The sequence below is a fragment of the Camellia sinensis genome, chromosome 9 (genome assembly GCF_055761805.1).
Source record: "Camellia sinensis isolate YWXY chromosome 9, ASM5576180v1, whole genome shotgun sequence".
In the NCBI taxonomy this organism is placed as follows: Eukaryota; Viridiplantae; Streptophyta; class Magnoliopsida; order Ericales; family Theaceae; genus Camellia; species Camellia sinensis.
In genome coordinates this window covers 46095405-46239583 of record NC_138969.1, presented here as the reverse complement: position 1 = coordinate 46239583, position 144179 = coordinate 46095405, and the positions used below count along the sequence as shown (strand labels likewise).

At 34.9% G+C, this 144179-nt stretch overlaps 9 protein-coding genes and 1 non-coding gene across 16 annotated transcripts; 6 read left to right on the top strand and 4 right to left on the bottom strand.

The window, feature by feature from the left end:
• Positions 1 to 3807: 3807 nt before the first annotated feature.
• On the top strand, positions 3808 to 6467 carry LOC114287003 (CBS domain-containing protein CBSX5). Its single transcript, XM_028230243.2, has 2 exons — positions 3808 to 4460; positions 5461 to 6467. The coding sequence occupies exons 1-2, from the start codon at positions 4120 to 4122 to the stop codon at positions 6278 to 6280; spliced, it is 1161 nt and encodes a 386-aa protein (XP_028086044.1). The 5' UTR covers positions 3808 to 4119; the 3' UTR covers positions 6281 to 6467.
• A 1025-nt stretch (positions 6468 to 7492) lies between these two features.
• On the bottom strand, positions 7493 to 11221 carry LOC114287002 (uncharacterized). Its single transcript, XM_082888546.1, has 3 exons — positions 9187 to 11221; positions 8783 to 8873; positions 7493 to 8009 (listed from the first exon to the last, which is right to left on the bottom strand). The coding sequence occupies exons 1-3, from the start codon at positions 11113 to 11115 to the stop codon at positions 7822 to 7824; spliced, it is 2208 nt and encodes a 735-aa protein (XP_082744672.1). The 5' UTR covers positions 11116 to 11221; the 3' UTR covers positions 7493 to 7821.
• Positions 11222 to 34791: 23570 nt separating this feature from the next.
• Positions 34792 to 41828, top strand: LOC114287005 (E3 ubiquitin-protein ligase AIRP2). Its single transcript, XM_028230244.2, has 5 exons — positions 34792 to 35149; positions 36769 to 36919; positions 37006 to 37072; positions 37173 to 37407; positions 41313 to 41828. Exons 1-5 carry the CDS (start codon positions 35070 to 35072, stop codon positions 41521 to 41523), a joined length of 744 nt encoding a protein of 247 aa, XP_028086045.1. The 5' UTR covers positions 34792 to 35069; the 3' UTR covers positions 41524 to 41828.
• A 22710-nt stretch (positions 41829 to 64538) lies between these two features.
• On the top strand, positions 64539 to 71287 carry LOC114287006 (sphingolipid delta(4)-desaturase DES1-like). Its single transcript, XM_028230245.2, has 2 exons — positions 64539 to 64801; positions 70294 to 71287. Exons 1-2 carry the CDS (start codon positions 64652 to 64654, stop codon positions 71125 to 71127), a joined length of 984 nt encoding a protein of 327 aa, XP_028086046.2. The 5' UTR covers positions 64539 to 64651; the 3' UTR covers positions 71128 to 71287.
• A 643-nt stretch (positions 71288 to 71930) lies between these two features.
• LOC114287007 (tetraspanin-19) lies at positions 71931 to 75693 on the bottom strand. Of its 2 annotated transcripts, none has more exons than XM_028230246.2 (6): positions 75334 to 75693; positions 74435 to 74534; positions 73903 to 73983; positions 73699 to 73803; positions 72601 to 72792; positions 71931 to 72310 (listed from the first exon to the last, which is right to left on the bottom strand). In XM_028230246.2, exons 1-6 carry the CDS (start codon positions 75507 to 75509, stop codon positions 72299 to 72301), a joined length of 666 nt encoding a protein of 221 aa, XP_028086047.2. In that variant the 5' UTR covers positions 75510 to 75693; the 3' UTR covers positions 71931 to 72298. The 2 variants fall into 2 exon arrangements, with proteins under 2 accessions (XP_028086047.2, XP_028086050.2); XM_028230249.2 differs by having other exon boundaries at positions 74633 to 75610.
• A 1679-nt stretch (positions 75694 to 77372) lies between these two features.
• Positions 77373 to 77445, top strand: TRNAV-UAC (transfer RNA valine (anticodon UAC)). The gene has a single exon. It is a non-coding gene; the product is annotated as a tRNA-Val (tRNA).
• A 5460-nt stretch (positions 77446 to 82905) lies between these two features.
• LOC114287008 (transcription factor-like protein) lies at positions 82906 to 98023 on the bottom strand. Of its 6 annotated transcripts, none has more exons than XM_028230251.2 (16): positions 97814 to 98023; positions 97429 to 97550; positions 94173 to 94340; positions 93301 to 93369; positions 92752 to 92845; positions 92458 to 92561; positions 92313 to 92358; positions 92165 to 92224; positions 91739 to 91807; positions 91416 to 91499; positions 91228 to 91311; positions 86923 to 87008; positions 85552 to 85642; positions 83706 to 83825; positions 83419 to 83493; positions 82906 to 83323 (listed from the first exon to the last, which is right to left on the bottom strand). In XM_028230251.2, the coding sequence occupies exons 2-16, from the start codon at positions 97539 to 97541 to the stop codon at positions 83186 to 83188; spliced, it is 1401 nt and encodes a 466-aa protein (XP_028086052.2). In that variant the 5' UTR covers positions 97542 to 97550; positions 97814 to 98023; the 3' UTR covers positions 82906 to 83185. The 6 variants fall into 6 exon arrangements, with proteins under 6 accessions (XP_028086052.2, XP_082742886.1, XP_082742885.1 ...); XM_082886760.1 differs by having other exon boundaries at positions 83706 to 83786; XM_082886759.1 differs by having other exon boundaries at positions 83706 to 83786; positions 97429 to 97580; positions 97814 to 98010.
• Positions 98024 to 99883: 1860 nt separating this feature from the next.
• On the bottom strand, positions 99884 to 106794 carry LOC114287009 (defensin-like protein). Its single transcript, XM_082888545.1, has 5 exons — positions 106599 to 106794; positions 102791 to 102844; positions 101256 to 101359; positions 100722 to 100760; positions 99884 to 100238 (listed from the first exon to the last, which is right to left on the bottom strand). The coding sequence occupies exons 1-5, from the start codon at positions 106672 to 106674 to the stop codon at positions 100083 to 100085; spliced, it is 429 nt and encodes a 142-aa protein (XP_082744671.1). The 5' UTR covers positions 106675 to 106794; the 3' UTR covers positions 99884 to 100082.
• A 1906-nt stretch (positions 106795 to 108700) lies between these two features.
• Positions 108701 to 112498, top strand: LOC114286950 (uncharacterized). Its single transcript, XM_082888640.1, has 4 exons — positions 108701 to 110557; positions 110650 to 111070; positions 111160 to 111495; positions 112091 to 112498. The coding sequence occupies exons 1-2, from the start codon at positions 110240 to 110242 to the stop codon at positions 110668 to 110670; spliced, it is 339 nt and encodes a 112-aa protein (XP_082744766.1). The 5' UTR covers positions 108701 to 110239; the 3' UTR covers positions 110671 to 111070; positions 111160 to 111495; positions 112091 to 112498.
• On the top strand, positions 110868 to 111396 carry LOC114286970 (protein MAINTENANCE OF MERISTEMS-like). Its single transcript, XM_028230191.2, has 2 exons — positions 110868 to 111074; positions 111160 to 111396. The coding sequence occupies exons 1-2, from the start codon at positions 110868 to 110870 to the stop codon at positions 111394 to 111396; spliced, it is 444 nt and encodes a 147-aa protein (XP_028085992.2).
• Positions 112499 to 144179: the final 31681 nt, after the last annotated feature.

Genomic DNA, 144179 nt, shown 5'->3' with positions numbered 1-144179 from the left:
ATATAAGTTCCATCACCTCAGAATGCCGAGGTAATAGAACCTATGGGGCAGTTGTGGGGATGTATTTTCTGAATACCAACACGTGGCAAGGTGACACCGACGTGTCAGCTGAGGTGTCACGTGTCCAGGTTGTAACGCTGAGGTTATCTCAGCAAGGCCGAGGTTATCTCCGAAGATATCGAAATCCGAGATAAATGGATAGAAGATAAGGGACAGGAATCATAGAGTAAAGAGAAGACTTTGCAAAGATAAAGATAAAACTCTTAGGGAATTTATCTTTATCTCTTGAGGAATCCAAAGTAAGTACTGAATGGGAGTCCATAGAAGTCATGCTTCTAGTGGGACTAGGATTGAGTTGGCTATAAAAGACAGGCACCCTCGTGAGTCTAAGGTACACAGTTTTATGCTTAAGCTTGTGAGTTTAGCACTTGATTATCTTTGAGAGATATACTGACTTGATCGTCGGAGTGCCCTCGGGTGGAAGAGCCACCGTCGGAACCTTTTCTTTCTGTTACAGGTTTGCTGAAGCCATCTATTCTGCCGGTACTCTCCAGCTGATTACTAGGCGGGCAGTGTGGTTAGAAAAATACCCATACAATTCTTACCATTGTCCTTTTATTTGAATTTTAAAATGTATTTAAAATAATTTATAGAAACAATTTAACAAAATTTAATATTCTAAAATAAAAAGTAGATAAATATTTTAAGATAAATTAAAATAAAAATATAGATCAATAAAATGAGATGAGGAAATATCAAACGCAACTACTATTTGAATGTAGAAGCTTCGGGAAATAGAGTACTTTTTTTTCAAAAATATAAGAGATTTTAAAAATTTTATTAAAAATTATACTAAAAATCTTATACAAGAATTTATACGGACCTTAGTTTTCATAAAATTTTTTATAAAATTTTTAAATCCCTATCATTATTTTTTTTTTAAGCTAGATGAGGGATGTGAGTCCATGGATCCTGAACAAAATTCACTTTAGCGATGTTTTCCGAACGTTCAGGTGGGAGGTGGACTGTCCGCTCACGGTTTTCATGCTTCAAGGTCGAAAGCTGACGAGGCTGCGTTTGGCAACTTAGGGCGTGTTTGGGAGGGATTTTTTATTTTTTATTTTTTATTATGGATGACGCTTCTCTCTAATTTACTTTGTGGTGCTATTGGGCTTGTAGAATCTACTACGAATTTTATTTTAATAATTGAAATTGTTCGATGTGTACCATTTGTTGAGCACTTCATCTTTAAAAAAATTACATTTATGGGATATTAATAATTTCTTAATCAAATCATGTTTTTGTCAATAGTAAATATGATTTTAAAATAAATTGTTGACAAAAATATATGTTGATCAAATGTCTATTAATATCCGATCAATATAATTTTTTATAAGAATGAAATATTCGACTAGTTTTACACATTGAAACATTTGAATTATCGAAATAGAAGCCGTGATGGACCCACAAGCATAACAACACTGTCTAGTCCATTGTAGACCGGAAAGAATCTATACTTTTTTTATTTTCTTTTTCACAGAAAAACATATTAAAAAATAAAGAGGATAATTTGATAATTTATAATAAATTTTTGATTTTTTAAAATTATTTTAAGGTCTCGTTTGGGAATTTAAATTTGTATTCAAAAAAATTATTATAAATTATCAAATTATTTTCTCTACTTTTTTACACTTTTTTTTTTTAAAGTTGAAAAGTCACTAAAAAAGTTAATATCCACACACCTCCTTATTATTTTTAGTGATAATTTTAATTTTTTTATACAATAAAGAATAATATTTTTAATTTTTTTTTAATTAAGATAATTTTAAATTTTATTAATTGATGCGTGACCCTTATTAATAAGGTTAAATTTTTAACTTTATAATTTTCTTTTCTGACTTTCAATTTTTTTAATAAAAAAATTACTTGTCAAATGATGCCAAAATTATAAATGATAGAAAAATGTTTGAGGGCTCGAAATCTCGTTGGCTCGAATCGACTCGAAACTCAAAACAATTCATTTTTTTTTTTTCCTCCTTTTATTTTCGTTCCCTTTCCTTTTTGAAAACAAGGAAGAAATAGAGCAGGTAGAGCTGAGAGAGGAGGAGAAAAGATGAGAAAAGGGAGAGAAAGAGAAGAAGGAGATGAAGAAGATGAATATATATATATAGATCTGTATTTGTTTTGATGGCAAGAAAAAGCAAGCACATTAATACAAGTCCTCTCATCCTAACTCTCTCTCTCTCTCTCATACATATATATATATATATATATATGTGTGTTGTTTTTTATTTTTTTTGATAATCTGTGTATAGAATATTTTTTTTTTGTTTTTGTGATTGTTGGATCTGTCTGTGTAGTGTATAGAAATAGATCTATATTTGTTGGATTTGTATTAATGGGATGAGAGGATCTGTATTAATGTATTGATGATGCTGTATTAATGGGATGAGAGGGGAGAAGATGAAGAGAAGATCTGATTTGATGGTGTTATTGTTGTTGTTGTTTTTTTTTTTTTTTTTTTTGATTTGTGTATAGAATATTTTTCAGCTCCCTCCCTTCTTCTTCTTCTTCTTCTTCTTCTTCTTCTTCTTCCTCTCAGAACAGAGAAAGAAAAAAGAAAAAAAATCCAAAACGTGAGCTCTGTTTTTGTTTCATTAGTTTGATAGAACACGTGAGCTCCACGTGCATCAATTTTTGGAAGGGAAACTAGTTTTGAGCCATTCAAGCTCTTACATATTCGGGCCCTGTACTAGAGCCGTAAATGATAACGTATAGAGTGGCTTTAAATGCGCTTTAAAATTTTAGTTGAACACTTTAATACCTTGTAGAGTGGCTTTAAATGCGCTTTAAAATTTTAGTTGGACACTTTAATCCTTTGTGCAACTTATTTTAAAATTTAAAATTTATTTTATTATTATGATCCCTTCAAATAATATTTATTTTATCTTCAAAAATTCTAAATACATTATTATACACCTCACAGAACAAATAGCTCACAAATATTCGTGGACAAAAACATAATCATAAGAAACTATCACAAATTCTAGAAATAAAAAGGCAAGGGGAGACAGTAATATTGGAAATACTAATTAGTGTATCAAATAATATACTCACTCATACACAAGACGTATATGTAAATTCCACCCCCTACCATGATCTACCTAATATTGTATCTAGTTAGTGTGTTAGTTGATACACTAACATTGTGTTTGATTAGGAGATTTGGGAATGGATTTAGAAAGAGAAAGAAAAAATGTAGGTGAAATGTGAATAAAATATACTTATATTTTATCTAGTTTTATATATTTTTTTTCTTTGCCCCAGGTTTCTCTCTAGTCTGAAATCGGACTGAAGCGTGTTGTTGGACCCATAGAGGCCCAACACAGGTCTTGTTTCGATGATTAGAACCATTCAGTATGTAGAACTCGTCAAGTACTCTGCCTATAAAAATCACATTGATCGGATATCGATAGCTATTTGATCGGATCAAATTTCTATCAACAATAAATATATTTTTTAAAATAAATTGTTGACAAAAACTAATCCGATCAAATAACTATCGATATCCAATCAACATAATTTTTTACAGAAATAAAATGTTCGACGAGTTTTACACATTAAACAATTCAGATTATCAAAATAAAACTCGTGATGAGTCTCACAAGCCTAACAACACTGTCCAATTGTGAACTGAAGACAAGTCTGATTCCTTTTCTTTTTCATCTCAAATTCATTCTCATATTTTCTAAGCAGATTGAACGTTATTATTATTGCAATGATTTTTACCAACATATGAGTCACCACATTGACCAAAAATTTTTTAATTAATTAATTAAATTTAAAAAATAAATAAATAATAAAAATGACTGTATATAGCGGTATGCCTGCCTTTAAATATGGGTATGTGTCTTCCATCACCATTCAACGACCACCTCCTCTTCTCTAATAACCACCTCATCTCCTCTTATATTTTCTCTCTCTCTGTATATCTCTTTCTCGGAAGTTTTCTCTCTCTTCCCACACAGAAAATAAAAAAGAAGAAATTTTCTCTCCTCCCAAACACACCAATAAGAAGAAAAAAGTTCTCTCTTCTCACACAATCTAATCCGTTTTTGCATGGCAGTTGGGTTTCTGGCTCGCGAGGTTTCAGATCTGTGCCTTGGAAAGCCGGCGCTGAGGGCTTTACCGATCTCCGCCACCGTCGCCGATGCTTTGTCGGCGCTGAAGAGGTCCGGCGAGAGCTATATAAGCGTATGGAGCTGTGAACATTCGAGGTCTGATTTTGGCGGCGGAAGTGGTGGTTGTAGATGCGTCGGCAAGGTTTGTTTGGTTGATGTGATTTGTTTTCTGTGCGGAGAAAAGAATCTGCTGAATCCGTTGTTGGCCCTTCAAACGCCTGTTTCTGATCTCCTTCCGAAGGTTCCTGGACTCGTCAGGCATTTGGAACCTCATTCTAGGTTTGTTTTTGTCAATTGAATTTGATTAATTGATTGTTGTTTTCGAATTCAATCAATACATTTTCATGAGTGTAGAATTGTATACAAAATTAATAGGTGGTTCAGATTCATTTCAAAATATAGTAGGACAGGACCACAATGCACCAGCTCACTTTTGGGTGGATGTAACTTTTTTCCCTCCAAATTTATGACTTTCCCCCTTTTAGCCAGATTTATCCTGTTGATTGAATTTTGAAATTTTGATTTGGTAAAAAAAATAGAAAAATTTTATTTATTTTTGTTAGTCCATATCGTCTAATCCCAAGTAAAGTTAATGACCAAGTAAATCTCTACCTCACATGTTTCCAAAAAAAGATTGTTTCTTGGATAAAGGATATCAATTACTTTGCATTTTTAAACAAGAATTTTCATCAAGAGCTTCCTTTGTATATAATACTTGATCCTAGTTACTATTTCCTCCTTAATTGTACAGTTCGTAAATAACTCAAATTTAAGATCTATCTCAAGAACATTGAACAACATGTTTGGTTGTGTTTTCATTTTTTCGTTTTACATGTTATGTTTTCATTTTCTGGAAATGAAAACATAGAGACTAATTTTGCAAAAAAATGAAAACCATAATGTTTTCATACTTTTCATTGTTTTGTTTTCAAAAACACAAGAAACAAAAAATGAAAAATGAAGAAAACAAAAACACAACCAAATAGGTTTTAGATCTTCTATGTTTGCTTTTATTTCTTTAAATCATATATTGATCCCTTTTTTTATTATTAAATCATATACATATTGATGCTTTCATGTTTTTTTACAACATGTAAGTTCAATTTTGGGTGAATATGCAACTTGACAAGGTCTTTTTTGGTTGGTGTATGTGCACCCTCAAGTGCAATTAGATCTTCCACTTCTAAGGAAGGGGGAAAAAAAACTGCTATTTTGAATTTCATGTCAATTTGTTAAACACCATCTTTAAATCTTGTTTTCTTTGTTCTTAATTTCTCAGCTTATTGGAGGCAATAGATTACATACTTGAAGGCACCCAAAACTTGGTTGTGCCAATTGAGAGCAATCTAAGCATCACTTCAAGGAAGAAGCTCCTCAACAAAACGTCCTCATTCGTCTCCTCCACCCTCCCCAACGGGCGTGAATATTGTTGGCTAACTCAAGAAGACGTGGTCCGCTTCCTCCTCAACTCCATCGGCGTCTTCTCCCCACTACCAGCATTCACAATCGAGTCGCTCAACATCATTGACACCGATATCATGACTATCTACTACGACAACCCTGCATCCTCTGCCTTGGACTCCATTTCTCGCCTCCTCACCGAACAAAAATCAATTGGAGTTGTCGATGAATGCAACAAATTGATAGGAGAAATATCGCCTTACACTCTTGCTTGTTGCAATGAGGCAGTTGTTGGAGCAATCACAACCCTTTCTGCCGGGGATCTAATGGCTTACATTGACTACGGTGGTCCTCCGGAGGACTTGGTTCAGTTGATGAAGGCAAGGTTGGAAGAGAAGAACTTGGGAGCAATTTTGGAATTTATTGAGGAACTATCTTTCTCTTCACCATCATCACAATCTAGTTGTTCTTCTGATGAAGAGTTTGGGTTGGGTAAGAGCAGTGGAGCGGGGCGGTATACTGCGGCGAGGAGGTCGGAGGTGATTGTTTGTTGGCCATGGAGTTCTTTGGTGGCAGTGATGATTCAAGCGCTTGCACATCGCGTGAATTATGCTTGGGTTGTTGATGAGGACTATAGTGTAGTCGGGATTGTGACATTCGCCGGAATTTTGAAAGTTTTTCGGAGCATTGCCGGATAAAAACCCAAAGGGGAGAATACATTCAAGCAATAACGGAGATTTCTGGCAAATTTAAGCCAAGACCAACAACTTATTGAAAGTTCTTGAACTATTTTGGTTTTCTTGGTTATTTCTATGGGAATTTTGATGTACTGAATAATGAGTTTTGCATATTTTAATATTTATATCACTGTTAATATTTTAAATATTTGAAAATTTTAAGATGTGAATCAGACTCCAGATAGATTTATCAAAAAGTCTATGATCTCAGAAAAAAATACCCAGATAATTGTCAAGAATTGAGATCTATGGTCCATATTTTGGATTTGTTGTGGGATCCATCCTTCAAGTGAATCCTAACCATTGAAACAAAATTCTGGGTATTTTCTGGTTACCCACTAGGAAAGCTTTCATACGGGACTTAAAAACCAAAATAATGTGAAATGATATTCTTGATATACAAAGCATGTGGTGTTTTGGAAAGTTAGTAAAAAGTTAATTTTTTTTCTTTTTGACTTTTTTGGTAACTTTTTTGACAAAAAAGTTAACTTCTTTAGCTAAAAAAATTGACTTTTTTTTATTAAAAAAGTTAAAAAATTAAAAAGCTGACTTTTTTAGCCTCTTTCCAAACTGTCCCTATGTTTCTATAGGATTATCTTACTCATTATATGGCCACATATATCATCAAGATTGGAGAATGTGACAATTTATTTATTTTTTCTTTTCACAAATTCATCGGTAGAATTTGGCTAAGTAATAACTAGATGAATGATCTATCTCACGAGAAAAAAGATTAAAAAAAGAAAAAAGAAAAATACAAGATAATTTTTGTCTATTTAAATTTTATTTTGTTTTTACCAATTTTAGAATTTATAGTATGTTAATCTATTTTCATATTTTTTTTAATAATGTTGATTGCAAAAAACAGGGAATCATCTGTCCGTATGTCCACTCTTTCAAGCCATTTCTTCACTACAAAATCAGGCCGAAGAGACTTGGAACAGTAGGACATGAGAATCTGGCTGCATTGCAAAAGGAAACAACCATACACAGTTACGATTACTGCACTTATGCCCCGTTTAGCTTCGGCTAAATAAGCTGCTTTTGGCTAAGTAAGCCAACAAGCAAAAGCTTTGTTTTTAGTTAAAAAAAATTAACTTCTTTAGCAACCAGACATTCATAGATAGGGCAAAGTGGATACATGAAGCAATGAAACAATGCATAACATCAGACTTCTCACAATAAAATGGAGTGCTTCGCCATATAATCCACCATAACATTATTCAGGTAAAACAATATCGTATTTACATGTATGCTATATTACATACTTCAAAACTTAGCACATCCAACAAGAGCCAAAATATGTGAAGTAATTGCTTGTACATCTTTCATATGTCAAAGTTTATCTCATTATGTTAAGGATGGCCAAGAAGGAATTGGTGTTGACCCTAGTTGCTCTGCATTTGGCAAGCATCAAGAAAAGAAGAAAGGAAGAAGAAATAAAAAGGAAAAATGAAATAATGGGCATTCATATTTCGGCAGCATTTTACAGAAGAAGAATATTAGTTCCTAAAACCGAGCTCTGATATGCATGAACATAATGCTTCTCTTGCTTGGTGATTGTCCGAGTCCATGTCAAGTGCATCTTCATATAGCCTCTTCGCTTGCTGTAGTAACTTCAACTTCTCTTTGCTATTTCTTGGCCGAAGTTGAGATCTTTGCTGCAATGCCACGCCCCATCTAAACAGAGCTGCAATCCACCAATGTTATCAATAGTTGAAGTTCAGGCAATGTATACTCAAATCTGATTTCATCTTCATGTTAGATATACTATAATGTAAGAAAAGAAAGTTGTAAAAGACATTAAGGCCCCGTTTGGGGACTTACTTTTTTAGTCAATTAGTCAAAAAGTTACTAAATTAGTTAAAAAGCTAACAACTCATACCAAAAAGTCAAAAATTCTCTTTTCTTTCTACTTTTTGCACTTCTTTTCGTAATTAGCCAAAAAGTCATCCCAAACATACAAGCTTTTTTTACTTACCTTTTTAGCCAAATAGCCAAAAAGTTACTAAATTAGCCTGTTCCCAAACGAGGCCTAAAGCTGCATGCACGTTATGCTTGTTGTCTAAGAGAATGACAATAACTTAGATGTCTTTTTCTATTATAATAACATTTAAGTTTTATATCAACAAATAAAAAGGTGCATGGGGCAACACATCCATAATTTCTTTTCAATTCAAAGTACACCAGATGTTGCTTTCAATCAAGTTCCTAGGGAAATGATATTCCAGAGTTTAAGAAGTTGTTGGACTTAAGAATTATGCACATTTGACAACCACGGAACCAATCATTTTCCATTCTCTTTGGTTTATACCGATTCCTATTTCATTTATCAAAAAATAGTAACTAGATTTCCCAATTTCCATCATAATAAGCACATCAGGATGACAAAAAGAATACTTGACTAATATTTGCATATTTCTTCAAAAGAGTACTTGGCTGATAAAGAGCAAATTATCATACCATCAGGCGTATAAACATTGCTTTTGGACATCATGGCATCAAATTTGTCAATTGCAGCCAAGAAAACCTTGTCTGCATCAAAAGCCGCTTCCTGAAATTGATAAAGACATAGTTAAACATAGAAATATAAAAGTTAAAGTTAACTCGTACGTCTAATCAAAGCAACTTCAGACATATTCATGTCAATGAAACAGTAAGGAAGGTATTGTATTTCCATTATTTAGAGAAAGAAAGAGAGAAGAATTCCTTTAATTGACTGATTCCAATAGTCAATAAATTTATAAAAGAAAGAATTCCTTTAATTGACTGATTCCAAAACCCAATTCAGCTTGTTCAAGTTCAAAGTTGTTTAACAAAAAATATAAGAAGAAAAACAACCCAACCACGTCAAGAACAATGCTTACTGGTCCAATATCTGCAATCAACTGTGCACGGAAGGAAAGGGCAAGACCCCAGTTATACAAGGCTCTCATATCATTTCCGTCAATTGACAAGGCCAGTCTATATTTTCTTCCAGCTTCAACAAGCAGTTCTTCACACTCTTCACAAACATTAACTAGAACAGATGCAATTTTATCTTTGCTCGCAATCTGATCTTCTAGTCCTTTGAGTACTTTACCTTGTTTGTGAATTGATACGGGATCATGGCTTTCAAGTAGAGCTCTCAAATTGCGACTGGTTTTCAATTTTAGTTCTCCGTGAAGAAGATACGTATTTCCCAACTGGCCTACAGCCAACAAACTCATCGGCTTCATTTCCATGGCTTTAGAGAGTAATTTTGCAGACTCGTGTAATACAATTTCAACATGCCCTTCGTTTCCTTTAGCCCTCAAACACTCTCTGGCTTCTTTTAGAAGGGCATTAGATTCCATAAGATACCTATTGAATACTATATCATCTGAAACCATTGAAGATGAACTGGGATTATCATTGGGAATCACTCTGTCTTCCCGGCTCTGAGATTTGTAAATTTCTTTCTCTACATTATTCCCCCTCTTATCAGTAGGCCTGTAACTTCCGTTGGTTTTTTGGAATATCTGTTCTTGTTCAAATGATGCCTGTGTTTCCAAATGCTTTAAATTGACATCAAAATCCACAGAATCAAGGCGGTCATTATGGGATTCCCACGTTTCAACTTCATTATGATGACCCATCTTCAGGGAGATCCGGTGATTTTTCACAAAACGTAATCTGTTATCTTGGTAACTATACTCTTTGGTGTTTAAAGCTCTTTTATCATGACTACCCACATCTGCAAAATTAACTTTATCATGTTCTACAAGTACATTTATTCTTCTAGCTTCATTGGCAAACTTTTCGGCTCCCTCCCGGGAAGGCTTACTATATGTCTCTCCGAAAAAACTTGCATTTCCATTTCCTGCATTATTATTACCCACTGAACTTAAAACATTCTCTTCAACTTCATGAGTTAAAACATTTCCTTGACCTTGATCATTCAACTCTACACGCGTCAAGTCCCTTCTAAAACTATCTTTCATCTTATAAGGCTTGGATTCAACCAACTTTTCTCGAAACAAACCACCAATAAGCTGCAACAAGTCAAACCCAATTTCACCCACATCTTTCCTTCTCCTACTTGACTTTTGATTCGAAGTTCTTTCCACTTCTTGGTTCTCAACTAACAAGCTATCAATACAAGCTTCAACAACACTTCTAGCATTCAAAGCAGATAACCCAATTGATTCCATGACCTTAACATAACCCTCCAAATCACCCACAGTTATATGATTACACTCAATACCTCTTCTTATATCATCCTTTAAATTACTAATTTTACCATCAAACCCAGAAAACAAATCCACCAAATTCCTCAATTTCTCAATTGAAACCTTAAGATTTTCATCTTTTGGCCTTTTCTTAGTCCCAATTAAGCTCAACTCATTCATATGTCCCCCATTAACAAACCCAATCGAAAACCCAACAGCAAAAACAATAGCACAGGCTGGGAACACAACAATTGAAGAAACCCTAACCCTAGAAATGGCCAAAGCACAAACAAACCCCAACAGGTACACAAAGATGTACCTCTTGTCATCGATTCCTAGAGAATTAAGAAGATTGCGAAGCTGGTTTGACTCACCCGAGTGAACTGAGTCTCCACCAAGTCTTGGGTCATCCCATCCGCCATAGGTCAGTGATTCAGAGGCTGTGGCAGAGCAGAAAGTCAACGTTTTGGGATGATGAAGCCATTTCCTGTGGGAGAAGTTGAGCAAGTTCGGATTTTCCCGGGAAAGTGAAGGAAATCGGAAAAGAAAAGATGAGAATTGAGGGATCAAATGGCGATTTAGAGTGTTGGAAATTAGGCTTTCCATTATCAAGTTCGATGGGAGTTCAGAGAAAGGGTGTGATCACATGGTAACCAGCTCTCTGGTGTACCCAACAACTGAACCATGCTGTTCTGTTTCAATGGCTTGTTTTGGGAAGTTGGTAAAAGTTTGGCTTTTTGTTTTTTATCAAGTTTTTTGATTTTTTTGGAAGTGATTTGAGAAGTTGGTAAAAAATTAATTTTTTGTTTTTTAGTTTAATATTTATTTATGGTGTCAAATCAAATTAAAATGACCAAAATACCCTTACCTAACATAAAATTTTTATTTTTTTATTTTTTTTCATAGGCCCTAATCTGTAATTTTAGGACTGCGTTTTTGGCACTTCCCAAAGGGATTTTGTTGCGTTTTTTGCAGCCACGTTTTTGGACATTTTGTCTAAAAATGTGACTTTTTACTATGTTTCCAAAATGACACAATGACAATAATGGATATTTCTGTCTATTCGCATACCACTACACTCCGGAGGTAAAGTTACAATATTATAGACCCAACCCCATCCTCACAGAAAATTCTATTTCCACCCATTAAATTATCATTGTGTACATCTTTTCTTAATACACATATTTAGTAATTTGATTTTTATTTCTTTATCTCAGTCTACACACTTCACATTCTAAATATACTCTCACTTTCTTTGTGCACATCATCTCCTTCTATCATTTCTTACTCTAAAAACCTTAACTCTAGCTATACCAGCTACCGGCGATTTAAATAAAAAGAAAATAAAATTCAATACGGACGTTGAATGCATACCACCAAGAGAGTCGACGAAGCCATAGACATCAAGCACGAGAACTTGAAGGACCAATGCCCGTACTTCTCTTCCTTTTCTCCTCTTCATAATCCAGGTCGTCTGTCTCCAACTCAAATCTACACATAGGACACGAATTTTTGGAACCCAGCCATGGCAAAATGCAATCCTTATGGTATCCATGCTCGCAAGGCAATTTCTTGGCAATCTCTCCAACATTCACTAAATCCTTACATATAGCACACACCATAGACTCTTGTTTTGCTTCAATCTTCAGTGTTTTGTAAAGCCAATATGGCTAATTTTGAAGCTGGTGGTGCTTCTCTTCTTCCACTGCCATCACTCTCAGTGAAGTTCTACAACAACACTTCGTGTCCAGCCGCATCGACGTAGTCCTCTGGATTCCCCACATAGTCATCCATCTTTAGCACTTGGAAATGTTGTGTATGGTTAAGGTTTGGGCATGGGATGCGATGGTCGGCGATGAAGTGGCTGGTGAGATGTGTATGGAGAAATTGTGAGATGTGTGGGTGAGATGGTGGTGGGTGATACGGTAATTTTGTTAAAAGATAAACTTGTGATTCTGAAAAAATTCATTAAGTATGTGGAGTAAGGAAACTTGGTGTGTGGAAATAGAATTTCCTCACCTTCACCCCATCTCTAACTATGAATAAAGATTGAGAATTCTAATTTTGGAGCTTTAGTAATGTGACAAGGAGTGGAGTCCACATATAATGTAATATAAGTGCCTATATTTTTGTATTTTTTTTCTCTTGACACATCATTTGAGCTCTTGTTAGAGCTCCAAAATTAGAGCTCTCTATCATTGCTAGAGGCTACACGTATTCCACATTTCTAAATCCTAAATTTGTTACTCTTTATAACCATCTAACATAAATCCCAAACCTGTTACTTTTATAATCCTCTTAAACCTTGAATGTATCCTTTTTATCACCATCATAAATCTTCCTGAACCAAAAATCTTGAACCAGAAAACTCTTTTCAAGTTCAATGTATTACTAATGGAGGACGATGACAATAATTCTGATGACTTTAGCATTCCATTGGTAAGTTTATCTGTCTTGCATTAACATTCTTGGTTGTTTTTAATTGTTGTTATTTTGTTTGAACTGTTCGATACTAGTTTGTCGACTGTTAAGATTATGTTCAGTAACACTGTACTGAACACAAACATTTAGTTGATAGTCAGTATTGTTGAACTGAACATAACATTTATTTTCGGCATTGATGTGCCAAACGGTTCAATTTTTGTATATTCGACACCAAATTGTGTTTTTCATTAGGATTTTTCCCTCTAAAACCCTCTTTTACACCAAAATAAATCAAACAATAAAATGTGATAAGAAAAAGAGAGGTAATGTTGCTAATAAGATGGGGAGTCGATATTTACTTAAGAGGAATTTGTAACAAGTTTTATGTAATGATGGACAGGAATTTCCGACAGTATTCTTTGGACACCATTGAGTTGATTCCTCATTTTGTCGAGAGTTGACAGAAATTTCAATAATGGACCGTCGATGCAATACTATTTACTGAGGCAATGATGTTTATTGATGCAATGGCTGTTGGCATTCTTTTTAATAAGAGATGGATGGTCATTAAAAGAAGAAGGAGAGAAGATGTGCAAAATTAAGTTGGCGTGCCTTGAGTGTGATAATATTATGAATAAAGGTAAAATCTATACTATATATTAAGTAAAATAGGGTTTTTAACCCTAAGCCTTGTGGGAGCTCCAATTTCCCAATCTAAATTTCTTGATTTTTTTATTTAAGAAAAAAAAAAAACTTAGCATTTAGTAACTTCTCCCAACCTCCAAGTCTTACCCTCATAATAACACTTTAATGCATTAAGAATAAGTATAATTTTTTTTTTTTTGAAATCCAGCACATAAGAATTCCTTGAAAAGTCCCAACACATATGATTATTATCTCTCATAATAATACTTTAATGCATTAAGAACAAACATAAAAAAAAATTCTTGAAAAGTCCAACACATATGATTATTATCAAAATATTATACTTTAATATAATATAATAAAAAAAATACATTTAATTCATTGAAAAGTTTAACACATATGATTATTATCAAAATATTAAACTTTAATATAATATAAAAAAGGAAAAAAAGAAGACATTTAAAAGAAGAAGAGGAAGAAAACATTTAAAAATCGCAATTCACACATATAGATAATTGTAAACACAATCCGTGCATAGCACGGGTGATATGCTAGTCTATACTATATATTAAGCAAAAGGGGGTTTTTAATCCCAAGGCCTGTGGGAACTTCAATATGTCAATCCTAATTTTCTAATTTTTTGTTTTTTTTTTTAAAAAAAATTTAACCTCAGCATTTATTAAATTCTCTCAACCCACAAGACTTTTTGACTTCTCTCATAATTATTGCAGTACATTTTTCAAAACAAATCATTTCTATATTAAAAAAAATTAAAACAAATATAAACATCTATATCTATATCTATTTATTTATTTATATTTATCTCTAACCCACAAGTTTTGTGGGAGTTCCAATATCTGAACCTTAATTTCTTAATTTTTTTGATATTTTTTTTTAAAAAACTTAACACTTATTAAATTCTTCCAAGTATTTTTAACTTCTCCAATGCACACACTCTTTTTAACTTTTCACATACCTATTGCAAATAGTGAGTCTCATTTTTGTTTTCTCCTTCTTGACTTCTCACTTTTACACTTTCAACTTCAATGACCACGTATGCAAACAGTAAGTCTTCTTTTTGTTTTCTCCTTCTTGACTTTCCTTTTGTTTACTATTTTAATATTGTAGTTGATAGCGCATAAAAATATTTATGATTTGTCTAGCGAATAAAAAATTATAATTTGATTTTTTAATATGATTGAAGTTAGATAAGTATGAACTCTCACAAAGGGAAAAATGTGATTATAATTAGTTGAATGATTTTTTTTTTTTAATGTGATTGTAGTTAGTTTAATAGTTCTTTTTTTTTTCATTTATTTATTTTATTATAAGAAAAATGTGATGTGATTGTGATTTGTTCAATGGCTCTTTTTTTTAATATGATTGTTATAGTTAGTTCCATGTTTTTTTTTTAATGTTATTTAATCTTTTTATTTACTATTTTAATTTTATTTGTGATTTTTTAATATGATTAAAGTTAGATAAATATAAACCCTCATACAGAGAAAAATGTGATTATAATTAGTTGAATGATTCTTTTTTTTTTTTAATGTGATTGTAATTAGTTTAATAGTTTTTTTTTCATTTATTTATTTTATTATGAGAAAAATGTGATGTGATTGTAGTTTGTTCAATGTTTTTTTTTTTAATATAATTGTTGTAGTTAGTTCAATATATATATATTTTTAATGTTATTTAACCTTTTTATTTACTATTTTAATTTTATTTTTAATATGATTAAAGTTAGATAAACATAAACACTCACAAAGAAAAAAAATGTGATTGTAGTTAGTTCAATGATTTTTTTTTTTAATGTGATTGTAGTTAGTCAATGGTTCTTTTTTCATTTATTTATTTTTTTTATTATGGAAAAAATGTGATGTGATTGTAATTTGTTCAATGGTTTTTTTTTTTTAATGTGATTTAATCTTTTATTTACTATTTTAATGGTTTTTCTTTACGGAAAATGTCTCGTAGCTCAAATTTTGTGGCTCAAATGGCCAAAACGACGTCGTTTTGGCCATTTTTATGTTGTTCTGTACTCAAAACGACGTCGTTTTGGCAATTTGAGTCACTTTTGAGCCACAAAATTTGAGTTACGTAGCATTGTCGTTTCTTTACAATCTATCTATCTATCTATATCTATATCTATATCTATATCTACATCTATACTTCTATACTATATATTAAGCAAAATGGGGTTTTTAACCCCAAGGCTTGCGGGAGCTTCTATATCTCAATCTGAATTTTTTAATTTTTTTATTTTTTATTTAAAAAAAAAACTCAGCATTTATTGATTTGGTCAAAATTTCCTGATCAACATTTATTAAATTTTTTCAATCTATAGGTCTTTCCACATGCCTACATTTGTTGATTTGATCAAAATCCACTAATCAGCATTTAAAATCCCCTCATACAAATAATTATAGATACAATCCATGTATAGTTACTGCAGTACCCTTTTCAACTTCTCCCATACACTATGGTTAGTGATAAGATTGTTAAATTATTTTTATAAAAAATCTTAAAAAACATAATTTATATATTAAAAAAAATCTAAAACAAATATAAATACCTATGATTATCCCGTGCATTGCACGAATGATAGGCTAGTCTATACTATATATTAAGCAAAAGCGGGTTTTTAACCCCAAGCCTTGTGGGAGCTCCAATCTCCCAATCTAAATTTTTTGATTTTTTTATTTAAAATAAAAAAATAGCATTTAGTAACTTCTCCCAACTCCCAAGTCTTACCCTCATAATAACACTTTAATGCATTAAGAATAAGTTTAAAAAAAAATTCTTTGAAATCCAACACATATGAATTCCTTGAAAAGTCCCAACACATATGATTATTATCCCTCATAATAACACTTTAATGCATTAAGAACAAGCATAATTTTTTTTTTTTGAAAAGTCTAACACATATGATTATTATTAAAATATTAAACTTTAATATAATATAATAAAAAAGAAGACATTTAATTCCTTGAAAAGTCCAACATATATGATTATTATTAAAATATTAAACTTTAATATAATATAAAAAAGAAAAAAAAAAGACATTTAAAAATCGCAATTCACATACATAAATAATTGTAAATATATTAAGGAAAATGGGGTTTCTAAACCCCAAGCCTTGTGGGAGTTCCAATATCTCAATCTTAATTTTTAAAATTTTTGATTTAAAAAAAAAAAACCTCAGCATTTATTGATTTAGTCAAAATCTCCTGATCAGCATTTATTAACTTTTTCCAATCCACATGCCTGCATTTATTGATTTGGTCAAAATCTCTGATTAGCATTTAAAATCCTTTCATGCAAATAATTATAGATACAGCTCGTGCATAGTTACTGCAGTAGCCTTTTTAATTTCTCCTGTACAATATGATTAGTGATGAGATTGTTAAATTATTTTTATAAAAAATCTTAAAAAACATAATTTATATATTAAAAAAATTAAAACAAATATAAATATCTATAATTATTCCGTGCATAGCACGGGTGATAGGCTAGTTATATTTAAGTGAAATGGAGTTTTTAATCCCAACACCTGTGGGAGCTTCAATATCTCAATTTGAATTTTCTAAATTTTTTTATTTAAAAAAAAAACTCAGCATTTATTGATTTGGTCAAAATTTCCTGATCAACATTTATTAACTTTTTTTAATCCACATGTCTTTTCCCATGCCTGCATTTATTGATTTGGTCAAAATCCCCTGATCAGTATTTAAAATCCCATCATACAAATAATTATATATATAATCTGTGTATAATTAATGCAGTACCCTTTTTAACTTGTCTCACACACTATGGTTAGTGATAAGATTGTTAAATTATTTTTATAAAAAATCTTAAAAAACATAATTTATATATTAAAAAAATCTAAAACAAATATAAATATCTATAATTATCCCGTGCATAGCACGGGTGATAGGCTAGTTAGTATTAAGTGGAATGTTCAAAGAAATCTTATAGAAATTTAGGGTTTAAATTGGACGTTCAAAAAAATGAGAGGTCCAAAAAATTTAGATAAGTATTAATGGTAGCTCTCTTCATTTATGTTATTTGTATATATTTATGTTATTCGTATATAAATTTTCAATTAAAATTCAAATGTTGGTAAATAAATTTTTGAACAAAAAATATTTATTTGAACATAAATAGTTGTATATCATTTGGCTTTTGTTTGGAAAATAGTTATTTCGCCATTAACAGTTGAACGAAATGTATATTTAGATAATTTAGTTTTGTTTGGAAGCTTAGATCCTAACATTTAACTTTTATTCAAAAGTTTATATTTTATGTACTCAGATTTTTTATGATGTATTAACGCTGTCGTTAGTTAAGGGATTTGAGAATGGATTTAAAAAGAGAAATAAAAAAAATATGTGAAACTAGATGAAATATAGGTATATTTTATTCACATTTCAACTATATATATATTTTTTTATTTTCAAATCTCTTTTCAAATCACTCGACCAAACACAACATTATAGAATTTTTCATCAGGCCAGGATGCCAAACTAGGTCTAGTTTCAGCCCGTAAAAAGCATTGGATCATTTATTGGGCTAAAACTGGGTTTTTGGATTGAATTTTTATACAAAGCCCAATTGTTCTTGTTTTCAAGAAATAAACAATTAAAAAAAAAATGAAAGGTTTGAAAAAAGAATCGTTTTCATGTCATTTTCATTCTCTTATGAATATGTTTTTGAAATTTTTAAAAAAGCATATTTAAATTGTGTTTTAAAAAAATGGACTGTTTTCAAGAACTTTTTCCAAAAATAGTTTTCAAAAATAGTTCTGCTAAATATTTCAAAAATGTTTTCATTTTGTTTTCAAAACCACCTTATTTGGTTCTAATTTTCTGAATTCAATTTTTTGAAAATTAATTTTTTTATTTTCAATGAATTTTTTTAATAAGTAAATTTTTTACTTTTAGATACACTTAATATAAACACAACTAAGAAATATAATATTTGTGATTTTTTTATTAAAAAAATCACTAAATACCAAAAATGTATAAAAATTCAGTATATTTTCGTATTCTTATGTATTTATTGATTTTTTGTAAATATTGTTTTTATAAATATTTTATTTTTTAGGTACATTTAGGTTGGGTGCATCTAAAAAGTAAAAATAAAAAATATTAAAAATATTAAAAAAAATTCACTGAAAATAAAAATAAAAAAACAATAAACAAAATTCAATTTTCATAAAATTGAATTTGGGAAATTGGAACCAACAAGGTGTGTCTTTCAAAACTATTTTAAGACCATGGCCCAGTTTCAATTTTACCACCATTGCCAAATTGGGCCCGATTCATGTGTTGGTTTCCCGATTCATATTTGTAAGATAAATAAATTTATTTTTTGTTTATGAAAAAAAAAAAAAAAAAAAAAAACTCAAAGCCATTGTTGATCTAATGCATGTACAATTATAGGTGCTGAGCAAAACAGTAAAAAAAAAAAGAAAAAGAATTAAATCAAGTAGGGCTGAATTAATCCAAGCCGGTCAAATGTTTGACTCTCTCCACTTGTTATATTTGATTCTCATTGTAATTGTGGTTTTTTTTTTTTTTTTTTTTTTTTTTTTGCGTGTACTTATTGTAATTGTAGTTTGTTTTCTACTTTAATTTAATTTGTTTGAGGTCTCTCTTGTTCTTCAATATTTTTATTATTAAATTTTTTACAATTATGATTTTTTATACTTGACCCTTAATGTAATTGTGATTTATTTGGCGTTATTACAATGTGATGCGCCATATTTAGAAAAATAAATAAGAGAAATGCTATTTATATAAAATTTGTTACAAAAATGATACGACGATAGTATTTTTTTTATAAATAAACATCAGTTATGTTGAAACTTTGTTTAAAAATGATAAGTCCTAATATAACTACAATTTTTATGTATAAATTCTATGTTCATCAATTTTGATTTTGTATCACTCAATAAATGAAGTGACATGACATAGCCTACGTTTGGGAAACGGGTTGATTTTTTTATTTTTTTGACTTTTTTTTGACTATTTTAGTCTGGGCTAAAAAACTTAGTTTGGGAAGGATTTTTTGAGTTTTTGACTTTTTTTGTGAGAGAATAGTGTAATGATTATGGATTGGACGTGATGTTTTATTTGTTGTGGCTAAAATAACTTATTTTGTCTTTTGTGACTATTTTAGCCACAAAATCACTTGCCAAACACCACCATAGTTATTTAGTGGTATTGGTATTGCTAAATGGTCGTTGAGAGTTTGTTTTCGTTTTTGTATTTTTTTAAAATAATTTTTTAACTTTTGATTTTTTTTTAAGAATTAAAATAGTTAATGTATTAATTTTTATTTATTTATTTATTTTTCTTAAGAGTGAAAAATAGATATACATAGGAAAGCAAACAAAGCTACATATTTTTTTGGTAAACGAAACTTCTTCGTTAGTGTTTATTGTAACGGCAATGCTAGAGGGCCACAAAAACAGTGGCTCAAATGGCTCAAAACTGTTAAAATGACGTCGTTTTGGGTGCAAAACAACGCAAAACGACGTCATTTTGGCAGTTTTGAGCCATTTGAGCCACTGATTTTGTGGCCCTCAAACATTTTTCTTATTGTAATATCACGAAACCCAAACTAGTTTGCTAATGCTTTGACAATTAAGGTTAAGTTTGGCTAAACTAAAAAAGTGTACTTATTTTATTTTTTTATCTTTTTTGGATCACATCAATTAACATCTCCTCTATACTTTTTCTACACATAATACAAGAAAAGTTAAAAAGTGCACTTATTTAGTCTTTCCAAACTGGGCCTAAATAACAAGTCAGTTTTTAGTTTTTTTTTTTTTTTACCTATTTTAGATGACATCACATTTCACATTTTTAACTTATAAAAAGATAAAATAGACTAAAAAAGTTAAAAAATTAATTTTTTACCAACTTTCAAAAACACCATTAACTATTCTTGAATGTGAAATTAAGGGGTTGTTTGGGATTATCTAAATAAGTACATTTTTTGACTTTTTATGAAATATGGGTTGGGTTTGAAGTGATGTGTTAGAGAGGTGATGTGACTTAAATAAAATGATGTGACTTAAATAGGATAGTGACTTTTTGACTTTTTGTCTTTTTCAAGACATGCCAAACTTAGCCTAAGGGATCTCCTTTTTTTTAAGATCGGTTATAATTTATACTTTGATTGAATTTTAATAAAACTATGCTTTCTTGTTCAAATAGGTAAATAAATAAATAAAAAATTGATGTGGCACTTTTTTAATTGATAACAAATAATTTAGTGATTTTTAATTTTTTTAATAAAAATTACTGTTTAGTGTTATTTTCATAAAAATATTACATATTTATGAAAAGATTTAAAATTTTAATTATTAATATTAATAAAATTTATTACTAATTTATAATAATTTTTTTTCTTCATACCTTACACTAAATTGTTATTACCCCATTTTTTTTTAATGTTGATGAAGAAAGAGACAAAAGAGCATATTAATGTCCTTATCCAATGTAGGGATATGCACAAAGATTATATGTAGTTTTTTGAATGATGACATTTGGAGAGGATAATGTTTTGGTGATGATGACAGCTGAGTTGGACAACACCAATCCATCTCCCATGTGCACCTAATCCACCACATCCTCTCCATTCTTAATTCTTTTGTGTCACCAACTACTAATATATATATATATATATATATATATATTGTTTAAAAAATTTTTTTGTTAAGCATATATTTCACAAGTATGCTGCATGAAATTGCGTGTATTAATTGTCTATGTAACATTTTAGAGAAAATTTTATTTAGATTAATGTTAGAGATTTTTAAAATTTTATTAAAATTTTTATCAAATATTTTATATAAATATGGAAGCTTTTTTGATAAATCCATTTTTTAAGAGATTTATTCTATCAAACCCATATTCTTTTTGACTATTCCATTAGGTCCAATTTGAGATAAGAAGACCAAAATATTCTTTTCATCTACTTATGTTCCATTTAGTTCACATTATTTTCTTATATTTCAATAAGTGCTATGAGTGACATAATTACCAAAATACCCCTAATGTGAATGTTCACATCGTCAATGTGAATGTTCATATCGTCAATGTGTAGGGGCCGGGCCCATGTCGATCCTCGTGGGTGCCCGGAAAAATTCGAGTCGGGCCAGGCCGGCCCACAGGCCAAAAAAATAGGGCCGGCCCGGCCCGTTGATAATGTGAATATTCATATTGACAAGTTAACATTCACATTGATAAGAGTGTAAAATTGGCACGCCGCCCGGGGCGGGCCTGGGCCGGCCCGTTCATAATGTGAATATTCACATTGACATATTAACATTAACATTGATAAGAGTGTAAAATTAGCCCGTGACCAGTGGGTAGTCTGAAGAACGGGCCGGGCCCGGCCCGTTGACAATGTGAATATTCACATTGACATGTTAACATTCATGTTGAGAGGAGTGTAAAATTAGCCCGCGGCCTGTGGCCGGCCCGAAACTCGCCCGCAGCTCATGGGCTGCCTTGGACGGGACCGGCCTGACCTGTTAATAATGTGAATATTCACATTGACATGTTAACATTCACATTGATAAGAGTATAAAATTAGCCTGCGCCCCGTGGCTGCCCGAAACCAGCCCACGGCCCGTGGGTGGCCTAGGGCAGGCCCGGCCCGGCCTGTTGACAATGTGAATATTCACATTGACATGTTAACATTCACATTGATAAGAGTGTAAAATTGACTCGCATCCCATGGGCGGCCCCCACGGGCCGCCCGAGGCGAGCCCGGCCTGGCCCGTTGACAATGTGAATATTCACATTGACATATTAACATTCACATTAATAGGAGTGTAAAATTGGCCTGTGGCCCGTGTGCGGCCTGAAACTCGCCCGATGCCCAGGGCGGGCCCGGCCCAGCCCGTTGACAATGTGAATATTCACATTGACATATTAACATTAATATTGATAACAGTATAAAATTGGCCCGTGACTCGTGGGTAGCTCGAAGCCCGGCCCGGGGCCGAGTTGACATGTTAACATTCACATTGATAAGAGTGTAACATTAACCCGTGCCCCGTGGCTGCCCAAAACCTGCCCACGGCTTGTGAGCGGCCCGAGGGGGGCCTGGCCCGGCCTGTTGACAATGTGAATATTCACATTGACATGTTAACATTCACATTGATAAGAGTGTAAAATTGACTCGCGTCCTATGGGCGGCCCGGGTTTGGGTCCGGGCCTATCCCGGGCTGCGAGCGAGCTTCGGGCAGCGGATAAATTTTACACTCCTATCAATGTTAATGTTAACATGTCAATGTGAATATTCACATTGTCACGGGTCGGGCCAAGCCCGCCTCGGGTTGCGGTCTGGCTTCGGGCCGCCTACGGGCTGCGAGCCAATTTTACACTCCTATCAATGTGAATGATAACATGTCAATGTGAATATTCATATTGCCAACTGGCCGGGCCCACCCCGGTCCGAGGTCTAGTTTCGGGCTGCCCACGAGTCCCGGGCCAATTTTACACTCTTATCAATGTAAATGTTAACATGTCAATGTGAATATTCACATTGTCAACAGGCTGGGCCGGGCCCGCCCCGGGCTGCCCACGGGCCGTGGGCGGGTTTCGGGCAGTCACGGGGCGCGGGCTAATTTTACACTCCTATCAATGTGAATGTTAACATGTCAATGTAAATATTCACATTGTCACGGGTCGAGCCAAGCCCGCATCGGGCTTCGGTCGGGTTTTGGACTGCCTACGAGCTGCGGGCCAATTTTACACGCTTATCAATGTGAATGTTAACATGTCAATGTAAATATTCATATTGTTAACGGGCCGGGCCCGCCCTGGGCTGCGGGCGGGCTTTTGGCCGCCCATGAGTCGCAGGCCAATTTTATACTTTTATTAATGTGAATGTTAACATGTCAATGTGAATATTCACATTGTCAACGGGCGGGACCGGGCCCGCCGTGGGCCGCGGGCGGGTTTCGCGCCGCCACGGGACGGGGGCCAATTTTACACTCCTATTAATGTGAATGTTAACATGTCAATGTGAATATTAACATTATCAACGGGCCGGGCTGGGTCGGGCCCTTCCTGGGTTGCTGGCTGATTTTATACTCTTATCAATGTGAATGTTAACATGTCAATGTGAATATTCACATTGTCAACAGGCCGGGCGGGGCTCGCCCCGGGCTGTGGACGGGTTTCGGGCAGCCATGAGGCGCGAGCTAATTTTACACTCCTATCAATGTAAATGTTAACATGTCAATGTGAATGTTAACATGTCATTGTGAATATTCACACTGTCAACGGGCCGGTCCGGGCCCTCCCTGGGTCGCGGGCGGGCTTTTGGCCGCGCCATGGGCCGCGGGCCAATTTTGTACTCTTATCAGTGTGAATGTTAACATGTCAATGTGAATATTCACATTGTCAATAGGCCGGACCGGGCCCGCCCCGGGCCGCGCCATGGGCCGCGAGTGCGTTTCGCGCCGCCACGGGATGCTGGCCAATTTTACACTCCTATTAATGTGAATGTTAACATGTCAATGTGAATATTCACATTGTCAACGGGCCGGGCCCGCCCCGGCTCGCGGGAGGGTCTCGTGCCTCCCACGGACCAATTTTATATTCCTACCAATGTGAATTTTAAAATTTGAATGTTTACAACATTAAATTACTAATCGTTCAAAAAATATTTATAAGGGTATCAAAATTGTATATAAGGGCATAATTGTCCAAGAAAATAGTGTAAATCAAGAAAATGAACTTTATGGAATAAAACTATACATACATGGGACTTTTTGGGTTAAAACACTTCTAAATTGGACTTATCAATAAAAAATCCTATAAATATAGTACTCATATAGTGTGGGTTTCACACATATATAAAATATTTGATAAAAATTTTGATAGAAAATTTGAGATCTCTAATATTTTTCCTTTGTTTATTTATAAAATTTATGTAAAAAATTATACAAAAATAATATATCAATGATATTCTTGTAAATAATGATATTCTTGTAAATAAATTTATTCTTATGAATATTTTGTTTTAAAATAAAAAAGTCCATAATAAATCTCATCTGGATGTATGAAAATTTTATTTATATATCATTACTTATATTTTAAAGCTCTATTACGTTAAATAAAGGATACTCTTGCTCTTTCTTGATCAGGCACCCCTTTACGCTTCAGTTGCTTCCACTCGTTTAGGGTAAAAGGCCAAGTTTAGCATTAACAAAATAATTTATCTTTCTATTTTTTTTTTCATCACATTATCTCTCTTATTTTTTTACACAATTTTTTATAAAAATATAAAAAGTATACTTATTCAGATCATTCCAAATAACCCACTGAGTGAAGATGATTGGTATTTTTTATTTGGTGATGATCTTTTTTTTTTTATTTATTTATTTATTTTTTGTGTTGCAATAATATCTCTCAATGTAGAGGTTTCATTTTTTATAAAGGTTTTCTTTTTTTTATGTGGAGGTTCTCTTTATCCTTTTTAGAATTTATTTTGTATCCAGATATATTTTATTGGGGTATTTTTTTTAAGGTCCCTGATATTATGATTTTATAATATAAAGGACATCAAATATTTTTATGATGTCTAAGGTCCCTCAACATCAATCCAGAGAAAATTGGTCCAGAGAAAATTCAAGTTAGAGAAAATTGGTCCAGAGAAATTTCTCTGGACTTCCCTAAACTTCCCAGAGAAATTTCAGTTCAAACAAGAAAATTTATCTTCACCAATTCAGAGAAATTTCAGTTCAAAGCAGAGAGAGAAGATTATTTCATTGAGTGAATAAGCAACAAATAACAACCTATATATATATGATCCTGCTGGAGGTTTCTCCAGAGAAATTTCATTGACTGTTTTGTTACTTTTCAAGCTAAAATGATCATGTTTCTCCAACTGTTGTTACTCACCACTCTATAATCTATAGCAGCTAAACAACGATTGATTTAACAGAAGATTTTTTTTAATTTCCAAGTTATAAGCATCAACAACTCTCACTTTCATTAAACACCATCCATCTACAAGATACAAGTCCCTACAAGAACAGTCCAGAAATAACAGGCTATTTTTTTAAAGCTTTTTTCCCTACAAGAATAGTCCAGAAATAACAGGCTATTTTTTTAAAGCTCCATCAAAAAGTTCCACCTGAAGAAGCAAAAGTAAATCCATGGTATAATATTGGTTCAATATAATTCTTAGATTTCATCTCCTTGCTGATAATACAAAGAGCAGCAAAGATTGCCGATGCCTATTACATACCAAAAGCATCTAAAAAAAACATGTTTACACCAGTATCTAAAAAAAACATCGCCCACCACTTGTCACTTTGCTTTTAATTATAATAACCAACAATCAACCAAAAAACTTTAAAATTCATAATCAAAATTGAAAATTGAAATCAAACTTACATCAACAGCGCCTCGAAAGAAACCGGTCAAAATGAATCCAGAGAAAATTCAAATTTCTCTGGGTTGAATCCAGAGAAATTTGAGAAATTCTTGGGGCCTCACTATCCTCCTGAGCAAGGGTGAGCCATTCCAGTATAGACTTCTAATCTTCCTCCTGAGCAAGGAGTACCTATTTCGATAATATGGAAATCAATTATACTCAATTACAGAGCATCACCTTCATTATACTCAATTTTCTCTGGTTTAAAATTGTTAACAAACACACAGAAATTTTTCTCTGTACAAGTTTGTAGAAATCAAGGCTGCGAATGTCATCGTGCGAGGAAGACGGATCATAGTGTATGCTTCTGCTACTGTCCGGTCGCTCCATCCATTGGGATCCGTTCTGCAAAACGTCATGATTAACCATTCCAAACACATCGTGATTTACCATTCCAAACGGAGGTGCGACGGTACCGGACCAAAGGGAGGAGTCGGAGGAGAAGGTGTTGAGGAAGAGGTCGTAGAGGAGGGTGGAGAAGCAGAGCTTATTGCCTTAGATCTAGAAGACAGTGGGTGAGAGGAGAAGAGAGAGAGGGAGAGGGTAGAGTAGAGAGAAAGAGTCAAATTTCTCTGAGATATGTTTAGGGACCTTAGACATCAAAAAATAATTTTGTGGATCTCTTCCATTACGAAAAGTGGGAGAGGGACCCTAGACCAATTTTCCCCATTTTATTTGATGATTTATTATCAAATGTAAAATATATTAAAGTCTTATACTTCTCATAAAAAAAAAATATCCCAGGGTGTTTGGAGATTAGCAAAAAAGCTAACTTTTAAAAGCCAAACAATTCACTATTTTATTTATCATCAACTAAGATTAATTTTTTATTTCACAAAAAAATATTTTTTTAATAACTTTTTAAATACATTAACTATTTTAAGGCTAAAAGGTCCAAAAAAAAAAATAAAAAATTAAACCTCAAGTGCTCGCACATGGCTCCAAATGCAAATTTCAGTTCTTTTAGGCCATTTCTAATGCTACACCAAATTCATCACCAAATTTAAATTTGGTAAAAAAATATATTTTTTTATACTCTAATAATTTCATCAAACATATATCAAATTGAGAATATCAAAAATATTTTACCAAACTGAAGATGTTTTGTACCTTTCATCAAATCACTGTTCATTACCGTTATATTTTCACCACCGGATGTTCCCTTCGGATATCCCATCGGATGACCACCTCAAGGCAAAATTTTATGAAAATTTTGCACTGGGTGGTTGACCCCCGAATGACATCTCAATTGGTGAAAATTTTATATTGGCTGGTTGACTGCCCGATTGTCCGCCCAATCGATTGAAATCCCTTTGCTAGAGCAGGCGATATCAAAAAAAAATTTTACTCAAATTTTTATTTAAATTTAATAAAAAAATAATATACCGTTAAAAATGTCCTTAAATGAAATAAAATAACCTAATCATGGAATCTTAATTAATGCTTCACAAGTTCCCACAAATTTTTCTTTCACATGAATAATTTGATCTTCTTAACATTATCATCTTCCTCTGAATTAAATGCCCTATTAAGTTCCGCTACATTTTATCTACACTAGTGGTCCACTAATATAGCTAATTCAATTCCACATCATGTCCATTTTACCAGCCAGAGTCAATAAATAATGGGAGTTGAGATTAATAATTATTAATTCATAACTATTTCAGGAAGAAATTGATGACGGGAGAGTGCCACCTTATCATTAAATGATGAAACCAACCTCACGTTGCCACCAACATTTCAACTAGATATTATGGAAAGTCTACCATCCAAAAAATAAAACAATAAAAAATCGTAAAATAAAGAATAAATCATGACAATAGTTCATATATTTTAATTTTTGTATCATTTTGATTCTTAGGGCTCGTTTAGCAAGTGACTTTTTTAGCAAAAAAGTCAAAAAGTTACTAAAAAAATAAAAAAGCCAACAACTCAAACCAAAAAGTTAAAGATTCAATTTTCTCTCTACTTTTTGTACATCTTTTTGTAAAAAATAAAAAAATTATCTCAAACATACTAGTTTTTTTTACATCACATTTTAGTTAAAAAGTCAAAAAGTTACTAAAAAAACCCGTTCCCAAACAAGGCCTTATAAGTTTGATTAGTTTGATTTTAATCTTGAATTTATGGTTGTATCTCATTTTGGTCCAATTAATAATAACTCTTAATATTTTTTATGAAAAATATCCATATATGTGACATGTGTTATATTTTTAAGGATAAAATTATAGATTTACTTAATTCAGTGAGTTAATCTTAACCAATTAAGTCATCAATTTTCATAAAAATTACTAATATAATTTTCATAAAATCTAAATTAAAAATTAAAATTGATCTAATTAAAAATATAGAGATGACTATATAATTTATCCGGAAATAATTTCAAATGAATAATCGACGTGTAAAGTTATTGTTTCGGGCCACATCTCAAATGAATCTTCCCTGTGAATTTTTAATTTTTTTTTATTATGAGATTGTAGTAATGTTATATATACAATCCCAGAAAAATAATAAAAAAAATAAATTTCAGATCACTGGTCAAATGTAAAGTTATTGTTGTGGGACTACCCCTCCAATGAAATTTCATCGTAATTATTAAATTTTGTACACTTTTTAAATTTTTTTATTATGGGATTGACTATATTGAGTGTTACTCTATATAATTTAAAGTAAGTATTACTCTATATAATATAAAGTAATTTCATAATTGATGTGCTTTTTTTTCCATTTATTTATGCTATAAAAGCCAAATATATACAATAAAGTAAGGCACCATTCATTGTGCACCCTCTTCTCTAGCATGACTATTATGGTACAAGATTTTCTTTTTCTTTTTGTGTCAATATATTTTTATATTGGTAGATATGTGCCTATATTTGATGAGTGTGCTTCTAAACTTATAAAATTTTAATTTTAAATTAAAAATATATATTTTGTGTTATTCAAGTAATAAAGATGTTTCCTAAACTAAAAACTGGTGTGATGTTTATATTCAAATCTGATTATTGTGAATGTTACTTTAATTCCCTTACCACCCAAAAAATAAAAAATAAAAGGGAAAATTACAAAAAAAATAAAATAAAATTTGGGATTATAATAAAATAAATTCTGAATTTTAATTTTATCAATTTAAATCATAATCTTTTGATTTGTTTTCGATCTAAACTATTCACTTTTTTTCGTTAAGTAAAACTATCGAAAAAAAAGTATATTTTAACCATTCAATTTAGTGTAGATGTACGAAAAATGTCTAAAATATTTTCATATATTTGCATGACTAAAATACACTTTTTTTCTACAGTTTTACTAAACAAAAATAGGCAAATAATTTATATTAAAAATAAATTAAAAAATAAAATTTAAATTGATAAAATTCAAAATTAAAATAAAGTATAAACCTTGATATTTTTATTTTTATTTTTTATAATTTTTCCAAATGAAAACCATCAACCAAATCTAATGATAGAATCTAACTAATGCTTCACAAGTTCCCATAATTTTTCCTTTCCTTTTAACTTCCTCTACATTGTGGGTCCACTAATCTAGCTAATGCAAAATATCATGTCCATTTTACCAGCTAGAGGTAATCAATATTGGGAGTTGAGATTAATTATTTATTCATAACTATTTTAGAAAGAAATTGATGATGAGAGATTGCCACCCTATCATAAGATGATGAAACCAACATCATGTTGCCATTTGTACTATAAAGTAACTCCATAATTGATGTGCCTTAAATTTTTATTTTATTTTTTATTTTTATGCTATAAAAATCAAATATATACAATAAAGTGAGGGACACCCTTATCTCTAGCATAACAAATATAACACAATATTTTTTGTATTTAATTTTTTTTATTCCTTATGACATAGCTGAAATATAAAGAAAAGAAAGAATATTGATATAAAATCTTGAGATTAAAGCCCATCTAAAAAAAAAATCTTAAGATTAAAAGTGTATTGAAATAAAATTATAGATATTTGGATACAAATCCTTGGCCCACTAACCTATGACCATTAATGTCAAGATTTAGGTAACATTAATTAACAAATTTTTAACTAGTACTGGTGTCTTGATTTGTAATAATGTTGTAATTATTATTTGTGTATAATTTAAATTGAGTTTCTCTCAAATTTAAATTTGACTCTGAGAGAACTAAAGGGTCTATAGAACCTATTACGAGTCTTTAATAATTTAATTCCTATTTTTTCAATCTATGGCAAGAGAATGGAAAAAAAAAAAAAAATTGCAAACATGTGAAAAATGAGAGAACCCACTTACTATGTTTTTTTTTTGCCTTCTTTTAAATTTAGAGGCCAATCTTGCCATGTTGTTTAGGGGTTGTTTGAGGTGTCCTAAATAAGTGTATTTTTTGTCTTTTTAGACTAAAAAATTGAAGAAAAAAAATGGATGTTTGGGTTCATTTTTTGACTTTTTATGAAAAAATATGTATTAAAAAATTATATAAATTAGTGTGTAGGAAAAAAATTAGTATTAGGAGTTGTACAGTCGTAATTTTTAACTTTTAGTGTAGAGTGATAACTTTTTAACTTTTTGACAATTTTATCAAACTTGGCCGTAGTCCACCATTAATTAGTAATTTCCATGCAAATACCCTTTTGGTTCAAGCATCTTTTTCTTTGCCAACCTATTTATTTCAAATGCAACTTTTACAACCAATTTTGCAATGGTTGTTCTACCCTCCATGTATTAATTAATTACTTGTTAAGTTTATTTATTTATTGATTGATATATGATTTTACAATTAAATCCAACACACAAATAAATGTTGAATAATATACAAATATATAAAAAAATTTAAAAGAAATATTATGACACATCAGGTACTGCATTGCAAGTAAACCCTTTCACACTTGAAGTCTCTACCTAGATTTACACGGCATCATTCCAACTAGTAGTCCCAATAAGTAAATTGCGTTAGCTAATAATTTGTATATATAAATTTAACAATAGTACTACAAAATCACAAAATAATATTAATAATAATAATAAATTATTAAAATAAACATTGCATTCTGGATGCTTTTCCAATAGAGATTATTTATTTGTATTGTGTTTAGGCAGTATCCTAATCGAGAATGGTTCTCCTCCATATTACAAATTTTCATATATCTTCATATTTTATTTCATGGGTTTTATCTCAAATTTGTAACGATAATTTAAACTGTTTATCTCGTAGGCCTAGTAATAAAAATGAGTTGGATAAAAAATTAAATCCATCAAATATTAGTAAATACATGAACAAATAATATTCTATTTGTTTAAATGGACGGCAATCATAAGTTTAAACTTAAATGGAAAATTATAATATATACGCACCCTTAAAAAGGGTGTATCATATGTAACTCCTAATTATACAATTTTATTTTTTAGTTATGATCAATTTTGTTTTTTAGTTATGACATTAGTTTAGTTATTATGTCTTATGTTGTGTTTAGTTATATATTTTTTAATTATGGCTCAGAAAGTATAAAGTTATACAATTTTTTTTTTTATAGTTATAAGGTGCATATAGTATATATCACTTAAAAAGGTGTTTACCATAGTGTTTCCCAACCTAAATAATTCATTTTATAAAATAAAATATGATATATTCAACTATGGGGGTGTTTGAGAAGGAAAAAAATAGCCTAGTTTAGGTTAAAAATCACAAAAAGATAAAATAGGCTAAAATAGCTAATAAGACAAAATATCACATCAAACCCATAATCATTTCACTTTTTCTCTCACAAACATCACATCCAACCACAAAAAAATCCAATCATCTTCCCAAACACAAAAATTTTAGCCTACTAAAATAGCCAAAAACTAAAATAGCCTACTAAAATAGCCACTTCCCAAACGAGGCCTATTTATCAATATCCGATGAAACTAATTTTTTACACAGACGATCTTAACTGCAAAGTTTACGAGATCATTAATTTATTTGTTTTGAGTTTAGCATGAGGTGTACCCCCCAAAAAAAAAGAAAAATGTGAAGAATAGTGATAGGCACCATAAAATATTTTTAATTTTTTTTTATTGTTAACTTAAAACACATAAAAAAGAAAAAAAAGTGGAAAACGAAAATGGAAATTTGAAAAGGATTGGGTTGGGGATATGGAAAGGGGCAATTTGGAGGAAAACAGTAGAAGAGAGGGGTGGAGTGGAGCCATTAGATGCCACGTAGCAATCAAACAGTGCGTGGCGGAAAAGTTACCGAAAGTAGAGGGAAAAAAGTGGCAGAAAGAGGGAGCTTTTAATATTACTTTCGGTTAATTATCACCACCATTTTTTTTTTTAAATTTTAGAGAAATTATAAAAATAAATTTAAGTTTGACCTTAATAATAAATCAATTCTAATGTTTTAATTATTTTAATTTAAACACTAAATTTTTAAAAAAATAATATTGATGTTGTTTGGTAAGTTGCTGATGTATTAGCTTTTTTTGGTTACGATAATTAAGAAAGACCAAATAAATTAAAACAATTAATAAGATAAAATGACACATCTAATTTATATTTATTTTATTTTTTCTCTTACAATTATCAAATTAATGAGAATCAACTATCTTTTCAAATATAATTATTTTAATCAGACTAAAATAATTAAAAAGTCAAATAATTAATTTTCCAAACAAAGCAATTAATTCGAAGAATATTCAATTTAGACTATTTAAGTATTTTTTTTCCTTCCCACTGGCAACAATTTCCCACCTTTACCGTCGTTCATCACCACCATTCCTTTTCCTTAGCCATTACCACTATTCCATCCACAGCTACTTTTCCTTTTTTCCAACTCACTATCACCCATGTAATTCCTTCTCTACTCCATAACTCCAACTCTACTAACAAAAATAGTTAAATTATATAAATTGTCTCTATTTCTGAGATTTTTTTATTGTTGTAATTTTTTATTTTTTATATCATCTTTTTATTTTTAATTATGACAGTTGATTCTTTATTTTTTTTTATGTTCTAAATAAGTGTACTTTTTGACTTTTTATAAAATATGGTTAGATTTGAAGTGATGTGGTAGATACGTGATGTGACTTAAATAAGATGATATGACTTAAATAGGATAGTGACTTTTTAATTTTTTTGTGTTATGCCAAACTTAGCCCAAATTACAATATTATCTTTTCTTTTTTACTTTAAAAAATAAAATTTTTAAAAAGTTAACGTGTTCAATAAATGCTGAAAAAAATTAATTTTTATTATTGACAAAGTTGAGTGAGTCAGTTAAAAAAAAAATTTGTTTGTCAATTATTACATTTTTAGCAAAAAATCAAACAATTCAAAAACTGAAAAAAAAAACACGATATACTATTAATTGAATTCCATGCATTTTCTTTTTATTAAAATCAATATATTTTTAATTTTTTAATTCATTTTTAAGATATTTTTCCTCTGATTTTAAGACTGGACAATGTCACAAATCACTTGTTAATATTTTTCAGAAGTGAAAAAATTAAAATAAATTTTAGTAGGAATACAAGGTAGTCAGATGTTTGGAAAGTTTTGATTTAGATTAAAATACTTCATAAGACAAAATTAATTAAAATAATTAATAATATAAAATATTATATTTAAATTATAATTATTTTATTTTTTCTTTCACAACCATCAAATCAATTATATAAAAAAAATTCAATTATCATTTTATGCACAACTTTTTTAACAAAGTTAAAATAATTAAAAAATCAATTAAGGCTAAGTTTGGCATCATTCGAAAAAGTCAAAAAGTCACTATCCTATTTAAGTCGCATCATCTTATTTAAGTCACATAATCTTTCTACCACATCACTTCAAACCTAACTCATATTTCATAAAAAGTCAAAAGTGAACTTATTTAGAGCATCCCAAACAATCTCTAAAATAGGCACTGTTTGGCGTCTTGTAACTCACTTTTTTTTTTTTTTTTTTTTTTTTTTTATCTTTTTTAAATTACAATCAGCTTGTTTGGTTTCGTTTTTTAGAAAACAGTTTTTAGAAAATGCTACCTTCTTATTTTTCGTATTTTTTTGTTTTTTATGAAATTTTTTAATATTTTAAGTATTTTTTTTTAATTTTTAGATATACCTAACATAAATATACCTAAAAAGTAAAAAATTTGTGAAAAAAATCTTTTAAAAATTCACTAAATATCAAAAATATAAAAAAACTAGAATTCAATATATTTTTTGTATTTTTATATATTTATTAATTTTTTAAAATATTTTTTCATAATTTTTTTATTTTTTAGATACATCTAAATAAGATGCATCTAAAAAACTAAAAAAATATTTAAAAATTTAAAAATATTCACTAAAAACAAAAAAACACGAAAAATCAAAAACTCAATTTTTAAAAAGGTTAATCTAGAAAACTTTTTTTCATAGATTTTTTATAAAGAGTAAAAAAATATTTATTTATACCATTTTAAACAACCTCTAAGTCCTCGTTTGTGAACATGTTTTTTTAGTAATTTTTTAATTTTTTGGCTAAAATGTGATATAAAAAAAATGGTATATTTGAGCTGATTTTTACAAAAAAATATACAAAAAATAAAGAGAAAATTAAAATTTTAAATTTTTAATATGAATTGTTGATTTTTTAATTTTTTAAATAATTTTTTGATTTTTTTGACTAAATTGATCGCTACCCAAACGAGGCTAACATTAATGTAATTAATCCTATTTATCTAGAAGCCAGTCCTTTGACGCCACCTACAGTCCACGTGTCTTCACCATAGACGCCTCGTCTTTTTTTTTATTTTTTTATTTTGAAGAAGCTGAAAAGAAGGGAATAGAATTCAAACGCGCAGAGAAAGAAACCATCAGAAAACTCTAGAGACAGACAGAGAGTAAAGCCTAGAGATAGAGTGAAGGTTTTGCCAAGTCACGATGAAAAAATTTATTGGGTTTTGGCGTGAGTGAAAAAGTTTCCCTAGGCATAGAGGATTGATCGATGCCATTGTGTTTGTTTCCCAGGAAAATTTTCGGTTGGTTTTAGTTGGGTGGGTGGGAAAAAGGGAAAGATGTACGCAGGGTCCATGAGAAAGTCCTTCAAGGATTCTCTCAAAGTTCTTGAAGCCGATATTCAGCACGCCAATACCCTGTTAGTAAAATTCTCTTTATCTCTCTCTCTCTCTGTCTCTCTATATATATATGTATATGTATGTTGTTGTGTTTGTTTTTTTTGAAGATTTTGGTTGGTGGGTGTTGTGTATTTGTTTGAATTTTTATGCAATTGGGTTCGAATTATGGCTTCAAAGTTGAAAGGTTGCACTTTTGTTGCCGTTTTGGATTTTTTATAATTTCATTTACCTCCAAGTGTTCTGGGTTTTTAGGGTTTTTATTTCTGCTATGCATTCTGTCTCTACTTTTAGATTTTTAAATTTTGGCAATTCTTTGTTTTGAGGTAATTTACTCTTAGTTATCAGTCTGAATTTTGTAATTTTAGCTTGCTTCAAGTTTCTGGGTTTCGATTGTTTTGTTTTTTTGCTCCGAGACTCTGTTATCATGATCAAATTTGTGGGATTTGCTCTGTTTGTCATGGTTTAAGTGAAATGTGTTATTTTGTATTGATTTATTGGTTGCATCTATGGAGACTTGTTTTAATTTCAAGTTTAATTTCCGAAATATCAAGTAATTGTTCTTGGCTAATCAGTTGTTTTGTGTGTATATTTTAATTGAAATCCTCATTAGAATGTCCTTACATGTTTTTATATATGTTGAAAATTTTAAAGATATTGATGGAAAAATTTGCGGTGTTTGTTTTGTTCCAAATCATTGGTCATGATAGTTTTTGGTCATTTGAAGTCGAATGGCCAGGGCAATGCAATCCGAAAATGTTCAGTCTTTTTTTTTTTGGGCACTGATTTGTATAAGATGGGGATTATGTTGTTGTGTCTCAGCAATTCAGCAACATTTCCCTTAGCCTCCTCATTTCAAGTGGAAATTGGCTGCATTCAGTGAAGTACTAAGCATAAAAGTTGCATGTTTTGCTTTTAACCTGTTTCTGTTTTTCAATTTTTTTGGGTTGTATGGAAAGCGGAAAGGTGGTTACAGAGAGGGGCATGGCCGCAGCTGCAGTGATAATTTGACTAAGGCCTAGTTTGGGAAGACTAAATAAGTGCACTTTTTGAATTTTTATGAAATATGGGTTGGGTTTGGGTTGGGTTTGAAGTGATGTATTAGAGAAGTGATGTGACTTAAATAAGATGATGCGACTTAAATAGGATAGTAACTTTTTGACTTTTTGTCTTTTTTCAATCTTCCCAAACTAGGCCTAAATAACAATTGGCCGCTGAGGGTCAGATAACTTTTACATTGTTAGCCAATGCATTGTCATGTTTTGTAATCATCGCTTTTCTGCATATTGCTAGGGTCTCAAGTCTCCCAATGTCTCTATTTATGTAGTTAATTTTGGATTCACAATCGACTTGCTAAGCTAATTCTATGGCCTTGTTTGGTGCAGCTTATGGGGCTGCTTATAGTTTGTATTTGTATTTTTTTAATTTCTTATTTTTGGGAATTTGTGTTATAGTGATTGGTGCAACTTCTGCTTAGAGCTTGTAAGGCAAAAATAGCTTTAAGTTGAAGAAAAAGATGATTATTAGGAAGCTGGGAAATGGTGGTTTTAGCTTTTGCTGTATGATTACTAACCTTTAGATTGCAAGCAGCTCACATTTCCATGATTCTAACTGAATTCTTATTTTTTAATGTGAACTGCAGAGCGTCTGATTTTTCCAGGGAGTATGATGGTGCCTGTCTTCAAATGAGAATGTCCTACAGTCCGGCTGCACACCTGTTCCTTTTCCTAGTACAGTGGACAGACTGTCACCTTGCTGGTGCCCTTGGGCTGCTGAGAATTCTAATTTACAAGGTTGAGTCTAATATTTGTGTGTGTATCTTTTTGTTTTGAGTTCTTTGACAACCATGGGCATGGCTGACTCAACCGTTTTGCTTTAGGTTTATGTTGATGGCACCACAACAATGTCTACCCATGAAAGAAAAGCAAGTATAAGAGAATTCTATGGTAAGTGTCTGCATTATATGATAATTCGGAGCCACAATTTTCGACATTTGTGTCATCCAGTCTTCTGTCTCTTTGTTGATATCTGAATTTTGTTGGCCAGCGGTTATTTATCCCTCTTTAGTGCAACTTCAAAGTGGTGTTACTGATACGGAAGACAAAAAGCAAAAGGCAGTATGCATGGAAAGGTACAGAAGAAGAGATGATGAAGAACACAAGCAGTATTCGGATATAGACATTGAAAGAGATGAAGAATGTGGAATTTGCATGGAAATGAATAGCAAGATTGTCTTGCCCAACTGTAACCATGCCATGTGCTTGAAATGCTACCGCGAGTGGTACTCTCTCTCTCTCTCTCTGTACTGCCTTTGAGCCCTTGGAAATTTAAATTTGAAAGTAGCCCAGCTGCTTTATGCGAGTGTTGGTCCAATATTTCTTTCCAAATCAGTCCCATAAGTTCGTCTCTTCTTTTTTCTCTCTTTAGTAGTGATCAATAGCTAACTTTATTCAAAGTTTTAAACTCTTTGCCTTGGCCTTATTACTCCTCTCTGATGAAACCATGTCTGTACCTCTCCCATCAAACAAAAATTCTCTTTTAAAATAAACTCACAGACACTCTCTTTCTGCTTTTATCATCTTTGCTTGCAACTGTTTCCATAACTCCTTTAAAAATAAAACTTGGGATGGTTGTCCGTAATCAAGACAACCCTCTCTGTCTTTCTTTTCTATCCTTTTTTTTATAAAAAAAAATTGATTAAATATTATCCTTCATGTATTCTAATTTGATTTTCTCAAATGCTGCCACTTGGCCAAATTCTGAAGAAACAAAGAGTGCTACTACTAAATGCAATGACGAAATATACAACGTGGTGAAGACCATGGGATAATGCTGTGCCTCTTTCCAGTCATTAGAAGAGTAGAGTATATTTTCGACTGCAGTGCTGAAATTTTTTCTTATGATATCTTGGCTAAGATGCATTGTCTGCAACCAAATGAATGACCGATCATTATATTAACGGGTACACACAGAACAGGAATACGACTTTTTTAGCTGAACCTGTTTGGAAACAATCTCTTCTAAGACAAAATGATAAAAGGAAGCTACTAGTTCCACATATTTACTCTTCAGTTTGAGGAACTCTTGCACGTGGGAATCTCATAATTTTTGTAAGTTTAGGAAAAGAAACATTTTTCTATTTGACATTTTTTGATGGGTTGAAAAGAATATCTCTCTGTTTGCCGTTATGATGGGTAGAAACCTGAAAATATGCTGGACTTGGAATCTGATGGCTGCATGAAAGAATACCAGGAACTAGACCTTTTTTTGTTATTCTAATTTTTTGGGGGTTGTTCAGTGAGACCATGAGATATTTTACTGAAGATTCTCGGAGTTTAGGGGAAAGACCTGGAAGAGATTTGTTGTTGGTGACAAGTATTTGAGTTTAAGCACAGTTAAAATGGCAAGATCGAATTTCAGAGTTATGTGTTTGTATTTGTTAATTTTGCAACTGCTGTGTCTCATGGATATAGTTTGCATTGTTGTAATTTGCAGCTTACTTGTTGCAAGTTATGAAAAGTTTATAATTTTCTTTTGTTTAAGCTACTTTCAATATTAAATTTGTGATACACAAGTGTTTAGGCAATAAACGTGTTATTTTTTGGCATAGGGGGTAGGTGAGTGGACATTTGTGCGTGCTAGTTTGGGTTTTGGTATCAAGTTCACCGACTGTTGCCTTGCCTGGCGTCTGGAACCTCAAACGTAAACCATCTTTGATCCCCCAACTTATTTTTTTATAAAGTTAAATGTCAAATTATCTGCCTTGTGAAACTTAGGGTTCACCTCACTAGGTAAAGGGTTCCCTTTTCCCATTCATTACTCCACTATCTTGCTTTTTGCCCAATCAATGTCTGCTTCACTTTGATGGTTAGATTCTCTCTAAAGTGGTAGATAACACTTTAGCCTACTCAATTCTTCTCCAAATTTGTATCCTTGTTTTTTGTTTTTTTTTGGGGTCCAATTTTTGTTGAATCATATTCAGCCTAATTGAAAAGAGAATAATATCAGGTGTTGCAGGAAGAGGCTTTAAATTTACCTGAAATTTCTTGTAGAAAAGTTATACATTTTTTGAAAGTTATGCATTGTCAAATTCCAATTATTTTGCGGGATAATTGTATGAAAAGCCATGAAACAAGGTAACAAGGTCCAGTTGTGTGGTGGGTTGCAATGGCTTGATATTTTCTTATACGTAAAGAGGAATTTATCTCATTGGGTGTTGGGATTTTAGGAAGATGTGAGCTTTTTGAGAAGGATTGAGAACAAGGAAAGTAATATGGCTCTTTCCATATGCGCTTTTGTTTTGTTAGCCATGGTGTTTAAAGTGAGTTTCTTAAATGGGGATGAGTTGTATCTACCATTTTTTTGTTTAAATGGTTGAAACCTGTTACTTACAGCATTTTCCATTGCTTACATGGAAAAGCTTTGGAGGTTAAAATTCTTGTCTGACAGGAAGTTTTTCAGATATGGGACTTTGTGGGAATGAGGAAATGCTTTGATCATTTCTTGTTCAATCAGTCAAAATTTCTTGCTAAAGATGATTGACATGAATAAGAATACGAATTTGTCATAGATATACCAGTCATTTATAATACTAATTTGTCATCTATGAAGCATGGACACCTCTCTGAGGGCTGCGTATCAATGTTGGACACGGACATGCGTCGGACATGCAGTGGACACGTGTCCGACACACAGCAGAGAGTGTCCGATTTTTTTTTTTGGCAGTCGGACACGTCGTGGACATGATCGGGACACATTCAGGGTCCATTTCATAATTTATAGAACTTCTGTGGGGGTCAATTTGTAAAAAACAAAAACGAAACAATATCTAACCCTAAATCGAGAGAAAGAACATAAGAGAAAGAGAGAGCAGAGAGAAGCCTGGTTGTCAGTGGTCTTTCGTCGCTCGCTTCTGTTGCAGTTATCTATGGTAGACTTCGCTGCTCTTCTTCTTCTTCGATCTTCTTCTTCTTCTCCAATCTTCTCTCTCTCTCTCTCTCTGCTCCTTTGATTTGAGCTTTTATTTTGTTTTTTTCTTTTATATGGTCAGTTCGTGTAAATTATCAACTGTCTCTCTCTCTGTCTTCTATTTTGAACTTTTATAATTTTTTCTTTTTTATATTGATGGAATGCAATTTTATGTTATTTGTGTTTTTAAATGTTTATTTTTTATAATTTTAATAGTGTTATTTTGTATTTTTATTAATGATTTTTTTTATTATAATTTTATGACATATAATAAATAACTTTAATTATGTATATTGAACGTGTCCCCAACGTGTTGTGTCCCCCTTTTTTGAAAATTTGCGTGTCCCCGTGTCCCCGTGTCCGTGTCGTGTCACATATCTGTGTCTGTGCTTCATAGTTTGTCATAGACGTACCTACTTCAGTATTTTTGGAGCATCAAACCAATAACTGCTACGTTACCATTTTCCTCAACCCATGAACTAAAACCTTGTAGGCCTTGCTAAACCTTATCGGAGTGGAGCTTCCCTGTTGGATTTGGTTTATTGTTTTGTTTTGTTATTTTGCCAAGATTATTTCTGCTTAGTGAAATGCAGTTAAGGGTTGAGTTTGATGGTTTCTATCTTGATTGTTGTTTGTTTTAGTTTGGGATGTACAAATTCTAACAAAAAGAAGAAAATACATAAAAACTTACACACACACTCACACTTATAGGAAAGTGGCACCTATCTCAAACTTGTAACAAAAAGAAGAAAAATATGAGAACTTACACACAAACACACACAGTTACAGAAAAGTTGCACCTAGTGTAGCTACTATCAACCTGGGGTTCCATGGTGATGGATTGTGTGTAACCTGATCGTGCATTTTATGTATCTCCTTATATGTTTTCATATCCTTGTTTATTTATCTGTCGATATCTTTCTAAAAAATAATGAGCATAAGTGGTCTTTATTACTAGATTACTTGTCATTGCCTGCAACACACTTGGGTCATGGGCCAAATAGATTAGATTGTTTTTACGCTATGTTCTTAAGAAGTAAAACCTTTAGAATCGTACTTGACTTCCCGGTATTTTTTTTTCTTCAATTTTTCTAAATTTTTGGTTTTTGGGTGCAGACTTCCCAAATCTCAACTTCTTGTTTGCGAGCATAATTATGAAAATCTTTATCTTCATTTCTTCAATGGACAAGACTAAAATTGTGTTGCAACACATTGCAGGCGTACAAGATCTCAGTCATGCCCCTTTTGCCGCGACAGTCTGAAGAGGGTGAACTCTGGTGATCTCTGGGTATTTATGGACGGTAGGGATGTAATTGACATGGCAATGCTAACACGGGAGAATCTTAGACGACTATTCATGTACATAGATAAGTTGCCTCTAGTTGTTCCCGATACACTTTTCGAACCCTACGATTCTCATCTGAGGTAAGCGGTTGGTATCACCATCTGAATCCACCAATGTGGCCTGCATCATATGACTTGTATTTTCTTTCCTTTATTTACATAAAGACCAACATTCATTTGGTCAATTTAGGTTAAAAACTGCAGTTGTTTTTCCCAGCCCTTCTGATTAGAACGAACCCGGCCTGAGTTATTGTGGGCAGGGGGTTTGAAGTGGAGGTAGTCTGACTGAAAAAGGGATCATAAATGTATTTAACCAAATTGTACATATGTATAGCTTGAACTTCGTTTAAAAAAAGCCATGTTGGTTTCAATGAATGTTGTTTCCCTCTAGTTTTGGTTGTGTTATGAGATGGGTGTGAGATTTGGACCTGCACTATGAGCAATCTGTGCGAAAAACCGCTTCTTTTTTGGGGTTCTGCAACAACTTGGGCAAAATAGGGTTCTACATTGAAACCATGGATTTTTTAGTTTTCATCACTGGAATGGAATGAGATAAGAATCTCTGGAATATACATTACCTGATGATTGACCTTTTGCTGTATGCTGTTGTTTTGTTTTGGATTTGTATGTGAATAACCATCCTATTTAAGATCCTATATTATGTGTTTGATCATCTAATTCCAGTGTTTTTAAACTTAAACTTAGGCACCTTCAGTGATTAATGAGATTAGTGGATCTCACCAAAGATATCCATGTTTTTGGTGGTGGTTCTATGATTCACCTGGGGAAAAATTTTACCCTCAGAAAGTAGTTGTCAATGTGGTTGAAGTTAACGCTTATGTTTTATTTGGTTGATTTAATTGAGATGGAATGGAATAAAACAGTCAATCTTTAGACTTCTTTTTATAAGAATTGATCTTATTTCATCGAGGCTGTTTGGATTATGGATTTACATGGGTATTTGAAAAAAGAAAAAGTATATTAAAAGGGTGTGAAATGTAACTATATTGCATTCATATTTGATGAATTTGTTTTCCCTTTTTTTTAGTGTTTTTTTATCCAAATTCATGAACCAAAGATATCCTTAAAAAAAAATTAATACATGAACTTCTATGAGAGGTTAAAAGACTCATTACTTGTGTACACCTCAAGACATTTGTGGTCATATGTTCTCAATTGTTGACTAGAGAGACCAAGCTCTATGTTCCTCTCCTTGTGTACAACATAAATGTATATGGGCCTCATCGAAAAGCCCAAATCCCACCAAATTACTTGGCCCAAGCCCAAGTATGAGCCTGCCCATACAAAAAGTGTGATGAACATTATGCCTGGTGGGATCCTAAGCCCGACTCATAAGTCTGTGATGCACTTTAAAATTTGTGTTATTATTTTTTATTATTTTCTCTATGGATTTTTTAATTTAATAAAAAGCTTAAATTATGGCCCAAATAAGCTAAGTCCAACCTTAAGTCCTTATTTTTAAGTTAATGATTAGGGTTTTGGGCTTCAAAAATGTAAGATAGATTGGTCACCAATTAAGGGGATTTGCAAGATTATTTTATTGAGTAGATTTATTTATCTATAAATCTTGTTTCTTTTTTAACTTATCAATATCTTTAAAAAGTGTTGGGACAAACAATAATCCTTCGTAACTCGAAAAAAATTGGCCCGAGTAGCTTGAATACTCAAAACGATGTCGTTTTGAGTATTTTTTTGTTTGTTTGTTTCTTTCCCTCTTACATTGTTGAAATAGAGAGAGAGAGAGAGAGAAACCCCCATCACCGGCGCCACCATCACCGACGCCATCACCGGCGCCGCCATCGTTTTGGATACAGATTTGTGTATAATGATGATGACGATGACGATGATGATGATGATGTGTTGATTTTTGGGTTTAAATCTCTCTGATTTTTGGGTTTAATTTTTGGATTTTTAGATTTGATTTTTGATCTTAAAAAAAACAGAGGATGTGGTGTTGTTTGTTGTTGATGATGATATGTTGTGGTGTCGAGCTACAAAATGGATTTTTTTGGATTTTTGGAGCAGATTTTTTTGCCCCTACATTAGATTTGTTTTGAATGCATTCTAACCTTTGAAAGTTGAGAACCAGGCACCAGCTGGGGGCACCAAAGGATCATCATGGGTAGGGAGGGAAAAAATGGAAAAAAAAATCCAAAAAATATCATCATCATCAACAAAGGATAATCATCATCTGCAGAGTAGCTCGTTTTGGGTACAGATTTGTTCATCATCTGCACTAGTTAGGGGCACCCAAGGATCATCATCTGTAGAGAAAAAAAAAAAAACTGCCCAAAACGAGGGCCAACAGAAATTCGAGCTACAAAACGGAATTGTGGGACAAAATAGCATTTTAAGACTTGTTGGTGCATTAAAAAATATACAAGATTTATAAATATTTAAATCCATCATATAAAAGTAACTTGTAATTTACCCCAATCAAAATTCATGTGTTTGGGCTTGGATCGGGCCTAAATATTAAACTTTAGGGCCAGGCTGAACTTGTGGCCCATATATACATTGATAAACATACATCAAAGGCATGGCTAAACTATAAATTTTACCTTATAATTCAATTTAAGTTTCACCATAATCTTTATTATTTTAATTTGAACAATGTTATACCTTAGAATTTACATTCACTTTTAATTTAGTCTTTTCATTTAAAATTTTGTCAAATTTTTTTTTTTTTGGTGTGTATTTGTATTATTGAATTTGTTATAAAAAAAATCATGAGTTTTAAGGTCAAATTTAAACTAAAGAATCAAATTAAATTAAACTTAAAATTTAGAATTATATTTTTTAAATTATTATTGACATCGGTGGGTCCACAGAAGCTTTTGGCCCACCACTTAGAGCCCAATTCACGGTTCAAGCATTAAAGCCCAACACCATTGAAAACCCAACGTTGCATCAGGAACCAATGACATCTAAATACTTATCAAGAGGAGAACCAGCCACGTAAGCAGACAAAGATCCTGCAGAGTTATTGTATCATATATCAGCCATTAATGAGGCTCCTGCAGCATTAAATGCGATAACCTCTTCACGTCAAATGCGATAACCTCTTCACGTCGAAACGGGCAGTCTCACCATGAATAAGGCAAGTTAGAGCATAGACTTTCGGCCAACATGACAGGTCAGAGTGGTCAAGGAAATGATGAACAAAGGATATAAGGAGGCTTCCAAGACACACAAAAGGTTAAGTTCTCTATTCTTATTCTTTCTCTACACATTATCAATCCCTCTCTCTTCTAACTTGGTCGTCGAAGGGTCCGCTGGGAGACTCCCGTTCCCCGTTGGACACTTTTGCAGGTACTCCAGTGAGCTTAGTGACTGGGGAACGGTGTAAGAAGCGTGGGTTAGCCCGACTCGCCCTCTAGGGATCAGTAGCATCATCAGTTGGCGCCATCTGTGGGAACGCCACTCCGAGTAACAATTGTGCTCATTGTTGCCGGAGACCTGTTCCCAATAATTCCTCCTCACCGGCCATCAAGGTGGATGGTCACAGTGAGATCCATGGCTTCTTAACACAACGTTGTCGACCCCTAAGCCAACCCTCCCAACCTAAATAACCTACCTCAGTACTTCACAGAACTCACCAACAGCATCAACCGCTTGGCCGAGCAAAACCAGGCCTTGATCAACGCTTTGCTTCAACGAAACCTCCCTATACCTCCTCCACCACCACAAGATATCCCTTCTAATGGAGAATGAACCCCGAGCCATCCTTTCCAACAAGCCCACCTCTCCAACTTAGAGGGTATGCAAGCCCCACCTTAAGACGTGAACCCGCCACCACGGGGTTTACATCTATCAGTTCGAGCACCTACTCCTGAAGGAGAGACTAGTAGTGTTCAGCCCCCACTACACTCTAGAGGTGACAATGTTCCTATTTGGGACGCGAAACTCCGAGCCATGAAACTCCAGCTTCAAGGAGTCATGTATAACATACAGAATAAACCCTCCACAACAGCCAACTCCCCGTTTGTCGCCTCCAACAGGGACAAACCCCTGCCCCCCAAGTTCAAAATGCCTTCGATCGACTCATTCGACGGTACAACAGATCCGGTTGACCATTTGGAAACCTATAAGACCCTCATGATCCTCCATGCTTTTCCTGACGAGATCATGTGTCGGGCTTTCCCCGTAACGCTTAAGAAGTCAGTTCAACTATGGTTTAGTCAGTTGCCACCAGACTCTGTCTCTACTTTCTAACACTTAATTGATTCTTTCCTGAGCCATTTCATTGGTGCCCAACGCCAGTTGCGCCCAACAACTCAACTGCTTAATATCCGTCAGATGGAAAGAGAGTCACTACATAGCTTTGTCACCCGTTTCAACATTGAGGCCCTACAGGTGGTGGAGAACGACGACAAGGTCATCCTCACAGTCTTCATGGCCGGTTTACGACCATCCGATTTCCTTTTCTCTTTTTCTAAAAACCCTCCAACCACCATGGACACCTTCCTTTTCAAAGCCCAAAAATATATGAACGCCGAAGACTCTTTGGCAGCCCATCAAGATACTACGACTAAGAACCCAACCCCTAAGGAGAAAAGAAAGGAATCCGAAATCAGACCCTCCCAATATACACAGCAAACCCCTCAGTATATCGACTGACTCGCTCGAGCCAATCAACCAGCACATACCTGACCCCCCGGTCGGTTCGAGCGATACACCCCCCTCAATCCCCCCATGGAACAAGTCTTGACTCAGATCCAACGAGATTACAACCTGAAATGGCCTCAACCATCACGGTCTCCATCCAACCAGCAAGATCAATCCAAGTACTGTCGTTTCCATCAGGACCACGACCACAACACTGAGGAATATGTTAACCTTAAAGACCAGGTAGAGGATTTGATATGCCAGGGGTGCCTCGGTCGGTTCACGACAGCTCGACCCTAGCAGCGACCAAGGACCGACCCTCCGGGGGGCCACTGCCGACATACCGTCCCCCCCTTAACCCGCACAACCTAAGTGAGACAATGATTGGCCCCCTCCATAACCCCGAGCATAAGGCAATCTTGTCCCCCCGGTTGGAGAGATCCGAGTCATCACTGGTGGGCTCGCATGTGGAGGTCTATCCCGTTCGGCCCAATGAGCCGAACTCAGAAAAATCAGACAAGGCTCAGACAAAGAAGTCACGACATTGGATCGCCCCTTCAAACACCCGAAACAGTGGACTGAACCCATCACCTTTACAGAGGCCGACTGCACAGGCATTCATTACCCTCACGACGACCCCCTCATCATCTCTGCTCTTCTATCCAATTACAAAGTCAGATGGGTGCTTGTCGACAATGGTAGCTCTTCAGACATCATCTTTCTAAACGCCTATCACCGGCTTAAGGTCGAAGAAAAAAAATTGTCCCATCTTCAAACCCCGCTAGTCGGTTTTACTGGCGATCGGGTGACCTCTATAGGCTCTATCGATCTCCCCATCACCATCGGAGAATATCCATGGCAGACCACCAAGCTACTCACCTTCCTCGTTGTCGAATGTTCCTCTGCTTATAACATAATCCTCAGACGCACGGCTCTCAACGCTTTCCAAGTTGTTACCTCCACATACCATTTGGCTATGAAATTCTCGACCGACTTCGGGGTCGGCACTGTGAGGGGCGAGCAGACGATGGCCAGAGAATGCTACGTCACCTCACTAAAGGAAGTCAAGATGAAGGAGAGTATGATCATCGAAGGTCTCGACGTCAAAGACGAGGAAGAATTAGTCAGAGGGGAACTAGTGGAGAAACTTGTCGAAGTGCCAACCGATCATACCAACTCAGCTAAAACAGCCAGGATTGGCAATCAACTATCCTCTCGGGCCAAGGCCGATCTCACAGCTCTCTTAGCCGAGTACAACGATGTCTTTTCCTGGACCCACTCAGACATACCAGGTATCGATCCCTCTTTCATCATTCATCACCTCAGTATTAAGCCCCACTTTCGATCTTTTCGTCAGAGGCAGCGCATTTTTCACCCAGAACACAATACCCTCATTACCTCTGAGGTGGACAAACTACTGAAGGCGCAGTTCATCAAGAATGTGCACTACCCCAGGTGGCTGTCCAATGTAATCTTGGTCCGCAAACACAATGGTAAATGGCGACTTTGCGTCGACTACTCCGACCTCAATCGGGTTTGCTCCAAAGATAGTTATCCTCTCCCCCAGATAGATCTGCTGGTCGACACAACTGCCGGACATCAAATGCTTAACTTCATGGATGCTTTCTCCGGCTACAATCAAATCTTGATGCACCCGGCCGACTAGGAATACATCTCCTTCATCACGGACAGAGGAACTTATCACTATCGTGTTATGCCATTCGGCTTGAAGAATGCCGGAGCAACTTACCAATTCCTGGTTAATGCCGTCTTTCAACATTAGATAGGTCAGAACATGGAAGTCTACGTCGATGACATGCTAGTCAAGAGTAAGCTCTCCTCCGATCACTTGACAGACCTGCGAGAGACTTTTGAAACCTTACGCAAATATCAGATGAAATTGAATCTGGAGAAGTACGCCTTCGGCATAGGATCTGGGAAGTTCTTGGGTTTCATGGTTAGCCAACGAGGCATTGAGGCTAACCCCGAAAAGATCAAGGCCCTGATAGAAATGCTGTCTCCCAGAACAGCCAAGGAGGTTCAACGGCTCACGGGCAAAGTTGACGCCCTCAACCGCTTCATTTCCCGGGAAACCAACAAATGTCTTTCATTTTTCAAAGTCCTCCGATAGGCTTTCGAATGGAGCACCGAATCCAAGGAGGCTTTTCAACAACTGAAGTAGTGTTTGGTCAACCCTCCCCTCCTCTCTCAATCGTTGCCAGGCGAAACCCTCTGTAGACACCCCATTTTTGACCGACCTTAAGACTTGGACGTCACCAGTTGAGTGCTTGGTGATATTGCATAATGTGCTCGTTCAGAAGTTTCAGAGTCTCGGCCGTGAGCCCTGCCTCTGGACTTCCGAACCCTCTTTTGTGCTTTGCCTCGGTTTGCGAACCAGCCTCGGTTTTCTTTGTTTCTTTTCCTGAGGGGAGGGAGAGGTCCTGTAGACCATCTCTCAGTGGCCGTGGGCTACATTTGGTGGCCGTAGGCCATTTTGCCCATTTCGGAGTCCGGTTTCCGATTTTTCGGGACCGTTGGCCGTGTGTCCCGGTTCGGGACCGCTTAACCATCTCCATTTGCTCTGATTTTTGGCATACATCTTATTTTCTCCCTTTTGAGGGCACTGGGGTCTGAGAAACCCACTTCGTGGCCGAATGCCACTTTCGGTGCTTAACAGCCCATTTTTGGGACCCCGAACTGCGCGTTTTGGCTCCCGAACATTCGTTTTGCAACGGTTCTCGTTCATTTTTGGCAGGTACCTCTGTTTTATCACTGGGAAGGCCGTAGAAGGGTGGGAGGCCAGTAATTGTTGCAGCAACCAGTTATATATCCTCCGACGCCCTCCGATGCTCGTTTTTCACACTTCCGGGCTAATGTTGAACACCTTGGGGCCACTTTCTTGAACTTTGAACCACATACTTGTGATGTACACACATGGGAGGACCCTAAAAGTTGGTGGCCGGCCACTAATGTTGCTTGACCCTTTTGAACCCCTCCTTCCGGGCTAATATTGAACACCTTGGGGCCACTTTCTTGAACTTTGAACCACATATTTGTGATGTACACACATGGGAGGACCCTAAAAGTTGGTGGCCGGCCACTAATGTTTCTTGACCCTTTTGAACCCCTCCTTCCGGGCCAATGTTGAACACCCTTGAGCCACTTTCTTGGACTTTTAACCACAGGGTTGTGTTGAGGGCACATGGGAGGATACCATTATGTGGTGGCCGGCCACTAAACCAACTTGACCCTTTTGACCCCTAGCCGGCCGGCTAGGGGATGTGGCCGGCCGGCCACCTGAAACAAAAATACCTGGCCGGCCATGATCCTCACACTGTTCACTTTACAGCTGTATAGCTTTATTCTCCAGAAAATATCCCAATCCGGGGGATATTTTGTGGGGGAAAACTTGCCTATTTTCCCCCACCTTTTCTCCCTCCTTTACTCCCCCTTTTTTGTCCATATAATCAGCAGGCAACATAGAGTATGGGGGTTAGAAAATTTGGTCTTCAAGCTTGATAGACAAATTCCTCCTCCATCTCTCTCATTTCCTTGAAAACCTTCAAGTCCTACACCACCATTTCTTCTACACCACCACCCCCCACCCTTCCATCCTCCATTCCAGAAGTTTGAAGGTATTCTCCAAGGCCTAAAGAGCCACAAACTCAAGTCAAGAGGCAACCAAAGTCAAGTCTTCAAGGGTGAGTAACATTTCTCCTTTTTTAAGCTTATTTTGGTATCATTTCTTAGCCTCTCTTTCTTGTATATTTGAGCTCCGACCAAAACTGAGAAGGTCATTTTTTTGAGCTCATTTTCATGTCTCATTAAGGGCTCAACCCTGTTTGAGCCCTCTATCTTGCACTTGCTTCATTATCCCTCTAAAATGTCATTTTCTTGCATGATATTTTTAGCTTGTGTATGATCTGTTTTGGAGCATGAGGTAAACTATAAGTAGGCTTATTTTGAGCCCCTCTTCAACATTGAAGAAGGGCTCATCCTTGTTTGGGACCTCCATGCGCTACTTCATGTTATATCCATCTTTGGTCCCCTATTCTTGTATGACTTGGCAGCCTATCTTGGTTCCATTTTTGGTCATTTTACAGAGCTAGAAAAGTTCTTATTTTGGCCCATTCTTCATGTTTCATTAAGGGCCTTTCATGGTTTGAGGCATATTTTATACACTTCATGTTATATCCCTCTTTTAATCCCCATTTTTGCATGATTTGTTAGCCTATCTTGCTTCGGTTTTTGGCCTTTTTACAGGCCTAGAAATAGTCTTATTTTGACCTTCTTAACATGTTTTATTAAGGGTCTTTGGCTGTTTGGTGAATATTTTGCATACTTTGTGTTATAGCCACTTTTGAGCCTCATTTTGCATCGCATTTCTAGCATGTTTGTATACTGTTTTGGAGTTTTTACAGTTCTGTAAATAGTCATATTTTTGGTCCCTCTTCAATGTTGTAGAAGGGAATTTTTCAGTTTGGGCTTTGCATATACCACTTGCCTCTTTGGCCACCTTTTGGCCCTTTTTCTTGCATGGGAGTGCAGCCATACCTGTGTTTGTTTTTGGGGTTTTTACGGTTCTGGAAAACATCATATTTTGGGCCCCTCTTAAACTTTGTTGAAGGGCCCTAACCTGTTTGAGGACAGAAGATGTGAGTTGCTTCTTAATCTCATGTTTAGGGCCATTTCTTGCATGCTAGTTTTGCCCTGTCTTGGTTTGCTGTTTGGCCATGCTATAAACTGGAAAAGTGCATATTTAGGGGCTGCCTTGCTTCTTTCTATTCATTGTATGTGCCAATTTTGTATGTTTGGTATAGCTATAGGCCATTTCGGGTGCCAAAATTCATATTTCGGGACTATTCCCTGCATCGGGTGTGTTTTCGCCTCATTTCGGGGCTGTTTTCCCCCACTTTTCATTGCTGAAAATCCATTAGCAGGTTTGCATATGTCATTTCCATGCCATTGCATTGCGTATGCCATTGTCTCGGTATGCGTGCCTGTGTGCACGCATTTCGAGGCACTTCATTTTCGTCTATTGGCCTCTTATGTGAGTGTGGCTGAGGCTCTCTCATGTTAGTATAAGTCCATGTTGCATTTTCCATGCCATTTTAGCCATATTGCATTGCGTATGCCATTGCCTCGGTATGCGTGCCCGTGTGCACGTATTTCGAGGCACTTCATTTTCGTCTATCGGCCTCTTATGTGAGTGTGGCTGAGGCTCTCTCATGTTAGTATAAGTCCATGTTGCATTTTCCATGCCATTTTAGCCATATTGCATTGCGTATGCCATTGCCTCGGTTTGCGTGCCCGCGTGCACGCATTTCGAGGCACTTCATTTTCGTCTACCGGCCTCTTATGTGAGTGTGGCTGAGGCTCTCTCATGTTAGTGTAAGCCCATATCACATTTCTCTATCATTTGCATTGCGTATGCCATCGCCTCGATTTGCGTGCCCGTGTGCACGCATTTCGAGACATCTCATTTTTACAGCATAGTGCATACTAGGTTGTATCTTAGATCGCATTCTGTCACTTTCTCGGTTTGCGTGCCCGTATGCACGTATTTCGAGGCATGTCATTCCATAGCATTGTGTATGTTAGGATTGTATCTTAGTTGCATTTCATGCATATTGCATTGTGTTCGGAATAGGAGTTAGCCCGGGCACGGGAAACGAGGTGCATTTCGTACTCCGAGTGACGGAATGCGTCTCAATTCCCCAGTCACCGACACTCCGGATTATCCATGATGGAGTTAGGTTTTAGCTGTGTTTTCATGTGCATTCATCCTATATTGAATTGTGCATTTCGACTCCTCGGCCATCATGCCTCGGTATGTGTGATTGGTGGCACGAGGATCGAGGCATGCATATATTTGTGAAAATACATTGCTATGCCCCTTTCCTGCTCTCTGTTGCAGCAAAATGAAGAATCGGCAATTTTTCGGGACTTGGCACGCTTTTCAAGAATAACTGCTAAACAGAGGCTAATTGGGGCATCCCGGTGGATTTCCGCGCAAGGCAGCCTAAATGTATATCATTCATCAGAAGCAAGGCAGCCCCTGGCTTGCACGCCAGTTTTTACAGTTTTCTTAGTTAATTCATTAATTAATTAGGAATTTGTATATTATTCGGACTGTAATATTCTTTTATTTGGGACTGTATATTTATTCGGACCCTCCGCGCGAGGGCACAACTGTAATAAGTGTGCGTGCGTGTGATGTATGTCTTCCAACTCCACGTCTTTCTTCCCTTTTATTTATCCGCTTATGATGGTTAGATTAGGGCATATTTCAATTAGCATACAGTATGACAGCATGTTTGCATCATTCATCTGTATTGCATGCACCGGGCTCGGCGCATCATACTAACTGCATTGTATTTTCAATTCCAAGTTGAATACATGATAGTTGTAGCATCTCATATACCATGTTTTGAATAGCCGAGCCTGCTATAGTTTGCATTTTTGCATCTGTTGCATTAGGCATTTCTGTATACTTAGGATCATGCATGATTTCTAATGAAATTTCTGTTTTGGCTTGGAGTACTCGGTAAGCTTTATGCTTTAGCATCCTTGCATGCGTGTGAGTGCTGCCATGAATAGCATGCTTACCATGAGGCTATATGCTTATGTGATATAACTGCCTAAATGCCTGTGGGTGAAGGTTAGGTTACTTAAATTGGAATAAATCATCAAATGTTTCAAGCCTACCTGCGGGTAGCAAACCATTTTCAAAAAGCGAACATGAAATGTTTTGTTCCAATTCAGGCGACCCAGTCTATACTTGTATGCTGTGCGCATCACATAGTAACCTAGGCTAATAACCGGAATAAGAACTCACAATGTTTTCAAAAATAGATATCATGGTTAGTAGAGGCCGATCTTTGATCGGGCGAGCGGGGGTGCTCACGAAGTGACCTTCCCCAATCGTACCCAAGTTCCCGAGCCGAGGCAACTTTGGTGATGACGGACACGTGGCCTTTTGGCACCGAGTCAGGGTTTCCTAAATTTTCCAAAATAAAATATTTAGGTGGCGACTCTGTATCTGGCAAAGCAGTCCATGTTTGGCACTTCTTTCAAAAATCTGTTTTCTCAAAACGATTTGCCGGATTTGGACTCTTTGGTTCAGACTTAGAACCGTGACTACAAATCGAGTCCGAGCTGTAGCGAGGTCCCCCGCGGACTTGTTACACCCTCTTCCTCTACCTAGCTGTGTCAAACACTGCGGTCAGTGCGGCCCTCATCAGGGAAGACGACTCAGTATAACGTCCAGTTTACTACATTAGCCGCGCTCTCAGGTGGGTGGAATAGGACTACCCTCTGCTGGAAAAAATGGCCCTCACCTTGGTTATTGCCTCCAGACGCCTTCGACCTTATTTCCAAGCTCACTCCATAGTGGTTCTCACTGACCAACCTCTAAGAAAAGTCATGCAACAACCAGAGTCGCCAGGTAGACTTATGTAATGGTCTGTTGAGCTAAGTCAATTTGAAATCTCTTACTGACCTCGCACAGCGATGAAAAGTCAGGTTGTCGCCGATTTTATTTTGGAATTCACCAATCTCCCTCCAAACGTGCCCCCTTCACCACTGATGTAGAAGACCCTCACTTCTGAACCCTTAGTGTTGATGGTTCATCTTGCAAAGAGGGTAGTGGGACCGGTCTAATCCTCACCATCTCAGAAGATGAGTACTTCAAGTGTGCCCTCTGCTTCCTGTTCGACGCAAACAATAATGAGACCGAATATGAGGCCTTGATAGCAAGTCTTCGACTAGCCAAAGACATCGGTGTAAACCATATTCGAGTATTCAGTGATTCCCAATTGATTGTCGGACAGATTACTGGGAAGTTTGACGCAAAGGAAGAGACGATGCAAGCATACAAGGACATTGCCCTTCCTCTTGTCCGCCTTTTCAATATTTTCCAGATCAAACACATCCCTAGGTCGGAAAACTCCAAGGCGGACGAAATGGCTTAATTAGCCTCGATCGACCAGTCAGACTTCAGCCATGGCATTCGCATTGAATACCTGACCTATCTGGCTACTTCGCCAAACCCACAAGAGGTTCACTTCCTCCAGAACGAACCTATCCCATGGGCTCAAGACATCCTTCTATTTTTGACACGAGGGGAGTTGCCAGACGATAAATAGCAGGCCGCCAAAGTTAGAGCCCGGTCATCCAATTACATCCTCATTAGTGGCCTACTATACAAATAAGGATTCTTATGCCTATACCTCAGGTGTCTCAGTCCTGCTCAAGCGATCTATGTGATGAGAGAAGTCCACGAGGGCATTTGTGGTAATCATTTGGGTGCAAAGTCTCTAGCCCATAAAATCCTTCGCACCGACTACTTCTGGTCTACTCTCAACCAAGATGCCACAAAATTTGTGCTTAAGTGTGATAAATGCCAGCGCCTTGCCAACATCCCTCATGTTCCACCAACAGAACTAATTACACTCAGCAGTCCCTACCCCTTCGCTAAGTAGGGCATCAACTTAGTTAGTCCTTTACCCACTGGTAGGGGCCAAACCAAGTTTGTTGTAGTTGCTATTGACTACTTCACCAAATGGGTGGAAGCAAAACCCCTTGCTACAATCACTGAGCGAAACACCACCAGGTTCATCTGGCAATCGATCGTATGCCGATTCGGAATCCCCCAGGCCATTGTTTCAGACAATGACAAACAATTCGACAATGCCAAATTCAGGAAATTCTGTGAAGAGCTCAACATTAGACCGTGTTTCTCTTTTTCGGGCCATCCCCAAGCTAATGGGCAAGTCGAAGTAACCAATCGCTCTCTCTTGAAGATCATCAAGACTAAGTTGGAAGCCGCTAAAGGACTCTGGGCTGAGGAATTACCGAACGTACTCTGGGCTTATCAGACAACCACCCAAACCCCTACTAGAGAGACCCATTTTCGCCTAACATACGATGCTGAAGCAGTCATCCTAGTAGAAATCAGCCTGCCGACCCCTTGGATTTTGCACTAGAATCCAGAACTAAACGAAGAGTTGTGTCGGGCTGACTTGGACCTGATTGAAGAGCTCCGAGAGACAACTACTGTTAGATGGGCGTCATATCAGCAGAAAATGAGAACACATTATAACCGCAAAGTTTGACCTCAAGAGTTTGCAGTGAGGGACCTAGTCTTGCGCAAAGCAACCCTTGCCACTAAAAATCCTACCAAGGGCAAGCTAGCAGCCAAGTGGGAAGAACCTTATATTGTCAAGAGCAGACCCCGCCCGAGGACTTACTGGCTCCAAGATATGGAAGGCAGGGACCTCCTCCATTCATGGAATGCCGAGCACTTGAAGCGTTATTTCTAGTAATGGCGTCCCTTGTTTTTCTATCATTCAATTGTTGTTTGTTCTCTTTTGCCGATCTGCGCACTTGTTCATTTTTGCCCTTTCCATACACGATGTAAATTTGTGATTGACAGATTATGCCTTAATGACAACAATTTCACATCTCCATTTATTTGTGTTGTGTTTCAATTACAAGATTTAGATAAAGTCTTAGTCAGACTGAACATGAAGAGCTCATCCAAACTGAGTTAACCAAAGCCTCAGCCCGACTGAGCCCTCACAGCCTTAGCCAAACTGAGCATGAAGAGCTCAGCCAGACTGAGTTAACCCAAGCCTCAGCCCGACTGAGCCCTCCCAACCTCGGCTAGACTGAGCATGAAGAGCTCGGCCAGACTGAGTCAACACTAGTCTCATCCAGACAAAGCATGCAGTTACAGTTAGTCATATTTAGTCTTAGCCAGACTGGTTTCAATCTTAGTTCATGCTTGCCTAGTTTTTACCATTTATGCAAGTTAGGTTACTTGCCCAGTTTCACATTCACAAATTTTACTTGCCCATTTTTACCATTTGAACTCTACCATTTCACATTCACAAACTTTACTTGTCCATTTTAGTCATCCATTTTTACCACTTGAACTTTACCATTCAAAAAAGAAAAAAAAAAAAAAAAAAAAAAACAACAACAACAATAACAATAACAATAACAGAACTCGTAATTTTATTAACAAACTTGCACTTTTATACAATTCATTACAGAAATTACATTTACTTCAAAAAAAAAAAATTTACACTTCTTTACAGAAATTATATTTAAGCAAGAAGAACACCCAGCCCTTAATCCCCCTCGCTTAACACGAGATCTTCCTCTTCTACCCTTTCGTCCAAGGGAGTTTGGGCAACCTCGTCTTCTCCTACTTTCACTAGATTGAAGTCCACATCTGGGAACAACTCTTGCGCCTTATACTTGAAGCTCATCCAACTGTTGTCCTAGTACTAGCTCATCTCGTGCTTGTAGAAGTTTGACTGCTGAAAGCTTTGGATCACTTCTTCTTAGCTCCTACTTCCAGCGGCCACTCCCGACGGCCCAGCACCCCCTTCCCCCTCCTTAGCTAAGCTCCTAGCGACCGCCGCATCAATGGTCATTTGGAATTCGACGGACCCCTTAAATTGCTCCACGGCCGCCACACATAAATCGGGGTATGCTGCCATCTTAGAGGCCATTTTCGCCCTTTCTTCCGCCAATGACTTCTCTAACTCTGCAATCTGCCCTTCTTCTTATTCATTACCTTTAATTGCTTGGTCACGCAGATCTTCATTGTTAGCAAGGGCCTCTTCCAACCTTTCCTTGGCGGTGGTACAGGCTTCTTGGACTTCACTGTCACGACCCAAACCCGCCCCTAAGGGTTTAGCATCGTAACCGGCCAGTAATCCGTGATTACCAAAGGCCTGCTTAACAGTAATGCCAATAATACAGTATAAAGGGGCTGACGGAAGCCAATTAGTAATAAAAAGATGTCCAATGAATTGTGAAAACCTGAATGGGAAAAGATTTCCATGGACAAAACCACATTCATAACCATATATATATATATATACATCTCAGATACACATAGCATACAAGTTTGGGACCTATTCCCTTCAACATTAATGTACAGTCAAGTCTTAAACATTCATTACATTAACAGAAACAAAAATGGTGAATCAGGAACACCCCAAGAACAGCCTTGGCTCGAGTAGACTCGGAACCTTGAAGTGAAACACAATGGTTGGCTTGACAAAACATGAGCTTAATTCCACGCTTCTAGCTTTGGTCCGGTGCCTGGCCACCTACATACATATATATAAATAGTGAACTAAAGCCTAGTGAATAACATATGTGTAAAGAGGTTAAGAATGAATGTCTTTTCAGTTATTGAAACAGTCATTTGCATTAGTAAAGCAGTTATTCAATTAGTGACTCATATTTCAAGTCATATCAGTCATTTAGGAATCATAGCAGTCATACGTGGTACATTCAATAGCAGAACAGTACAGTAGGTCTTAATAGACCGAACAGTCAGTTGATGGCCATCAAAACAGTAAACAGTAGTAGTTCCAAACATTGGAACTGACAGAGATCTCTGTAATAGTAGCAGTAACAGTAACAGTAGCAGTAGCAGTAGCAGTAACAGTCAATTGCTATGGATGCTACGAGTACAGTTCGTAAAATAAGACAAACATTCATTCAGTAAACAATATCATTTCAGCAGGCAATACAGTTAATCATTCAGAAAATAATTGTAATTGAACATAGCTTTACAACATTGTTACTCACAGATTTCTGGGCTATAGACAGGCTAATCAGCGTCCTTGGGTGCCAAACCTACATAGTTACAGAACGAACGCACACTAAATTACACACTCGGGATTAATAACTTGGCCCCTATCTTGATTTGGTGTGGTTCTATAACATTATTCTCATTATGATGCCTTAAACATGGCCTAGGAATGCCTACGATGGAATGGGGATGCAAAAATATACTTAAAAACATTGTTCAAAACTTGCTGAAAGCAGGGGTCTCGCTCGAGCGAGCGAGCTTTCCGAATGAGAAAGGTCACTCGAGTATAGACTCCCTCGCTCGAGCGATCTGCAAAAATATGGAAAGTACTTGCTGAAATTCTTCGCTCGATGCTCGCTCGATTCTTGCTCGAGCGTGAGACACAGTTCTTTGCTTGAGCATAGGTCTCGTCGCTCGAGCGTGCATTTGCACACCCAAAAACCTGAGAGCTTGCAATTTACGCTCGAGCCAGCATTCTGTCGCTTGAGCAAAAGTCTGAAAACAAAGGTGGTCGTTCGAGCGTGGAATCCCTCGCTCGAGCGAGGAAGCTACATTCTGGGTTTTCCAGATTTGCTCCCAAAGCTCAAACCATGGATTTAATATGCCAAAACTCATCCTTTTGGGCCAATTCTCTGGAAAATGCTTGGAAACTCATAACACAACATGTTTTGAAGATCATTTCATAAAATCAAAGCCCAAAAGCGTGCCAATTAAACACGATTTCAACTTAAAAAGGAAGAACATGGTGTAATTATACCATGCATGTGTTTATTTAAATTCATAATTTCTAACCCATGATCATATGAGCCATTCTTCCCAAAAGCATGATGAATTCCTAGATTACAACTATAATATGAACATGCATATGAGAATTTTCATGAAAACATCTTCAAAACTCCATGATATGGGCATGCATGCATGAATTTATACTTCTTAAGCTCATATCTCATAATTCAATTCACTTGATTTAAAAAATGATTCAACTTAAATTCAAGACTAAGGACTTGACTTCTTACCTTAGATGTTTAATTGGGCTTTAGGTGCTAAATTCTTGAGCTAGGTGAACAAGTCTTCAAAGTTTCTTCAATTTCCTCTAAATTTCAAGCAAATCTCTTGTTGAATTCAATTTTTTCTCCTACTCTCCTCTCTCTCTCTCGTTCTGTGCAAGAAGATGAAGGTTAAAGGTGTGTCAAACATATATGGAATAGGAACCAAACAATGATTTTGAGGGAGCCCACTCAATGGCAAGAATGTAAATAACTTAGGCTCAATTAATTAGCATTATTTATTCTAATTTAATCATTCTAAATCAAATTTCAATTAAACCTACCATAAAATCCTATAATTCCTAATTAGCATATAACACCAGTCAATTTTTGAATCAGTTGCCGTTAAGGCTTTCAATTCACAATTTGAATTCAAAACACGAACATATTTTTCTACTTCGAATAGATAGAAATGCAATCTAAACAACACACTCATGTAATCAATTTAGGATTTCATTTTAATCAATTACTTATCATGCTAAATCACGATTTAACGCTAATCATAGATGAGGGTTGTCACATTCACCTACCTTCCTCCACTCGTCCTCCAACTCAAACACCAGCGATACCGCCTTATGGCGCACCATTTCTTGCTCTAATTTGGTTACGGCGAGCTCGGCGGCAGCACGTTCTGCCAAGTAGCTCTACACCACCGCTAATACCTCCATGTTTTTAGCCTTTTGCACATACTCCAGGCCCTTTGCACATGCACTGTGTGCGGCTTTCCTCCAACTCGTCATCTCAACCCTTAGGTTTTGCAATTGCGATCTCATTCCTTCCAGCTGGGTCTTTAGCGGCTCTGCCTCCACCTTTCGCACGTGCTGCCTTATTCAGTAGGGTAGCTGCCAAGGTCGTTGCCTCCATTTGCGCTGAGCAGAACCCTCTTAGGAGGTCGGCCTCTGTAAATCGCGCCATCGACCGCACGGCCGCATCCTCCACTACCCCCACGAGACGGTTGGCGGTGACCTTGGCTTCCTCCCCTTCTTCTGCCGATTGACTGGCCATCACGCGCATGTGGTATATGGCGGTCTTCAACGCAGCACCCATCTCTAATTTGCTCACCCCTCTTTTCCCTTCCCCAGAACTTGGGAACATTTTTGCCACATAAACCATCTTGAGTGATTGCGGTCCTAATCTCTTGCCTACTGCCACTTGCTTTGGTTCCATTGCGCTCATCATCACTTGGACATTTGGCCTCATGGCTTCTTCCCCCCCACCCTCGTCTCACCCACTTCTACTTCTGGGGTTTCCTTTATCCTCACCTCTTTCGTTTTCTTCAAAATAGGACCCCTCTCACTCTCCTCTGCAGCCGCCCTCTTTTTCTTCTTCTTCTTCTTCAACACCGCATCCATCTCCTGTTTGCCCCTCTCTTTCAGCGAATCCACTGGAGGCGGCAATGGTGCAAAATCAGTTAGATCTTTATCTCCTAAAGGCTTGGAACGTGATCAGACTCACTCCCTTATGACCAGTTTAGGCGCAGGGCCTAACTGCGATTCCTTATACTTGTCAACCCTGGCTAATGTCTTCCGCTCTTCTGCTTCTTATACCTTTCTCCTCACCTCCAACTCCTTCAATGCAGGATCTTCCTCGGTCGGCTGCGGCCCCAGACTCAAGGCGAACAAGGTCGAAGGCCGGATCAAGTTATCCTACTTCACTCCCTCCTTCTCCCTCCACTCTTTCACCCGTTTCACCCTATTCTCGGCCTCTACCTCCAGCCTCGGCTCCACCGACTTCGTGGGCACTTTTCATGTTGTGCGCGCCCCCCTCTCACCATTTACTGATACATAGAACCACCTCGGTCTCCACCCCTTCACCGATGATGGTAAGCCTGCCACTAATCTTCTGTCCGCCACCGCCTGCAAGGTCACCCATGTTTCTTATTGACCGGAGGCCTTGTAGCAAGAAAAGAATTCCTCCACTGTCATCACTGCTCCCCCGGTCGCCTGTGGCCATGCGATCGCGCAGGCTAGTAGTATTTTCTATGCGTTGGGCATCAGTTACCTTAGCGCCACCTCCAATCGGTTCAGTATGTCCACCACTATTTGTGAAAGCAGCAGCCTCAGATCCCCCCACAATGCCTCCTCGTACAGCGTAAATTCCATCAGACGTGCATCTGACGCCCTCTCCTTAGACGTGGGCAACTTCAGCTCTATCTTTGCTGGAATCTGGTACTTCCTATGTATCTCCTCCAACTCCTCTGCCGTAAATGTCGACTTGTTGGCCTTGGTGTACCAGTGGTCAGGTTCCACTTGGCTAATCGGCCTTGCAGCCACGATCAAGGTAGACAGACGAGGTCGCGCCGCTTGCTCCGCCCCTCTCTCATTCCGCCTCTCTATCCTATATTGCTCCGCCAACTCCACCGTATCGTCTTCACCCAATGCCTCTAGCCTCATAGCTGGCGCTTCATCTCGAGCCATCTCTTCTACGTTTCTATGTATTGTTTCGGCCGCCAGTGTGAGGAAGTTCGTAAAGTGTTGGAGGGGCGTGTCACACGAAACAAATGAGCTTAACTTTGGGATGTGTCGGTTTCTCGCAAAAATGTATGTAAAACGAATAACTCCAAATGCCCACGGTTTGCCTATATTCCAAGGGTCAAGATTAAATTTTGCCAGTTTGAAAATTTCGAAAGTTTCCACCCTCGCCTTTTTCCACGTTCTGTCCTAGTCCTAACCCTTCGCTTTCTGTTAACGCATCACCTCCCTCATCATTGGATCACGCCACGTATACCACCATGATTTACTACCCTTTTCCCCTTTCCTGTTTATTCCATTTCACATCATCACGTGCCCACCGCTCATCGAGCCCTACGCACCGCCACCACCTCTTGCCCAGCCCCCCTTCAGCTGTCGACCCTCTTCTCGGTTAGTCTACTCGCTCGCTCTTCCCTTTCGTGGTCGGCCCTCTTCTCGGTCGATCTTTTCGCTTAGTCTCTCCTTTTGCGGTCGGCCCTCCTCTCAGTCGGTCTTTCTCGCTTGGTCTCCCTTTTCGTGGTTGGCCCTCCTCTCGGTCGGTCTTCTCGCTCAGTCTCCCCTTTCGCGGTCGGCCTCTCTCGGTCGGTCCTCTCACGTGGCCCCACATACTCCCCGTCTTTCTTTTTATTCCTTTCATTGGACTGAAGCTGCACTTGGGAATGGGAGACTACTGACATCGATGGGCCCACAGAAGCTTTTGGCTCACCGCTTAGAGCCTAATTCATGGTTCAAGCACTAAAACCCAACACCTTTGAAAACCCAATGTTGCACCAGGAACTAATGGCATCTAAACACTTGTCAAGAGGAGAACTAGCCATGTAAGCAGACAAAGATTCTATAGAGTTATTGCACCACACATCAGCCATTAATGAGACTCCTACAACATTAAATACAACAACCCCTTCACGTCGGAACGGGTAGCCTCACTATGAACAAGGCAAACTAAAGCATAGACTTTCAGCCAACATGACAGGTCGGAGTGGACAAGGAAATGATTAACAAAGGATATAAGGAGGCTTCCAAGACACACAAAAGGTTGAGTTTTCTACTCTTATTCTCTCTCTACACATCATCTATCCCTCTCTCTTCTAATTTAGTCGTCGGAGGGTCCGCTGGGGGGACTCCCGTTCCTCGTTGGACACTTTTGCAGGTACTCTAGTGAGCTTAGTGACTGGGGAACTGTGTAGGAAGCGTGGGTCAGTCCGACTCGCCCTTCGAGGATCAGCAACATCATCAATTATAATAAATAAAATTTGATTCAAATTGAAGATCATAATTTATTAATTGGAAATTATGGATAGGGATGACAAATTTTTTCCGCCCTACCCTCACATCTCCCACCTCACCCTGCTTTGATAAGAAAGTGAGATGAGGATGGATTTTTCTTTCCATGCTCCATTCTAACCTGCCTTGTTCTTGTTCCAAGCTCGATGAGGAAATAAGACAGGGATGAGTCATTCAATTCTTTTAATATAATTAAATTAAAATATCAAACTATTAGACTTAACATTTTTTTTATTCCTTTATTTTTTATTTTACATCTTTTAACTTTTATTAATTATTTTAAATTTTCATTAGTATTCTCATTTGTTAAGTTTCAACATTTAACCTATCCGATTTGTCTTGCACTGATATGATATGTCAGAGCCGGGACTAAACCTGTCCCGTAGGAATGTAATCGGTTTGAGACGATCGGTGTTTAGGTGAAATTTTACATTGAAGCGATAATGTTGGTTCTATTATATTGAGAACCGATACAGATCAAATTTTTTACTAAACCGCATCAATTCAAACAGTTTGACTTGGTGCAGTTTTCAGTTTATGACCTTTCAAATTTGAGTTACTTTTTAAATTTGTAGTATAATAAATAATTTATATAAAAATATTGAATTAGTCATTTGTACATTACTTCAATATTAAATCCAACCCATTCACAAAAATACAAACAAAAGAATTAATAAATGCTAATACTATGAAAAGAAATGATTACTTAAGTTATAAAAGAAAAGAAAAGAAATGATTGTGATTTCTCTCCTTTTTGTTTGGATAAGGAAGCAATAAAAGAAAAGAAATGATTGTGATTTCTCTCATTCTTATTTGATTAGGTTTCATTAAGAGAAGAGAAGAGAAAAGAAAAGAAAAGAAATTATTTTATGTTATATTATCAAAATAACCTTTTTATATTTTCAATCATTTTATTTCTTTTATTTTTAGAGGGACAAAATTGGTATTATGAAAATAAGGGTTTCTTTTCTCTCCCAATCTCTCCACTTTTGGGAAGATTGAAAATGAAACTTATAAGAGAAATGAGTTTCTCTCTATTTCTCTCAATTTCTTCCCATTTCTCTTCACTTAGGTTATCCAAACAAGTAAGAGAAATACATATCTCTCAATTTCTTTTATTTTCTCTCCAAATAACTCAATCCAAACATAGTGTAAGTGTTTAAGTTTTTACTGAAGTAGAATTAGAAACAAAATATAATCTAAAAACTAAAGTCTTAATACCAAAGCAAAACCAAAATTTAAAATCATCATCCCAAAAGATTAAATCATAAGTCTATCAAGTAGAGTTAAAACAAAAAATTAAAAACGACATAAACATTTGATATAGCTATACAGATATAATAGTAGCAAAACTTGATTCAAACACATATAAATGGCAAACTAACAACTTATCACATTGCCAATACTTATTATCAAACCTGAAATATTTAAGAAAAAATAAATACTTAAGTGAATCAACTGAACTTTATACTAAATCAACTTCATTATATATTTAGGGGTTATTTGATATGATCTAAATAAGTATACTTTTTGACTTTTTATGAAATATGGGTTGGGTTTAGATTGGGTTTGAAGTGATGTGTTAGAGATGTGATGTGACTTAAATAAGATTATGTGACTTAAATAGGATTGTAACTTTTTGACTTTTTTCAAACATGCCAAACCAGCCCTTAATATATATTATGTTTAATATGCGAAACTTTCAAACAATTTTGGTTTAATTCGGTGTACGAGGTACTTAAACCAGCACCGAATCAAAAATTTTAAAAAGTTAATTTTAAAAATCACACAAACAAATTCATATTAAAAATTTGACAAAATATAATTAATTTGGTTCGATTCAATCAATTTGATAGACTCTTTTTAATTTTTCTTACAGTGCTGCTGCATGCACCAATTAATGTACTAACTAGTTTACTAACAGTAGTTATGATATTATTATTAATTGCACTCATTAATTACATTATAAATATCAAAAAAATTTTAAATTATACCACATCATCAATTGATGCACTATCATTCCTAATCACAGAATTAAGGAGGTAACGTGCATGGTCACGTGCACAGACGAAAGGTAGAAATATTTTTGATTCCAATCATGTCCTAGCTGTAAAACCAGAGGGAGAGAGAGAGAGAGAAAAGAGGGGAGAGAGAGAGAGAGAGATGGGAGTGGATGAGAGAGGTGGAGTAATGGCGACAGACTTCTTCTGGGCATACACGGACGAGCCTCACGCTTCTCGTAGAAGACAGATCCTCTCTCAGTACCCTCAAATCAAAGACCTCTTTGGTCCCGATCCTTGGGCATTTCTCAAGGTATACATATATATATATATATATATATTCAAATACTTATATTTTGTGTATTTTTCCTTTAAATTGCTCTATTTCTTATCCGGGTTTAATTAGATCTGTTGCAAATCTACTGTTTTTCAGTTCTTCTTCAGCGATTGTGAATAGATTTGTATGTATTAATGTGCATTAGAATTAGTGACGACAATGGATAACCTAGCTGTGGGTGTCCATGAGACTCAATCCAAATACATAGTTTTTTTTTTTTATCCATTGGGCAGGGCAAGTGAATTCACAACCAAAATTAAATATACATTCAATCTTATTTATTTATTTATTTATTCAGGTTCACAACCAACTTTTTAAAAAAAAAAAAAAAATCCACAATCAAAACTAAATATACATCAAATATTTTTTTATTATTATTTTTAAGGTTCACAACCATTTTTTTTTTAATTTTTAAGATTCACAACCAAAGCTAAGTATCCATTCAATCTTTTTTCTTTTGATTTTTTTAATTTTTTTTTTTTTTAAGGTTCACAACCTTTTTTATTTTATTTATTTATTTTTTTTATAAGGATTCACAACCAAAGCTAAATATACATTCAATCTTATTTTATTTTATTTGGCTCAACAATAAAATCAAATACACATTAATTAACATTGTCACATTATTCTTGTCAAATTTTAGACATATCTAGAATTTTTTAAATTTATTTAAAAAAATTAAGGACACTGTCTAGTGCAGGTTTCGATTTGCTTTTCTATGTTATTTTATTTTGTTATGTATTGTAATTTTCAGAATGATTTGCTTGTTCTGAAATTTCAATTAACGAGTATGAATCTATTTGTTTTATGTTATCACACAATTTATACAACATATATATATATATATATATATATATGTATGTATATATATGAATGTATTTGAAAATAAGAAAATTGTAAAGAATCGAAACAAGCATGAGTCGTGATTGGTTATAAAGCATGGGTACAAAGATTTATTTGCTGAAAAAACAAAAAGGGAATACAAAGTCTTACTAAATAATTTTTTTAAAAATAAAAGAATTTTTCTTAGTTATGAACAGATTTAACTGAAATCAGCTTGTTTCCCAATGTTATGCTTCATTTATTTAGATAGAAAATATTTTTTAATGAAAAATATTTTTTATAAAAAAAATTAAAAATATATTTTTTTTATATTTGGTGGTGGTGGTGATGGAACGAAGGTGAAAGTAGAGATTGTGACATAGTGGTGGGGTGATGGCGGCAGTGATGATGGTAGTGGCTATGGTGATGGTAGTGTGATAGTGAAGGTGAGAATAGTGGTGATGGTGTTGTGAAATTAGTAAAAATTTAATTGAAAAAACATTTATTGTTTTTTAAAAGTAACAAACAACAAAATTCGTGGGGGACTAAAGGAAGAAGATGGAGGATGGATTGGGTGTGGTAAGGCATAGATATCTTAAAATGAGTGGTTCAGATTTGTTAAAAGGCATAATTAGATTTTGAATAAATTAAAATGAATGGTTCAAATTTGCTAAGAGAAAGATGGTTTAATGTCTAAAATGTCCGTGGCTAAGAGATCAACAAACAATTCCTAGTTTATGCCCTGATGCAATTTAATATGGGTCTTATAACACTTTCTTCAGACAGGTTCTTTTACATTTTATTTCTTCAAACAGGCTCTTATAACATTGTAAACAGGTTCTTATAACATGTAGGGGAGAGAGTGAGAATGAGAGTGAGAGAGAGAGAGATGGTTGTAATTTTTTTTTAATCTTCCACGTTCTTCCACATTTTTTTTTTCAATTACTAAAACTTATTTGATTGTCTCAAAATTATATATTTGACTATTATAAAACAAACTTTTTAATTAATTAATTAATGTGTATTTAATTTTGTTGTTGAACCAAATAAAATAAAATAAGATTGAATGTATATTTAGCTTTTGTTGTGAACCTTAAAAAAAAATAAAAATAAAATAAAATAAAAAAATAAGTTGTTAACATTAAATATATTAAAAAGAAAGAAAAAAGATTGAAGGTATATTTAGCTAAAACCTTAAAAAAAAAAAAAAAAAAAAAGAAGAAAAAAAGAAAAGTTGTTAATATTAAATATATTAAAAAAGAAAGAAAAAAGATTAAAGGTATATTTAGCTTTTGTTGTGAACCTTAAAAAAAAAAAGTTGTTAACATTAAATATATTAAAAAAGAAAGAAAAAAGATTAAACGTATATTTAGTTTTTGTTGTGAACTTAAAAAAAAAAAAAAAAAAAAAGTGGTTGTTAACATTAAATATAAAAAATAAAAATAAAATAAAAATGGGGATTAAAGTGGGTTGGAGAAAATCCAAACCCATTAAGAAATGGGAAGGGTGGTACCCATGGGGAATGGAGAATGGGGAAAATTTATTATAGGGGAATGGGGATGGGGATGGGGAATTAATATTCACCCCATTAACCCCATTGCCATCCCTAATTAGAATTGTATTACTATGTTTGGATATCATGGGTGTGTATCATGTCAATTATGTTTCTGGAAATTCATTCCCTTTTCACAACATTGTTTAATATTGAAGTTTCCAAAAAAGGATTTTGCTTTATTTGGTGGGTTTTATGAATTTTTTTTCTTCTTGATTTTAGTAAATCCAAGTTGGAAACTTAAATATAGCCTATAGGGCAAATTACAGTCCCTATTGTTTTGGACCCGTGTCACTTTGATTTGACTTTTTAATTGTAACACATTTGACACTGAATTTTAAATATTGTTTCAAATAAGGACAATTGAATATAATTTGATAAAATATAAACTAATTTGATAAAAATAAATGTCAAAAAAATATTTTTAAATTTTTTAAAATTATTTCTACCACCAAAGATAAAATTATGTAAAATTGATAATTTTTTTATACATTTATTTATTTATTTATTTTTACCAAATTAATTTTTATTATGTGTTTAGATAATGATTATGTAATGGGTGATTATTAAGTTTTTAATGTGTAATTAATATATTTAATATATAAAATGTTTTTAGTTTTGGATTTTTTAATTTAATGGATTGGTTTAATAATGATATTAAAGTTGTCGCCGTATTTGACTTTTGAAAAAATAGAAACTAATTTAATGAAAATAAAAACAATCACCCATTACATGATCATCATCCAAACACATAATAAAAATTAATTTAGTAAATAAATAAATGTGTAAAAGATTTATCAATTAATTTTATCTTTGGTAGGTAGAAATAATTTTTAAAAATTCAAAAATATTTTTTTGACATTTATTTTTGTCAAATTAGTTTATATTTTATCAAATTGACGACTTTGCCTTTGAAATTGAGCAATGGTATTTTCAATTGTCCTCATTTGGAATAAGATTTAAAATTTAGGGTCAAATGTGTTACAATTGAAAAGTCAGGGATCAAAATGACACGAGTCCCAAACTATAGAAATTGTTAGTGTAATTCGCCTTTAACTATATGGCTCCTTTTCTTTTGTAATCTTCTGTAAAGTTATGTTCTAATTTCAAACAATTAATTTCTATATTCAACTTTACTACCCAAAAAAAAAAAAGAAGAAAGTTGCAAGATGCATACATTGAGCTAATTTAGGTATGTGGTTTGTTCATGATCTTAGGCCTCGTTTAATTGTCCGGATTGGATATAATCATATAAAGGTTTTAGGAGGATATGTAATACATAAAGATAAAGATGGAATATACTATGTTGTAGGATATAAGATGAATTATTTATACTATGAGGTCACTTATATTATGTTTGGTTAAGATAGGATATAGGATAGGATAAGAAGAGAGTGATTATTTGTTACCTCTGGATGAAGGATGAGTTATTTTCGACGGTGGGGATATATAATACCATGGGGGGTGGTATTGCAGATCCCTTTTTACATCATATACTATTTGGACTTCTTATGTTTGGAGCAACCAAACATGAGATATAGAGAGACAAAAAAATATGTGGGACCCACCTCATATTATATGCAGTCCCACACCTATATCCCGCCTTTATATTCAGTAAACAAACAGGACCTTAGATGTGGCTTTCAACTCAACTTTCCATCCCTGGATATGCACAATTTAGTCCACATTGGATGGGGGTCTGGCTGGATATATTTGATATGGATATAATTTTTGGCATTATTTGTACAAAGTGACTATGGTTCGAATCCATAACCTCAAGAGTTATAAGCCTAATTTTAAAGAAACCGTGGGCAAGAGTGGAGAGAGAGGGTCATGTGTGGGGGATAGTAGTTATTGGTTTGGTGATTTTATTTTTTGGTCCTTATAGTAACTGCTAGGAAACATAAAAATTTGGGCAAATATTAGGGGTTTTTGAGAATCATAATTGCGTGACAAATTATTCATACCAGGTGAGTTGTGTGCTTTATATGATAGTATAGATAGAACTACAATTTTTAGAGAATAAATATTATGCTTGTGGTATGCTTGGACTTTGGATAAGAGAAACCAATCAGCCATCAGCGTGTGATGTAACTAGGACCTCATGAGATTTTTGTCAAACAAATGTTCTGATTTATTTTATTTTATTTTTATTTTTATTAGTATTATTATTATTATTTTTCATGCCTTCAGAATCGCGATAGAGATGGTAAAAGAATAAAGAGAAACAGAATATTGAAGTAGATGGAGAATGTGGAGAGAAGATAGGCAGGGAGATCAATGAAGAGAGTAAAACCAAGATAAGAAGATGAGTGGGAGCGAGAAAAGAACTATAACAAAGAAGAGAGAGAGGTGAGGAAGAAGCTCTTCCAATTATTTTCTCACTTTATTTGTCTGCTAGGGATACTTCCCTTTTAAACAAATAAGGCTCATTTGTAGGCTTTATAAAACCCTTAAAAGGTATGACAAAACTGCCTAAACACATCCTTCTACTCCACATGGTAACAAGTAAAGCATTGAATCTTACTCGTAAGTGTTAAAACTTACTGGAATTCTGCAATTCTTCAACACAAAAAGATCTCTGTGTCGTCGTAATTTCCATTTTGGTTCCAGAATGGTGTGTTAATCATAATTGTGTTTTGGAATTTACTACCAAAAGGTGCTGAACCTGCAGGAGGTGATTGATTTTACCAAAATAATTTAGACAGCAAAGCAAAGATTAAAAAGTAGTTTATTCTTTTTCCAACTGTTGTAAAAGTAAAAGCCAACTGGTCTATATGAAAAACCACACAGCTAGACTTCAATTGGAATTCATCTCTATAGATTTTTTCTATTGAAGTGTTGCTATTGGTGTTTAATTGTTTGTAAACTCAAAATCATGGAAATCATCTCTAGTCTTTGCTTGGAATCCTCATCATATTTAGTTGTTTGTGCATAATTCGCGCCATCTATTTGTGCTCCATAATGTTTAAATGATAAATATAGGTATAAAAATGTTCCACCAATTCTATACATGAAATTTAACAGTCATCTTGATTCTTGATTCTAGTGGGTATTATTTTTTATTGATATCCTCAAAATTGTGGTATTGCAGATTACTGTGGCAGTTTTGCTTCAGCTATGGACTGCTACTTTCCTCCACAATGCTGGTTGGTTGAAGATATTGACAATAGCCTATTTTTTTGGCTCTTTTCTCAACCATAACCTCTTCTTAGCCATTCACGAGCTCAGTCACAATCTAGCCTTCTCTACTCCAGTGTATAACCGCTGGCTTGGCATTTTCGCTAATCTCCCCGTTGGTGTGCCCATGTCTGTCACCTTCCAAAAGTACCACCTTGAGCACCATCGCTTCCAAGGAGTGGATGGCGTTGACATGGACATTCCAACCCTCACTGAAGCTCATCTTGTGACAAATGTCGTCACGAAATCCATATGGGTCATCCTCCAACTTTTCTTCTATGCTCTCCGACCTCTGTTTATCAAACCTAAACCCCCTGGTATGTGGGAGTTTGTTAATTTGATTGTCCAAGTGACCCTTGATGCAACCATCGTTTATTTTTGGGGTTGGAAATCTTTTGCATATTTGATCCTTTCCACGTTTGTTGGGGGTGGTATGCACCCAATGGCTGGTCATTTCATCTCAGAACACTATGTATTCAACAAGGACCAAGAGACGTATTCTTACTATGGCCCGTTGAATCTTATGACGTGGAGCGTAGGTTACCACAATGAGCACCATGATTTCCCTAGGATTGCGGGGTGCAAGCTTCACAAGGTGAAGGAGATTGCACCGGAGTATTATGAAGCTTTTGACTCATATAAATCTTGGAGCCAAGTCATTTACATGTATGTCATGGATCGGACTGTTGGGCCCTTCAGCAGGAAGAAAAGAAAGCTATCAATAAAGACTGCTAAGAAGTCTGAATAGGTACTCTTATTGTTAACCTTTTTTTTTTGTTCTTTAAACTCTTCGTCTTCCAAGAATCAGTGTAACATACTACTTTTTTGGTTTTTTAATTATATTGTTTGTATCATTTTGAAGGGAATGTTTTGAGGGGTTAATTTCATTTTTTAACCATTCTTCTCTACATTTTTTCTTTCAAATCTATTATTGGATGACCTAGAATGGTTATATAAGCATGTTTTATGTGGTTTATTGATGATCCCTCAGTCTTGGTAATATAAGAATGTTTTCTCTGTTCATATGTATGCCTGTATATTTTACCATAGGATGATAGTTTTAGAAAACAGTTGTACTCCATACAAAATGCTGTGTTTTGTTTTGAAGCCCTAAAATTTTCTTCTGGTAAACCAATTTTGGCATGCAAAAGTTGACTACCTAATATTGACTCAATTAGGAGATCCTTGGCATAGAACTTTTTTGCATGGAAAATTTTCCTAGAGTATGTCTGAAAATTTTGTGAGGGGGAATATTGTGTAGTGGAATGGTAAAAGGTCATGCTACTAACTACTAAGCTTGAAAACGTCGATGTCTGATGGCAGTCTCTTTTTGCAAATAATCTGTCAAATTCAGGTTTTGTACATTATTTCAACCTCCATATGTCTGGTGTACAACTGCGGCCGGTTCTAATTATTTCTGAATTCCCAGTTGTGTTACTATGGTGACTCAATTTAATGAGTTAAGAAGTGACAAGAGTTTGTGTTCTTTTCCCAGATGAGACCAAAAACTTAGGTGCAGAAAAACTTACCACAGAAAACTGTACATAACGCTTGCATGAAATGGGGTCCACACAACTGTGTAGCCTAAGCGGTCCACACAACTGTGTATTTTGTGTACTTTCTAATTTAAAGCAGAGATCCATAAAATAAGTCCTTTACAAACAAATAATAACCAAGATTGTCCAAAGATACACTCTCATCAATACCTAGCTAAAGGAGAGGAGACCTACAACATTTAGTGCTTATACTATTTCCACTTCAAAGCTTCTAACATCAATTACACCATCATGTGCATCTCCACTCCATCTATAACTTTTTGGATGTTTACTTGGGAGATTTTCGATTGCTGGCATCAAATGGAAACTTCATTTGCTTGTGTTCTTCAGCCACATGTAATGGAAAACTAGGTGCAATTTGGTTCACTTGTTCATCTGAAAAAGAAAAAAAATTAGATATGCTCTGGCCATGAGTTACATGAATGGATACCAAATGTCAAAGCTAATAATTCTATAGACACAAAACCAAGCACAGAAACAATCACAAAAAATAATAGATGGTGGGGTTCGTCACTGGAGACTGTTCCACTCACTCACATTGCTACACTGTATTCTCTGTGGTTTATTTTGTGTATTTTTTTGTGATTGGTTTTGTTTCTGGAGAATTATTGATGACCTTGCTATGTGTTTATATATAACTTCTTGAGAAATGTAAATCGTTATACCTTCCAAGTCTCAGTCTTGGAGGGAAAAGGCAAGTCGGCAACAGTATAAGGAAGTGGCTGCACCGGCATAGGATGGTTCAGAAATGGAAGCCCAGGTACAGTACTGTAATCACCATCATCATTGTCATAGTTTCTTCTCTTATCTTTCTCATCAAGGGTTCTTAGAACAGTGGCCACTAGGATTGAACATCCCTGCAGATGAGAACACATTTGAAAGTTTGATCTCTTCTCCATCTCTTACTTAGGATTTAGGAACACATTGATTTGGTTTTGAAAATCTGTTTTTTGATTTTTTTTTTTTTTTTGGGTTGAAAAAATAGAAACTAGTTTGACCAAAATAAATACCAAAAGATATTTTTGCCCCAAAAAAAGAGAACACGTGAAAATGAGTTTTTTTTTTTCAAAAAAAAAATTTCGTTTTCTTTTTTCAAAAGATGGATTTGAAAATGAAACCAAATAGTGCAATCCTTTGAACTAGATAAAATGCCAATTAATTGAGGAATTTTTGGGTGCCAAGAGGTAGATGCCACGTGGTATTTTATTATATTGTGATTGGATTTGACAGTAGGATCCATTACATTTATATTGGGCGTTTGGGAGACAATATGGGACATGTGCATTTGTGATTGGTGAAAGGTACCACTTGACAGTGCCACGTGGTATCCTCTCAACATACAAAAGTTTCTCCAATTAATTTGATGTGCAGACATGAACATGGACGAGCGTTTGTACTTTCTTAGGCCTCACAGGTTTAAACAAAGGAACCGTCTGTCCATATATAAAGTAAGACGACTTGTATCTATAGCTTCATGCACTGAGACTTCCCTTAAAAATCCGAACTCGCAAGTAAATAATAAACTGAAAGTTCAGAAAATCCCAACAATTGAATCACTTTCATTTAAGGCTATGTTTGGATTATGGATTTGAAAAGAAAAAGAAAAAAGACGAGTGAAATGTAATTATATTTCATTCATATTCCGCTCACTTTTTCTCTTTTTCTTTTTAAATTTATAATTCAAATATAGTCTACATGATATCTCATGAGTTTGATTTTTGTAACAGTGTCACACAATCTAATGAAATTAAGAGAGAGAATACCTGAGCTAAGACAGTGAGCAAGGCCATCCATTTGCAAGTGTCAAAATTAGACTTGACAAAGTCAATGAAATCATCAAACCTTCCTGTTGGATCTTCAGGCAAGTCCTGATTGTGTAAGAAATATAAATGCTGTTAGAAAGTTGAAGACATGAGAGAGAGAGAGAGAGAGAGAGAGAGAGTTTTGGGGAAGAGAACATCACATACCTTCTCCCAATCAGAGTTTAGGAATATGTCTGCCATGAATGCAGTCTCCACCAGGAGAAGCACAAATATCATAACCATGTACTTTGTTTCCCAAATTAAGGTTTAACATACTCAAAACACATCAACCAAAGGATACAAACATATCTTGAAAATTCATAGCTTATTCTATTGCATATGCTTAGGGTTAATTTGGATGGTAGGAATCTCATAGGATAATGGGAATGTGATTTGAGTGTTTTTTTTTGTTTTTAATGAATTCATCATTTTGAACAGATTGGAATGAAAAAATGATATAGTATCGCTTGCAATTCATGCTTAATCTGATGAACTTGACATGGCTGCAATCTATTTGCAATTTATTTTAACAATTTTTTTTTTTTTTTTTTTTTTTAAATTTCATGCTTAAGTATCTTTTCTAGTTTTCGGCTTATTTGTCTTTTCAACTCAAAAAACCACAGCTTAAAAAATATATTTCAAACCCCTTGGATTGAAGAAAAAAAAAAATACAAAAATTGAATACAAAAGAGGATACACAAGAAAGGCAACATGCATTTGCAGTATCTGCAGCAATGTGGCCAAGGCATGCTATAGCACACATGGCTATTCCAATCCCAAGAAATGCATGAATTGACCTGCAATTTTTTTTGCATACAACCCAAATGGATCACTGAATATCAAAACTTAACAAATGATTTCTAACAATTAAAGAAACGTATATAACACCACCAACCTTATTGTTAAACTATCAGTATTCCATGCGTTAGCAAGTATCTTACACCTCTAGCTCTAGGTCATCCTTTTTGTGATTCAAACTGCAAAGTCATCTCATCTCATACAAATGATACAAACCCCTTAGGTAGAACACTCTCGAAAATTTTACTTGTAACGGTGGGTGTCCAAAAACACTTATGTATATGACCGAACCTATTGTTAACTGATTTGGGATCATAACACATCCTACTGTCAATGAACATCTCAGAACATCTCATTTCCACTAGTGCACGATACTCCCGCTAAAAGACAAAACCACAACCTGTCTAATTCCATTCTATACAAATAAAACAAACTCCTTTTAGTTAAACTCATCCTTGAAAACCAACTTGTAAATGGAGGGTATCTAAGAAGCTTATATTCACATGACCAAGCCTATATCTACCTAATGTGGGATCGTAACACATCTTACTTACAGATTGACTTTCTTACTAAGATTTATCTAAAAAAATTACTTATTGTACAAAACTCCCGCTAAAGCAAAATCTGGTGAGGAAAAAATGTACAAAGTCATGTCCTTATTTCTGGAGACGCTGTTTATGTGACTTAAAACAATCACCACAAGGACGCTAACGACACAAGCTACTAGTTTACCATGGAATAAGAAGCAGATGTAAAACTTAAAAAAGAAAAAACAGTGGAATGAAAAAGAGGTAATACCATGGAAGAGAAAAGTGGTTGTAATGAAGAGAAGATGATGATGAGTCATCCAAGTCTCGTTGCCAAACCCTTACCATCCAAATACTGTATAAAATCATTGAAATCCCAACTATACCTAGGGTTGAGTTCACAAGTTTCAGCAACAATTGCAAGCAACTCTTCACAATTCTTGCCATTGTAGAGCAACTATTGTTTTGTTTACACTCTTCTTGCTCTCTCAGCTCTCACTCACTCAAGCAATACCATGATATAAATGAACTTTGTACATTACTCAAACGTGAAAAAGAGAGAAATTTTGTATATATATATATATATATATATATTTTGGGGTAAATAGATAAAACTTATAAGATTGACATATAGATCTTTTTTTAAGTAAGATTAAAATATAGGTAAAATATAAAAAAAAATCACTAAAACAGCTAAAAAGTCAGAATTATACCAAAAAATCTAAAATTTCATTTATTCTCTACTTTTTGTTGCACATTTTTTCGTAAAAAGTCAAAAAATATCCCAAACATACTAACTTTTTTCATCTCATATTTTAACCAAAAAGTTAAAAAGTTGCTAAAATAACATATTCCCAAACCAACCCAAAAATAACTGAAACTAATGCGGATGATATGAAGGCACATTAAAAATAAGATAAAATATATATTGCAGTGTGAAAGAGATTAGTTTTTCATCCATATGATTAATGAATTACTTATGAAAAGTGAGTTAAGTGTTATGTAAATTAAAATCTTAAGAGAGCTCAATGTAGTTATATTAAACTTGTAGAGCTCAATCTATTTTCTTTAAATCGCAAAAGAGGTTAGTGTGATTTACCCTTTTTAATATGTTAGATATCTTTAGTAGGAATCTGAATCATCTGTAATACATTACTTATAATGTATTTTGTAATACTTCAAAACGATGTGGTTTTGAAGGAGAGAAAAAGAGAAAAGGGACAAGTTTTGTTTTGTTTTTGTTTTTGTTTTTGTTTTTTTATAGATATTTCGTTTCAAAATGTTGTCATTTTAAAATACTACAAAATACACTACAAACAATGCACAACCGAGGATCCAAATTCAATAAGTAGTACGAAAATCACCAACCATATATATGTAAATTGTGGAGCCAATGTTTGGAATATCTAGAAGAGAATGATTGATTGGGCAAATGAGGTGAGAGGCGGGAAATTTCCGAGAAACTGTGGTATGTTGTCTGTTTTTGCTCATTATGGGTTTGGTACATTTTTGAAGTTTCTGTCCTGACAAATAATATGTGAACACCTCATCATGTTTGTCCTAAGGTTGCAACAAATCAGAAAGGCCAAGTAAAAGATGATGTTAACTTTACTTGGATTGGATCTTATGATATAAGAGAAGAATTGGAGCTCAACTCAATTTAGCTTGTGAAGAAGGTGTTCTTCCAATTATTTGGATTCGTCTACATAAATTCTTATGTTAGGTGTGTGAAGTCAATAAGCAATTTAGTTCCAATTATTTGTCCCTTAACCCTAAAGTGCTATGTTTACGTACGGACCTGAAATCCCATCAATATTCTAATCTGAATTAGAGGACACTGTTTGGACTCGTGAAATTTATCATGGTTTTTGTTTTGATAATTTGAGTTGTTCATTTTGTCAAGCACTTTATATCAATCACACAAAAAATTAAGTCGATCTAATAATCGTAATTTATTCAATTTGTTGCGTTCGTTATCAAAAAAACACACGACAACTCTATTTTTAAAAATAAACCATCATATTTTGGTTATAAACACGATAAATTGGATAGGTTACGATCATCGAATTGACCCACTTTTCTTTATGATTGATATATACGAAGAGTCTGACAAAATGAATGGTTCAAATAATTGAAATGAGAGCCGCAATGAATCTCACAAATTTAAACAGCGCCCTCCAGTTTGGATTAAGGTGTGGAGGGAATCCACATCCGCAAGAGGTTGAAGACGGCTAGAGAACCAATGCTATTGGTTGATTGCTCTAAAGAATGCACTAGATATAAATAAACTAGGAGAATTATTAAACGTGGGTTGCTGTGGTGTAGTGGTTATCACGTTAGTCTTACACACTAAAGGTCCCCAGTTCGATCCTGGGCAGCAACATTTTTTATCTTTTCTTTTTTTCACAAAATGTATTGTTTATTCGTTTTCAATAATTCTCCCAAGTGATTTCGGATTTAAAAATATAAGCATATGTTTAATGCACTTTTGATAAAAATGTGACAGTACATTCTAAAGTGGATGCATACACTTACTAATGTTGTATTTGATTGAGCAATTTGAGAAGAAATTTGAAAAATATTATCATATTTTTTAATCATCATTTCTGGTTTAAATTGTTTTTGCATCCTTATATATATTTTTGTTTCTTATTCCACCAATTTTTAGTTGATCAATTTTAAAAGATCCCAATTGGTGTGCCGAGCTCAATAATAATATGAGAGTTATTGTAAAGCGGACATCAGGATTTAAATTTTTTCATTAACTATTCACAAATCTATACTATATATTAAGCAAAATGGGGTTTTTAACCCCAAGACCTGTGAGAGTTTCAATATGTCAATCTTAATTTTCTAATTTTTTGTTTTTTTGTTTTTTTAAAAATTAACCTCAGTATTTATTAACTTCTCTCAACCCACAAGACTTTTTGACTTCTCTCATAATTACTGCAGTACCTTTTTCAAAACAAATCATTTGTATATTAAAAAAAAATTAAAACAAATATAAACATCTATATCTATATCTATATCTATCTATTTATTTATATCTATCTCTAACCCATAAGTTTTGTGGGAGTTCCAATATCTGAATCTTAATTTCTTGATTTTTTTGATTTTTTTTTTTACAAAAAAAAACTTAGCACTTATTAAATTCTTCCAAGACTTTTTAACTTTTCCAATGCACACGCTCTTTTTAACTTTTCACATACCTATTGCAAATAGTGAGTCTCATTTTTGTTTTCTCCTTCTTGACTTCTTACTTCTACACTTTCAACTTCAGTGACCACGTATGCAAACAGTAAGTCTTCTTTTTGTTTTCTCCTTCTTGATTTTTCTTTTGTTTACTGTTTTAATATTGTAGTTGATAGCGCATAAAAATATTTGTGATTTGTCTAGCGAATAAAAAATTATAATTTGATTTTTTAATAAGATTGAAGTTAGATAAGTATAAACTCTCACAAAGGGAAAAATGTGATTATAATTAGTTGAATGATTCTTTTTTTTTAATGTGATTGTAGTTAGTTTAATAGTTATTTTTTTTCATTTATTTATTTTATTATGGGAAAAATGTGATGTGATTGTAATTTGTTCAATGGCTCTTTTTTTTTAATATGATTGTTATAGTTAGTTCAATGGTTTTTTTTTTTTTAATGTTATTTAATCTTTTTATTTACTATTTTAATTTAATTTTAGATTTTTTAATATGATTGAAGTTAGATAAATATAAACCCTCACAAAGAGAAAAATGTGATTATAATTAGTTGAATGATTCTTTTTTTTTTAATGTGATTGTAGTTAGTTTAATAGTTCTTTTTTTTTCATTTATTTATTTTATTATGGGAAAAATGTGATGTGATTGTAGTTTGTTCAATGACTATTTTTTTTAATATGATTGTTGTAGTGAGTTCAATATATATTTTTTAATGTTATTTAATCTCTTTATTTACTATTTTAATTTTATTTTTAATATCATTGAAGTTAGATAAACATAAACACTCACAAAGAAAAAAATGTGATTGTAGTTAGTTCAATGATTTTTTTTTTTAATGTGATTGTAGTTAGTCAATGGTTCTTTTTTTATTTTTTTATTTTTTTTATTATGAAAAAAATGTGATGTGATTGTAGTTTGTTTAATGGTTCTTTTTTTTAATGTGATTTAATCTTTTATTTACTATTTTAATGATTTTTCTTTACAATCTATCTATCTATCTATATCTATATCTATACTTCTACACTATATATTAAGCAAAATGGGGTTTTTAACTCCCAAGGCCTGCGGGAGCTTCAATATCTCAATCTGAATTTTCTAATTTTTTTATTTAAAAAAAAAAAACTCAGTATTTATTGATTTGGTCAAAATCCCCTGATCAGAATTTATTAAATTTTTTCAATCTATATGTCTTTCCACATGTCTACATTTATTGATTTGGTCAAAATCCACTAATCAGCATTTAAAATCCCCTCATACAAATAATTATAGATACAATTCGTGTATAGTTACTGCAGTACCCTTTTCAACTTCTCCCATACACTATGGTTAGTGATAAGATTGTTAAATTATTTTTATAAAAAATCTTAAAAAACATAATTTATATATTAAAAAAAATCTAAAACAAATATAAATACCTATGATTATCCCGTGCATAGCACGGGTGATAGGCTAGTCTATACTATATATTAAGTAAAAAGGGGTTTTTAACCCCAAGCCTTGTGGGAGCTCCAATCTCCCAATCTAAATTTCCTGATTTTTTTATTTAAAATAAAAAAATAGCATTTATTAACTTCTCCCAACTCCCAAGTCTTACCCTCATAATAACACTTTAATGCATTAAGAACAAGGATAAAAAAAATTTCTTTGAAATCCAACACATATGAATTCCTTGAAAAGTCCCAACACATATGATTATTATCCATCATAATAACACTTTAATGCATTAAGAACAAGTATAAAAAAAATTTCTTTGAAATCCAACACATATGAATTCCTTGAAAAGTCCCAACACATATGATTATTATCCCTCATAATAACACTTTAATGCATTAAGAACAAGCATAAAAAAAATTTCTTGAAAAGTCCAACACATATGATTATTATTAAAATATTAAACTTTAATATAATATAATAAAAAAAGAAGACATTTAATTCCTTGAAAAGTCTAACACATATGATTATTATCAAAATATTAAACTTTAATATAATATAAAAAAGGGAAAAAAAGACATTTTAAAAAAAAAAGAAGACATTTAAAAATCGCAATTCACATACATAAATAATTGTAAATATATTAAGGAAAATGGGGTTTCTAAACCCCAAACCTTGTGGGAGCTTCAATATCTCAATCTTAATTTTTAAAATTTTTGATTTAAAAAAAAAAAAACCTCAGCATGTATTGATTTGGTCAAAATTCCCTGATCAACATTTATTAACTTTTTCCAATCCACATGCCTGCATTTATTGATTTGGTCAAAATCTCTGATTAGCATTTAAAATCCTTTCATGCAAATAATTATAGATATAGCTCGTGCATAGTTACTGCAGTAGCCTTTTTAATTTCTCCTGTACAATATGATTAGTGATGAGATTGTTAAATTATTTTTATAAAAAATCTTTAAAAACATAATTTACATATTAAAAAAATTAAAACAAATATAAATATCTATAATTATTCCGTACATAGCACGAGTGATAGGCTAGTATATATATATATATAAATGACTCTTTTTTAGAAGCCTATCAACACATTTTTAGAGGCTAGTAGTGCATAGTTGTCTCCACAAATACTTATATAATAATAATCCAAACTCATAACAGAAGCAAAATTTACTTGAAGTACAAAACAGACATCAGTTTTTTGTTTTTTTTTTTGTTGTTGTAAAAGTTTGACCTTTGCCGATCTCATTTGATGGGACTTAAGGCTTAGTTTGATTTGGTTTGGTTTGGTAAAAGTTGGACCTTTATCTATATACTTTTCCTATAAAAAAAATTAAAAAAACAGAAAAAAAAAACATCAATTGGTTTTTCCTTTAGCCATTGGTATGTTAATACTCTTAGATTTCAAAAGAAATGATATTTACATTCCCTCCCTTTTTTATCTTTTATTCCATTCTCAGTGCGCCATACAATGACACAGTGTATGTGGCAGTGTACCTGGCCGACAGTATTTGGTGCAGTGGGTTAGCAGGGCAAATTGTTTTGGGGATGAAAAATGAATGAGAGCATTAATTAGTGTCACCATCAATGATGTGGTAGTTAGTCTCATCCACTGTCACAGTGTTATTGTATCTGTTTTTTTTTTTTTTTAAAAAAAAAAGTGAATGTCACATCATTAGTGGTTACTTTAGAACACCACTTTTAATGATCTCTATCATTGCCCTTTGGAGATTCAAGTATTTTGGTGTTCAACGCTAGGGATTCACATTTTGTATTCATAAATATATTTATAATAATGTCATAAGAGTATATATCATTGAATGTGTAACTAATTAAAAATTGACACTTGTTAAATCACATCATTATGAATTGAATTGTGAGAGATTTATGAAGGTTTCAATAATTTTCGTTGGGTGTTATATAGTTAAGATCTATTTAACTATTTTTTCTTTCCTAGTATTTCTTTTGGGTAATTATATTTACACATCATCAAGTCTCTCAGCATACACCATTACTTTGTATACATACATAATAATTTTTAGATTATTAAAATATCTCAATTCAAACCATAATTTTTCCTTTTAATCCTAAGCTTATAAATTGGTACACACTACCACCAAAATGTTTAATTTTTTATGTATGAACATTTAATACATGATCAATCTTAATAATTTTTTTTCAAGTATAAATATTTGAACATTTTATAAATGTTCATCTCTAATTATCTAAATACATGACAAACAAACAAACCGTTTTCTATATGAAAGAGATAAAACACAAAAGTAAACTGACCTTTTTTATTGTTGTATTGTTTCAAATCAACAATCTGAGTATCATTCATGGTGTGCAAATTTTCAAAATCAATTGAATTCAATGTTTTTAAAACCCTAAATCTTCAAAGGTTTGGAAAATAACAGTGAAGATTATAATGACGAAGATGATGAGTGTAGTATTAGATTATAATGGTGAAGATATTGAGTGTAGCGTGTTATATTATAATTGTGAAGATGAACAGTGTTGAATGAGTGTTAGAAGAAAGATTTGTTTCAAAAAATATAATATATAGGTGATGGTTGTTAAGAGAGATTTGTGCTTTCATATGTAAATTACTTAAATGAGTACATATACACTAATATTGTTCTTAATAGTCGTTTTACTTGAACATTTTATTATCATATAAATTTAATAGTTAAATAATGTGTACCAAAAAGATTTATGATGTGTAAATAAAATTTCTAATTTCTCTTTGATTTTTGATTTATGTTTTTTTAAACTTAAAAAATTCATGAAGCCGAAGGATTAATTGTGTGAATGCAAACAGCAGCACTAAGGGAATTGTATGGACTCGCTAAATCTCTCCCATTACATTTCATTTTCTCATACTTTTAATTTAATATTTTTAATAAAATTTTTATTTTGCTTATAAAAAAAAATAACAAAACAATGACAGTCATGTTTTCATTTTATCCTTATTTTTCTGAAAAAAGAAGAAAAATTATTATTAAGTAGACACATGTGGTGTTTAAAGAAAAAGAACACCAGATAACTTCCCACAAGGATCATTATAAATCATCCAAATTCAAATGGGATTGTAATGTATAATAAGCCATTAAAAAAAATTAAAAATAACAATAAAAATCAGACCAATATAGCCCAAAAAGCAGAGATCTAGTCACTAACACAAATACCAAATATCATGAACCCCTGTGAACTTCACTTGATTGAATTAGTCAAAACCATCCAAAACATATGCGTTGCTTGCATCTCATCTCTACTTCCTTTTCTTATTTTCTCTCTCTCTCTCTCTCTCTCTCTTCTTCTTCTTCTTCTTCTTCTTCTTCTTCTTCTTTTTTGATATTTTGTTTTTCCCAATTCATTTCTAGTAATTTTGTTTTACATCCTCAAATGAACAAAGGTATATGCTTTTTCAAGCATTGAAATTCCCTCTCGTAGATTCGTCCACACATAATTTCTATTGCTTTTCACGACGCAGAAAATCTCGCATGTGCATTAGTATTTCAGCCTTCACGACTAGGCGCATCGTTTTCGAGTCTTCACATAACAAACCTCCATATTCTCGTGCAAAGTCACAAGCAGCATCGAAAACCTCCTACAATATTATTTGAAACAAACCCAATACATGCAAAAAATGCTCAAAGTAATATACATGCATACAAATGTAATAGAGATAAGCTCGATTTTTACCCTAGTAGGGAACTCATCATAAAAATGAGCCGGTGTAATCTCAACCCTATTCATATCTGATTCCCACAACCTAATCTGTCACAGAAAATTGTATTTCAGAGTATTGTCAAACAGGTTGAGATGTAAAGTACTTAGCACTAGTTATCATTTAACAAAAAAAACTCCATCAAGGACTTGGTGATTGACTAAAATCGCATAACCAAAATTAATTTTGCTTGAGAGCTGACTTGCAAAATATTAAATCCGAATAAAAGCAAAAATATTTAAACATTGATAAAAATGTAAACCTGATCGGTGACATTTTCTGGGACAGAGGGTACTCTCTCTGCAACTCGAGGATGTGCATTCTGCTGAAGAAAGGAAATTATCTGCAAATCCAGAGGTTCGTCAAAGAAGCAAATTATATCCTAAATGGAAGAAACAAACAACAAAATTACTTCTTAAATTTTTTTCCAGAAGGTTAAAATATATATAAAAAAAAAGTCCTTAGATTTTACTTAAGAACCAAATTTGGGGCTCCATTGTACACTTCTATTTCTAGGTGTAATAACATGAAAAATCAATAAATATATTTGGTGGAATACACATAACAGAAATTGGTATGCAAGCAGCAGGATCCACATAATACAACATCAATTAATTTAGTAATTTCATTCATAATCCAATAATCTATGAAATTAAAATAATTTATTTTCATTTTGCAAATTTCACATTTAGATTTTTATTTCTTTTCTTAGGTTCCCACATCTACTCATACATTCAATTTTTGTTTAAAAATTAATTTTATTAAAAATCATTTGTTACATAAAATACCAAGAGAACTAGTTAATTTTTCAAAGCACACAAGGTAGGCATCCAAGAGAGTCCTAGAGACTCGCAAGGGCAGACTTGTTTCCTATGGCCACATCAGCTTGAAAACATTGTCTGTAGAATTCATTAGCTAGAGTCACCAACATATTGTTGCTCACTTTTTGACAAACTTAAAGCATGATTCTTCGTCATTAACATTGCATTGGAACATAATTGTGAGAAAGGCGAATTACACTAAAAGTCCCTTTAGTTTGGAATTCGTGTCATTTTGAAACCTAACTTTTCAATTGTAACACATTTGATTATAAATTTTGAATCTTGTTTCAAATAAGGACAATTGAAAATATCATTACTCAATTTCAAGGGTAAAGTCGTCAATTTAATAAAATATAAACTAATTTAACAAAAATAAATGTTAAAAAAACATTTTTGAATTTTTAAAAATAATTTCTACCCCATCAAAAATAAAATTATGTAAAATTGATAAACCTTTTAAACATTTATTTATTTTACCAAATTAATTTTATTATGTGTTTGGATGATGATAATGTAATGAGTAATTGTTAGGCTTTTAATGTGTAATTGATATATTTAATATATGAAATATATTTAGTTTTGAATTTTTTTTGTTTTAATGCATTGGTCTAATAATGATATCAAAGTTATCGCCATATTTGACTTTTGAAAAAATAAAAATTAATTTAATGAAAATAAAAATAATTACCCATTACATGATCATCATCCAAACACATAATAAAAATTAATTTGGTAAAATAAACAAATAAATAAATATCTAAAAAATTTATTAATTTTACATAATTTTATCTTTAGTGGGTTGAAATAATTTTTCAAAATTCAAAAAAAAAAAAAATTTGACATTTATTTTTATCAAATTAGTTTATATTTTATCAAATTGACAACTTTGCCCTTGAAATTGAGCAATGATATCTTCAATTGTCCTTGTTTGGAACAAGATTCAAAATTCATGATCAAATGTGTCACAATTGAAAAGTCAAGTACCAAAGTGACACAAAGCCCAAAACTATAGGGACCATTAGTGTAATTCGCCCATGTGAGAATGATAATAAGAAACAATAAATTTCCAACCTTATAAGCATGACAGATTTCTTGAAAAATCTAACATTGTGATGGCAAAACATCCAGAGTAATAAATAAATGGAAACTAGCAACCAAGCTCAAGCTCTTTCAAAGAAATACACAATAACCAAACTTGATCATTTCATTAGTTATTACTGTAAATGACTTTGTAAAAGGTTTCAAAAGATGACATGAAGGTACACACAACTAAGAATTGATACTTGCCTGCTCTGCCATGATGCCATTTTCGAAAGCATTATACAAGTTTTCTTTTGTAATCGCGGCAACAATAAGATTTGGAAGCTGATATTCTACCCTGCATTTTCAGCACAAAAATGATCCCTTTGCCGACGATGAATGACAAATATAAGAATAGCATCCAGATGAATATAAACTATGAGCAATGATTTCTTAACAATGATTATTTCTAACCATCCAATGATCTAGTAGAATAAATTTATCTAAGAAAAGTTTCTCATTTCAAACATTTTTTATTATTAGTCATGTTTTAGAGTTTGCCACAAGATTTTGGAATGATGAAGTAACTAGGGATTTCTCTCCAATGTTTGCTAAGATGCTCCAGTCTTTAGACAACACCATTCTTTCAAAAAGACCCCAATTTTATCAAATGTTAGAGAACCAGTTGTTACTATTATTAGACAAATTCTCCTTTTGTTTTATTCTTGTTCTATGCCATATTGCCCATTCCAGCACAAGTTTAAACAGGTCAACAAGAAAAATTGAGCAAACAAAAACAGATACACTATATGGTACCAATTTCAAATAGTTTCATATCTTTTTCAATATTTGCCTTGGATTCAAGAATTCTTAATAATACTCTAAATGAGGTAGGTGGCTTCTCAACTCCTTAAATCATGGAAGCAAAATTTCTACAACCAAAATCCTTCAATTCCAACTGCTACAGATTGACACATGGATTTTGACCAAACTAGGGGGCTTCATTACTGTCAAATATAAACTAGCATTCAAGGAGAAAGGTTTAAAAAATACACAACATGATACTACATAGAATTGTTCATCTGTCAAGGCCTGGAAGCTTAATTGATCAGAGTCTTGTCTGAGAATGTACTCTGTATGGAGGTTTTTTTTTTTTTTTTCTACTGTGGAAAGTATATTTTTCTCAATTATCACTGACAAGAGTTATCACCATGACTGGATAACAATAAGGGCCTTGCTTCCAAGTGCCCCTTGTGGAGCAAGAAAAACACACACACACACACACAAAAAAAAAGAAAAAAAGAAAGAAAAAAAAAAAGAAGAGAGACAGAGAGAGACAAGAGCACAAGACACTTTACACAAACTTCATAACACTTTTCGGTGATTTCAATTTTTTTTTAATCTTTTCACCTATCTCCAAAACACTTCTTCCTCCAATCTCAGTGCTAAACAATGCGACAAGGACACACTCGTTAGCATTTGCTTAAAAATAATTCAATATGTTCAATAAACATCATAACATTTTGAATACTCTCATTAAATACCAACCCAATGCATCCAGAACAGTATTCTCTCCAGATAGAAGAAGCCTCATCATAAAACAGTCTAAAGTACTTATCAAGCAAATTTATGGCATACCTTGAGAAGAGGCGTAAAATTTCGCAATGTAGTTTAGATGTTGAATATGCATACACTCTAAAGTTTGTTTCCACAACAACAAAGCCCTGGAGAACACAAAAAAGTATTAACGATAGTAGTTAATAGAACCGTCTCTATCAAGATGATGGACCCATTATTTTTATTTTATTTTTATCAACAACAGATAACAGACTCATTCTCTGTACTATCAATTCGACCAATTATAACAAATGATACTCATATTCCAGAGATACAGAAACAAAGAAAGGCGTCTCTTTCTGTCTATGGGGAATCATTTTTTCTCAATCAAGAATGCCTCAACTGGGTAAATTCACATATTTCAGACAATTCAGTTAGGAAGTTGTCCTCTACTCTCTAGAGTAAAAATAAAAATAAAGCAGCACTTCAACAGAGAAATGAAACCTCTCAGCTCTCATCTTGGCAATTTCAAAGAAAAACGAATAACCTCAAAGTCTCCAACTAACACAAATTACCGAACCACTAAACATAACCACCATCTCACCTACCCACTACAACTCCATGATACAACTCCAAGATTTGATCAAGGGTGCACTTTGTGGTTGAGAAACTGCCAGATTATTGAACCAAGGAATGAGCCACCTCTATCGTTGAGCATGGGAAGACGTGCATAGATGAGTTGATCCTCCTATAAAATGAGGCCTTATAGCAAGTAATACAGAGTCATATCCATCGCCTTTGGAAAGCTTAGAACCTCTCCATTGCCACTTTCACTCCCTGTTTAAGATTGTCTCTACTATCACCTCTCCAACCTCCCGTGGTCTTGTGCTAACACAGTGCCTACCATCTTCCAGAAGGTTCCACACAAAAAATGAAAAGAATTATTTTGCTTATCCATGAATGAGACCGAGGCCATGTATACATAATAGATTCATGATACAATTTAGGAAACAATATAAATAAGAAAATAATACTAAATCAGTGATTGACACAATCACAGATTATATACATAATACTAAAAACAAAAAGATTCTATTTACTCTAATTTCTATATTCAACATTCCCCCCTTAAGCTGGTGTGAAGATATTCAACAATCACAGTTTGCCAATGAATGACTGGAAAAAACCGGAAAAAACTCAACGGCTAGTCCAAATAAATGCTACCGAACAAATTTGGTAATTCACTAAATAAAAAAGGCTAAAAAGTGCTTAACACATTAGCACCACACCCTAGAAAAGGAAAAAAACAAGGACTGAACTGCCCTAGAAGCGCTGTTGAAGCATCTATGGCCAGGAAACACCCTGGTCGGTAGCCAACAAGACCCTGGTCGGCAGCCAACAAGACCCTGGTCGGCATCAAAGGCCGGAGCTAATGCCAGGAGATAGTTTATGGTCGTGTCCGACTATTGTAGAAACTGATCGGAATTAATGTCGAGACAATTTAAGGTCATGCTGGACCGTTGTGGGAACTGACCGAAATCAATGTTGGGACAGTTTACGGGGTCATGCCGGACAGTTGTAGGAACTAACCGAAATCAAAGTCGGGACAGTTTAAGGGGTCATATTAGACTATTGTAGAGACTAATCGGAATCAACGTTGAGACAATTTAAAGGGATCATGCCGGACTGACGTATAGAACTGGATGTTGAACTAACAAGCATGGCACACACTTAACATATGACGTCGTGTTGAATGATGATGGCAACAGATGACTGAGTGCGCCAAGGGACGACTTTGGTGGTGCGCCAAGGGGGCGACTTGGGTTGTGCACTAGGAGGGGCGACTTGGGTTGTGCAGCAGATGGGGCGGCTTAGGTGGTTCACATGGTATATTACCATGCTCACCATGATATATGTATAATACCACCCTTCAAACTCAAATAGGTTTGAAGATAGAAACCTATTTGAGGTTGAAATAGAAGGAAACACAGTGGACTATGAAGCATGGACACGCCATAATGGAAGCCATGGCGGTGTCGGATATGAGGACACGCCGAGGACACGGGGACATGTACGGGACACGCCATTTAATTTAATTTATTTTTTTGCAAAGGACACGACAGAAACACGGCGGGACACACGTGTCCAAATTTGGACATGCCATGGGACATGGTCGGCAAGGAGTAAACGAAAGAGAAAAGGAGTGCAAACCTGGTCAGTGACTTCAATTTGGATGACTTCCACTGTAAGCCTCGCTCTCTCTCTTGCTCTCTCATGACTTTGATCTCGAGCCAATCGACCTCTATCCAGTCCATTTTGACTAGCAATAGCCCTGACTTCAACGATCCAGTCCACTTCGACTAGCTATAGTCCCCCTCGACTTCGACGATCTAGAGCCCTTCGACTTCTCAGAGCTCTGTCTCTCACCTTCACCTTCTCAAAGCTCTCTGTCTCTCTCTCCCTAACGATCGCGATCGCGATTGATCGATCGCTTTCTCTCTCGCTTTTGTCTCCCCCCCCCTCTCTCTCTCTCCCCAACGATCGCAATCGCGATCGATCGATGGCTTTCTCTCTCGCTTCTGTCTCCCCCCCTCCCTCTCTCTCTCTCTCTCTCGTCACGTCTTTATCTTCTTGATTCATATATATATATAACTATTATTATTATATATTATATAATAGTTATTATATAACATATAATATACTTATAAGATAATATATAATACATATTATAACATAATATATACATATACATATTAATAATAAAAAAAAAAATAAACACATGTATGTAAAATAAAATAAAAAAATTAATTGGAACACATTATTTAAAAAATATAATAAATAAATAAAATAATTAATGTGTATTAAAATAAAAATATTTATAAAAAAATTTAAAAAATTGTTGTGTCCCCTGCCGTGTCCGTGTCCGTGCTTCATAGACAGTAGAACAGAAACACACAAAAAAATGGATTGCGAGTAAAAAAAATATAATAGAGATATTTGAGATAGGAATAAACTAGTGGATAGAGGAAGAGATCACCACGAAGTGATAGTGAAAGAAAATATGACAATGGAATGGGTTGAGGTTTGGCGGATAGCTAAGGCAAGGCTGTTGCCCACCAGTGAAATATAATTATTAGGTACTTAACCTAACTCTGATACCAAAAAGAATGAAAAAAATTATTTTGCTTATCCACGAATGAGGTAGAGGCCATATATATATAATAGATTCATGATACAATTTAGAAAACGATATAAATAAGGAAATGATACTAAATCAGCGATTCACACAATCACAGATTATATACATAATACTAAAAATAACTATGTACTCTAATTTGTATATTCAACAGCCACCTCACCATCCGCCATCCATGCATACAAGATCTCTCTCCAAGGTAAACTACCTTGGTAGAGGTAGAACTTGGAGCAAAACTATAAAAACTGGTAATAAGACTCCTCACAAATAGAAGTGATAAAATTTATTTCATCAATTGAGTCCAGAGGAATCAGAATCCTCCACTCAAGAAAGTTGCATCAACTCATGCAGCAATTGTAACATCCATGTGATTAAGCATCAAATACCACAATGAACAATAAGAAAAAGAAAAATCACATGGACTCTTTGACTTCAACTTGGGAAGATATTGGGATGCCAAAATGAGTCATACATAGGGCAAAGGGTTCCACTGCCAGACAACTTGCAAAAGCATATTCAATTTACTCACCAAAACCAACTTTAAAATCAATTAGATCTACAAAATCCACAAATCACAACCACGTCATAGAAGGCATTCCTCTTTGATTGTATATGGGCAAGTAGAAACCCAAAGAACTCATGGCCAGATGGAGGTTTGAAAACCTTAGTGACCAAAAGTTTCTATTAAATCTGCACTCCTCAAGGTAATCTAGTCACCTATGATCTTTAATGGTTAAAGGAAAGCAACCAGAAAGGGTATCATGCAATTCTTACCAAGGGAGCCACGGGCAGCATGGCATTGGTCTGAATATGCTCTAAATTGCAGACTTAGTAATAAAGACCTGTAAAGCCAACTTAGCAAAAAAAATATAGGTCCAGTCATTAATTAGAATGAAGAAACCTTCCCATCATCTGGTCCAGCTTCAACATTATGAAACCAAAAATGCAAGTTTAGCCAGGGGCAGGTGACAGGTGCTAAAACATATTTTTCAGTCAGCCCGAACCAGCTTGGCTAATTGTCAGTCCAACTCAACGTTTTGACACAAAATAAATCATGAACATTGTGAATGCTATTTAAGTGATAGTATCTCATTCCATTACAAGCAAGAAAAAATTAATTGTAAATAAGATACTAAAGGTTTAAATCATTAAATAAATTTCAAAACAAGTTGAATAGCAAAAAAACATACGAGTTTCCGTGATGATGTATCTGATAAGCTAATTGACAGGTTGGTAGCTAACTTAGTAGGAATAAACCAACTCTCTTTCCTACCCTGGACAAATGAAAACATAAGAGAAATTGTATAAGATGTAAAACTATAAGCAGACAAAAAAAAAATTACTCAATATTATAAAAGAAGCCAAGCCTGAAATTCACCTGCTGGAGCTTGACCAATCCCAAGTCCGCAAGGTCCTTTATTACATTTCTCTGACTATCAGTCAATGTGTTCATATTATATGCCTACATACAAAGAAGACAACTGAATGCCAGAGTTAAAGGTGGAATCATTACAAAAACTGCCTTGCAAACTGTTGCAACAAGGTATCCATCAAAAAGATGATTAATTTTCAGTAAAGGAAGGATTATAAGCCAACAAAGTGCCATGGCATTTAACAGAGTTTAACAACAAGAATAATCTTTCATTAATGCAAGAACTATAGCAAGGTAACTGGAACACGTAAACTATGGGAATGTAATACCTCGCCAGTGACATGGAAACTAAGCTCCAGCATAAATGAAATCAAATCCGCTGAATCCAAACCTCGCTCCTTCCCCACAATAAGAAAGTCATAATTGGTGGTTAATATCAAGCATTAAATTATGAAAGCAAATCAGTGACAAAAGACAAGCTCCTATTATTCCAAAATGATATCCATATTTTACATGCTAGATACAAGTTAAAAATTGAAAGACGTAAATGTCTTAGTGTTTTTTGTTTTTTTACCACCCTGATTAGTTCTGTCATAGTGTTTTTATTATGATTATCCTTTTTGTAAAAATATAAGGAAAGTGAATGGGGTACATGACATGTGATCTGATTATCAAGAAATCATATCCAACTTCTTTGTAACATTCCAGACAAATCATCATGAGATTTTCTAAAACACAGCAAATTTGTCAGATACCTCAGAATTTGTGATGTATTCCCTGATTATGTACCAGAGTTGTGCATTTGTATCCATCAGCTGTAATTTACACAGATTAGTATAGTTACTCTCGAGTAGGATATTTCATTATAAGTGCAATCAGTAAAATGATTAATTTAATGCATACCAAAAATTGGAAACCACTCTCAGTTAGTTTTGGAGGTTCTTTGTCTCTGTGAAAAAAAATCATCTATTTGTGAGATACTGCATCCTCATTCGCCAATTAGAAAACCAAAACGTGAAATTTGTAACAAATTTGAGTGTTGAAGAACCTTTGACTCAGAAGACCTCGCTGGAATATTTTCATCAGAGAAGAGCTGAAGTTTGTTGTCTTTTCACCTTGAGTGGAGGAGCTTATAAGGTGCAGCAAGAAACACTAATATATCACAATTGGAAGTCATTAGAAAAGTGGCCCAACTGTCATAAAATTGCACAATGGCCAATTGCTAAAACCAAGTACATCATCTCATGACATATGTTGTCATGGTAAGTAGGAACTTACCACTGTCTAAAATATTCATGCACAAATGAGACAGACAAAAGAAACACAAAGATGAAGTTCACACCTCCCATTGCTCAGCAGCATAGGCGTCTAAATCCTCCAAGCTTGGGAGCCTCACAGTGATATTAGAAGGCATTGGTTCCCTTGGTAAAACTCCACTGCAGTACCGATTTGAAGGTCATTCATGCATGCTAAGTAAGACACTATTTATATGATGAGAATTGAACAATGTATCAAGACAAAGATTACTAAGTAGGATCATTGTTTCAGGTTTATTCTTGTTGTAGATCAAAAATAGACTCGATATCTCAGATACAGATTTAGCTGTGTGACCATAACTTGGTGAGTGATTTAGTTTCATATGAGTTTACAGAAGACCTTAACTGTAGGCATTTAGGTGAAGTTGAAAAAACATAATGCAAAACCAAGGTCAACTACACTGACAAGACACATCCAATGAACTCACTATATCACCCCACCCCCAACCCCGAAGAAGAGAGAAAAAAAAAAACACTAAAAATAATTATACTTGTGTAATAAAACAAAGAAGAAACATATCAGATACAACTAACATATACAACAATGATAACCACAACATGAATCTAAAGCTTACCCATGTATTATATGCTTCTGAAGGTTAATCTGAAACGTCGGGTTTAATCTATAAGTGGTTTCCTTTTTCCTGTTAACATGATAAAAAGAATTTCAGTCTACTGACAAACAGTACTGTTGGAATCAAAAAGCAAATTTCAATAAGGTGATATAATAATAATAAAAAAAACAGTGCTATTAAAAAAATGCAAATTCTCCAGACGTTGATGTATAGTGAAGTGAATTCTGACCAAATAATAAATAGAGTTAATAAGAAACCCATATGACAGGAATACAAGTATCCTACTTGTTGAAATAGTTTTAAATAATGTAAATTTTGTATGAAAGTACTTTTGATACCAAAGTTTAAAATTTTTCCCCATGTAAAAATGACTATAATTGTTTGACGATAGAACAATCACTATATTTCAGACCATTGAATTCAAAAGACACACAAAAAATCATTGTATTCAAATAAATGAGAAATTTCCTGTAATACTGCCGCAATCCATAGCTTAAATAGGAACACATAAGACCAACTACTTGAGGATGTACAAGCTTTATACATTATTTATTTATTTATTATTGACAGACAAATATCATGAATACCAAATTCCCCCCACCACACCCTAAATAAATAAAAACAATTTAGACTGAAAAATAAGATTGCTCTCTAAGCCTCAAACCGTCTTGGATTTAATTATAAGGCCAGCAACAAAAGGATTGCTAAAGTCTAATATTGAGGGAGCTACTCTAAACAAAGATTTTCTTTTTATTTGTAACTGTTGATAAATGTTAGAGCACAACCAGTGTTGCTATTTAAACAAGCAGCAGGATATGCAAGGGCACATCAAAATTTAAGACTACCAGCAAGAAAGAAAGGGCGTTGTATACCTGTCAACAGCTTCAGTAAATAGTCTCAACTGAATCAATCTATCAATGGCTACATTATGTTTAGAGTATCCATCTGCAAGTACCCACTCTTGCATTGACTTTGCTGACACAGGTACATCAATGTACAACATTTGCAATACATACTTCTTGGCTAATGGTGGCAAAGATCTGTGCAAAAAAGTCGCAAAATAAAGTCTTCACTAATATTGAACACTAATTACGTAATTACTTAAACTTCTAATGTAGATCATTGAATTATACAGAAAAATTCAATTGCATCCATTAAAAATTGAAACCCAAACCAAAGCAAACTAAACATTGTGCCTCAATCAAATGAGGTCAGCTACGTGAATTCGTTGTTGCCATTATGCTCTGTCACAAAGGCTACATGCTCAATTAAATAAAATAAATTCATATTCTTTTATACCAATGTTATCAGAGGCGAGCCTAAGCGCTCGCCTAAGCGCTAAGTGAGGCGAGGCGAGACTTTAGCGCTTCACGCACACTGAGGCGAGGCGAAATGGTGAGGCGATGGAGAAGTGACTGAAGCAAGGCTTAGGCGATGAAGCGGGAGGCGAAATGAAGCGACGCTTCATCATATTTTTGCCTGATTTTAGTTCGAACCATCTGGGCCCTTCATCGACTTCGTTCGAATCATCTGGGCTCTTCATCGACAAAGTTAATTACTAAATAAGAAGTCCAAACCCTAGATCGACTTCGTTCGTCGACATCTGGGTCTTCTTCTTCCTTCTTCGGACGTCGTTCCGAGGTGAGTTCCTTCTTCTTCCTTTCTCCTTTGTTCACTATCGGAACCCCCCCATTTCTTCCCCCCTGTTCTTCCCTTCGACTTCACCTATTCTTTTTTGTTCATTTTTTTCTTCAACTTGAAGAACACAGTCGAACCCTGTGTTAAAATTAATTCAATTATTTTATCTTTAATTTTTTTTTTCAATTAATTCAATTATTTTTTTTCTTCTGTGTTGAAATTTCAATTAATTCAATTAATTTCCTGGTTATTCAATTAATTATTTTAATTCAATTAATTTGTTTAATTCAATTAATTTGTTTATTTTAATTCAATTAATTTAATTCAATTAATTATTTTAATTTCCTGGTTATTTAATTAATTATTTTAATTCAATTAATTTGTTTATTTTAATTCAATTAATTTAATTCAATTAATTTCCTGGTTATTCAATTAATTATTTTAATTCAATTAATTTCAACTATTTTAATTTCTTTATGTTATTTAATGTTGTTAAAATATGTTCTTTAATTTCTTTATGCTAAAACATTGAATTGCTTGTTGGATAGTATTTGGAATGATAACTGCATGATGGTTCTTGAAAATATTTATATTTTTGTCTATACCATTTATTTTTAAAAAATATCCTTTCTGGTTGCCTCAATTCAATGAAGCCCTCGCCTCGCCTCCCCTCCTCGCCTCGCGCTTAGGCGTTAGGAGACCTTGTCGCCTCGGTTCGCTTTTCGCCTATGAAGCATGGATACTTCAAAAAGAGAGACGTATCCGTATCGAATACTTATCGGATACCGATACTCTTTGGATACTCGCGGATACGTATCGGATACTTCTTAATTAATTTTTTATTAATTTTGAAGTATCGGATACTTAATTTTGAAGTATCAGATACTCGAAGTTACATATTACTTATAATATTTTATTTAGTTCTTTGATAAGAGGAATATAGTAAGAGTTAAAGTAATAGAATTTGTCAAATTGATGTATCCTTATTGTCTCTCTCACTTCTCTCTCGCTTTCTCACTCTCTCACGTTTCTTGTCTTTACACTCATTCTTTTTTTTGTGTTAGCATGTAAGGATGATGTTTAATTTGCATTTGCTTTTGTTTTTAGTTTTGGATGTTTTATGAATGTTTGAAGACTTTTAGGTTAATAGGAATATCTCTCTCTTTATTTATTAATTTACTTTAAGTTTTATTTTCATGCATATTATATTATTAAAATTATAAAAATATATATATTTTTTACGAACGTATTCCCGCCGTACCTGTATCATACTTTTTAAAATTTTGACACATCGCTATATCCGTATCCATGCTTCCTAAGTTATTATTGACGACTTAAAAAAGTATATTTGCTGAAATTTTTATTTAATAATGGCTTTTTGGCTTTAGCTAAGGTCCTGTGATATTCATTGAAGAAGGAGAACAAGTTGAAGCTATTAACCTTGAAGACTCTTAGTTTTATAGGAATCTTTCTTCTTTATCAAGTTGTCTTTTGTTATAGGTTTTATTTTTATGCATACTGCATTACTAAAAATTGTAAAAATAATATTTTTACGAACGTATCCCTGCCGTACCCATATCCTAATTTTTCAAAATTTTCCGTATCGCCGTATTCGTATCCGTATCGTGTCGTATCCGTATCCCGTATCTGTATCCGTACTTCTTAGCTTTTCGCTTTAAAAAACATTGTTTTATACTACCACATATTATATCAATTTAGGTCTTCCCCCTTAAATCAAATCAAACTAAGCTCGTGTCCCAATCAAGTTGGGTCAGCTACATGAATCAATTTTCTCCATTAAGCTCTATCAAGAACTATATGCTCAGTTAAATTAAATAAATTCATATATTTTTTCACTACGACATCCCATGTCCAACTTAGGTCTTCCCACTTCACATTTCCAATTACAATGATCATATCACTCTTCTAAACCATTGCACCTACTGGTCTTCATTATCGTTGGGAAAACCATATTAACATATACTTTCTTATCTTAACTTCAATTTAAGGGCCTATTTTGGATGACACTATTTTAGCCAAAAAGCCACTAAAAAGGCCAAAAAATTTTACAAAAAAGTCAGATTCGTTCCCATTCTCTCTAATTTTTGCACCTTTTTTTCCCCCATGAAAAGCTAAAAAATCATTCCCAAACGCTTCAATTTTATCCACCTCAAATTTTAGCCAAAAAGATACTTAAAAAGCCACTTCCCAAACGAATCTTTCCTAGTCTTACTAAACTTTTTTTTCCCCACTAGTTGATAGGAAAACAAGGGAATTTCAAGGTAAAATTCTCCATTATTCAAGGCCCAAAGTAACAAAAAAACTACTCTCAAGCATTGTCATACATTCAAATTGAGGCATTTCACAAACAAAGTAGAAAGAAAGATTTAAAAAAATAAAATAAAATTATGATCATTCAAACTCACATTTTATGAAAAAATGAAAATCTTGATGCCCAATTGAATTGAGAGAGAGAGAGAGAAGGCGGACCTGAGAATGGCTTCACAAATGAAGGCGTTGTCGTAGAGCTTATCGAGCTTCATGGCAGGCAACGAGGCCACCATGTCCATGAAGTTCTTGGCGATGATCTTCACTTGAGGCATTTTTTGTGACTGGATAAAAGGGTTTCCTAAAGATTAACGCTAAACAAATAGGACTCAAAACAGCAACAAATCGATTTCAACCCTAGATAGGTTTATATAAATGAAACTGTATTTTGTGTAGATATCGAATCTGAGAACTATATAAACATGTGTAGTATATATATGTACAATGATGTGAAATTACTTTGGGGATATTTTTAACAGAATTACATTTTTGCAGAGTATTGATGGAGTGAGTGAGTGTGCCCTTTAAGTTGAGTGTATCAAGTTACCAAAGTTTAAATGATTATTTGAATGAGGACTTCGTGGGATGAATTGAAGAAATCAGTGAGAGCTCTGCCAGTGTACTCCGGCGGCGAATCGACCGGCAATTGAGAGAGAGAGAGAGAGAGAGAGAGAGAGAGAGAAGGGTTAGGTTTTATGGTGAAGAAAGAGAGAGAGACACAGGATCTATGAGTCTAGAGCATCCATCTCCCATTCTTAACCTCCTCTTTTTATTTTTATTTATTAAATTTAAATTTAATTAAAAATAAAAAAAAATCACAAAAAATTATTAATTTACCGAATTTAAACTTGTCTGAGCCTCCGTTTGGGAAGTTGGTTGGTTTTTTTGACTATTTTATCCTGGGCTAAAAAATTTGGTTTGAAAAGGGCTTTTTGATTTTTTTTGACTTTTTTTGTGACAGAATAATATAATGATTATGGGTTAGATGTGATATTTTATTTTTTGTGGTTAAAATAGCCTATTTTGTCTTTTGTGGCTAAAATAACCAAAAAAGCCCTGTTTAGCTCTTGCCAAACGGAGCCTGAATTATCCAAACTATGTAAGTCAGACGATTGACGTCATCTTTGTCGATCCATGTATCAACTGATACCCTCTTGGATGACAGGCATCTTCTTGAATAATTAGTTGAATGATTGACATGTACAAATTCAAATAATTCAAACGAGTCAAAATTCGATATACATAAAATTATTGAAAAATCACATTTAATTTCACGTATCAAATATTCATCCAATCAAAGAAGAGATTTTTTTATCAAATTAAACATTCGAAAATATGTTTAATGTAAATCAATTTTGTATAAAAAAAAATTATTTTATTTTCCGATGTTTTGTTAATATTTTGAAATAAAAACTTTATATTGTATGAATTGGTAAAGTGAATTAGGAGCTCTTTTTACCTTTCAAAAGGGCAATGTGTTGCAAAATCCAAGCTGAAAGTGAATTTTTTTAAAATTGACTAATGAATTTTTTAATGGTAAGTTATTTTGAGAATAATGATGAAAATTACTTTTTTTTAAAAATATTTTACTTAAATAATGAAAAACATGTCAAAGATTTTTTGCGAAAATATTTTATATCGAAATAAGTAGTCTTCATCCAAAATCAAATTTGATGAAAATTTAAAATGATAACGCATTGGAAATTATTTTTCTCATCAAATTTGATGAAACAATAAATTTGGAATAAGATGATAATTTTTAAAAAGTTTTTGATGACAAGATTAGAAATTAGAATAATTCATATCAAATCAATTTTTATTCAATTTTAAAATCAAATTAGATGAAAATTTTAATGAATGGTTAAGATATACTCGTTCATCAAATCAAATGTTTCATCAAAATTTTAAAAAGACGAAACATTGTTGATGATTTTTTAATCTTACAATTAATAATGCAAAATAAACATATGATTGAAATTATATATTTTCATATCCTTCACAAAACAAATGTGGATAAAAAAAATTGTTTATTAATTATTCCTCTAATCCAACTGAATAACTAATACACCAATCCCATCAATTATTAACCCCCTCACTAACCTTAATTGTTCTATTTTTCTCATTCTTTTTTTTTTTATAATCTATTTTTTACTAAAAAATTGTATGAACTCAAAATAATTACAAATACATGAAATTACAAGACTTAATTGCACAATCTAATACATAAATTACTTGTACTTTCATAACTTTGTAATTATTTTGAGTTCATGCCCTTTTTTTTTTTTTTTGCAATTTTTCCTTTTTTTTTTTCTTTTATATATATCTCTCAAATGTTCTCTAGAAAAAATGTAGACAAAAACCCCAAAAAAGAGAAAACTTGAAGTTATTTCCAAAGGAAGTTTTAATTAATGCTCTCTATGGCAGCATAAGTAATCCAATTTGGCTCACTTTCTGTACTATAGCCAGCTAAAATGGCCCAAGACATGCAATGTGAAATCAATACATCCCTTATCCATGGATTCATTTGTTGTAACATTAACTATTTTCTCAAGTTGAAAATTTGATAACACTTGCACGCACAAAATGCAGTAAAGATTCATATCAAATTAGAGAAGAGTTTTTCAGAAAAATATAACCATCACATTGATAGTTAATGTCATCAAGAAAAAAGGGCCAATTTTTTTAGGGCACCTGAAGCTTGAGAAACCCAAAGCAGGGCAAGACAATGTAAAAACATTAGCCAAGTTAAAAGAACAAAAAAAAGCCTGAGACAAAATTTGTATGGTATACATGATGTGTGTATATGCTCTCTGTCGCTATGCAGAAGCACCGAGTATATCTTCAGTGCTCGTACTGGATTCAGAAGGGGGGCTGGCTTTAACAGTAGGTGGTGGCGGTGGTTTCTTTTCTGGAGGAGGCTTAGTTGGCCTGTTTGGATGAACTTGATCGACTTTCTCTGATGGAATCTCATACTGCAATAAACAACAGATGTCTTGTTCAAATTCAAGCCCCAAGTGTTGCCAACTAACAGTTAAAAGGAATTGAAGATATATAACAAATAATTTAGCACGTAAAATCAATGTTCTTTCTTGTGTGTATACAAGAGATCTTCTACTCAGATCTGATAACGAGCCCAATAATGCAGGCTGAGTAACCTGAAGAACTACATAAGTTAATTTGAGAATAACATGTACCTAATAATGTTTTTCTAAGACATTAAGGAAATTCAAAGTCTCACAGATAGTTAAGATTCCAGATAAGCCAATGCAAGTAACAAAGGAAAGGACTCTCTGTTGCTTCTCATAAGGGTTTTTATGGAACCAACAAGCCCGATCTCCCGTGGAGCAAAAAATTGAAATAGAAACACTTTGAAGCATGTTGAATGGAAGTTCAACATTGACATAACTATGAGACAAACAAAACCAACACGTTAAACTCCTTGAAATCAAGCTCACCTTGTAACCACAGCCGGCTACACAAGCATGGAAGCATTCCTGCATGCAAAAAAGAGAGCAATAGAGACCAAATCAGTAAAATAAATATTTTCAACCTGAATATATTCTTTATATTTGAATAAATAGAAATAATCTTATCCTACAGAAGCAATTTTTCTTTTTCTTTATTATTTTTCACAAGCAAACCATTAATTGGTTGGAAGTAAAATATTAGCCAAAGCATATTTATGAAGTCTTTTCTGCTCAGCAGCTTTTGCTGAATTAACATGTTATAATGCATTTCTGATGATGAAACTTTCATACACAAAGGAATGTTACAATGCATTTCTGATGATGAAATTTTCATACACAAAAGAATGTCAATCTTCAAAGACTGAGGGACCAGTAATGTTTATATAACTGTCAAACGTGACAGCTGTGCCTTGTTTCTATAAAGAGGAAGCTTTGACAATCAAGCAAGTTCTACAGTGAGCTTCCAGTGCTGGGTAGAAATATGAGAAAAGCACTGTTGAAGGATTGAAAAAAGAAAGAAACCTCTGAGTAGCTGGCAGCACCAGGAGAACGGTCAATGTAAGCACTCCACTGTCGGTCCTTTAAAACTGGATCCTTGTAGCATATCTCATCGCACTCTCCCAAGCCTGTTTATCAAATAGCAAATAACCCTATGGCTTAAATCCTTAAAATGATAGAATCAAGTATAATGACTATCAAAGGGTTCATAAATGATAAATCACAGATAGTGAATTAATTCACTATCTCACTATTATTAACAATTGACATCAGTCTTGATTGGTCAGGATCAAAACAATTGAACAAAAGAAAGCTAACAGTAAAAAGATCTTGCAAATTGCTTAACCAAAATAGACCACATAAATGTTAAACACCAACTAACAGACTCAACATAAATAAAAACCAAAAAGTTGATACCTAAAAAAGTAATTAAATACACCAGATAACATTTCTTTTTCCCATTTTTAATATTTTAAAACATCATCATGGAAGATTTATTTTGTTGGTAACTAAGATGTGTTCATAAGCTCAGAGTTTTCTAAATCAGTCGAAGTATGGAAAGATAGTGTGGTAGCTCTATTCAGAAGATACCCAGTCTAATATGACTTAAAGTTAAAGGTCAAGCCTAGACCCGAACAAACCACTATATTCTTAAACTGCAGGAACTAACCAATTCATCCGCTAATTTTCCAGGTCATAAATATCCCATAACTTGGGACCTTTAAATAATCCTTATCAGAAAGTGAATGCGAACTGCAGCAGTTCACTAAGGTGAAGACCCAGCATGCCAATGTCCTAAGGTCCATACCAAAAAGTCAAAACCAATTTACTAAACAATCAAGCAGATCACAGGATAATAAGCTTGCCATCGCTACTTTCAAACTCCCCCAGAGAACTACGCACTTCAAGATTGTTTACAAAACTGCCGAAAAAAGGCTGAATCCATGTACACACAAAATACAATGCAAACAAAATTAAATTTCATACACAAAACTTAAACCTACAAAGAAATGTACAAAGGAATCAAAAGCTACAAGTAAAACAAACTTATTGTCTATTTCCCCAGGAAAAGTAACTGTTGTCAATCAAATAGAACCAATAAGTAGGACAGGAAATGCTAACCTGGCACCTTGTTCTCTATTTTTTGGAATATGCATTTTTTCACCGCAGCGGGGGTAGATTTCTCTCTCACCAACTAACCTAGTCTGGATACATGGTGGATTTTAAAACAACGCCCATTTGCTCAGGTGGTAAATAAGTGGATTTGATCTAGCCTAGTTAGTACTTTTGGACCCAAAACTTTCCCATAAAAAATTGACAAAATATAAAATCCCTAGACATTATTTTATTGACACCTGCTTTTTTCCATTGCCTAAAACTACTTAGACAGTAAAATTGAAATAGATCTAGGGAAGTAATACTCTTGTGCTAGTTAGGCCCAAAACACAACCAAATGAAAAATTCCCATTCCAAATTCAAAAGAAAAAAAGGCAGCATAAGTATTAAATTTTAAGAAATTCCGAAAGCAAAAGTGAGGAACAGAGCAGATAAATACTTACACTCCTCCCATGTCTCACCATCAGAGCCACACCCTTTTTTGCAAAATACTCTCCCTGCAAAAAACAGGGCCAACATGATCAGATTGATCACCTCATGTGTGCCACAGAGAACATTTATAATTCAAGTTCAAAACACCAAAGAGTCAAAATGGATGCTGGAGAATCAAACATGTCCTGCGCACTATATTGTTGCTAAATTAGTAACCGATCTACAATTCTAACTAATCACTAAATAATGTCATGAAAAAAACATCCACCCTATTTTTCATGCATGAGAAGATTCAGATTTAAATAGAATGAACGATCTTCTACTTCTGAGAAAAGGTGATAAATGTATAATTTTTTACCGCTCCCAGACTCAGCAGTGGCGAGAGTCTCTTGCACTGGGCTGCCCTTTTTTAATTAACTAGTTTCCTACACAAAAAATTATTACGAATCCTTACCTAGTATATTCAAGGATTGAAAATAAAACCTTTATTTTTCCCGGGGACAATAACTAAGTTTGATACTTTCTCCTTAATTCCTCCCATATTGAAGTTCTTTAAACCAATATGAAGCATCTTCCTCTACCATTCTACAACCTACTGAAGTGATAGCACATGCAATGCTTTTAAATTATTTCTTATTTTTCTTACAACTTGACGATAATAATTTTGAATGTATTAGTAATTGTAGTGATTATCTAAGGAAAGAAAAATAGTAAGGTGTAGTTTAGCCGTTGTGAGTTTGAAATTAAGCAGAACCTTTAGGAGCAGCTGTAAACAGTAAAGATTGAATTGGCATATATAGTAATAGATACTTGGATCTGTATTTGAACAAAAACCCTAGGGTCCCATACTTAAAACAGAACATTTTGATGAATGAAAAATTTAAGCCAATAGCATTGTGATGCAAAATCTTCCAAAAATACATCACTTCAAGGAGGAGCAGGATTAGGGATTATGGCGGAAAGGATAGAAAGAGTTTTAGGGTGTTGCTTGATGGATTCAATTATTATGCTTTTAAAAGAAAGTATCACTGTTATTGCAAGAGACTATAGGAAAAAGAAATACAATACTAAAAAGAAAAACTACAGAAAAAAAAGTGAAAGAGAAGAGAAAGAATAAAGACAAGATGCAATCAAAAGTAAAAAAGAAAGGCCCAATTACACTGGTGGTCCCAATCTTTGTCTATTGTATCAATTTGGTCCGCTTCAATTGCATTAATTTTGCCCCTGAATTTTTTCGATTTGACTCGATTTGGTCCAATCGATAACACCCGTAATCCCCACAAGAGCCAAATTATGCACATGAAGCCCACATAACATGTTTTCAGTGGCAATATGGTCCATTCATCTTTCTCCTCTTTGGCAACCTCTGCTACTGCCACCACCATCACCATTAACCAACAACCTGCGCCACCTCCATCCGTCACCTGCACCACCACACTCACCTTCCCCCCACCCCTGCCACCCTTGCCACCTCCTCCTACCTAATTTGTACCTCAAGAATATATGCCTACATACACAAAGGGAGCCTATTAATTCACCACTACCCTAGTGTGAACTGTAAATTGCTACAAAATGCAAACAATATCGGTGATGGAAACTAGATACAGTACCACCACAGTAACTATAATTTCTTCCCCCTTCCAATTCAGAAACCGTGGAAAGACAAGTTTAACATATATGACCAAATTAGAATATCTAAAAGACCTAAAAGTCACTTTTTCTTGAACCAAAAAAACTTCTTGACGGTAGAGGAGTCCAAAGTTTTAGTTATAGGATTAGAAAGAGGATAGATCTTCTCTGATAATAGGCTACTAGATGGATTGGATACTTTCAAGGAAAGCCATGACCTCTTTGGGCAGACGTGATGCCCCTCTAACACTGCCAGGACATGTTAAAGTATCAAAGATATCTTTGGCATATCCATTTAGATTTAATCTTATTTTTTGGAACCGTGAACAACATGGATCCAACATGTGGTAAACACATCAAAATACAGCAAAAATATCTAAAGATTTATTACTAAAATTGTATAGAAGACTTTGGCAATTTTCCAAACATAGAACTTTGGGCCATTATTACTAAAATAAATGTGACAAAATCATGATTTAAAACTTCATAAAAGGAGATGCAGGATAGGAAATAAGGGATGACACTAGATAGTGTAGGAAAAGGGGACTTATAAAAAAAAAAAAAAAAAAAAAATTGTAGAAAAAAAAAATGAGAGTATAATCACTATATCATATATTTTTATTTGAAGAATGTTGTGTCCTTGTCTAATGGTGTTTTGATAAAATATCAAATCTATATCTCATGACCACGTCTGTATTTCTGCAATGTAGAATTTTAGTGACTTCTGCAACATTCTTTCCATTGGCTTTATCTTTAGGCATAGTTTTACTATAACTTCTCAAAACAAAATTAACTCCAAGAGAAAATAATGTATCTTGCCCACTTGTCATACCCGTGTCCCTGATGCTCGATTCAGTCATAATTATTATCTATTGGTTATAATTATTAATTTTGTCTCTTTAAGATTGATAGGTCTTCCTATATTAGTTATTATGGTTGAAAACATCCCTCTTGGTTGTCAAGTGTACTCTATGGACATCCACAGAGCCAATATTTTCTCAATATTCACAAACCAAAAGAAAAAATCTTGACAATGACTGTCTTTTTTGGCTCCATTTGAGTTCCATGCAAAGCGGCGTCCGCATAAAAACAAAGTATGTTTCTTATGCTTAGCTTCGTACATATTAAATGATTTGTAATTTCCTTTCTCGCTTTGGCATACGTAAGTCTGCTTGTACTTCATCAGCCGTCGACTTTTCATGCAAGTTGAGTAAAAAAAACTTGTAGGCAGAATTACTCTCGAATGATCAAATTGATTCTTCTCTTAATTGCTATTTTCAGGTGCAATTCTAAAATAGAGACCTGCAGATTTCAAGCTACTTATCTCATCAAGCCTATGTCCAAATAAATTGGGATCGGTTATATGGATCAATTTTCTCCAGTGCTCTATTACACCATATTCTCATTTAAGTCCAAGAGGATCATGCTTATCTCCCGATTTCAAGTTAAAATGAATAAAAAAATACAAAATAAAGACTTGGCTATTATATGACGACGATATAATAATGAGTAAATCATCTAGATATTACTTCTCAAACCCGGAAACAATCCACCATGATATATATATATATAATAAAATAAAATAAACTTCATACATGGGGATTAATTGACAAGTTATGATTTGCTAGCTACCCACCACCAGTCACGTGGAATGAAAGCATAAAATCAAACAGATGCAGGTAGAAGGGATCCTCCTCCACATACCCTTGTCTACATTTTATGCCAAGTTTGAAGTTTTTAATAAATGAAAATTATCAGTTTCAGTTCATTTGTTGACTTGTGGCTATTCTAGCCATCATCAAACCCTTTTTCTTTTTCCTTTTAATTTAATTTTTTTGTTGTCATCATCAAATTTTAGCCTAGGATTTTGTGGAAATCTTAGAATTGTGATAATTACACCAATTTGACAAAAGCCCAGTCGTCAACTTGACAGCAGCCAAATTGAAAGGGTTCTGATTCATAAGAAATTGAACCTCAGAACCATTACAATCAACAAATTCAAAGTTTCGAAACATTTGGAATCAACAAATTTTGCCCAAATTCAACCTGTACGTATACATTCTGTCGACATAATCCACCAATCCTCCTCGAAAACTTTACAGAGTGTCTTTCTTCTCAATATCTGTCCTATGTATACATGTATGTGCAGAGAGAGAGAGAGAGAGAGAGAGAGAGAAAGAGAGGAGTTACATGGAATCTGCGTAAGAGCAGCGTATTTGTGCGTGCATTGGCTTCCACATGGTGGTGCCCATTGTTGTGGAATCATTCTTCTTCTTCTTCTTCTTCTTCTTCTTCAACGGCGCTCTCTCTCTCTCTCGCTGATCAAATGGGAAGGGAGTGGAAACGAAAGAGCGAAGGATGGTGGTCCGACAGGGGATTATGAACGAGGGTATTTTGGTCATTGTGGTATTTCTATTTTAGTAATTCTATTTACACACCAAACTCCTACCTGGAAATTCTATTTCCACACATCTTCTTATTTTCATGCATATCATTTTTCACCCAAAAAAAAAAAATATTTTTCAATACACACCTTTATGAATTTAATTTATCTTATTTCACACATCACATATTATAATTATAACTCTTAACTCAAATATTGTACACACACTTTCCACGGTCCACACAAACACACACTCACACAGACTCATCAACAAAGAAAGCTTTTTCTGCACTTGAATAGTTAGAAAATTAGCTGATCTTCTCCTTCGATACATTTCCTTGTTGGTTGAACCCCTAGTGAATTCCTCCCCTGCTAAACTAAGTAATTGAATCCTTAACAATCGAATGTAAACATACTTTCCTTCCTCATCTACTTCAGGAACCGAGGCAGAGGAACCAAGGCTCTGTTAAATTTTTAATACTCTGTTAAATGTTAATCCTGATTGCTGTGAATTGTTGCTCATAATGCTCTGCTAATGCTGATTTCTAGAAAATTAACATTGTATCATTGTCTTTGTTTACAAAATCCATAATTTTAGAAAAATTAGTTTAGGAAGTTTAGGTTTAGTAATTGGAGGTTCTTAGCTTAATAGAAGTTGTAAAAAAAATATTTTTTTTAAGAGTGGGTTTATTTGTTGTTGGTGGTGGTAGGAAAAGAGAGAGAGAGAGAAGAGATGAGATGAGATGATATGGGTTAGTTGGGGTTTTGATGTTCATTATGGTCATTTTATTTTAGAGTATAATTGTCATTAAAATAAAATTTCATTAAGTATGTGCACTAAGATAAGTAGGTGTATGGAAATAGAGTTTACCGTTCCTACACACCATTTTCTTAGAGTGTTGCTATTAGCACCTGCTTAAATTCTTTGGACCCCACCCTAAATCTTAAATTTTAATAACATTTTTTTGGACACCCCCACATATTACCAAATCTACCCATATTCATAATATTATCACAACCAAATGCACACCCACCCAATTTTTCATACACTCTCATTCCCCTGTTACTGACTGTCTATCTCCCTCCTGCACCGACGGTCTGTAGCTATAATTTTTTTTTTTTTTTTTTTTTTGCTGTTGAGCACCAGTCTCTTGCTGGTGGTGGAGCCGCACACAATGAAGCTGGTGGTAGAGCTACACACAACAAAGCTGTAGATTTTTTTCTTAAGAATCAAAGGTATAATTTGCTTCTCTCTTCTCTGCAATTAACCATGACCACACAAACAAAACCCTTTACCAACCAAAACCACAACTACACAAAATTTTGATTGTGGGAGAATATTATAATCTAATGGATGGCCTGATTTCACATAAAATTCAATTTTTTTAGGAAATAGAGGTCTGAATATTATAATCTAATGCATGGCTTGAATATTATAATCTAATAGAAGTCTACATACCAAATAGAAATAAAATAAAAATATCAAAACCCTTTGTCTTTCAGAAAAATTGTTTGGCTGACTGTTTCTGAAAACTGAACCCTTTGTCTTTCTTGGATTATTAGGGCCTGTTTTTTGTTTTCATAAAATTCGTTTGCATTACTGGGGCATGTTTTGTTTGTGTTTTGTTTCTCTAATTTCCCTTATAATATATATCTATCTATCTATCTATCTATCTATCTATACTATTATAAAGTGAACACTTCTTATGGTGTCCTGAAGCTTTACTCTCCTCATGCCATGTGGCAATATTTTTTATCTATCTATACTATTATAAAGTGAACACTTCTTATGGTGTCCTGAAGCTTTACTCTCCTCATGCCATGTGGCAATATCTTTTTTTTAAAAGCTTTACTCTCCTCATGCCATGTGGCAATATTTTTTATTTTTTAAAAAAAAGTTAAATAAAGAGATGGGCAAGGCTTGAACCCATGACCATGGGTTTAAGTACGAAGACTCATACCACTTAAGCTATATACACATTATAATATTAATTTCATTATTATTTTGTTTTATTCCTACTTATTTAAATTGCACACACATCGTGTGTGCCACCCACTAGTATATATATATATATGGCAAACTATTGTGTCCTATTGGATTATTAGGGCCTATTTTGTTGTGCTTTAGTGTCATGTTTTTATTTTCCAGAAAATTTTGTTTGTCAAACTATTTTCTAATTTTTTTTTTGTTGGAAATAACCCTCTTTTTAAGAAATCTCAAAAAGTTAGTTTTTAAATTTTCAAAGATTGTTTTCACACCAATATGGAAAAAAAAAGAAGAAAAAAAAAAACGATTGGGTGTTTCTGATTTTTCATTATTTTTCTTCCCGAAAACATGAAAACAAAAATAAAGAAAATGAAAACAAAAAACCAAATTGAGTAAATCCCAAAAACAAATCAAAATAGAACAGTTGAAGAAGAGTTATTGAAGTCTTGAAGAGGAAAACAAACTATCTATAGGAAGAATGACAATTTGTACTGTTTATATTCTATACTTCTATTTGCGTTGGTCCAATGGAATTTTTGGTACAAACCTTTGATAAATGTTAACATTATAGTATTACTTATACAAAATAATAGGGATTTATTTATGTATTTTTATAGATGATCTATTCAATATTTAAATTCATTTAATGATATTATTTATGATTAATGATTGATAAAAGGAAAATTTACCCATAAGTCCTAGTTTTTGAAACGTTGAACCATTTAGTCCTAAAAGTTTTCTTATGCTCCATTTAGTCCCATTTTTACATCAACATGATGTGAATGATGTAAATGATCTGGTGTTTCATTCCATAATTTGAAAATTTATTGAAATCTGATGAACATTAGATGTTTTTCATTCTATATTTTTAAACATTATTGAAATTTGATGAACATTAGATGTTTGAAATCCAATGTTTGTAACATGACTCTGATGTTATTAACATTGCATCTGATGTTATTAACATTGTAATGGGACCTTTCAGTCTATAAGAAAACTTTTAGGACTAAACAGTGCATAAGTTATTAATTTGGGATTTATTGGTGCATCCCCCTTGATAAAATAGTATTTTGTATGTTGGTGAATGCTGTTTAAATGAGGCTTGTCACCCTTTGCACATGATGTAATGGATTTTGGTTCCAGTATTCTTCCCTTTTAATATTTTTGTCCCTTTTCTACAAACCAGTTATCATTTTCTCATTATATTTTGCAATTCTCCCTTTGGCTATTTTTGTAAGTGAGAAGTTTGAAAAGTAACTAACTAAACGAATGTGGATTTAGTAGATCACTCTCATCGACTAACACATCTAATTGTACTTGGTGGACAATTATGGTGGAAACTACTCAAGATCGCCAAACAACGCCTAGGAGTTGTAATGCTCTAATTTCTCAAAAGCGACTAAGAAACCTCGACGCACTCATAAGACTAAGGATCAAAATAGTGGAGTTAATGAATAGGACATGAATGACATAGGTGTTGTTCTAGCAAAAATGGTTGAGGTCGAAAACGATGGGGGTAATCAATTGAATGTTAGTAACATGGGTGATGAATTGGGTGACGAACCAATAAATATAGGTGACGATCTGGGTGATGAACCAACAAACATAGGTGATAATCCAGGTGAACCAACAGACATGGGTGACTATGAAGACCAACCAGCAGATGCAACCGAAAAAGGTAATGAAGATCTTACTGGACTTTCTCCTGCAGGGCCAGATGATCCTTTAATTTTGAAAAGTTTTCATTGTCATGTAGCAGCAAAAATTTGGCATAATGATGTAAGTCATTGTCTTACATTAATTTAATGTTTTAAATTTTGTTTTAACTTTACTACTTCTTTTTATTTTTTATTTTTTATTCTATGTTACAGGAACGCAGAATACTTGTTTAAATCATGGTTTTAAAGTTGGTGAATGGTCATTCAATTTGGAAGAAAATGAACAGTACAAATTTCATGGTTTAATTATGGATTCGAGGTTTATTTCTTTAGTAAGTTGCTTGTATAAATTTGTAAACAAAGTTGTAGTTTCAGCCTTTGTGGAAAGATGGCAGTCAGAGACAAACAAGCTTCATCTACCATTTGGTGAGATGTCACCAACCTTAGATGATGTTAGTGTAATTCTAGGGATTCCAGTGATTGGTAAATCTGTCTCTTGCAAGAAGTTATCAAATGTTGAGGTTGCAAATCTGCTAGTTGAGGCTTTGGGACTAATAGTAGATGAGACAAATGTAACGTTGAAAGTAGCATGGAGCCAGTCTATCAAGGCAGAATGGTTGAGACAACGGTTTAGGTCAGTATTTGATGCGAACAATGATAATACCATTGAGTGTGCAACTAGGACATATTTGTTATATTTGTTCGGTTGTACCTTGTTTGCAGACAAAGATTAGGACACGTGTTCCGATAGCGTATTTGTCTTTTCTTATGGATTTGCGATCGGTTGCTTCTTATGCTTGGGGTGCAGCCGTATTGGCTTTTTTATACCAGCAATTGGGTACTGCCACAAGGTATGCCATGAAACAGATGGCGGGATACGTGACATTGCTGGAAGCTTGGATTTACGAGCATTTTGTTGGTGCTAGACCCTACCCCAATTTGGACTACAAAGAAGATTAGCCTAGTGTCTTTCGTTGGATTTCTCGCACTCAATCTGGTTCGTCAACGTCTATTTTACAAAGGTTGCAAGAGGACCTTAACAGATTGGAGACCCATGATGTAAGTGTCAATCTTAACTCCGTGTATGTACATATTACTTGCTATTATTCAACCTAATTCATAACTTACGTATAAATATTTGGCTGTTATAGGTTATTTGGGATCCATAACATGATAAGCGTAGTGAGCATCCTTTTTCTGATGTTGCTTACTGTAGTGGATGCTTAAAATGTGTGTACATTGTTGAACCATACCATCCGAATAGGGTGTTGAGACAGTTTAGCAGGGTGCAAACTATTTCCTCATCTCCGCTTGCTCTGGTTCAAGCCTCTAGAGGATCCACTGCAAAACAGTCCAACATTGCGTACAAATTTGGATATGATTTGGGAGAGTTAGGAAAATCACTAGTTGTCTAAGATGACGCGTAGTGTTCCAGTCTTGTATCCATGGGATTGTGTGCTAGGTTACTTGGACTAGTTTACTTTCATTTCACACGTGCAAATTCAAAACTTGACACATCGTTCTAAGTATAACCCACGCACTAAGACATCAACTAATTATCGTCAGCTTCAATTCATATGTCAACTTTTAACCTTTTCATTTTCATATATATTTTGTTTAAGGTAATTATTAGGCTTTATTTTCTTGTTTGCAGCGTATTAACAGTGCCTTGAGCATTTCACGTTCAATGATCATATTGGGATACAATGAAGCAACTCCTACCCAAGATATGTTACGCTATGCCATGAAGAAGATAACACAAGTATTGGAGGGCCAACAGTCCAGTGAAGAACATACACCATCAGAGAACTTGGTGTACACTCATCGCACGAAACGTGGAGTAACATCTTAGACTTTAGTATTTATTGGTTTTAAATGTGCTTTTTGAAATCTTAGTCTCAAACATATGTTAGACTTTATTACATGTTAGACACAAGTATAACAAATGTCAGATAACACTTTAGTATATGTTAGTTTGTTTGAGAAATATTTTTGGTATATATTTTGATGGTAGTTTGTATATGACACATGTAACAACCCCAACCTCTGATTAACGCTAATCCATGATTAATTATGCCTAATTAGAAATTTAGTTGAATCTTGAATTAAAATGCATGTGTGTGTGTTGCATTGTTGTGTTTATATCTGTTACGCGTAGAAATATCTGTTCACGATTTAATTTCGGTTTGCGAATTGAAAGCCTTATTGGCATTCGAATCAGAAATTGACTTGATTTATGTACTAGTTAGAATTTATAGAATTTTATGGTAGGTTTAATTAAAATTCGGTTCGAAACGATTAAATTTGATTAAAATAATGACATTTGTTTATTTGTGAGCCATTACCACTTATTAGGCTAATTGAGCCCCACTCACCTCCTTTAGTCATTCTTAACCACACTTGAGCTTTGAGAGGAAGAAAACGTGGGAGAGAGTGAGAGAGGGAAGGAATTGGGATCAAGCTTGAGGATTAGGAGAAATTGCTAGGAGACCTTGGTGGTTTGCTCAAGAACATCTCTAACCATAAGGAATTGAGAACTTCAGGTAAGAATGTTAGTCTCTAGCCTTGTAATTTAGTTGATTAAAGCTTGAAATTAGTTATGTAGGTGAATTAACATGTGAATTGAATTAAAGGTTGGGAATTAAGAATGAATTCATGCATGCATGCATGTTTCATGGTATTTTAGAGATTTATTTCAAGAATTCCTTTATGCATGTGTTGAGTCTATTCTGATTTTGGAAACACAATGAGTTTCATGTGATTTGGTAGCATTTGATCATGTTTTGAAGAGCCTTAGCTCAAAAATGTACTTGCATGTGATGTTCATCAATTGATTTTGAATTTAAGTTGAGTTTGTGCAAAATTGATATCCTTTTGGGCCATGATTTCTTGAAATGATCTTTTAAACATGTTGTTCTATGAGTTTTTTAGTGTGTTCCAAAGTTTTGGGCCCAGAAAATTGAGTTTGATGCTTCAAAGGTCGAATTTGAGCTTGGTGATCAAATCTGGAATTTCCAGAAATTTGATCCACGCTCGAGTGTGGGACTTTACGCTCGAGCGTGAACCCTGAGTACGTGCACTCCGCTCGAGCATGGAAGTATACGCTCGAGCATGAAATGCATATACCCAGAAGTTCTTGTGTTTTACAGTTCGCTCGAGCGAGGGAATCCATGCTCGAGCGAGGTTCTGAGTCTCACGCTCGAGCGTAGGTCAAGCGTGAAAATCATGCATCCAGTACTTTTTCATGAGTTTACAGTACGCTCGAGCGAGGAGATTCACGCTCGAGCGAAGCTTCATTGTCTGCATGTCCGCTTGAGCGAGGGAAGCCACGCTCGAGCGTGGACCTTATTTTCAACAAATCTTGAGAAATGTTTTCCCAACGCATTCTTGCATCCTCATTCCATCCTAGGCATTTCTAAGCCATGTTTACGACCCCACAATGAGGATTAAGGGCTAGAAACACACTAAGAGCAAACGACGTAAGTTATATACAATTTGAACGTGTATTTCAAGTGTGTGTTCATATATGTGTTCATGTAGGTCACGCGCCTCAGAACAAGTGAAGGCCCGCATTACCATCTAGTTAGGGCTATCAATCATCTGTGAGTAATAACTTTGTAAAGTTATGTTCAATGTTAAGTATTTTTTGAATATAATGACACGAAGTAATTAGTTCTCTGAAATGCTATGCTATGTTTGAAATGAATGAATGAATGTCCAAAATTTTGAAAGTTATTCGTGGCATCCTTAGCATCATATGATATGCGTCCTTTTATGGGTCATCAGGTCCCTTTATGGGTCATCAGAAACGTCTCTGTGCACATGAGTCATCAGAATGCCTTCAAGGCCGTCCCTTTATGGGCCATCGGATTTGTTAACGCTAAGGGATGTACCACGTATGATTATATGCGAAATCTGAATATGAAAATGATTATGAATATGTATATGAATTTGTTCTGATAAGAATTTGATTTCTAACTCTGTGACGGACATCATTCATTAAATCCTTTACTCTATTACTATTTGCTGGGCTTTAACTCACAGTTTATATTATGTATGTAGGTGAGCCGGCGTGTGACTAGGGCCAAAATTGACGGCCTTCTGTTCTGTTTTGTCAGTCAACCGTTGTGCCTCCCGAGGAGGTTCCGAACGAAGCCTAAGCCATGGCTATTTTGTATTAATGTTAGTCTTTGTGTATGCTCTGTAAAGTCAGGTCTTAGGAATTACATTCTGTAAATACCTTGTAAATATTGTGTATTTGGACTGGCATGTTTATGTATATATAAATAAGTTTTGAAATGTTCTATCCCATGTACGTTATCACAGCTCATTGGACCTTGTCTATTTTGTATTATTGCTTTCGCAGCCCCTTATTATTTGCTAATCTGTTCAGAGGCCTTTGGTAATCCACAGATTACTGGCCGGTCACGGTGCTAAACCTACAGGGGCGGGTTTGGGTCGTGACAATACAAGTATGAGCTAGGCTTGTATATGGCTTTACCATACCTTTTTGGGCACTCAATGAATTAGTTTGATGGTATTTGGTGGTTTAACAATGATATTGAAGTTAATGAATTTGTTTGGAATTGGTTTGATGGTTTGATAGTTTGTTTGTTTGAAATAGGGATTGCAATTTGAACCCGGCCCAACGGGGACCCAACCCCCGACCCCGATTTGAGCAGTTTTTTCCCGAAAAATGTCCCCAATGGGACGGGGATGGTATTTAAAAATCAATCCCCGATCACTTTCAAGTCGGGGATGGGGATACGTGTCCCAGCCCCGTCCCCTGGCCCGTCCCCGTCCCCGTCCCCGTCCCCGTCCCCGATTATCTCCTGAAATAAAATTACTATTTTACCCCTAGGTATATATATATAAAAACCAAACCCTTATCACACTATCATTTCTCCCTCCGTCTCACCTCATCTCTCGTCTCTTTCTCTCTCCCCCTCACTCACGTCTCTCATCTCTCTCATATCAGTGCTTCTCTCATATCTCTCTTCCTCACTCACTTCTCCCTTTCTGTCTCACTTTTGAAGCCCTTCCTTCTCTTTCTTTGTCTTGCTTGTGAATCGTGGTCTATCCGTGAAGCCCACTGTTGCCACAGATCTGAACTGGACCAGGAACGATCTCGTGAAGTTACCGATCTGGATCGATCTGAACAGACGGTGAAGCTACCGATCTAGATCGATCTGAACAGGACCGTGAAGCTACTTGACCAGGAAGAGTTGCAGAAACCCTCTCTCTCTCTCACTATATATATATATATATATGTTGTTGATGAACAATTTTTTTTTAAAGTTATATGTACATCTGTTGTTGTCTGTTTTTGTTGATGAACACATATATATTTTTTTTAAAGTTGTTATATATATATCTGTTGCTGTTGGTGATGGTTGTTGATGATTGTGGTTAATCTGAATAGTTCTTCTTGTGTGTGTATGTGTGTGTGTGTGTGTGTGTTTTGAGAACAGATCTGTTGGGGATTTTTTGGGGTCGAGGAAACTCGATCCCCGTTAGGGGATGGGGACGTGGGACGTGATGGTTTCCCCGTCGGGGATCGGGGGCGGGGACGGAGAATTTTCTACTTTCCGAGGATCGGGGATGGGGAGTGTCATCTCCGGCCCGACCTGTTGCCATTCCTAGTTTGAAATATTGGTTTGTTTATTACAATGACTAATGAATAAGCAGAAATTTTATGTTCATCACTGACTAACTGAACAAATCCTCATCGTTCAGCCCTATAAAACCAAATAAAAATGACTCATTTAGCACTATAATGCCAAACAAGTAGTCTTCATTTAGCATTGTAATGCCGAATAGATAAGTTTTTTTTCAGTACTGTAGTGCCGAACATAAATTTCTGCTAGCCCAATCACAATTGCTGGCCTAATCACTTTAGCATTGTAAAATCGAACAAAAAAATTCGTTCAGCACTGTTTTTTCGAACTAATATTCTTTGTTTAGAATTGTTTTGTCGAACATTAGTGATCCTGCCAGCACTGTATGTCCGAACAAAATTTGTTCACCACTGTGTAACTTGAATCCATTCCAATTCACTTTTTTCGTCAACTTCAATTCAGTATAACACATAAAATAACATTTATTTCAATTTACTGTTTACCATTCCAATTCATTATAACAAAGAAAATAACATAACTTAAATTCATTCCAATTCACTCTTTTCCATTCTAATTCAGTATAACAAAGAAAATAACATAATTTAAATCCATTCTAATTATATTTCTTATCTCACTTGTATGACATTAGTCCTTATCCAAGTCTACTGTTTCGATTGTGGCTACGTCTGGATTGATGACTGATTTGAAATGCTGAACTCTAGAATTGTATGCAACCTCCCAACCAATATGCCATCTACACAAATTTGTAGTTCTAAGAAACACCGTACATATGGCATTCATAAGGGCCAATTCTCCATCTATGACAATAACAGAAGGAAGAGAATTTTCATCCATGACACTACACAAAATACCAAGTGCCTATGCGTGGTTATCCTTCTTCTCATGTTGGAGGTATGCAAATGCAACTGAAAATGTCATGTCTGTTGATGTCACACCTACAATCTCCAGAAGGGGCAATGGATATCAATTGGTCTTAGAAGTACAATTCATCAACAATACGTTTGGAAATGCACGTAACAAATTCAAACCAGTAAGATGTGCAAAGAACAAATCAGTCACTGTCTTAGTATCTGCATAGCTCCTATGCTGCTCAATGTACTTGTTGATCGCTAACTGACCTAATAGTTGTTACATTTGAGATCTCCCAGCTTTTTCAGCAACTTTATATCTCGACGTGCATTGTAAATTATCTTCATTGTGAAAGCGTTTGCATCATCACTTTGTTCAATGTAATCAATATCTCACTCGGTCGTATGATACTCTTCGATATGTCTACCAACAAAGAGGTTTCCTCATGTGACAACCTTCCAACATAAGAATGACCCTCAAGATATTTTGCAGCAGGATGATTATGCACACCACAAATAACCATCAAGATCCAGTCATCATTTGTGGCTAATTTTTTGCCCTTCAATAAAAAATGACATTCACATTTTTTAGTACCAGATAGTCTTCCTTTTTTTGTCTTAGGCCTGCTGTTTTTTCAAGTGTCCCTATAAGATCCACCCATCTCACAAGCTAGGCTAAGTCTTGGCTTCTTACCACGAATACCACCCTTATCTGATTTCTGCGCAACAATAACGAATCCATTTATTCTTCTAACTTGACGTGCCCATCGGCTTAACTTATCTCGACTCTTGAATATCTTAAATAAATAAATTAAACTAACTAATTATTGCACATAAAGAAGGACAAAAAAAAAGGTACATTATTTGTAAAACAATCAAAGACTCGCCTTATGAGTGACAAATTCATTATTATAATCCATTACAAATTATGAATCAACCTTACTGCCTCTAGTCGAAGCATCACCTTGAAAACACGTGTAAATGTAATTCAAAATTGAAAAAATTATGTTCGGTTGAATAGTGCCAAAACTAATGGTTTTGTTCAGTTTAACAGTGCCGAAAATAAAGATTATATCCGGTTCAATAGTACTGACTATCTGATTAATGTTCGGAATCCGTGTCTAAAGGTTTATATTCAGTACTGTATTACCGAACATAATCCTAACAATCGGCAAACCAGTATTGAATAACTTGAACAAAAGAAGAATGACTAAAAATAACCAAGAATGTTAATACAAGATAGATAAACTTACCAATGGAACGCTAGTCTCATTAGAATTGTTGTCCTCGTCCTCTATTGCTCTATACAGTGAAATAAGTGATGAAGTATACATTATACTTGAAGCAAAACTTTTTGGTTCAATAGGGTTGATGATGGTGATGAAGATGACACATTCAGGGTTTAAGATGATTATGAAGAATAATAGATTTAGGGTTTATGTTGGTTGGTTATGAAGAGTAATAGGTTTAGGGTTTACAAACATGGAATATGTATAATTGGTGTTAGAAATGGAGGTGGAGATAGCGGTGGGTGTCTAATATTATAGAGTGTTAGTTTTTATTTGATAGGTGGGTATTCCATTAAATGATGTCTTTTAATGTAATTTTACTTTAGAGTATAATTGTAATAAAAAAAATTATAAATTGGGGGTCCAAAGAATTTAGACAGATACTAATCGCAGCACTCTTTTCTCAATACTCACCACACACATTTTCAATTCTGTATCAATTTTCATAAAGTCCTAAATTACCCTCATCTTCTTCAACTCTCTATCCCAAACCCTAACCTAACTCAACCCTAACCTTTGCCCATCATCGGCGCCAACCACTGCTACCCCTCTCCCCTCATCACATTCTTATTGCAACACTCTCCCAACCTAGATTTGAACCCACCGCCCTTTTTTTTTTTTCTTCTTCTCCTCCTCACAACCCACCTCCGCTGCCATCATTTTCTACTACCATATCGCAAACCGCTCTCTCAAAACCCTAGATCTATGGTGAGGGTTTCGAGATCGACTGTGAAACTGAGAGAGAAAGAAAAAGAGAGAATGAACGAACGAAAAAAAGAAGAAAGAGATGGGTTATCAGGCTACAATGGTGCTTATATAATGGAAGAGAGAGATCATTGAGATATGATGGCATTTCCCTGCGATCTCTCTCTCTCTCTCTCAATCGCTCTATGGCAGGTTACAAGGCTATAAAGGAGAATAAGATGGGTGCCGAGAGGAGGGAGCCAGAGAGAGAAGGTGGCTGGAAAAGGTGAGTGGACTGGTAAATGGTGTTAGCGGCGTCGGTGCCAACGTCAGCTAGGGTTTGGAATGACAGAAAATATGTGTAATGAGAAAGTAGGGTTTGAAATTTGTGTCTAAAAATGTAATTTCACTGAGGGATAGAATTATAATAAAAATAAAAAAAAATTGTGGGTTCTAAGCAAATGAGCGATATGTAAATAGAATCACCCATCCATTTTTACATGTTTTTTTTTTTTAGGAGAGGGCTACTAATTGCCCCTACTTTTCTTCTTAGGACCTCCTCTTATTTGAACTCCTACCACCATTGCTCCATTCCTTATTTTCCTTTGGACCCCTACCATAATACCAAATATACCCTTAGGAAACCTTACCCTCAACTTCGAAAACCTCTCTTACAACCCTTATCTGCCATTTTATTCCTCACCGGTAGTCAATCATCACTACCTTGGTAGTCAACCATGGCAGCGCAGCGACGACATGGAATTTCTTACTTGTGCTCTCGCTCAATTGCAACGGGAATCGTTAATCTGGATTGTAGTGGTGGCGAAATCACCAGAGATAGAATGAGAGGTTGTCTCTCTCTCACTAATCTCTTTTTGTCTCATGGTGGTTAGGGTTTGGTGGTTAGGGTTTTACGAAGAAGTTATGGTCGATGGTCTGGGTTGCAATGGTGGTGAAATCGCCATAGATGGAAGGAGAGGTGGACTCTCTCTCTCTCTCTCTCTCTCACGATGGCTAGGGTCTGGTAGGTAGGGTTTCGCGAAGAAGTTGCGGTCGACGATGGTGGTAGGTGGTGATAGAATTACGGTTAGGGTTTTAGGAGAAGAGGAAGAGAAATAAGAAGAAGAAATAGCGTTGCTGGTGAGGAGGAAGATAAAAGTGGTGGCTATCGACGGTAGTGGAACTGATGGTGGGTTGGTGGCTAGAAGGTGTTGGTAAGAGTGGAAGTGGTAATGGGATTAGGGTTAGGTTAGACTTGGGAGGATAGGGATGAGAACAAAATTTGAATTTGATGTTAACAAAATTATAATATAAAAAAAAAATGGGCGTCCAAAGAAAAAAAGTAGAAACATTTAGCATCCCTGTTTTAGAGAGCCATACACCCCATGAATATACCATATTTATTAAGACACCCCTAACCAACAAATTTGAATTTTGTTGAATTTTTTTTAAACACTTTAATTAATCCAAAACCTAACCTTAGTCACTCCAATCACCTTTATCGCCTACCATTGCCTCCTTAATGCCCCACAACTATTTCTCATCCATCATTTCATTCGTTGCTTGATATTTCCTTCCATTTCAATGCTCAATATCCATTTTCATTTGCTCACGTTGGTTGTCGTCTCATCTTTTTCTCCTCCAATACCTTCTCGTCGGCCATTGCTTTATATTATTTCCTTTCGATGCCATCATCCTCTCATTGTCTTCCGTTGCCATCGCATTTCTTTTCTGACACCTCCATCTCTCCCTATTAAACCCTAAATCCATCATCTACAGCATAAAAAGAGAGAGAAAATTGTGGGGGGAAGAAAAAGAAAAAGATATAGAATAGTTTAAGAATAATAAGATGAGACAACGGTGAATGGCTGGAGAGTCGCATATGTAGAGTAATAGGACTATAGAGGATGAAGAAGTAAGAGGGTAAGGCGTTGGAGAGTGAATAATAAGTGAAGAAAGTGACCGAAAGAAGGAAAAAAGAGTTGCAGGCGGTAGTCGGAGAGGAAATGAGGGCTAGGGTAGGTTATAAAGGTTAGAGAAGTTAGGAAATAGCAATCAATAGTGGGAAGAGGTTGAAGTAGGGGGGTGGTCATGGGCTCAATAGCTTGCCCAATCTAATTTGATGGCCTGCCCAATTCAATTCGGTATTTTTAAGGCTTGGGAAAAAATATTTAGCTCATAAAGTTGGGTTAGATTGAGATTTTGAACCCATTTTATTTTTAGGTTTGATTTGGGATATTAAGTTTTGGCTCAGCCTAGTCCGGTCCGCCCACATATAAAATATTAATTTTAATCTTTATATTATTTAGTTACAAAAAAACTAAAAAATAATAAAAGATAAAAGAGAAGTATGTACATATATTTCTTTTTAGGACTTAAAATTAAAATATTTGTTAATTAAAATATTTATTTTATAATTAATTTTTTTAATGTTTCAAGTTCAAATAATTATTAAAAAGGTTAAAGAGTTTAATAACACTTTAAAAAAAAAAACTAAAAATATAAATAGTTCATATTTATATTTGTTAAGTTAAGTGGGTGGGTTTGAGATTTAGAAGTTCCTTTATGCTTGGGTTAGACTTGGGATGACACATGTGCTCTTACCATATCCATTATTTTTAAATAATTCACCAATTTAATTGTTTGTTTGTTTTTAATTCTGCAAACCTTCTGTTAGCTATTTTTGACACTTCTAAGATTAGAAATGTAATTCAAGCACACCAGTAAGGATCTGAAAAATCCTTACAGATAATAAATGTCAATTTCTATTATTGTGTTAAGGTTCTCTTAGCCTCAATAAAGAGGTCTTTACTGTGTTATGTTAAAAAATAAACCAAAGTTTTAAATCAAATTCGTAACAGAATGGGAGAGAGAGAGAGAGACAAGGTAGAAATTGCAATTGATTAATTGAATAAGCAATTACAAAATGTTACCTTTAATAAGGGTAACTTCGAAACTTTTAAACCGATCGAGTTCTGGAATTATAAGGCTAATTTACTCCTACGAAATGCAAGTGAAATGTCACAACCTGAACTCGCCCCTAGAGGTTTAGGCTATGATCAACCAGTAATCCCATATTAGATAAAACTGATAATTAATACATATAACGGGGCCTTGCAAAAGCAATATTAATTATAAACATGACCATTGAGCAGTGCATACATGAGAGTCTGTATAAAATTTAAACATCAACATCTCATAGATGTAAATACAAAGGTACGTCAAATATCTTACACTTATACAAAATCTGTACATAATAACTTCTAAGGACAAAGAAAACCAAAACAAAGTAACATGATCCACATGGTTGACACAACTTGGCTGCGCATGAGACCAAGATCGCCCCATCACGGAGGCACTCCAAAACAAATGACAAAAGAGTGGACTCCCGAGGTTGCCTTATGCTTGACGCTCTATTTGCTCACCTACAGCTCTCAAAATTTCAGCACAACGTTGATGTAAAATGAAGTCTAAGCATGTTTAACAAATATATATATATATATATATAAGGTAATTAAGGCCTCACTAATCACCTATGCTTAAGGCTAATCAAGTGGGTTTAAATCTAATCAATTATGATTATTTTATTCTAATTATATCTGAATCAAATTTTATTCAAACTTACTATATGATTCTAAAAATTCCAACTAGCCTGTTGAATTAACCAATTTTGGTTTCTGAATCCATTTGGGCTTTTAATTCGAATTCTAAAGTCGACAATTAAACAGATAACTCATAATCAAACAGATAAGTGTCAAATAACCACATAAAACACAAAATTATGCAAAGTATACTCAATAATATAATATATAAAAATGATATGAAGGTCGAGGTCGTTACATGCAATGTATAAAAGTAAAGTGCAAAAATTTAAAGATAAATGAAGTTGACAAAGACATCGAGTCTGGATTTGGTCGGGTGCCTAGTCAATCTTTGCTTTCATCTATTTATAGCCTTCTCTTGGCACCTTCGAAGCAGTTAGGCTACTATCATTCGCCATGATCTTCTTCATTCTCACTACTTTTGAGGGCCGCAATCATTTCTTTGTGCATGTAACTGCTAGCAACTGCACTTTATTAACCTCATTTTCACGTGCCTCTCACATGTTGCTCATCATATTTGTCGGTTGAAGACTTGCATTCGCAGCTCACGTGGGCACCTTTGAATGTGGGACTCTTCGATATCTGAATACCCTTTACTTGCCATGTGTCGCCTTCGCACTAGATGGTTTAAATGTGGCACCAACACCTTCATTTTTAAACTACTAATACTATAATGTAGTGTTTGGTTCACTAAAAAAAATTTGAATTGAATGTAATAGTCATTCATTAATCTCTTTATAAAATGATGATTTTTTTTGTAATATTTTTAAGTAAATCAAATGTAAGAATGAATATTATGATATAATGATTATTTCATTCAACTTCATTTCAATAAACTAAACATAATTTAATGCTGAAATAATTAATTAAATATAACTTAAGATTGAAATTATTTTGTGGCCTTATTTTGTAGACAGAATTCGGGGGCCTTGCCTCAAGGCCGGCCCTGCTATCTATTATAATATCTATACTATAGTATAGGGTAAATTACAAATACATCCCATAAGATTTTCTTGAAATACGGATTGCCCCTATGATTTGGAAAATTACAAATACCCCTGTCAGATTTTTTATTTGACAGAATTAACTAAAAAATAAAATTCCTAATTGCTCTCCTATACAATGATAAAACTACCTAGATTGTTAGTTGAAATAAATTTCTGACATCGTTAAAAACTATTAATTGACTTGATAATTTATTAATAAAAGAGACCATTTGTTATGAAATTGAAAACTTCAAGGGGCGAGATTTAATTTCCAGAACCACATGGGACAAATTGCATTTTAAGCAAATCTTAGGGAGGGTATTTGTAATTTACCCTATATTGTATAAAGTAAACAACTTACGTGGTGTCTATGTGTTCCTTATTTTTCTACTTAAAAAAGAAAAAAAACGAAGGTAGATGGCAATAAGGCTTGAACCTTGCGTGTAATGAATAAAATTTTTACCACTTAAGCAACACACAATATATAATAAATTTTTTATTATAATTTTACTTATTTTAATTGTACACGAATCGTGTGTGTCAACCGCTAATGTATTTAAAGTAAAACAATTTAAATTTCTCCATAATAAATGGATTTAAACATATTGAATTAAATTGGGTGTAAATTGAATAAATGAACTTAATTAACCATTTTATTTGATCGTTTATTTTTTTTATGGTGGCGGTAATGGATGCGGAGTAGTGGAAAGTTGGTGGTGGCATCGATATTACTAGAGTGCGGCAATGGTTGTTATGGTGGGATGGTAAGCTAGTACTGGAGTGGCGACAACTACAGTAGTAGTGAAGTGGCGACAATGGTGGTTGTGGTGCAGTAACAATGATGGCGGCAGTGGTGGTATAGCGACAGTGATGGTGCCAATGGAGATGTGGCAGTAGAGTAGTGGCAATGATTGCGGTGATAGTAGAGATAGTGAAGTGGCGATGGCAGTGATGAAGATTGTGTAGTGGTGGAGTGAAGTGGTGATAGAAGTGATACCCATTTTAATGGGTACCCATGTGAATTTATTTTGACTTTGTTTCATAATGGGTAACCTATTTAAGTCCATTCATAGATTAGGGCAGGTTTAAATGAGTTTTAGATGGGTATAATTGAATAAGTTCACGAGTTTGAATTTGTCACCTCTAATGACAAGATGACATAGTATCATCCCTCTACTTGTTGACATCTAATAAAAAATAGGATTAATTACTTAAAAGTCCTAAGTCTTGTATAAAAGTTTTTGGACGCATAAGTCCCATTTTGAAATGCAATTGACGTTTCTACCCTTTTGATAGATCACGTCAATTCGCAAGTTGAATGATGATAAGTTAATAAACTCAGAAGCAATGTAACAAAATCAAATTGAATACTGAAATAAAATATCAAAATTGAGAATGTTGGATTTAAGATCTAGAGATTTGGTCTGTAGGTAAGAATTGAGATGTTCTCAATTTTAGAATTGTGAATGTTCTCAATTTTAAAGCTGAAAATGATTTTAGTTTATAATTACCAAAACTAAGAAATTTCTCAATTTTCTCCAGTATTAACTGAGAATATTATCAGTTCTGAGAATTTTTTCAATTTTTTTTAGGGTTAAAATTGAGAATATTATCAATGTATTATATCTCTCTCTCTTACCCTCACCTTTATCCTCCTCTTTTTATACTTTCCAAATTTGGAAATCTCTAGATCTGGTTCCAAATAAACATGACTGGGTCATGATGGTGAAAGGCGGCGATGGCGATGGCGATGGCGATGGCAAGCAATGGGCAACTACGGCGGCGAGAAGTTATAAGCAATGATGACTATGTCTTTCTTCCTCCGAACATTATCGGCCTGAGCTCTGACGATTGGTAGACAAATGGGTCTTGTTTTGGGTCTAGGTTGGGATCGAGTTAAGTATTGGGTCTGTGAAGAAATACTGTTGTTTGGAGACCAATGAAGAGAGACGAAGAGGCTGAGAGAAGAGAGTTGACAAGTAGAAGTGAAGTTGTTGGCATGAGTGCTTTGCTTTATGGGTCTTCTATGTTGTGCATACTGCATGTATGGAGTGAAAGAGTTAAAAAAATTATATATATATCTATATATATATATATATATAGAGAGAGAGAGAGAGAGAGAGAGAGAGAGTGTGTGAGGAACAAAATGTTTGGGGTTTTCAATTTGTAAGGGTAGATTGGTCATATAAAATTAATATAGGACTTATAGGTTTAAAGTTTTGTAAATAGGACCTAAGTTACCATTAATTGTCAAAACAGTACTTGACTACATTTAGTATCTTGTGCCAAACACAAAATAATTCCTTAGATCCTATTTTTATCTCATGTCAATTAATAAGTTGAAAAATGACACCACATTATCTCAACTGTGTGGCAAACGTATGGGATTCCGGAACCACGAACAAAAAAAAAAAAGTGATAAGATTTTATTTAGGAAAATTTAGCCAAAACCCCCTAGGTCCAATATGTTAGTGTGTGTAAAGGACAACCCAAAATATTTTATTTCAAAAACTTCCTGAGTAGGAAGCGTGTTCTTTATAAAGGACAAATTAATATTTTTTCTTTTTTCCTAGACAATTATGCCTTATAGGAGATTTGAATAAAGCTTCATGTGGGGCAAGAGCGAGAAACAATGTTGTTGTTGGACATGGCATGAATTCTAAAATTGGGGTGTTTTTCTTTGAAACCAAACAACAAGGTCCTCTAAAATTGAGGCTTGAGTAGAGAAACAACGTGCATAGTGGTCATTGATGATGAAATCCTTAGCGTTCAGTTCATTTTTGCAACAAAAAGTTTCAGGGTTGTTGTTTAGATCGGAGAGAATTGAATTTCGAACAAAAGCTCAGAGAAAGATTGAAGGATTGGATGGAAAGTGAAGGAAATGAAAGGAAAGTAGGAAAAACGGTTAAATGCCTTCGGAGGTATCAACGGCTATCTGAGTTGCCTTCCAACCTATCAATTAGACCCATTTATTCATCCATTACAAGATTGCCCACTCAACAAATTTCATTTCCGCATCTCAATTGTCTGGTAATAGTGTGAGTTCATATGCAGGAAGGGTCGTACTCTGTTTTTTGTTGTTGATGTCCTATTCAGAATAGAAAATAAAATGTTACTGTAACGTCAGTTTCAACGATATTTTTTTCATTTAAAGAATTTCATAGTCAATCTAGATCTTATTTAATAGATATTGATGAGAGGTCTCTAACAATACTAATTTTATTAAAAGTCAACATTTAGATCAAAAGTTATAGGATTAATTACTTAAAAATCCTAATGATAGTAGTTGTGGTAGCTCAAGTCCTGTGCAATAGTTTTTGGACGCACAAGTCCCATTTTGGAACCCAATTGACATTCATGTCCTTTGGAATCTAACGTATTAGAGATGCAACTTTAGAGAAAGAAGAGGACTTGGAACGTCCTTAAGAAATTTTACGACTAAGAGGAGGAGCAGAGTCTACATCTTCATGGATCTTTTCAAACATTTGATGATGATGATCGTTTGAATTATCTGAAGATTTTTAAGTTGGAGGTTTGTGATGCCTCAACATTTTACACGTTCGTTTCGATCTATTCTCTTCCTTGATCACTTCAATTTGCAACAACTTTGTGTGTGTGTGTAACTCCAACCCTTAAAATGCTTGATTGCTCAATTTCAGGGTTCAGAACAGAGCATATGAAATCAACTAAAGAGATGTGGCAGGAGATCTGGTTTGTAGGTAAGAACTGAGATATTCTCAGTTCCAAAACTGAGAATGTTCTCAATTTAAATTTGAGAATGATTTCAGTTTGCAAAAATATTCAATAAAACTTAGAATTTTTTTCAGTTTTTTTAGTATTAAAACTGAGAATATTATTATTTTCTCAGTTTTAAACTGATAATATTCTCAATTTTAAAACTAGAAAAAATTGAGAAATTTCTCAATTTTACACAACCATTGTTTATGAAAAATTCTTAGTTTTTGCACAACTATTGAAAATCGCACGATGAGAATGAAATACCTCTTTCGGGGAATAAGTGGTCTTGGAGGTGTAGTTTAATGTGACCGAGTCCCCATTCATTTAAAGGACAAACCCAGTTGAACCTAGAATCATCATTTTTCCCCAAGCTTTCGTAGTCACCAATGGCGGATGTGAGGGGATTGGGTGTGAAACCACATCATCCATGATGAAGATGAACTTAGGATGTTGTTTATTTGGTGGGTACAAAGTCAGAGTTTCGAGAACTAGTGATCGAATATGGAAATCGAGAAGACGAGTTTTGATTTGGCATGGTGGTGAAGAACGATGATGGTGTGGGAGTCGAGGCAGGTGTTGATGGTGTTGAGATAGATAAGGAGAGAACCAAAGACAAAAAGCCTGGGTTCTGTTTTTTATATGTGAAAGAGGGAGTCTGAAAAAAAAAAAATAGAAAACAAATGAGAGAGAACGACATGTTTGGTTGTTGTTATTGGGGAGTGGCTCTAAAAGTAAGAGAGAGAATGAAGACATCAACTTTTCACACCAAGCATGTAGCAAGACATCTGGCAGTGATGGAGGTCTTAGAAGGGTAAATTAAGGATAAATTGGTCTATTAAAAATTAATGGGACTTAAATGAGCAAATAATCTTGTCTAAGACTTAATGGATTATAAGTTTACAACATGAAACTTGTATGTAAATGTCCCAAAGTTATATCATTTTAAAATTTAAAATATGAAATTACTCACTAATGATATCTTGAGAATAGTGGTATGTGTTGAACTTTTCAATGAAATTTTTTTGTCATTATCCTTAATGCATTAAAATTTTATAATGAAAAGATCTTGACCAAATTCCCCATTTATTTATAACTTAAAACCAAAGTTTTTGGGCCATGGTTTGGATTTTGGACTTTTACAATTAGACTGCGCCCATTTGTGGGCCTTCTGAAACTACAAGGGCTGGAGTTATTTTAGAATATTATTATTATTATTATTATTATTATTATTTTGGTAAAAATTTGGAGTTCCAAATCAGTAGCCCTCACTGGCTTAGATTATAAGTCCGACGTACTAGATAATTTCTTGTTAATAAAACTCAATAATATCTTATAATATTAATTGTATAAAATCTCTCTCAACTATTGATATTTTATAAATATCATTTATTTACTTATTTATGAAGTTGTACATTTTGATAAATCTAATTATAAAATTCATATAAATATCACATTTTTAAAAGATAAAATTATGTATTTTTAGAATTAAAAAAAATCAAAATTAATAAATTTATATATAAGAATGGTACAAAAATAATAAATGAGGAAATTCTTTATGTAATTCTATATTTTATGAAAAAGTATATGTAATTTTTCAAAAACGTAAAGATAGTGGATCACAACTCAATAGTGCACAAATCTAAAGGGAAATGATAGAGAGCTCTAAATCTAGAGCTCTAATTCGAGCTCTAGTGATGTGTCAAAGCCAAAAAAAAAAAAAAAAAAAAAACCAAAGCAAGGCACAAACATCACATCATGGGTGGATGCCAACTCATTAGAGCCCTTCTAGAGCCCTATATTTAGAGCTCCCAATCTTTTTCCCAAATCTAAAGAGTGGTGATTCATCCCACTAATTTTTGAACCACTAATAGCTCTAATGAGTTTAAAAAAAAAAAAAAAAAACTCAAGCCAAAACATCACATCACTTTAGTGGGGGCCACTGTGCCACATCATTAGTGATGCTCTAGAGCTCCCAATTTAGTGCTCTAAAACATTATTCAAATCTAAATGGACATTCCACTCTTTTCGATCCTCTCAAAGTCAGAATCCACGTTGCTAAATGTTTTTGCTCCTGATAACAGTATCTCCAATGCTAAAATATTAAGGGGTCCTTTGGCATGAAAGTTGGGTTGGTTTTTTTCCCTAAATTAATTATGAAAAAAAGAATAGGTTAAAAAAATTAAAAAAATTAAATGTTACATTTAAATTATAATAATTTTTTTTTTATAAAAGTCAAAAAAATAACTCAGACAAACTTTTTAGTCGGGGTTAAAATTGTCAAAAAGTCAAAAAATTAAAAAACTAACCCGACTTTCCAAACGAAGCCTAAATAAGGGAAAAGATTGTTTCCGGTTCATTTTGTAAACTGGACAGTATTATTGAGCTTGTGAGGTTTATCACGAGTTCTATTTGGATGATTCGAACTGTTTAATATGTAGAATTCGTCGAATAATTAATTATTGTAAAAAATTACGTTAATTAGATATCGATAGCCCTTCGATCAAATCATATTTTTGTTAATGATAAATAATATTTTAAAAATAAATTGTCAAAATGTATTGTGATGAAGAAGCTATCGATATGTAATCAAAGTGATTTTTTGTAAGAATGACATACTCAACGAGTTTTACACATTGAACTGTTTGGATCATCGAAATAGGACCCATGATAGGCTTCATAAGCACAATAATATTGTCCAAGTCTACAAATAAACTGAAGACAATCCTTTTCCATTAAATAAATAGTTAAAGCAACATTGTTGAAAGTGTGAAAATATTAAAATTTTGGTAATATTAATTTAAGGGTATACTAGTCATTTCTCATATATTATTTGCAAAATATTAAATTAAAAAGTTATTTGTGAGCCCCATTATGAAAGATAACAAGAGAGGGGCTCTAGCTAAATTTAATATTTTGTTAAATCTTGTGCCGATTTTAACACAAAATTCGGCATTGCTATATTTTGACAACCTATTTGGTATGGCCATTGGAGATTTTTTTTATTTTTATTTTTGATGAAATTGATATTGTGCGTACCGAATACCGCACTAGATGAAAGTGGATCAGAGCTCCGCACTTGACTGGACTATCCAGGAATTGAGGCCCTGCAGCAAGGAGCAAGGTAAGAGTTGCCCAACCGGGGTTGGCCGGATAACCCCTCCCGTGTGGGAATGAGTAATCGGAGAAGAAGTAAAGTGCTCCCTAAGTGTAGAGAGCTGAGTTTCAATAAGTAAGGTTCAGCTTAGATCAGTTACCTCTCTTGTGAAGCCAATGTAGTTTATATATATCTCCTTGCTTATTACCCAAGATGGTTTCATAGAGTTGTGGTGCTGCCAGCTTTACTTTTAACATTGCCCAAGGTAGGGGATCATCTGATAGTTGTCAAGGGGTGCATATACTCATTGTAGTCATGCTGATAACAAACCACATTCCTCTGGTTTAACTGCTTCCGTGATTTTAGGTGTAGGGGACCAGTTGAGGTGGCAACTTTCACATGCATATACTCACAGCTTCTACGTTTCTCTAAGAGGTTCTCTCAGCTCGATACCATTCCGCCTCGGCTCAGCCCTTTGTGAGTATTGTAAAGATGGGCTAGCCCATTCAGATATCTTTGTATGGACTCGGCCTGCTTTGGTTCTGATGATGGGTTCGGCTCATCAGTTCGGCCCATAGATTGAGTCCTGCAGCTCGGCCCTGCCCAGTATCGTGGCTGGACTGGCCTTTCCACTGCGAGTTAGGCCCAAGTGCTTGAGGACTTGGGTGGTGATGGGTCGTTGAACACACCAAAATTAAATACTAAACTATACCAAATTCAATCAGAATAATGGCAAGTCCAGGTATCGATCCATAGGGACTATTGTGAAATTAAACTAATTTAATTGTCAAATTCCTAAATTAATTTTGATAAAAAGATTGGTTGTTTATAACCTAATTTAATAACCAATAAATTACACTAATGAATTAAATTATCAAGAATAATTGAATTCCTAGGGTAGAGAATTCACCACTAACCACATAATTAGGGTTTCCAATTGAAATTAATTATGCTATGGTTTGAACGGATTAATGCTTCACAACTACAAGCTCAAAGCATTTAACAAGAAGATCATCACATTCAATGTACAAGCACGAACCATCTCAAGTAATACGAATCGTTCACTCTAAACTAGGGTAGTGATACGACTCGTTCCTCGTAGCATGGTTCGTCCCATACCTTGAATGTGAAAGAATAGAAAACTTATGTATGGATAATATTCAACAATCACAGAGAGTCAAATATTTGAAAAGATAATGAAAATTATATGTAAAGAATTTCTAAAACACCATACAATGGTTCAAACCTTTACATAATATAAAATCAAAAAAGAAAACTACATAATTACATGGCTAGGGTTTCATCAAAACCCTAGAAAAGAAGACTAGCCACTCATAGAGGAGTGGAAGGAGGTAGAAAGAGAAGGAACCACCATGGGAGACATCTTGGAGCTTTTGTTTCTCTTCTCTTTCAAACTCTAGCCTCCCTCTTTTGGTCAAAACAACTTTCGAACCCTAATCCAGCCTTTTACTTGCCCTTTTATACTTCCAATCTCGTCCAAACAGGTTTAAAACGTCAGTTTGACTTTCCCAGAAAAAGTCAACGCACGTGCAGGAAAGTCAACTCTGCCCAAATTCTGTCTTTTTGCTCATTTTATGCTCCGACGATGTACAACCTGATTGACACTCAACACACATAAAATATACAGTTTGACCAGCAAGTGAAGTTAAGAGACTCTAATTAACGGCCTCAATGATGTACATTTCGGCCTTAATCACATCCCCCAACTTACTACTTGCTAGTCCTCAAGCAAGTAAAATAAAATAAAATTAAACAAAATCTATCTATTTCCTCTTTCGTGGGAAAACAGTTGCATTTAGCATATGCAACAAGCCTTTAAACCACAAAGTTACCCCAAGTGAACGAGTAAAGTCTCGTGAGGGTTTCCAGAAATGATACCCACAAACATTAACATATTCATATATACTCAATAACAAATGACCACACTACTCCACCTAACAATCAACTTATGTGCCACTACAGTGTGATATTTAGACATCATGAGTCATTAAAGGCACAGTGGACAAGCATGAAAGAACCTATTGAGTCAAAACCACAATTCAGTTAATACAAAAGTAAAGTTGCCTATACTTGTGCATGCTAGTAGACAAGTCATGAGTACCCTCGGTGTAAAGTGCAATCTCCATATTAGTTAACTATCCACTATAATAGCCCAGTGTAACTCATAATAACACCCATCATATACAGAAAAACTAACCTGTTGCAGCCAAGATTTTCAAAAGTTGTTTTTTTATTTTTTATTTTTTTATTTTTTAAATGACTGTGCAATGTCCTGATCCATTAAGCTTTCTAATCAACCCATGTAACAAGCATTGGGCCAATGACTCCCAAACCAGACGGTTTTAGGGCACTAGGTGTAAAGACACCCCTACGGGCTTAATAACTCGAGTTGAAAATGTTACGAATCCGAACAAGTCATTCTTCTTATTTTTCCTTAACTGTGCAATGTCTATGTCCCTTAAGCTTTCTAATTAACCCATGTAGCAAGTTTTGGGCCAATGACTCCCAAACTAGACAGTTTTAGGGCATTAGGTGTAGAGACACCCCTACGGGCTTAATAATTCGAGTTGAAAAGGCTACGGACCCAAACTAGTCAAGTGTTTTTTTTTTTTTTTTTTTTTTTTAAGAATCTTGGCTCCTCATTTATTCTTTTCTGCAACTCTAGCTATTATCAATGATGTATACCAGGGATTATAATAAAAAGATCACTGCTATGATAGTGTGTTCATGTGAATTAAGGCATACTCATGACAAGTGTACTAATACCACAAACATAGACAACTCTCCTCGTGCAAACATGGCATGCAAGTATCTACCCAATAAACCATTTTCATACAAGTCTACTATGCTCTCTAATTAACATATGCAAATATCATCACTGTACTAGCAAAAAGTCACATTAGGTGAAGTAATGCAATCAAGTGAAAACAGATATAAGCATGAATTATGAGCCAAATAGGAATGCACAAAAGAAAATATAACCCTCATCCCCCAACTTGAATATGACATTGTCCTCAATGGAAAAGTAAAGAGAAATGAGAGAAAATTACCAGAATTGTAGGTGCACATCCAGGTAGGCAGAGAGTAACATATACACACTTCATATTTTTTTTTTTTTGAAGAAAAGAAAAAACGAAAAAGAAAAGGGAAAATAAAAAGAAAAATAAAAGAGACAAAGCAGCATACAGGCGGGAACTACGGAGAAGCCGGTGGTGGTGGTGGTGGTGGGAAATGCTAGGCAAACAAGGCTTGCATCAAAGCGCGCGTCTCGAAGGCGTCATCCTGACCCTGTTGCCGGATGGCGAGGTTGTCGGCGTGTAGCTGATCGAAGCGTGCCTGAGAATAGTCGCGATGAGCCTGAAAATCCGTACGCAACTCCATGAGACTCTGGTGGTGATCACGAAGAGTACGGTGGACCTGATCGACAGAGTGCTGAAGCTGTAAGTACTCCTCGCGATTCATGTAGAGTGGGTCCCCTTGGGGGGGCACGGGGGGAACATGATGAGCTGGGTGGTCATGTACGGGGTCCTGGGCCTCATCAACTGGGGCCCCCACCGGCTGCGGGATGCGAGATATGCTGTGCTGCCATTCCCGCTGGCCGAATGTCGGATACCTTCTATCAATCTCCTTATCCTCAGCAATGGGGAGGTGGTTCAGCTCAAACACAAGTGTCAACAAATTGGCGAATGGTAGGGGCCAAGTCAGGTTTTGCAGAAGAGTAGGCCGAACTGCCTTACGTAGAAATTTCTGCAAATGCATCAAAATGAAATCCTCAAGTGGGACCTGATAGCCAAGCTGATACCCGTGTAAAACCCGCACAAACTCCAAACGGCGCTCAGCTCGATGCCCAAGTGGAAGGACATTCTTATGGACCACGGAATCAAGGAAAAGCAAGCGGCTAGGTAGCTTGCTCCGCCGCAGGCATGTGAAACTGTTGTCACCATGGGCGCCCGAGAAGTATTGCTGGATGAGGTGATGTATGGGTTGTTGATCCTCAACTTCCGGGAAAGGCTGATAATCTGGTTTGGCGAAAAACTCTAACACTGTGGCAATCATGGCTGAGGTGATGTGGACAACTTGACCATCAATGTTAGAGAGCAGTCCAACCGTGGTGGGTGTCTCATGCAGGTTCTGGTAGAATAATCGGACCAAGCGAGGATAAGTGGGCGCTGTCACAGCGCAAATGCCTAACTGTTGCCGGAGTCGGAGCTGCTCAACCGCCCAAGTAGTGTCCTCGTCATGCTGGAAAAATGGTAGGTTGAACTGCGTGAGCTTGTGAAGAGGCCGTGAAGCCCACTCCGGCCATGGCAAGTCTCCTGGTGGTGGTGGCGAGGATGGTGGTGATGGTGGTGGTGGTGGCACCGAAGAGGAGGCACCCCTGGCCTTTTTGGAGGCCCGAGTAGAGACACGGTGACTCATATCCTGCACACACCAACAATAAATACAGATACCCATGAAACCAGCAAGAGAATCAAATAAAATATGAAAGAACAAATTTGCCCATTAATGTACCACTTGCAATTCCCATTTTTTTTTTTTTTGTGTAAAAACGAAATTAAGTAAATAAATGAAGTAAAATGTCATTAAATTAAATTAACTAAACTATAAAATAAACTAAACTAAACTAGACTATAAAATAACTAAACTACAAAATAGACTAAAGTATAGAGTCAAACAACCAAAACTAAACATGTTTATTTATTTATTTATGTTTTTTTTATTGTTATTATTATTATTTTTTTAATGGAAGAGAAGAAAATTAAATAAAACTTCAGAAAACAAAATAAAATAAAAACTAAACTACTTAGTAATTATATGAACAATGACATCATAGAATAAGATAAAAATAAAATCATTAACTACACAAGTATAAGAAAAATAAAAATAAAACCAAATTTCACTAACTAATTAAATTAACCCAGAATCACTACGAAACAATTTAAACTAAACAAATATAATAAATAAAAAAAAACTAAATTAGGATTAGTGTTAGCACCATGCTTTCTGAGTTTTTTTTTTTTTTTAAATCGGCGTCCCGCACGTGCGGGGCCCAAGCCGGACGTGCGGTTTGGTCAAGGATCACTCCCCCGCACTTGCTTATTTAGCAGTGCCCAACCATGTTTTGGTGAGATGGTGCCGTATGTGCGTGCACAGTGCCGCACATGCGGGAAATTGTTTTTTTTTTTTTTTTTTAGGAAAAGACAGATTTTGTTTTTATTTATATATGTATATATTTGTAAAATTGAACAAGTACAACACCTTTTTTTTTTTTTTTATAGATGAACACTAGATCAAGATAAAATAAATAAATAAATAAATCAAAAACTCTACAAATTGATTCCTACCTTCACAAATCTACGCAAAAGAAAGAAAAGAAGAAAAAGAAAAATTTACCTTGAAAAAGTGGAGAAAGAGAGAAAAAGAATGGAGGTTCGCTGGAAAAAATGGTGGTCGCCGGAGTTTCGTCGGACGGAGAGGGAAGTGATGTCGGCGGTGAGACGATGGTAGTGAGGAAGAAGAGAGAAAAAGAAAAGGGAAGAAGAAGAAAAAGAAGAAGAAGAAGAAGGTGGGTTTGTGGGGTTAAGAGAGAGAGAGAGAGAGAGAGAGAGAGAGAGATAAAGAGATAGAGAGAAATCTGAGAGTGAGAGTGATTGGGAAAGAGTGAGTTGTGTTAGATAAGGGTTTTTTTTTTTTTTTTTTGGGTATGAAAATTAAAAAAAAAAGTAAATGAAAATAAAAATAAATAAAAATAATAAGAAAACAAAACAAAATTAATTAATTAATTTTTTTTTTAATTATTTTTTTAAATTTTCTCCGCCCCGCACGTGCGGGAGTCAAGGCCGCACGTGCGGCGATTCTATCCCCCGCGCTTCTTTTTTTTTTTTTTTTTTTCGTCATCCGGCACGTGCGGGAGTCAAGCCGCACGTGCGGCTGGTCAATAAACATGAAAGCATGTTTTTAAACACAGAGAATAAACATTTCTACCTTCAATTGACATCCGAAATAAGTATAGCACAAAAGAACATACGGAATGCCCATTAAAGGTATAATCTTCACGCGAAAATTACGGGTACTACTTTTCTCCCTAACTGTATTTGTAACTTTCCCTATTCTCCAACAGGGTGACAGACTAGGTTGATTTGGTATCCAGAATCGAGGCGCATAAAGCTACCTCAATCTATGGGGCTGCCGTACAGAGTTCAAGCCGAGGTAGTTTTGAAGCAATCTCCACACCCCTGGGTATTTAAACCAGACTTTAGTCTCGGAAATCCCAAACCTTTGTGTTCTAGGCTTTGCCATTCGAACTCTAGTTTCCACCGTCTCAGTTGGTCTCCTAGGAACTCACTACAAACACGGTTAGGTGGCTATACCAGACCGTCAGATGCCGTTCGGGCACGGCCAACACCAAAGGAATTACACCTTTAGAGGATTTAAAGTCTCCTAGACGCAAGTAAAGCATAACGAGAACAAAGAAAAACAAAATAGCATAGAAGGGAAAGAAAAGAGAACAAGAAATCAATTTATCAATCATAGTAAAATGGGTCCATCAAAGCAATGGACTCAATCATATCCCCATTCCCAATCCCCTCTATATATGGTTTCAATCTTTGGCCATTCACTTTGAAAGTGTGGCCAGTTTTTGGATCTCGCACCTCAACGGCGCCATGACTAAATGCCTCAACAACCTCAAAGGGGCCATCCCATCTTGATCTTAGCTTACCCGGAAAGAGTCTCAATTTTGAATTAAAAAGCCACACTTTTTGGTCGGGTTCAAAGGATTTTCGATTAATGTGCTTGTCATGGAATTCCTTAGTCCGAGCTTTAAAAACTCTCGAACTCTCATATGCATCATTCTGGATTTCCTCCAGCTCATTGAGTTGCAATTTCTGGTTGAGCCCAGCCGCGGCCATATCGAAGTTAAACTTCTTTATGGCCCACAATGCTCGATGCTCAAGTTCAACCGGGAGATAACAAGCTTTGCCAAACACTGCCCTATATGGTGACATCCCAATGGGTGTCTTATAAGCAGTGCGGTAAGCTCATAATGCATCAATTAACCGTTGTGACCAATCTTTCCTATCCGGTCTCACCGTTTTCTCAATTATGTGCTTTACCTCCCTATTTGAGACTTTTACTTGGCCACTAGTTTGAGGGTGGTATGGAGTGCCAACTTTATGGGTGATAGAGTATTTCTTAACTACCGACTCAAAGAACTGGTTACAAAAATGTGTACCCTGATCACTTATTATGGCTCTAGGAAACCCAAAACGACTAAAGATATTTTCATGCAAAAATTTGATTACCACTCTATGATCGTTTGTTCGGGTAGCTATTGCCTCCACCCACTTAGACACATAATCTACTGCCAAGAGAATGTACTCAAACCCAAACGACGACGGGAAAAGGCCCATAAAATCAATCCCCCAAACATCAAATATTTCTACCACAAGAATAGGGGACATTGGCATCATGTCACGCCGAGACATCGAACCCATTTGCTGACAGCGCAAACAAGTTCTACAAAATTGATGGGCATCTTTAAAAATTGTGGGCCAATAAAACCCGCTTTGTAAAATCTTGGCGGCCGTTTTATGCCCACTAAAATGACCGCCACATGCAGAAGAATGAAAAAATGTAAGAATGCTATGCACCTCACTCTCCGGCACACACCGTCGGATCACTTGGTCGGAGCAATATTTAAACAACTCCGGATCCTCCCAAAAGTAATACCTGACCTGTGAAAAGAATCGTTCTTTGTCTTGCTTAGACCAATTCTGCGGAGTTTGCCCAATGGCCAAGTAATTCACAATATGTGCAAACCACGGGGGGCTCGCTTGTGACAGCTCAAAAAGTTGTTCGTCCGGAAACAAATCATGCAAAATAAGAGGGTCGCTATTATACTCAACGAGGATTCAGGAGAGATGATCCGCCACCACATTCTCAGATCCTTTCTTATCAAGGATCTCTAAATCAAATTCCTGAAGCAACAAAATCCATCTAATCAACCTAGGTTTGGTCTCTTTCTTAGATAGTAAATACCGCAAAGCAGCATGATCAGTGAAGACTATGACCTTGGAACCTAGGAGATAAGACCGGAATTTGTCTAAGGCAAAGACCACAGCTAGCAACTCTTTCTCGGTAGTAGTGTAGTTCAATTGAGCATCCGAGAGAGTGCGACTAGCATAATATATAGCAAATGGTGCCTTATTGACCCTTTGGCCCAACACAGCCCCGACAGCATAATCGGAGGCATCACACATGATTTCAAAGGGAAGAGACCAATCTGGTGATTTCATGATTGGGGCGGTAGTCAAGGCTATTCTTAGTGTTTCAAATGCCTTTAAGCATGCCTCATCAAAGACAAAAGGTGCGTCCTTAACTAGTAAACTACACAAAGGACGTGATATCTTACTAAAGTCTTTGATGAACCTACGGTAAAAACCTGCATGCCCTAGGAAAGACCTAATTTGACGCACGGAATTGGGTGGAGGAAGGCCTGCAATGAGGTCAACCTTAGCCTTGTCAACTTCTATACCTCGAGGGGACACAATGTGTCCCAACACTATACCCTCACGAACCATAAAATGGCTCTTTTCCCAACTCAAGATTAGGTTTGCCTCAGTACATCGTTCTAACATTCTAGTCAAGTTCCTAAGGCATTCCTCAAAAGACGGTCCAAATACCGAAAAGTCATCCATAAAAATCTCTAAGAATTTCTCCACCATGTCGGAGAAAATGGCCATCATACACCGTTGAAAGGTCGCCGGTGTATTACATAACCCAAAGGGCATGCGCCTGTAAGCAAAAGTGCCAAAAGGGCATGTGAATGTGGTCTTTTCCTGGTCAGCGGGGTACACCGGGACTTGATTATACCCCGAATAGCCATCAAGAAAACAATAGAAACCCTGCCCCGCTAACCGCTCTAGGATTTGGTCAATGAAAGGTAAGGGAAAATGGTCCTTCCTAGTCGAGGAATTTAGTCTCCTATAATCAATGCACACTCGCCACCCAGTAGTGGTTCGTGTGGGGACTAACTCTTCTCCTTCATTCTCAACAACAGTGATGCCCGATTTCTTGGGCACTACTTGTGTGGGACTCACCCACTTGCTATCCGAGATGGGGTATATAATACCCGCATCCAACAATTTCAAAACCTCCTTCTTCACCACCTCTTTCATATTAGGATTCAGTCTCCGTTGCATTTCGCGAGAAGGTTTGGTGTCCTCCTCTAGGTGTATATAATGCATGCACACGGAGGGATCTATCCCTTTCAAATCAGCCACTGACCACCCTATAGCACTCCGATGTGCCACGAGAACACTCATTAACTGACTCTCCTGTACTGCAGTCAAGTCAGATGCAATGATGATCGGTAAAGTATTTTGGGGCCCTAAAAATGCATACTTGAGTGTGGCCGGAAGTGGCTTCAACTCAAGTGTAGGTGGTGTGACCAAAGAAGGTGTGGCAGGCTCTCTCGACAGAGGAGGAAGTGACTCAAACCGGGCTTTCCATGGAGGAAAATCTGGTGTAGAAGAAGAATTAAGCAAGACATTCACCTCCTCAACTAACCCATCTATATCAAAATTTTCAAACCCAAAATGAGCTAGACAAGCCTCCAAAGGGTCCTCTACAAGAATGGAGAGCAAAGCCTCCTCAACAATCTCATCCACAACATCCACTAATAAGCACTCCTCTCTCTCATGAGGTTGTTGTGATGCTTGGAAAACATTAAGTTTCACTTGCATGTTACCAAATGAAACTTCTATAACCCCGGTCCGACAATATAACCCCGGTCCGACAATTAATGCATGCATTGGCCGTAGCCAAGAAAGGTCGACCCAAAATCACTGGGATTTGTTTCCTCGAACTGGCTACTGGTTCCATATCTAAAACCAAAAAGTCAACAGGGAAGTAGAACCTATCAACCTTAACTATCACATCCTCAATCATGCCTCGTGGCACTTTGAGGGACCGGTCAGCCAACTGAAGAGTAACAGTAGTGGGCTTCAACTCGCCAAGCCCAAATTCCTCATACACAGAGTACGGCAACAAATTAACACTAGCCCCTAAATCCAATAAGGCCCTATCAATGAAGTGGTCCCCTATAATGCATGCAATGGTTGGGGCACCTGGGTCCTTAAGCTTAGGAGGTGTGTCATTCAACAAGATGGAGCTTACTTGCTCCGTGAGTAGGACCTTTTGGGATACATGTGTCCTAGATTTACGCTTTTGCGTACAAAGATCCTTCAAAAATTTGGCATATGATGGTACTTGCTTAATCGCCTCTAACAGGGGGAGGTTGATTTTTACCTGTTTAAAGACCTCCATCATTGCCTCCATAGATGCCGCCTTCTTATTAAAAGGGGACGGTGTATCAAGGCACTGGGGAAAGGGTGCCTTAGGCACATATGGTGCCTTGGGCTCAAATGAAGTGTTAGGGACTAAGTCATCCCTCTTAAGTGTTTCCCCTTCACCCTTATTCTCCCTAGGTGAACCACCGTGGTCACCCTTTCTAACTCTAGTTGCATCAGACGCAACTGACTGAGGCTCTAACTCCCTACCACTTCTTAAAGCAACCACCGCCTGCACTTGCTCATGTTGCTTACCATTCCTACCCGAACTCTCTGCCCCGTATTGTCCCTTAGGGTTGGCCACAGTTTGACTTGGTAATTTTTCCTCCTCTCTTCGATTCATGTTATTAGCCATTTGACCCAATTGGGCCTCTAGCTTGGCAATAGAGTGAGTATGGGAGTGAACTACCGGTGCTAACCCCTTAAGTTCTGCGAGAACTTCCAAAACCTGAGTCTCAAAGGCAGAGTTGCCCTAAGGAACAGGCGAGGGTTGTGGTTGCCGGTACGGTTGTGGGGGTCGATAAGGTTGCGGTGGTCGGTAGGATGATTGGTTGGCAAAATTATTGAAATTCTGCCTTGGTGGTGGCAGAGTGTAAGAAATGCTTTGTGAAGGGGGTCTCCATGAGAAATTAGGGTGATTTCTCCATCCCAGATTATATGTGTTGGAGTATGGATCATTACCCGGGTTGGAGAATCCTTGAGCCGCATTCACATGCTCTTGGACTGACTCCGGAAATTGTGATGCTGAAGGGCACTCACTCAAGTCATGAGAAGGGCTCGCGCAAATAACACATGCCTCGTGAAATTGAGGCTGGTCTTGCTGGGTAGGGGCATGTCCCGTAGCTAATAATTGGTCCATCTTGCGGGACAGTGCCTCTACTTGTTGTGCTAACTCTAGGTTTTGCCCGACCTCATAAATGCCCCCTCTTTTCGGGGCTCCAACTACGGGTTGTCGGACTTGTCGGGCTGCGGATGCGTGGTGAAGGGAATTATCACTTAGGTTCTCAAACAATTGCCATGCCTCGGCATCATTTTTAGACATAAATGTCCCACCACAGGACGAATCCACCATTTGGCGGTGCGGCTCAGTTAAGCCATAATAAAATGTTTGAACAAGTTGCCAATTAGGCACTTGGTGGTGAGGACACTGTTGGAGAAGGTCTCTAAGTCTTTCCCACGTCTCATGGAATTGCTCGCCATCAATTTGAGCAAAGTTTGTGATGGCTCGCCTAAGCTGGTTGGTTTTACCTATGGGAAAGTACTTCTCCAAGAACCATTGCTGTAATTAGTCCCAAGTTGTGATTGAATTAGCAGGTAAAGAATTTAGCCAGTGTTTGGCTTTATCCTTTAACGAGAATGGAAACAATTGCAACATTAAGGCCTCATTTGTGAAATTCTGGATCCTCACTGTCGAGCAAATTTCCAAAAATTCATTCAAATGCTTATAAGGGTCATCATGAGTTAGTCCATGGAATGATGGGAGCATTTGTATAGTGCTGGACTTAATCTCATAATGAGCAGCAGTGGTATTGGGCAATTGGATGCATGATGGTGATGTATATGCAGTGGGTATAAAATAATCCTTAAGGGTCCGGTTAGGCACATTCGGGACATTAGGATCTGCCATCTCTAATGGCTCAATGTATGAATATTCAAGCCTAGGAATACGGGCAGAGGTCCTAAGTCTCCTAAGGGTTCTTTCTAGTTCAAGGTCCAAACTCCACAATTCAGGGCAACAAGAACGATGCCCGTGCATACACTACCCAAACACACACAACAAGTTCCGACTCTGTGCACTCAGTATGAAAGCAAAATACCAAAGGAAGAAATACTCACAGCGGTTTAACGAAAACGCTTTACTCGTCTTGCGGATGCTTGACGTGTAGACGTTATCTCCAATCTCTGTTTGAGCTTTGACTTCCGTTTTAGCACTTTGGTGCTTTGCTTGTGAGTGTTTGCTTCTGTTTACTCACTTTAGCGCTGCGGGTTTTTTTTATTTTTAAAGCTCGGCTGCGCTCCGCTTGCACTTCAGTGATAGCTCCAATTTCAAACGCTCTGCACACTTAGCAACACCAAAAGCATAAAATCCTAAACTAAAAATTAAAATAAGAATGTAACTTTAAATTAACTAATTTCGCCAGAAGTCCCCGGCAACGGCGCCAAAATTTGATGGGTCGTTGAACACACCAAAATTAAATACTAAACTATACCAAATTCAATCAGAATAATGGCAAGTCCAGGTATCGATCCACAGGGACTATTGTGAAATTAAACTAATTTAATTGTCAAATTCCTAAATTAATTTTGATAAAAAGATTAGTTGTTTATAACCTAATTTAATAACGAATAAATTACACTAATGAATTAAATTATCAAGAATAATTGAATTTCGGTTTACTGAATTGGGAAAAAATCCTAGGGTAGAGAATTCACCACTAACCACATAATTAGGGTTTCCAATTGAAATTGATTATGCTATGGTTTGAACGGATTAATGCTTCACAACTACAAGCTCAAAGCATTTAACAAGAAGATCATCACATTCAATGTACGAGCACGAACCATCTCAAGTAATACGATTTGTTCACTCTAAACTAGGGTAGTGATACGACTCGTTCCTCGTAGCATGGTTCGTCCCATATCTTGAATGTGAAGGAATAGAAAACTCATGTATGGATAATATTCAACAATCACAGAGAGTCAAATATTTGAAAAGATAATGAAAATTATATATAAAGAATTTCTAAAACACCATACAATGGTTCAAACCTTTACATAATATAAAATCAAAAAGAAAACTACATAATTACATGGCTAGGGTTTCATCAAAACCCTAGAAAAGAAGACTAGCCAGTCATGGAGGAGTGGAAGGAGGTAGAAGGAGAAGGAACCACCATGGGAGACATCTTGGAGCTTTTGTTTCTCTTCTCTTTCAAACCTTAGCCTCCCTCTTTTGGTCAAAACAACTTCCGAACCCTAATCCAGCCTTTTACTTGCCCTTTTATACTTCCAATCTCGTCCAAACAGGTTTAAAACGTCGGTTTGACTTTCCCAGAAAAAGTCAACGTACGTGCAAAAAAGTCAATGCACGTGCGGAAAAGTCAACTCTGCCCAAATTCTGTCTTTTTGCTCATTTTATGCTCCGACGATGTACAACCTGATTGACACTCAACACACATAAAATATACAGTTTGACCAGCAAGTGAAGTTAAGAGATTCTAATTAACGGCCTCAATGATGTACATTTCGGCCTTAATCAGGTGGACTGTTGGTAATGGAGTTGGGCTTAGTTGGCTTGTCTACACGTTCATCTGACCCATTTGGATTTGGGTTTAGAAGATTGGACCGACCCAAGGCTTGGATTCGACCCATTCCATATTTGGCCCCTTCATTTGCCCTTAGCTCGCACTAAGGTTCCCCTTGGGGGGCTGTTGTTTTGTACTCCAAGCGTCGCGTCGGTTTGGATCCATCCCAGTTCGGTTTTGGTGAC

Bases quoted from the DNA above. Each gene is read 5' to 3' on its own strand.
- LOC114287006 (XM_028230245.2), top strand. From the start codon at position 64,652: ATGGGAGTGGATGAGAGAGGTGGAGTAATGGCGACAGACTTCTTCTGG. The intron at 64,802-70,293 runs GTATACATATAT...GTGGTATTGCAG, and splicing joins ATCCTTGGGCATTTCTCAAG to ATTACTGTGGCAGTTTTGCT.
- LOC114287009 (XM_082888545.1), bottom strand. From the start codon at position 106,674: ATGATTCCACAACAATGGGCACCACCATGTGGAAGCCAATGCACGCAC. The intron at 101,360-102,790 runs GTAAGTATTTAT...TTTGATAAACAG, and splicing joins TGGTGAGACATGGGAGGAGT to GCTTGGGAGAGTGCGATGAG. The intron at 100,761-101,255 runs GTTTCTTTCTTT...TTTTGCATGCAG, and splicing joins GTGCTGCCAGCTACTCAGAG to GAATGCTTCCATGCTTGTGT.
- LOC114287003 (XM_028230243.2), top strand. From the start codon at position 4,120: ATGGCAGTTGGGTTTCTGGCTCGCGAGGTTTCAGATCTGTGCCTTGGA. The intron at 4,461-5,460 runs GTTTGTTTTTGT...TTAATTTCTCAG, and splicing joins CATTTGGAACCTCATTCTAG to CTTATTGGAGGCAATAGATT.
- LOC114287005 (XM_028230244.2), top strand. From the start codon at position 35,070: ATGTACGCAGGGTCCATGAGAAAGTCCTTCAAGGATTCTCTCAAAGTT. The intron at 37,073-37,172 runs GTAAGTGTCTGC...TTTGTTGGCCAG, and splicing joins AAGTATAAGAGAATTCTATG to CGGTTATTTATCCCTCTTTA. The intron at 37,408-41,312 runs GTACTCTCTCTC...AACACATTGCAG, and splicing joins TTGAAATGCTACCGCGAGTG to GCGTACAAGATCTCAGTCAT.
- LOC114286970 (XM_028230191.2), top strand. From the start codon at position 110,868: ATGTCACCAACCTTAGATGATGTTAGTGTAATTCTAGGGATTCCAGTG. The intron at 111,075-111,159 runs GTATTTGATGCG...CCTTGTTTGCAG, and splicing joins TGAGACAACGGTTTAGGTCA to ACAAAGATTAGGACACGTGT.
- LOC114287002 (XM_082888546.1), bottom strand. From the start codon at position 11,115: ATGGAAAGCCTAATTTCCAACACTCTAAATCGCCATTTGATCCCTCAA. The intron at 8,874-9,186 runs GTAAGCATTGTT...TATCAATTTCAG, and splicing joins TGATTGCAGATATTGGACCA to GAAGCGGCTTTTGATGCAGA. The intron at 8,010-8,782 runs GTATGATAATTT...GGTGGATTGCAG, and splicing joins CAATGTTTATACGCCTGATG to CTCTGTTTAGATGGGGCGTG.
- LOC114287007 (XM_028230246.2), bottom strand. From the start codon at position 75,509: ATGGCAAGAATTGTGAAGAGTTGCTTGCAATTGTTGCTGAAACTTGTG. The intron at 73,984-74,434 runs GTATCCTCTTTT...TGGGAAACAAAG, and splicing joins ATGCATGTTGCCTTTCTTGT to TACATGGTTATGATATTTGT. The intron at 72,793-73,698 runs GTATTCTCTCTC...TCTCATCTGCAG, and splicing joins TGCTCACTGTCTTAGCTCAG to GGATGTTCAATCCTAGTGGC.
- LOC114287008 (XM_028230251.2), bottom strand. From the start codon at position 97,541: ATGCCTCAAGTGAAGATCATCGCCAAGAACTTCATGGACATGGTGGCC. The intron at 83,826-85,551 runs GCAAGTATCAAT...TCTTCCATTTAG, and splicing joins ATGGCATCATGGCAGAGCAG to GATATAATTTGCTTCTTTGA. The intron at 83,324-83,418 runs GTAAAAATCGAG...ATAATATTGTAG, and splicing joins ATGATGAGTTCCCTACTAGG to GAGGTTTTCGATGCTGCTTG.
- LOC114286950 (XM_082888640.1), top strand. From the start codon at position 110,240: ATGAATGACATAGGTGTTGTTCTAGCAAAAATGGTTGAGGTCGAAAAC. The intron at 110,558-110,649 runs GTAAGTCATTGT...TCTATGTTACAG, and splicing joins CAAAAATTTGGCATAATGAT to GAACGCAGAATACTTGTTTA.